General features: G+C 43.8%; 2 protein-coding genes across 3 annotated transcripts; both read left to right on the top strand.

Moving 5' to 3' along the window:
- The first annotated feature begins 14,067 nt into the window (after positions 1–14,067).
- Positions 14,068–37,866, top strand: SLC49A3 (solute carrier family 49 member 3). Its single transcript, XM_057426488.1, has 10 exons — positions 14,068–14,209; positions 22,078–22,236; positions 23,125–23,344; positions 29,208–29,284; positions 29,387–29,524; positions 30,517–30,633; positions 32,195–32,347; positions 33,827–33,984; positions 35,010–35,122; positions 36,525–37,866. The coding sequence occupies exons 1-10, from the start codon at positions 14,081–14,083 to the stop codon at positions 36,677–36,679; spliced, it is 1,419 nt and encodes a 472-aa protein (XP_057282471.1). The 5' UTR covers positions 14,068–14,080; the 3' UTR covers positions 36,680–37,866.
- A 29,029-nt stretch (positions 37,867–66,895) lies between these two features.
- LOC130608527 (neuronal acetylcholine receptor subunit alpha-7-like) lies at positions 66,896–122,434 on the top strand. 2 transcript variants are annotated; one of them, XM_057426492.1, is made up of 11 exons: positions 66,896–67,605; positions 82,505–82,644; positions 96,522–96,566; positions 98,255–98,364; positions 100,747–100,826; positions 102,942–103,109; positions 104,241–104,435; positions 105,732–105,818; positions 107,651–107,731; positions 116,921–117,030; positions 121,397–122,434. In XM_057426492.1, exons 1-11 carry the CDS (start codon positions 67,419–67,421, stop codon positions 121,919–121,921), a joined length of 1,728 nt encoding a protein of 575 aa, XP_057282475.1. In that variant the 5' UTR covers positions 66,896–67,418; the 3' UTR covers positions 121,922–122,434. The 2 variants fall into 2 exon arrangements, with proteins under 2 accessions (XP_057282475.1, XP_057282476.1); XM_057426493.1 differs by lacking the exon at positions 107,651–107,731.
- The last annotated feature ends 21,745 nt before the right edge of the window (positions 122,435–144,179 follow it).

Below are 144,179 nucleotides of genomic sequence, written 5' to 3'. Positions count from 1 at the left end.
AAACACTCACTGGGAAATAAAGGGGGGGGGAGGGTGTGAGGTGGAGAACAAGAGAGCCTTGAACAATTCTTTCCTCTGAATAATCTTATGTTATACTAAGGAAATACTAAATCCAGAGTAAGAAATTTTAATATAATGAGTGTGCAAAGTTTGCGAAATGAAATGCAGCTTTTAGCCCCAAAACCTTCTTATCTTTCCTCTGTAAAGATTTTTTTTTTTTTTGTAACTCTGCAGGGAAATGATATAAACTGAGTGCAATTTCATTCTGAAATCTACTGCCTTCAGCAGTAGATTTGTGTCCCCAGTGTCCTATTTGGCCACCTCTCTGCACAGCACTAGTCCCAGTGGTGCACTCTAGTACAGTAAATGGCGACTCTACAGTTACTTATATAGATCACTGGTTTCTTCCTTGCCAAAGGGTAGGGTGTTCTAGTACAGCACTAAGGAAAACTATGCTTTTTTCCCAAACACTTGCTAGCTGTCATTTTCAGTAGTGTTGAGTATATGCATAACAAAAATAGTTAATGCGCCATTTCTAATCCTTCTGGGCTGGTTTAAAGCTCTGTTGGTTCCTTTTATGTTTACTGGTTGTTTTGGATGAACAGCTATTTCAGAAACAAAGGAAAGACTGAGACTACTATTAAATATCCTTAAGAACGATAATTATTTCTGGACTTCTCTTAAGTTTTCAAATGGCACTTCCTGCAGCCACTATGTAATAAAAAAAAATTAATTGCTCATTTGCAATTGCACAAACTAACAGCAGAAGGCCAGGAGTAAAATAAGTGTGTATGCCTCCATGTGTTGCAGGCCATGTGAATGTATTGTGTGTCCTGTGTTTTCTCCTGCAGAGGGATTAAGAAGACCCATGCTGCAGATTTCCAGCATGCAGAGGTAGAGACAAAGTAGGAGGGAAATGTGCTTATAGTCCTTTGCAGGAATTTACCTAAAATCCTCTATTGGACTATAGACTCCTCACCCAGCCTGTGTATTGTACCTGCTCTCTACATCTGTGAAGTGGTATAGAGCAGAAGGAATACATTTGTGAATGTGAGTACTGAAAGACAAGGGAAAAAAAAACAACAACAAACTAAACAAAACCAAAACTCCCACAAAACCCGAAAAAGGGGTTTGAGAACTTCTCTGTAGTTATTATTAATCACAAATGGTGGTATTCTTTTTGGTGTTTTAAATAATTCTTGGGAAGGGAATTCTATACCAGGTGAATATCCAGCTGAAAGAGTATGAAACAGAGTAGGCATCCAATTACATAGTAAATTGCACCAAAGAGAAACTGCACTTGCCACAAGTCTTCCGAACACCAGAAATTGAGCTAAGATAACTAAAATTGCAAGAATGGATAAATCAACCAACCTTTTTCTGTCTTGCCAAAAGAAGGGAAATTAAAGAGTAAGGGGAGAGAGGGAAAGACAGAGAAGGGCAGAACAGGGAGCCACTGTCCCCATGCATCACAGCTTTCTAGGAATATGAACAATGATGGGGTGTGATATGTAATAATTATACCTTGTGTGTACCTTGTGTGCTCTACCTGGATAGCTCACTTCCAGCACAGAGCACCTCCTCTTGTCTTCATCTTGGCTGCTGTGCACCTGGAATTATAGCAGTTGCTTTCTGGGACCCTGAGGCATTCAGTCGCTTTCACAATATGTGGATCTTTATTCCATTCTTTAGCTCCTATATAAAAAGTTTCTTTGTGCAGAGAACAAAGAATAAATGTGGGGATGTTTTTGAGAAAAAGACTGTCTTTGCTTGTTTCATTAACAGTGTGCCTGTGACACAGCAGCAGCTGCTTGTGTGTTGAGGATGTGTTGAGGACATCCATGATGACTTTGGAACAGGAGACCACCATTGTCGCAGGGACCAAGGAAAGCTAACTGTTGTATTAATTGGATGTGGCTGTACATTATGTGTGCACCAGCATGCAAAGTAGTAATGAGCAAGAATTGTGAAGGCTAGAGCCCCTACTACTAATGTTTAAAAGGTAAAAAATCTCTATACACGTACAATAGAAAAGGTTGTGTGTGCTGCGTGCCACGCGCTGGCTGGTTAGCTCTGCCAGGCCCCCATAGCCACACAGGGCAGGCTGTGACTGAGCGAGCCATGCTTGGCATGCAAGAGAGATGTTTGCAAAGTAGAAACAAAGACGATGCTGCACCAAGAGAGCTTATTGCTAAAATTCTCTTTTGCTTTGAGATGTAAATTGGACACCTACTTTGTTTGGATTTTGCACTCACTTATCTTAAATGGAGCATGAAATATAGTCAGATATAATGATTCTAAAATAGCTTCAGCTGCTTATGTTTGCAAAGCCATGAAATTAATTATGCTTTCCATTGAGCGGGGGGGAGGGATAATCTATTTCTCTCCTTGAAAGAGTCACCCTACAAGGCACTAATGGAACTGACAGTGCACAAACAATTGATTTTTATGTAGACATATTGATAATTCCAATCACTTGTCTTACGTGAGTGGGTAAGTTTGCTATAGATATAAATGGGAAAAAAAATGGCTCAGGGAATCTAAATGCCAAAATCAGAAAATATCAGGAAATGTTTCATTGGGTTATCTTAAGTTTCAGAAAAGATTGGCAGCTGTCGTGGTTTAAACCCAGTCAGGCAACTCGTTCGCTCACTCCCCCCTCCCCCCCCCCTTCTCTCCCCCTACTCCCGAAGGAATGGAGAGGCAAATCAAAAGAATGCAACTCCCACGGGTTGAGATAAGAACAGTTTAGTAACTAAGGTATAACACAAATCACTACTGCTACCACCAATAATAACAATGATAAAGGAAATAACAAGGGAAGAGAATACAACACCTCATCACCAGCCGACCAATAACTTGCCCCCCCCCCCCCCCCCCAACCTGACCGAGCAACGACCGATACCTCCTCCAACCCTGCAGTCTCCCAGCCCTTCCAGCTAACTCACAGTTACCTCCTGGGCATGACGTGCTGTGGTATGGAATACCTCTTTGGTCAGTTTGGGTCAGGTGTCCTGTCTCTGCTTCCTCCTGGCTTCCCCTCCTCCCTGGCAGAGCATGAGGCTCACAAAGTCCTTGGCCAAACCAAAACATCAGTGTTATCAGCTCTGTTCCCAGGCCGAAAGTCAAAACACAGCACTGCACCAGCTACCAAGAAGGAGAAAAATGACTGCTACTGCTGAACCCAGGACAGCAGCACAGATACAGCAATCAGGAGTGTTTTACTTCACATTCGCAGAGTCCACAATCAGAACTTTCTAAGGCACATGTTTTCTTTTAGCCAGAGAAGTCCTATTGTTGGGTTGCATCCACCCATTTTCAGGAATAATTACAGCTGCAAAGACAAATCCGTAGTTTGCCTTGGGGAAAATCAACATCCCCATAAGCAGAAGCAAGCCAAAGTGCAGACAATTCTTTAAAACTGTATTCTGTAGAAAAATACTTGGAGATCACACTGCATAATGGACTGGTCTTTCACTGGTGGTTATAGAGTGGCAGAAATGACTGTCAGCTGCTTGCACTTCTCTCAGGGGATGTGTTGACTTTCCACACTCACAACTGAGAGAAGTGGAAACAAGGAACTATTCCCAAGACTTCCCTTGCTGTTAAAAGATTCAGCCCCCAAACAACTGCTTTGCCACCCAGAGTGTTGGACATGTATTTTGCTATCTCCTAAGACATTCTTCTGATGTGACTGGCCTGTTTTGCTCTGTTTGGCCAAGCTAGCAACTAATCTTTATGCCTGGAGAAAAGGGTCTGCTTCATCAGTGTGCAAAGTTGTGAGTGCAGTGACTTCTGCATTCCTTTCCTTCCCCATACCTGCTAGTAATGAAGAACCTGCATATACAATAGTATCTTTCAGTCTAGGAGTGCACAGAGCAAAACCTTTGCGCTGCATTGCTTGCTCTGTGCACTTAGCAATCGCTCTCCCTCTTTTTTTTTTTTTTTTTTAAATATATGATCTTCTGCTCCATGAAGGTACACAGACTTTCGTGACAGTCTTGGAAGTGAAGATCTTACTGTTTTCTTTTTCCAATTCACCCCCCACTGTGTGCACTGTGCAAACAAACAGGATGGTGGCTTCCAGGTATGCAGAATGAGTCTTCAGAGCCCTCTCTGCCAAAAACCATATAAATACACACTTTAATTGGCATTAAATGGTCCAAATTAATCAAAAGCCAGGGTTTCTTGGAGAAGTCTCCTCACGCTTCTAACACCAGGTCACGAGACACAACAGCAGTGGATGGTGAATTCATTTATGTAACAACACCACTTGTCACTGATGTTTTGTGGAATTAAAATTTAAACATTATAATATTAGGAAATGCTAGCATAAGAATTGTTTGAGCAAACCTAATTCTATCTCCACTCCCATACACACACTCTGTACCTAATGAGCCTGCGCAGTCTTTAATTATACTTTCGGGTACTATTTTAACCTGGGATCTTTAGACAGTAAGGAATGCACAAAACTAGAATGTCTGCCTACTTCCTGCCCCTTCCCCTCCTTTATGTTAGCAAGTTTTAATGGACTTGGCAGAGGGACAGCCTTCTCAAAAACAACAAAGTTCCTACAATTTCATTAAAATCTGTGGCTGAAGAGAGAGAAGAACCTATTCACATCCCCACATAGAAAACCTGCTATGTTTCGGTGTCAGCCGCAAGCAGATAACCCATTCGGGGGGGAGGGGGGAGTATTACTAATGTATCAGATGTGATGAAAGGTTGCAACCTGCTCAATGCTAGTCCACCCTAGCAAAGGTGTACCCCACAATGTATCAGAGTTCTGTAGCTCAGGACATCTTGTTCCTTGCCTCTTTCAGTGCACAGCAGGGAAAAAGCAGCCTTTTTACTGTATCACCGTCTGCAACAGTGATGGTATCTCTGGGGCTTCAACCAAGTGCAAGAACAAGTCATCTCAGTATTCAGAGAAAAAAGACAGCAGCAGACCAGCTGGGGTAGGTAGAGAGCTGGTCTCTATGAGGACTCCAATGTAAAAGAAGAGCATAAAGCAGGTGGAAGCAGGGGTAGGCTACAAAGGAGTGTTATATAAATCTCATCTAGCCAATCTCGTTTAACTAATTTTTATTACAATTGATTAATATCAAGGGGCAATAAGCAAGCAGCGCTGGGTGCACTGGGGAGTCTCTGCTCCGCCCAAGACACACAAGGGGAACTTCTGGGGGTAGTTTCTTACACTTTTCGGCCTTGGGTTTCAGCCAATCCTGTTGTCTTCTTTTCCCGGGCGTCTTGGGTTGCAGCCAATCCTGGATGTTGAAGTGGCTGGCTCTTTACTATTGCTCTCCTCCTGTTGCTGGGGTCTTGTCTCTGGGTGAAGAAACATCTTAGAAAGGTTACTAAACGTCTTGGTAATGCATTAACAGGAAGATGTCTATCACAAGTCTGACCGCCATCTTAGCCCCCATAAATTCCACTCCTTATATGGTTATTTGTTCAGCACACAGATTTTACAACATTCTGTAACAGGACATATCTCTAAGTTACCTACCCCCCCCCCCCCCCCCAGGAACATTCATGCAATCAAACAATGAACAAAGCATTTCTTTGCACAATATCGCGGTTGACCCAGGGGGACTATTCCCTTGTTTCTTCTTCTTCCTCACTGTGGTATTGACAGGGACATTTATCATACCCTTTGCACATGGCACAATGATCACAAGGGATTCCATCTCCACACAAAGTGCAATGATCACTAGGACCTCTGAGTTGCTGACACAAATCACTCCGATGTAACTCACAGGAGGAATTTAGAAACATTGCATGGGCATTGAGTGATGGTGTCAGGAAAAGCTATACATCAGCTGGAGTTTAAGCTTGCATGTCAAGGGTAACAAGAAGAGCTCCAATTGCTGAACTAGTGATAAAAGGCTGAACAAGGAAAATGGCAGATTATTAATGAATAGGCTGGGTGATTCGTGAGAGTGGGCACAGACAAACCTGAGAAACAAAATGCCTTCTTTGCCTTAATCTTCACCAGTAAGGTCTCTCAGGCCTCATGAAAGGGAAGGATGACCATTAGTGGATGACTTAGGGATTGCTGTAGAAAACTTGACTCATACAAGTCCATGGATCCAGAAGGGCTGTGTCTAAGATTGCTGAGAGATGATGCCGAAGTAAGGTCACTTTTGATCTTCTTTGAGAGGCCATGGGTACCTCTGCCAACTGGAGAAATGTTGCAGCTATATTCAAAAAGCACTCAGGACAGACTAGGCAACTGCAGGTTGTCCAGTCTCACTTCAAACCCTGGAAAAAACAGGAACCAAGTTCTGACTTGGACAGTATTTCTGGGCACATGAAAAACAAACAGGCAACTAGGAGTAATCAGCTGTCCTGGGTTCAGCAGTAGCAGTCATGTTTTTTCCTTTGTGTTAACTGGTGCAGTGCTGTGTTTTGACTTCTAGTTTGAGAACAGCGTTGGTGAAGCCGATGTTGTCGGTTGTTGCTAAGTGATGTTTACCCTGACCAAGGACTCTCTTATCATTGTTTTTAGCTGATAGTAACGGTGGTGATTTGTTGCTGGACTGTTCTTGTCTCAACCCGTAGGAGTTGCACTCTCTCGATCCTCCTCCCCGTTCCTCCGGGAGCGGGGAAGGGGAGAGCCCCGGTGCAAGGGGGGGGGGAGACGGACACGGACCTTGATTGTTGTCAGCTCGGCACCACTCACTGGGAGTGAGTGAACAAGTTACCTGACTGGGTTTAAACCACGACAGTTCTTTTTGGCGCCCAACGTGGGGCACGAGGGGTTGAGATAAGAACAGATCTGATTGGATTGATAGTCACTCGTCACAATGCTGATTTATTGGCTCTCAAGGTTTTTCCTCTTGATCTCACAGTTTCAGTATACCATATCTTACGTCCATCCGGTATTGGCTGTATTAGTGTTTTTCAAGTGTGGGGCTTGGGCTAAGGTTTTTATCCCATTGTACTTTATGGTAATGACTTGTAATACAATAGAATCATTGATCATGAAACTGATCTGGTTTATGTTCCCAGTGTGGTCACCACCTTTATACTTTGGGAGGTATATGATGGAGGTGCTTAGCAATTACACATCTTTTTTCTCCTTCTCAGGTGCTCAACCTGTGAAGGAGACATCCTTTTACCCTCCTAGTCGTCCCCCCAGACCATTTACATTTGAGAGTTTTGAATTTTTTGAATGGCCTTTTAATGCTGTTGAGACTTGTTTGCTGATGGTGATGGGAATCACCATGCTAACACGCATACAGAGTGTGTTTTGCCCACTACTGATTTCAAGAGTTAAGCAGATTCAGGTTTGGGTCTTGTCTGGGGTCAAAAGACGATGTAGGAGGACCGAGAGATTTTCCCAGAGGCTGGACAGCCATGAGTGGCAGGGTGTGTGGGATAGTATGGGCAAGTATCTAGGTCAGTGGGCCCCTCCAGTATTTTGGAATTTCACTACCGAACAACTGCAAAATCCAGAAGAATTAGTAAAACACTTAAATGAGGTGTGTGGTCATTCTGGCCATACCAGAGATGGACAAATCACGGCAACGTGCTGGGGCTTGGCCTATGCTTACAGGGCCTTGTTCAACACTATCCAGCACCTTCAAAAGGAAAAGAATATCAGCGGATTTGAGGGCAAAGCGACAGTCGCTACTCAAACTTTGGCTGCAATGAACTGCGCAGCTACCCCAGTGGCAAGTACAGCAGCTGCTCAAACTTCAACTGCAACAGACAGCGCGGTTACCCCAGCTCCAAGCACGGTAGCTACACCACCCCCAGCAACAAGTACAGTCGCTACTCAAACCACAGTGATAATCACTGCAGCCAAACCAGAGGACCAATTCGTACCAATATCGGTTGCCCCTGTACGCAAGAGAACAAGCAAAAAGGAGGCAAAAAGGGTGAAGCGAGATGAAGAACCAATGAATTCACCACCCGGTCCAGAATCTGATCAGGAGTCATCATCACATGACGAAGAAGAAGAAGAAGAGGTAACTTCTCGACCTCGGACCTCAACCGAGCTGCGGAATATGCGAAAAGATTTTACCCGTCAACCAGGGGAGCACATCATCACCTGGTTACTCCGATGCTGGGACAATGGGGCCGATGGTCACGAACTAGAAGGTACAGAAGCCAAGCAGCTGGGATCACTTGCTAGAGAAGGGGGAATTGAGAAAGCAATTGCAAGAGAGAAAAAGTCCCTCAGCCTTTGGAGGAGGCTCTTGGCAGCTGTGAGAGAAAGGTTTCCGTACAAGGACGATGTTACGAGTCGTTCGGCCAAGTGGACTACTATAGACAAAGGCATCCAGTCTCTGAGGGAATCGGCCATCGTAGAGATGATCTATCACATCAAGCCGAATAACGGGGATACACCTATAGATCCAGATGAAGTTGAATGTACACGACCCATGTGGCGAAAACTTACACGGAATGCACCGTCATCATATGCCCATTCATTGGCAACAGTGACCTGGAATGACATAGTACCACTAACAGTGGATGAAATGGTTCATAAACTCCGAGAGTTCGAAGACAATCTCACTCCTTCCATCATCTCAGCTGTGAAAAAACTGTCCCAGGACCTCGACAAATTGAGGGACGATGTATCTGATTTATCCAGCTCCTCACGTGTACCAACACACGTCTCAGCTATTAACAAAAGACGTCCTATTATTCAAGAGAGGAGCAGAAGTATAAGGCTCTATAGATACCGGTGCACATATGAGAACCCATCTAATGGAGTTGCCTGACTGGGAGGGGAGTGGCAAAAGCACCCTATTGTGACTGGTCCAGAGGCTCCATGCATCCTCGGCATAGACTACCTCAAGAGAGGGTACTTCAAAGACAAAAAGGGTACCATTGCTGCTTTGGAGACTGAGGAAATTGAGCAGCTGTCCACCTTGCCTGGTCTCTCAGAAGATCCCTCTGCTGTGGGGTTGCTGAAAGTTGAAGAACAACAAGTGCCAATGGCGACCACAACAGTGCACCGGCGGCAATATCGCACCAACCGAGACTCCCTGATTCCCATCCATCAGCTGATCCGTAGACTGGAGAGTCAGGGGGTGATCAGCAGGACCCGCTCACCCTTCAATAGCCCCATATGGCCAGTGCGAAAGTCTAATGGAGAATGGAGACTAACAGTAGACTATCGTGGCCTGAATGAAGTCACACCACCATTGAGTGCTGCCGTACCGGACATGCTAGAACTTCAGTATGAACTAGAGTCAAAGGCAGCCAAGTGGTATGCCACGATTGATATTGCCAATGCATTTTTCTCCATTCCTTTGGCAGCAGAGTGCAGGCCACAGTTTGCTTTTACTTGGAGGGGTGTCCAGTTCACTTGGAACCGACTGCCCCAGGGGTGGAAACACAGCCCTACCATTTGCCATGGACTGATCCAGACTGCACTGGAACAGGGGCAAGCTCCAGAACACCTGCAATACATTGATGACATTATTGTGTGGGGCGATACAGCGGAAGAAGTCTTTGAGAAAGGGAGGAAAATAATCCAAATCCTGCTGAAAGCCGGTTTTGCCATAAAACAGAGTAAGGTCAAGGGACCTGCACAGGAGATTCAATTTTTGGGAATAAAATGGCAAGATGGACGTAGACAGATCCCCACAGATGTGATCAACAAGATAACAGCAATGTCTCCACCAACTAATAAGAAAGAAATGCAAGCTTTCTTGGGTGCTGTGGGGTTCTGGAGAATGCACATCCCAAATTACAGTTCGATTGTAAGCCCTCTCTATCATGTGACCCGGAAGAAGAATGATTTTAAATGGGGCCCTGAGCAGCAACAAGCCTTTGAGCAAATTAAACATGAGATAGTTCATGCAGTAGCCCTTGGACCAGTCCGGACCGGGCCAGATGTAAAAAATGTGCTGTACACTGCAGCTGGGGAGAACGGTCCTACCTGGAGCCTCTGGCAGAAAGCTCCAGGGGAGACTCGAGGTCGACCCCTCGGCTTTTGGAGTCGGGGATACAAAGGATCTGAGGCCAGCTATACCCCAACTGAGAAAGAGATACTGGCAGCCTATGAAGGGGTTCGAGCTGCTTCGGAAGTGATTGGCACTGAAGCCCAGCTTCTCCTGGCACCCCGGCTGCCCGTGCTGGGCTGGATGTTCAAAGGCAGGGTCTCCTCTACACATCATGCAACTGATGCTACATGGAGTAAATGGGCTGCACTAATTACACAACGAACTCGAATAGGAAATCCCAGTCGTCCAGGCATTCTAGAAGTCATCGTGGACTGGCCAGAGGGCAAAGATTTCGGAATGTCACCAGAGGAGGAGGTGGTGCGCGCTGAAGAGGCCCCACCATATAATAAACTGTCAGAAAGTGAAAAGCAGTATGCCTTGTTTACTGATGGCTCTTGCCGTATTGTGGGAAAGCATCGGAGATGGAAGGCAGCTGTATGGAGTCCTGGACGACAAGTTGCAGAAACTGCTGAAGGAGAGGGTGAATCGAGTCAATTTGCCGAGGTGAAAGCCATCCAGCTGGCCCTGGACATTGCTGAACGAGAAAAGTGGCCAGTACTTTATCTCTATACTGACTCATGGATGGTGGCAAATGCCCTGTGGGGCTTATCATTGTTTTTAGCTGATAGTAGCGGTGGTGATTTGTTGCTGGACTGTTCTTGTCTCAACCCGTAGGAGTTGCACTCTCTCGATCCTCCTCCCCGTTCCTCCGGGAGCGTTATTTTCCCTTATCATTGTTTTTAGCTGATAGTAGCGGTGGTGATTTGTTGCGGAAGGGGAGAGCCCCGGTGCAAGGGGGGGGGAGACGGACACGGGCCTTGATTGTTGTCAGCTCGGCACCACTCACTGGGAGTGAGTGAACAAGTTACCTGACTGGGTTTAAACCACGACATCAGCATTGATTCACTGAGGAGAAATCATACCTGGTGAACTTGCCTGATTGCCTTTTTTTTATAAAAGACTGGGATTTGTGGATGGATGGATGGATGGATGGATGGATGGATGGATGGATGGATGGATGGATGGATGGATGGATGGAAGAGCAGTGGATGGCATTTACCCTGAGTTTAGCAACAACATTTTCAACATTGTTTCCCCCAGTGTTCTGGTCTTGTAAGTTAGGACATTATGGTCTGGACTGGTAGCCAACAGGATGGGTATAGTACTGACTGGACTGAGTCGGAGAGTTGCAGTTAGTGAATTGTACTGTACCTGAAGGCTGTACTGTGGCATCTATCCCAGGACCAGTCCAGCAGTAGAACGAGTTACCCAGAAAGGGTGTGCAGTCTCCATCGTTGGAGGTTTCAAGATCAGACTGACCGCAAAGGAAACTGGTCTCACCTCATTGATGACACTGCTTTGAACAGAAGGTTGGATTACAGACCTCCTCTGGTCCCTTTCAACCTGAACGATCCTGTAATTCCTGCCATCAATGCCCACTAGTGGAAAGCTACTTTGGATGCAGAATCCTTTCTCAACATTAAGTTGTTCCACACCCATTTTACAACCCAGATACAGACACTTCAGCTACTCCATTGCTGAAAACCTTCCTTCACATCCCTACTGTCTTAGTGTTTCACTCCCTGGCACAGAGGGGGTGTTCAGTGCACAAGTTGTGCAGCTGGGTCTGTTCAGTGTACCCCACACATGCTCACACATTAGAGACCTTAGGTACCTCAGTACAAACCAAGAAACTGCCTGAGAAGCACCTGACATCTGGCTTAAGCTGCCAGTTCCTGAAAACAAAAGCCAGGAGGAAGAAGGGGTCTAGGACGTGCTGGGGTGTGTGGAAGAGAGGGTGACACTGTGGATAAATGGACTGATAGAGATGCATGAGGCAGAAGTAGAGCACCAGAAATGAATGAGGAGCTGCATGGCAGATGGAAATGCTCTCCTTCAGCTCTAATCCTCCTGCTGCCCTTGGTGTGCTGCCAGTAACAAGTGGCGTCCTTGTTCATGGGAGAGATGGCATGGAGTAAGGGAATAAAGTTGCACAGAGCTTCTCCGAGTGCTCTTAGCTCCCTGCAGCCCCAGACTAGTCCTGTTAGGGTATGTAATGCAAGGCAATACATGTAAGAGAAACATGAGGTAGGGAAAAATAATTATTTTCCTCACAGATGTGACTTAAGAGTCCACTGATTATTCTGGTCTAAACAGAAAAGCAGTTATCTCCTGCTGCAGTTTACTTTCTTTCTGTGGCCTTGTTTGACACATTGATACTTTCTGATGTCTGCCCCAAAGGTGTTAGTATTTTGCTAATAAAAGGGACAGCAGAGAGCAAAAGGAGTATTCCACAACAGCATTCTGGTTTCTGCCAGCATCATTTAGGTATCTCTGATGATAACACATATTTTTTAGATGAAAAATGAATGGACACAGTGGACATGGGCAGAGCCTCACAGAATTCCATTGTCATACAGGGCTTTTCTGCCAATATGAGAGACCAGGGACAGAAGGGAATTACGGTTCTGGTGAGCAATGACCACTGCAGCTTTCTGCTGTCCCATACACCTGGGCATCTTTCTAGCATGTTGACATACAAGTTTCTCTCCATGTCTCAGCACTGATGGGTCAGGAGGGTAGTGAACTCATGCGCACAACCCAGATCAGACCACATCTTTTCAGAGCAGGACATCAGCCTACAGCATAACAGAAGTGCTCCTTTGTCAGCAGTTCACAAGCCAGGCAAATCTAGCCAGGCATTTGCAGACAAAGGAACAGGTCAATCGTTAATATTACCTTAACAGTCCCACCTGCTATCACTAAATGTCAACCCCAAAATCCACCTGTGGCAGACTGGAAGGCAGTCATGTATCAGTAAAGCTTGCTCACTAGCTCACACAATGCCTGCTTCTCTACACGCTGCAACAACAGGCTGAACTTGGGGTTGAAATGATTTCTTCTCCCTACCCCAGCTTCCCTTGTCCCAGAATGGAAAATTTCAGCTAAAATTGTTCATGAGAAAATATCTGCATGAAGGATAACATCCACTCTTCCAAATACTCACTCCAAAGAGCTTGAAATAAAGTCCTTCCCACAGTAAAGAAACCCCTGCCTCAGACTTGAGAGGTGGTTGTGCTCCTAGCAGGTGGTGGTGAGGAACAGCACAAAGGTTTCAAAAAGCTGAGCATGAGGTGACAAAATGGTGAGCAAGAGTGCCTTGGAGCCATTTCTAGAATCCATTCTCCTGTCAGCTTGGCACTCTTTGAGGATGAGCAGGGGGTGTGTGGTGATCTGCGAGGGGGATCAAACCTCAGTCTTGTGAGAAAGACATTGAGGCATTGAGGCACTCGTCCAGCCTTGTTCAGGAGTGGAAGAGCCTTTTGCTTTGCACCCTTGGTGAGGTTTTCGGAAGGAGGTAACAGGTTGTGCAGGTGTCTGCACTGAATAAAGAAAATATTGCTGTCTGCAGCATAATCAGTCCTGTAACACCATAACCAAACTGCACATCCCGTGGCTGATAGACCTCTGAGGGTCTGGACCTCTAAGACATCCTCCCTTTATCCTCCTTTTGTCTTTTTCTACTGCACAAAGCAATCACCCCTCGGACAAGTCTGTTACCACAACGCTTCTCCCTCCTGCCGCCACCGGTGTCCGCAGCCACGGGAGCTGCCGCTGTGGCCGGAGGCGAGAGCTGATAGTGACTCTCACCATAACGCGGAGTCACCAGCGGGCATTAGTGATGTTGGTGCTGCTGCAGTTTTCACGGCACAGGGGAAAAGCTTTCTCCCCCGTGGGCCGCAGCACCCCACTATCCCGAGCCCTTTAGCAGTCCCGTTTCGGAGCACCGGCCTCTTCTCCTCTGCCAAATGCGACAGGGCAAAGCCGGCTCCCGCGGGAACACCTGTCACCCGGCTTACTGCTGCTCCGCAGGACGCACTGGCACCGCCTGCCGCACGCTGCGGCCCTGATCGTGCCATGCCCTGCCGTGCCGTGCCGGGCGGCAGGCGGTGGCGCGGCCGGGGCCGCTCCCGGGAGGCCGGCGAGCGCGGCGGGCGGGGAGGGGCGGGGCGGCGCCGCGCCGCGCCGGGTGGGGCTGTCCCGAGCCGAGCAGAGCCGAGCCGAGCCGTGCTGTGCTGTTTGTGCTGGGCCGAGTCGAGTCGAGCCGAGCTGCGATGGAGAATGGTGAGGCAGCGAGCCTGCTAGGAGAGCAGGGCGTGGGCCGGCTGTCTCAGTTCAAGACATACCGTCGGCGGTGGTTTCTGCTGGCCGCCGTGTGCCTACTGAACTGTTCCAACGCCATGGTGAGTGCGGCGCGGGGCCGCCCCGCCTGTCCGGGACCCGCCGGCCGCCCGGCTCAGCCCGCTGCGCCGCGGAGGCCCCTTAGCTGAGGAGAGCGGGCCGCGGCGGCGCAGGACGGCGGGGACGCTTCTCCGGAGGGGCGCGCGGCTTGCGGAGGCGGGGGACAAGGAAGGGTCGGCCGACGGCAGCCCCGGGGTACTCGGGCGGTCGTGAGCGCAGGAGGAGGCGGAGCCGCTCCTGTGCCGCAGCTCTGGCTGCTGCCGCCCGGGGAGGATGGGGTGACAGGGCTCTCCGGAGCCCAAACCGCTTCCCATCTCTTCCTAGAAGCAGCCGACCAATCGTCAATACTCTGCCCCGGTGCCCTGTCCCAGATCCACCCCCTCATCCTTGCGGCACCGAGGCTCGTTTGCGCTCGCGTAGCGCACAGACGCCTCAGCCCGGACGTGTTTTAGGGAACGAGTAAGCGGCTTTTCTGTCTAAACTTTGTGTCTCTGGTTACGACTTCGGCCTGAACACCTCTCTTACGACCGGTGGGATCCGGGGTGTGGAGGGGAGGTGGGGGAAGGGCAGGATGAGGCGGGAGGGTGTGTGTGAGCTGGAAGAGCACAGCAGGAAGTGCCGCAGCGCAGAGCAAGTTTGGGATGAAGCTGAGTTCGCTGCCGAGTCTGGTCCACAGGCCGTTGGGAGGAATAGAAATATTCAGCGCCTGTGAGAGCCACATATTTCAAACCTAGTAATGTGAGAACAGTGGTGAAATTCTGTGGGTAGAGGAGCAGGAGTTAGCTGTAACTTATTGCTGACGTATGACAGCAGATTTATCTGGTCAGAAAAAGGAGCAAGTAGGTTTCTGTTGTACATGCAGCAATTTAGGAGTGAGTCTGCATTAAAACGTACTGGTATGTGAATTTCTTATTGCATACAGGCACTTTATTCAGAAAACTTGAAAAAAGGGGATGACAGATAACCCCCCTGTTGAACAGATTAAAACCAAATTCAGTAATTTTTGAGATAAACATGTAAAGTTTCCCTGTACCAAGTCCTGGTATATGAGATGGAAGCCCAAATCTTTGCTCAGAAACCATTGAGAACATTGTCTGATAGTTATCAGACTGATGCAGAATTATTCACATGCTTGAGGATTACGATGCTGCAAATGCAGACTGTGTGGCAGACAAAATTAGGCACTGCAACCTGCAGACATTAAATGCTCAGAAGGAAGAGCAAGTATTCCATGATGCAAGAGTGCTGGAGTAGATAAATGGGAAAGCATAGTGAGAATTTGGCTGCATATGGAAAACAAAAAAAATGAATGTGGCTCCTCAAGGGAAAATTGGTGTATCCTTTAAGAGTGTAAAACATGTCATGCAGAAAAGCAACGTGAAGCCCTGCTGTTTGCTTGCAGGTAAGTCGGCACAGCACAAGAACGTTAGGAAGAAAAAACATCCTGCTAGAAGTGGACTGTGGCAGCATGGATGATGGAAGCGATACAAAATCTTTACAGGATGTCTTGTCAGACTTTGACTTTGCTAAAAGATTAACAGTGAAATTGGAGGGTTACTCCAAAAACAGATACCCTTTCAATGCATCTGCAAGTATAAATGTGTCCCAACTCATGTTGCTGTAAATTTTATAGCCATGAAAGATTGTACTGTTGTCTGTCCCCTTCATCTCTTGCCAACTTCTCATTTATCTGTGATATTATTTTGCCCCAGTATGAACTTAAGACAGGACTTCACCACTTCAAAATAGGATGTTTAGTAAATATCCTACGGTGGTAATACTGTTCCTAAGCCATTGCAAAGGTCTGGAGTTGCAAGTAGGTTGATGTACAAAGTTGTAACCAAACATTTCCTGATGCTAGAGGTTCTTTTAAATGTTCCTCATAAAAACCACATTAAAATGGAGGGAGCAGTTAAAAGCCAGTGAAATCAAAGTGGTTGGGTGCTGTTTAAAAGTTCCAGATGGGAAGATTAATTTACCAGTCCTATGGTGTGAAAATTGCTTTGCAAGTTAGAGGTGGCCTCAATTCCTGTGCAGATGTTGCATGCAGCATTTTGTTCTATGTATAACTGTGTCAGGCTGTCTGCAACAGCATGTGATGAGGGGTCACAACTTTGAATTGTCTGACTTGGAAAGAACAGATCAGCTCATGTCCTGGACCAGGCTTCCAGGATGGTGCTTTGTATTCCCTGCTCTTACCTGTGCACATGTGCAATTCAGTGGCCTTCTGTGTCACTAAAAGTGGCAGACTGGATACAATCCAGAGAGAGAGAGACTGTCAGGAAGACAAGATAGAAACAGCTTAACTGCAGGGAAGCACACTTCATCATGCAGCAAGAGCAGGCTGAGAAAGCAGTGTTTTTTAGTTCAGTCTGTTTTAAAATCATAATGGAAAGGACCTTAAGATCACCTAGTTTCAACCCTCCTGCTATGGCCAGGGACACCTTCCAGTAGACCCAGTTGCTGAAAGCCCTATCCAGCCTGGTCTTGAACACTTGCAGGGATGGGGGGCAGCTGCAACTTGTCTGGACAACCTGTGCCAGTGTCTCACCACCCTCACAGTAAAGAATTTATTTCTTATATCTATCCTAAGTCTCCCCTGTTTAAGTTTTTAGACTGAACAAAGCCAGGCCAGACCATATGGTGATGAAAGGGGCACTCTTCCCTACTTCCTCCTGCTCCACATCATGTGAAAACCCGTCTTTAACCAGAGCACTATGGGGTAAATAAAGCATAAAGGAGGCTTTTCGTGCTAGTTCGTACTTGAATATCTATTACTGACCTGAGTTTAAAAGCCACTGTCTCTGCTGTACAAAGTGGGTACTATCTTGCCAGGGATTGGTTCTCATTTCCTAAATACACCTATTCTGGAAATTCCTAACTAACAATATCGCGTACGAAGCCCTTGTGTTGTCTTAAGAAGGCCATAAGTAGGCATCAGTATAATTTACTTGCTGCCTTCAGTCCTGGGCAGAGAGATTGTTCTGACCACAGCTGGGCTTAGATGATTGATCTCAGGCTGTCTCTTGCAGCACTCCTGGTGAGGGTCAACAGAAGTCCCAGATTTGTTTTGTCAAACTGATGCTGTGGTTTTAAGTGTGTGGGGATTTTTAATATGCAATTTTAATATTTAAGAGTATTAATAGTGTGCTGACGGTTGCTGTAGCAGTAAACTGCTGAGACAAAGACATCCTCCCTCACTGCTTCCTTCCTATGAAGCTGAACAAGTGAGAGCTTTGTGTTTCACAGGAGGAACTTTTTCTTGCCTTAGGGCTGGGAACAGGGAAATGCACAGAGAATGAAAGAGAATGTTTCATGCCCTACTCTGTGGTTATCAGTGTGAGCAAGCTGGGAAGAGGAAGGGAGCAGAGGTTTGGAGCTGGCTTACATTTGGCCAGGTGTTTCTGACTCACCAGCTTAAAGGACTTCTACCACCTCTTAGTGTACTTGGAAGAGGAAGGAGAGTTGATCAAGTGGGGACTGGCATGCTCCAGGGCAGGGCCTGCACGCTCCTAGCCTGTGTGCTCCAGCAGTTCCACTGTAGATAGGCATGTGCTCACAGCTCCTGCTGCCTGGCTCTTCTGTCCTGTACTCCTCCTGAGAGCTGCAGAGACTAAGCAGGAATCGGACCTGTATGAATGTCTTGCCTCTGCCCTTACTTGCTAGGCTGCTGTGTCAGCATGGGTGCCTTCCCATGAGGCCACGGGCTGTTTGCTTCAAGACTGTAGGTTCCTTTTGACCTTGAAGATGAGGACTCCGGTGTAAGGTCTTCATAGCCTTACCCTAACCCCAGCCCAGGGGAGGAGGAGGCAGCCTTCATGTCTCAGAAAGACATCCTACATCACCTTCAAAGCAGTGCCTAGGTGAATGGGAGAGAGCATGCTGGGACTGGGAGAGAGGCTGCAGGCAGTGCTAGCCTGGGGATAGGCAAGCTGTGCCTCTTACAAAGCAGAACATCCTGTTTCATCTAATTTGTCCTGTTGGCTCCTCCTTTTCAAGCTGTACATAAAAGGTATTACAAAGGCATTTCTACACTGTGCACACCTATACAATATGCCAGATAGTAAAGAACACTACATACGGCAGCCTTAGCTAGCTAATACCACCACTGACGTGGCAAAATGGCTTAATTTGCAACCTGCCTGATTGCATGCACTTGCCATTCTACAAGTCGATTTGCTTTTCACTTTCAGAACCTTGATTTGCTGAAAAGGAGAGCAGACATTGGTTAATAAGTTACGTTTCATGAACAACATTTTTGGTACTGCTTCTGGCAGGAGCGTGCCTAGTTACATGTGTGATGCATCAATATATATCCCTACTGCTCTTTGAGCTCCGGAAATCCTGGGGTGGTATTTATTTATGCTGCTTACCAACAGCAGCTCACAACTGCTGCTTACCAAAGTGTAAAGTCTGTATGGAGTCCTGCCTTCAGCCATTGCAGACAGAGAATCGGTGGTTCACAGCCCACTGGTTACCTCCTGCAGAGGTGAGAGAGAGGGCAAATGTTGGGCTCCCTTGGAATGGATGGAGAGAAGTTGAATCCTGTAGGTGAAATAGGTCCTGGAGAGTCTGTGGTGGAGTGAAAACAGTAAAGGCAACAGGGTAGAGGAACGGAACCTGGAGAAGATGGAGGTAGAAGGGACTGAGAGGAGGGGGAAAACTGAAGGGGTTGGGCTAGTACTGGGAGGAAGACAGCCAAATCCATGTCCAAGAATCAGAGGTTTATCAGGGTATCAGAAAGAGCAACAAACTGGCTTAGAAATGAGGGCAGGATGGGAACAGCTGTAACCTGCTCTAGGTTAGAGGAATGCCCAAGCAGGCCTACAATTAGTGGGGAAGGGAGCAGGCAGTTTCTGGAAGGTGCAGGAGAAGACAAAAGGTTATCTAGAAGAAAGGGTGCGGGGATTGGAAAAGTGTGTAGACAGCCCTGCAAGGACAGAGGTTGCTCTTTTATCTGTCTCAGGAGCAACCAGCCCACACATTCTCTCTTCTTTTGCATCTGTCGTCTACAGTACGGAGCTTTGATACTGGTTTTGGTGTGGCAAAGCAGAGTGAAGGTAATGGCCCTTGGGGGATGGAGGAGAAAGGAACCTCTCGGTTTCTATTCTGCTTCTTAAGCTGTTACAGGGCTTAGACCTTGCTAGGAAAAGAGCTGCATCATCCTCACCCTGTTCTGCCTGAGGGAACATGTATCACAGCAGTCCCTGAGTAACTACCAGCCTTGGCAGAGTTTCAGAAAAAACATGTAGGAGAAGAGGGCACAAGCTCCCAGCAGAAGAGCTCACTAACTACTGTGGATAAAGTCATTATAGCTGAGAAAATCCAAAGCTGAGAAGATCCAAAGCTGAGAAAATCCAAATCACTTGCTTAGCATGGCAATTTCCCTGTGTTGGCAAAATCTGACGATGCCATCTCTTTCTTGCTGGGTCACCTGGCCACCACTTTGACCGCAGCTGCACCTCAAACTCCATTGCCCAGTTCTGAATTTCTCTGTTAAACCAAGACAGGCTAAACAGCCCTTGCCTGAATGGAGTCAAAACCGTACTTTTTCATAAAGAAACCCACTTCCTATTCTGAAGAGCAAACTCAGGCTTGGGCATGCTGCAGTTTCCCACCTTCTGTGCTCTCACACACGCTAGAACTGGTACTCTTGCTTAGGATAGAAATACAGGGCAGCCCAAATGCTTGGTTTTCAACAAGGAATGGTTTTGCTAGGTCTAACGGAAACCTGCCAGAGTGCTTGATCCCAGCTTGCCTAGGTGTATACAGCCACTGAAGGCAAAATGCTGTGCTCCGGCATTAGGAGAGTGGCATCACTCTTCTAGTGATGTCATGCATGGGTGAGGGTCTTGTGTGGAGGAGTGGGAAAAGTGAAAATGTACCTCAAGCTGGCTTACAAAATGTACCATCTCTTTAATTACACTGTTCCCTGTAAGGTATTTCATCACCAGCCCAATCTGGAAGACAGTGAGGAACTGAGAATTGCTGTTGCTGGAAATACACAGATGGGTTTTTTCAGCAGCAGTTTAGCATCCCATAATCAAACTAATGCTCATGCCTTAGTGATGCTTGTAACATTTAAACAGTTACAATAGCATGAAACATTCAAATTCCTGTCCCAATATGATGCAGATCAGTTCTGGAAAACAAAGGTGGGTGAAATTTCTTCCTGAGACAAGACAATAACATCATTCCAGTATAATACACTATTTCAAGGAATTTTAAAAAGCTCATGTTACTAGATCTCTGCTGCAAGTCTCCCAGTGACCTGGAACAGCCTCCTTGTCTAATGAGTACAGTTTCTTTCAGCACCCAGCATCTTCATCCACCTGATTGTAGAAGCTGAGTAAACACCAGATCTATCCCCTGCCAGACCTTTGACTGTTGCCATGTGAGTGTGGGCTTGGTCTGAGCCCAGTGTGGTGATGTGAGCTTTGTGTGTTGAATGCAGGAGATTTGGCATGTCGACTCCTTTCAGCAAGGAGCAAAGGCCTAATGCTTGGAGTCCTTGCTAGGGCACTGATGATACATTCAGAATTTCTGTTACTGCCATTTATTTATTACATCCCTGCAAGGAGAAAGCTTAGCTAAACAATGATTTGCATGTGGCTGTTCTCACACTTTGACACTAAGAAAGAAGAAAAGCTCATCGTCACTTCTGCTTCCATTCATTGTGGTAGGTTTTGTGGTATCCAGTGTGTAAGAAGTAAATAGGAACACTGGAAATAAGAAGTTGCAGAGTGTAGGGGCACACCTTCCTCTGAGGTTACCAAAGCCCTTTTCAATTATACATTAATGCTGCAGGTGATGCTCTCTGCAGGATGCGGGCTGTGAAGTGAAAGCTTGTAATGGCAGAGAGGGGTACCTGGAAAGAGACAGCGGCTGGAGTTCTTTTGTAAGAAGCTGTAGCTGAAGCTTTTGTTCATGTTTCTGCAAACTTGATCATCTTAAGTATACAACAGCTGTGAGGTCATCTTCTAACAGTGGAGTAGCTTACATTCACATTATTAAAACCTGTTCTCAGGTTAGGCCACCAGAGAGGGCACATTTTCACAAAGAACCCACAGTAGCATCCTTAAAATTAGGGTAGTACCCTTATTTCTTCCTTGTGGGCAAGATCTCAGGACCTGATTTGAGGATCAAAGCAGGCCCTATTTTTTCCAGAAGAAATCAGAAGCGGACAGCAATCTTATGTGCCTAAAACGAGCTTTAGGGAAATATTTTCAGATCTGGCACTGAAAGGTAAAAACGGATAGTTACTGAATAGTTATCTGTTGTGTTTACATGTTCTGAAGCACTCAATAATGTGGATTTCTAGACCCTTACCTAGCTGTTGAGTGGGTATAAGACAGCATGGAATAATGTCTTGGCCAACACATAGCAAAGTTGTCCTTACAAGGCCTCATCCAGGGATTACCAGTAACTGTAAATATCAGGCTCAGTTTAAGAGGCTCTTAGCTGCAAAGAAGAGATGGCAGCCTCTGTTTGGTTTATGGTAGCATGGAAGGATTGCTTGTAAGAATTGCTTGCATCAGGTAAGTGCATCAGGGGCCAACATATACAACCAGGGGACAGAAAAAGGTACTGACCTCTGCTTCTGCCATCTACCAGCAGCAGGACTAGGTGACTGGGGATGAGGTAGTCAAATGGATTTTGTGCTCTGGGCCAAAATAACAACGATGCCAGTAGTAAAATAGTCCTAGCATGAGTAACTGCAGACATTGTGGGTTTGAATTTTTACTATCAGCTTTATTGCAATTTCAAGGAGAAACTAAGATGGCAAACTCTTTCACAACTCAGTCTGAGGGTATGCTACACTTCTGTTCTGGTGGAGGTGTTCATGTTTACCAGTTTTTGCTCTCTGCAGCTGTGGCTGACGTTTGCTCCTGTGGCTGATAAGACAGCGGTCTACTTCCACATTTCCCTGGAGATGGTCAACTGGCTCTCAGTAGTGTACCTGCTCATCTCGATCCCATTTGGTCTGGTGGCAACGTGGGTTCTTGACAGCTTGGGGCTCAGATGTGCCGTGAGTTGAACTGTTTTGTTTTCCTGAGGGTGTTTTCACCTAAAGATAGCATTATGGGAGTCTTGCCAAATAGTGCAGAGGATGAGAATGTTGAAAGCTCTGTCTTGCTTCCCTAATAGCTGTCGCGTCACCTCTAAGGTGGGTAGCAGTGGGAAAAATCAGAATAATGTTGCATCCCTACTTGCCTTTTCTTGCTTCAGTTTTTGTTGTCTTAGTCAGCTGACAGGGACAGATGCTGTGGGCTGCTCCTGTGAAGAGCTTGTTGTAAATGGGTAGGCTTTGCTGCAGAGAAGTGATAGCACAGCTCTTTTGTTTGCAGGGCCAGTTTAAGGGGCAGCAGGGCAGGATGCAAACAAGGGACCCCTGTAAGCTCAGAGGTCTATGCTAAGCCATCTTGGGATCTCTACACAGTATTCCCAGAAGCAAGAGTGTTGGAGAATGTGGCACTGAAACACTAGCATGCTGGTGGCATGGATGAGCATTTGCAGCATCTGCAGGCTGAATGACTCATTGCTATGATCTTTAGATTGTCACATCAAAATATGGGTGATGGTGCAAACTTGCAAACAGAACTTAATTACTGAACTTTGAATATCTCATCAATTCCATTACAATATCCTCTGTCTTGCATAATATACTGTGGTGTAGTTCTTATGTTTGGCCAGGACAGCCACCATGCTGCCTAATGTTTCAGGTAACTCACTGCTGGATCAGGAGCATCTTGTAGTAGCCCAAAGGGGTGGTCTGCAGGCAACTTCGCATGCAGTGATTACTAACACTCAGTGTCTCCTGTAGTGCATCTGAGACCTGGCTCAAGCTGCTCAGTTGTATTAAGTTCTGCCCTTCAGGCTTCAGCACACAAATCATGTCTATTTCTGCTTGCTGCAGGTGATCCTGAGCGCGTGGCTGAACATGATGGGTGGCATCATCCGGGTTTTCAGTGTCCTGAAGTTCCTGAACTTGGGTTCCCAGAGTTACTGGTACCTATTTACTGGGCAGTGCCTTTGTGCACTGGCACAGCCCCTTATCATCTTTTCACCGACAAAGCTGGCAGCACTATGGTTTCCAGACCACCAGAGAGCAACAGCGAATACGATTGCATCAATGTGTAAGTGATAGCTGCAAAGTAATATTGCTGCATTTGTTTGCCTTTCAGAAGCAGCAGGCAAAGGAAACCCTCTGTACTACACCCATTTGGCCCTGCATATACCACTCGATCCAAGACTCTCGTAGCCATGTGCAATAAACCAGCGCCTTCAAGGCACTGCAAGACAGCTTTTCCAAGGTGGGGAGCAAGAAGTGGGCCTTAGCCAAATCCAGGTGCAGCACTCAAAGTAAGCTACCCAGGCTCCCAACCTCCTTCCTCTCTGCAATGACAAGGTGATCGTCCTTAAGTAAATATCATAGAGGCTGGGGATAGTCCTCAGCGTTACTTATTTAATGTCTGTAGTGGCCTTAATTCAGCAACTTGTTAGGAAGGTGTCCAAATTGCATTTGATGCCAGTGGTCACAATTGCCAAATTCTGTAACCAGATAGAGGTGAGGCTGCTGCAGCAATTTTGTCCACCAGTTCATTCAGTAGCAAGGCTCAGTGTATGCACACACAGATAAAATATACAGAGCTGGCCACACGAACATGTTGGGGATGCTAAATGCAGCAGGACTATCCATGCAGAAACCACATCCGCCTTGCAAATTGTCTGGAAGCTGAGAAACTGGAGGGGAGGCACCAGGTACACTTGCTCTAATCTCATTCCTCTCTTGCTCTTTTGGGCCCTGCTAGAGACAGGATACTGCACTTGACAGACCTGTTTCATCCCTCCATGTGACATTCTCCCCAGCAGTGAGAAGAAATCTCTTCCTCCTTTCTCCAAAGACTTGAGAGGTGCTGCAGAAACTGGGCTGGCTCACTGGCTCCAGCCAGGAATCTTACAGTACCTAAATGTGTGGGGCAGCCCCATCTGCCCTTCCCTCAAAACAGCCAACAGCCACCTTCTTTCCCTACTGTCTTGGAGTTGGGAAGGCATACTCATGGAGAATAGGGCAGTAAAGGGGCACCCTTATACCGCTTTTCCAATGCTGCTGCAAACCCAGAGCACAGGCACTGTTGTTTAGTAAGAATGGGTTTATAGTGTCAGAACAAATAAACTCTTCTTGTAGTGCCTTCCCTAGAATAGAATGGACCTGTGGCCCACCTTGTTTCCCAGGACGCAGACAGACCTTCACCTTGCGTGCTGGAGAAGGGGCTCTGTTGTCTGTGTGGTGTAATACAAGTACTACCAGGGGCCGACCACTGGGCACTTCATCCTTCACTGCCCTGAAGGACTCCACCCTGCAGGCAACTTACTCTTTTTAAGTGAGAGAGCAGCCAAAAGGCATTTCTTTCACTTTGTGTAAAAGTAAAAAAAATTAAAAAGTGTTCTCAGTCCTTACAGGATCAAATGGATCTAACTGTAGGACAGAATAAAACTGAAGAGCAAGGAACAGTGGAAACCCAAGATCTGAGGCTGTTCAGTCGGTAGCATGTTGAGATTTCAGTGTGAGGACTGTATGTACAGTGATTATTATCTGCTGCAACAGTTGCATATTGCTGTTTAAAGGGCTTCCGCTAATAATGTCTGGCTACACCCATTACTGTGCTGTACAAAATCAGGATTTCATTTCAAGAAGGTTTAAATATTGCCTAGAAGGAAGGAGCATCTGCCACAGCCCCAGTAATTTACTCTGTGGTTAATTACCTCACTGGCAAATGCCTACATGTTACTTCTTGTCTTGATGCTCCTATCTCCCCAGCTATTCAGTCTTGTTGCACCCGTTTGTCAGGTAGTTATGGACAGTCACCTCTTCTCTCCTTTGCCTATAAAGACTGAATGGCTTCAACCCAGTCACCTTATGCCGATATTTCCTTTCGCCTCTTCCCACATGTCTCCATGTCTGCATGTTGCTCACTTGAGCTTTTTCTCTCATCTTGCTCCAATTTATCAATACCCATTTCCTGTATTAGTGCCAGAGAAGCACTCGGCATTCCAGTATTGTCAGTATCACTGCTGCACATAGAAACCAGTCCTACAGCCTCCTGTCAGTATCCCCAGTGCTTCTGGGTAGGCTTGCCTATGCTTTTGTGACAAAACAAGATCTGGTGGAGCAGCTGAAGTCACTATGACTCAGCTGTTCTTTTGAGTATTTATCCTATTTTGGTTCTCCCCATCACTTACAGAGACCTACCTACAGAGAAGCAATGCAGGGCTAAGAGCTGGCCTCTGAAGACCGTGAGAAACTCTCCTGTGTCAGACAGGAAAGACTTGTCTGAGTCCACTGAAGTGGCCTCTGCTTCATTTACTGCTGTCTGTCAGCATGTCATTTGTCTTTTTCTGCACCCTGCAGTTTTAGTGTGTCAACATCGCTGTCCACAAAATACACATTCCCATTGCAGAGTACTGCGAGCAAATCCATCAGGACCCCTGGACCATAATGTACAGTTCATTAACTCAAGTGACCTTTTAATTTCTTCCTTTTGGCTCATATAATTTCTCTTCTCAGGAAGAGAAAGCGGCTGAAACCCTGTAATTACTCAAATAGTCTCACTTAGTCTTTTCAAATTTAGCCCAATGCTCACATTCCCACCCCTATCCCACACCTTCAGGAACTGCTTTAGCATGCTGATAGTTCATGGAAACATCTGACAGTACCTTTCAGGCAGTCTGTTACAATGCCCAGACACATTTTACCCCAACAGAGAAGCTTTAATCCGTCTCCTTGGAAACTGTTGTTTAATTGTGTCTGCCTACATAGAAGCAGGTAAGATTTCACCAGGATCATAAGCTAGTACAAACACAGAACAGAAATTCTATCGTGGTTGTGTTCTGTGGCACTGTTAATGATGTCTTAGCAGAATTACAGAACAGACGAGGTTAGGAGGCACCTCTTGGTCTTGTCCAACCCTCTGCTCAAGTATGGTTGACTAGAACAGGTTGCCCAGGTTCTGGCTATGTCCAAGGGTGGAGACGTTGCAACTTACCTGAGCAACTTGTTTCAGTGTTCAAACACTGTTACAGGAAAAAAGTTTATATTCAGATAGATTCTCGGGTGTTACAGTTTTTGCACATTGCCTCTTATCCTGCCACTGGGCACCACTGAGAAAAGTGTGGTTCCCTCTTCTGTACAATCTTCGATCTAAGTTCTTTACTACAGGCTGAACAGTCCCAGCTGTTCCAGCCTCTTTACATGTGGGAGATGCTCTGGTCCCTTAATCATGTCTTTGGCCCTTGACTGGACTTGCTCCATTAACTACGTATCTTTCTTGTACTGAGGAGCCCAGTACAGGACTTGGCACTCCAGATGCTTCTCACCAGGGCTGAGTAGAGGGGAAGATTCACCAGCTTTCACCTGCTGGCAATGCTCTGCCTAATGTAGACCAGGATACTCTTGGACACCTTTCTGCAAAGGTGCCTTCCTGGCTCATGCTACACTTGCAGTCTATCCATGTCCTTCTCTGCAAAACTGATTTCAAGCAGCTTCTCCAGGCTGATCGGTCCCAGCTCTCTCAGTCTCTCCTCACATGACAGAGGCTCAAGTCCCTTAATCATCTTTTTGGCCCTTTGCTGGACCAGTAAGTGCATGTCTCCCTCATACTGGGGAGCCCAGAACTGGACACAGTACCCCAGATGTGACCTCATGACTGCCAAGTAGAGGGGAAGGATCACCTGCTGATACTATTCTGCCTAATGCAGCCCAGTATGCTGATGGTCTTCGTTATTGTGAGGTGGTGTTGCTGGTTCATGGTCAACTTGATGTCCACCAGGATCTTCTCCCCCACATCATGTCCTTCTCTGCAGAGCTGCTTTACATTTGGTCATCCCCAGTGGGTACTGGTGGAGGGGTTTATTCCTCCCCAGGTGCAGGACTTTATGTTTTCTCTTGTTGAACTTCACAAGGTTGAGCCTCTTGAGGAACCTCTGAATGCCAGTGTAGGCATCTGTTCTGTCAACCACTCCTCACAGTGTCACACTGGCTGTGGGTGCACGCTGCCCTGTTGTCCAGGTTTTTCTTCAAGGTTAAACTGTATTGGCCCCAGTACCAACAGTACCAACCCCTGGGGTGCACCACTAGTGACTGACCTCCAGCTTGACTTCATGCCAATGACAATAATCCTCTGGGCTCAGCTGTTCAGTTGACTTTCAGTTCATCTCACTGTCCACTTATCTAGCCAGTACTTTGCCAGCTTGTCTATGAGGATGTTGTGGGAGACAGTATCAACAGCCTTAGTAAAGCTGAGATAAAAAACATCCACCCAGCCAGTCATCTTACTGTAGAAAGCTATTAGGTTGGTTAAGCGTTTCTCCTTTGCTGACTACTACTGCTCACTTTGTTGCCCTTCATGTGCCTGGAAATGGTGTCTGAGATTAGTTGTTCCATGAACCTTCCCAGGGATCAAAAGGAGACTGATAGGCCTGGAGTTCCCTGGGTTCTCCTTATTGCCATTCTTAATGATGGGAGTGGCAGTCACTCTCTTCCAGTCCTCAGAAGCCTCTTGAAATTGCCGTGACCTACCTTTTAAAGAAGAATGGCCTTGCAGTGAAAACAGTCTGCTCCCTTAGCACTCATGGGTGCATCACATCGTCCCATGGACTGTATGTCTGGTCTAGTTAATGTTCCCTAACATAGTCCTCCTCCACTAAGGGTAGATCTTCCTTGCTCCAGACTTCAACTTTTAGTCTCAGGGTTGAAGGCCAGCCTTACCAGTAAAGACTGAGGTGAAGAAGGCATTGAATACCTTGGCCTCTTCCATGTCCTTTGTCACCAAGTCTCGTGCCCCATTCAGCAGCAGGCTCACATTTTCCTTAATCTTCCTTTTGCTGCTAGTGTACTTGTAGAAGCCATTCTTACTGCCCTTCACCAGACTCGATTCCAGGTTGGCTTTGGTTTTCTCAATCCCAAATCCCATTCCTACACACTAGCAAAAATCAGCTTTCACTTGTTTGACTGTTTGCAGAACATCACCCTAAAAGTTAAAATAATGTCTCCTGCAATTTTAGACATTCCCAGGCTGAGTCCCAGCAGTACTGCTTCACACACTCCTCAACTCTAGCCCCGTAACAATGCAACCCCCTACTCCAGTACAGGCAAGCGTCCAAGATTTTCTTGTGCTATGTAACTTTTTGTAGTTGGTAGCAGAGATAATCTTGTATGGCAGCTTGGGCTTTACTGGGGTAATATATTGTCTTGAAAGGTGTCAATTTAGAGAGCTGTCACAGTGTTTTCCTGCTTTTCATGTCTTTTGTCAAATAAGACCAGTGGCATCCTCATGACCATTGGGAATAGCATTGCCAGCATCCTAAGGGAGGTACCCTGTCCACATCTGAAGAGCTGTGTCCTGTTATAGGCTCCTCAGTACAAGAAGAATATGGATATATTAGTGTAAGTCTGATTAAGAGCCACTAAGACAATTAAGGCAATGGAGCATCTGTCATGTCAGCCAAGGCTGAGAGAGCTGGGGCTGCTCACCCTTGAGAAGGCTCAGGATGAGCAGATCGGGGATCTCATCCATGTGTATATGTACCTGATGGCATAGGAGCAGTAAACAATGGAAAGTTCTAATTGTTACTGCTGCTATATAACATCAGCACAGATGTCACAGGTTTGTCCATCTTCATTTTGTTCCTTCAGCTTAGCATTTACTGAGGCAGCTTTGTGAGGGTTAGGACACTGTAATTTATAGATGAGAACCAATCTGTAGGGAAACAGATTGAGACAATGGGCTTCATGGGGGTGAGGGAACAGATGTGTCAACAGTGAGACCACAGAATCAACTTCTCCAAATGTTGCCTTCCTGGTTTCTCCCTTTATATGTCTTTTTTCTGTCCCTATTCATTGCTTTGCTGCACACTGAGCTCTGGTGCTGACTGGCAGTAGGGGTGGACACACGATTCTGACTACTTGCATGAAAAAGTGTCTCTTTTATTTCCTTCTAGCCAATCCCTTGGGTATTCTAATAGCAAACGTGCTGTCACCTGCACTAGTGCCTGAAGGAAAGCACATCCCTTTGATGGTAAATGAAGACTACTTTAATCAGCCAGCTGGGCTAATAGATTTATTTGGAGGCAATGGTGCTGGAAAGATTGTTAACATGTCTTTACTTTGTGTTGTGTAGCTGGGTGTTTATGCCATCCCGGCGGTAACAGCTTGTGCTCTGGCAACTGTGGGGATTCACGAGAAGGTGCCTCCAACACCTCCTTCGGCCAGTGCCACTACCTCTACCTCCCAACCATTCCTCGCAGGGCTCAAAATGGTAAGTGCTGTAGCACAGAAAGAGACCCATGCTGGAGTGACGAATGCAGCCCTGCTAGACAGGGATATGCTGGGGAATCTGCTGACAAAGCAGACACTGAACTGTACTCCACCAAAGCTGCTATGGAAAGCTTCCTGAAGGAGACCAGGATTCCTTCCTTCCTTCCTTCCTTCCTTCCTTCCTTCCTTCCTTCCTTCCTTCCTTCCTCCCTTCCTCCCTCCCTCCCTTCCTCCCTCCCTCCCTCCTCCCTCCCTCCCTCCCTCCCTCCTCCCTCCCTTCCATCTCCCTCCCTCCCTCCCTTCCGTCTCCCTCCCTCCCTTCCTTCCGTCTCCCTCCCTCCCTTCCTTCCTTCCTTCCTCCCTTCCTTCTGTCTCCCTCCCTCCCTTCCTTCCTCCCTTCCTTCTGTCTCCCTCCCTCCCTCCCTTCCTTCCGTCTCCCTCCCTCCCTTCCTTCCGTCTCCCTCCCTCCCTTCCTTCCGTCTCCCTCCCTCCCTTGCTTCCGTCTCCCTCCCTCCCTTCCTTCCATCTCCCTCCCTCCCTTCCCTCCTTCCTCCCTCCCTCCCTCCCTCCCTCCCTTCCCTCCGTCCCTTCCCTCCGTCCCTTCCTTAGGGAGCAGAAGCTGCTCACAGCAAAGCTGTGAGAGACACTCTCTCACCATTCAGCTGTGGCCTGGCTGCCATTTGACTAGCCCAGACAGGCACAGCTGGGCTCGTCCAGGATGACTGCTTAACCTGAGCCTTCTGAGCAGCTGAGAGAGCACATGGCAAAATGAAGGAAGAATTTGGGCACTGAAGAGACCATTCCTCCCCATATTTGGACTTGTTATCTGGCTGAAGTGACAGGAGAGAGCCAAACTCCTCTAATGATCATGGGGTTGCCCTGTCAACATTTCCAAATGAGGGGTCAGAGCCACCGACCTTCAACTCTACTGTTACAGCCATGCCTTTTTTCCTCCTCCACTTATTTAAATGTTATGTTAACTTCTTTCTCTAGCTCCTGAGAAACAAGGCGTACATCATCCTGGCAGTGTGCTTTGGAGGAGGAATTGGGATGTTCACCTGCTTTTCAGCTCTGCTAGAACAGATCCTTTGTGAGAAGGGGTATTCAAATGTGAGTCTTCCTTCTTTCCTGCCCGTTGCCCACATACCATAAAAAAGATTTTCCCTGACAAGGAACTCTGAGCAAAATGAAGACAGCTGAATACAGTGCATTGTCTTATATCTTATTTGCTCATATTATCTAACATAGATAGCATGTTAATCCAGAGCACAGTCTCTCAGTATAGAGGCCGATCTGCATTTTCATTACTGCCCATGGTCAGGCTCCCATTTGCAAATGAAAAGCCTTTACTTATCAAACACTTTTTGAGAAAAAAAAAAAAAAAAGAGTAGTGTGCTTTTTCTAACCCACTCCAGACCACTGATGCCTATGCAGCCTCCGGACACTTTCCCCAGAGTAGGATGGGGCTCAGGCAGGCACTAGGATGAAACTGAACGCAGGTTGATACAAGTACCTTTTCCTCTTTGCAGTCTTTCATGAAGCCAGGGCAGCAGATGAAGTCAGAAGTACTGTAATGGTTATTTCCCCACCCTTCCCATGACTCTGGCCAGGTGCTGCTTTTACAGTTGAGCACAGTTTGTGCACAGCTTATTCCTCCTGCTTGCTTCCTGCAATAGCAAGGGTCTGCCCCAGTTCCTGCATTTCCCCTCAGGCAGGCAGCACTTCAGTCCTGCTGCTTATATTCCCATGGAGGTCTTCTTAAAACACCCCTCCACCTTTTGTATCTGCACATCCACACCTCTGGTCTCCGTCCGCTCCCTCTCAGCTCCCAGGTCTGATAACCAGTGTGTGACCTCTCTGGTCATGTCACACTTGCACTCTCCATTGGATTTTAAGTGAAAATTTTTTAAACTTTGTAGCCTTGCTTTGTGTGCATCACAATGCCTTAGTCTGTGTGTGACTTGCTTGTCCTGGCTGTTTAGCCCACAGAAGCTATTCCAGGTACCCTTTCTTTCCAGTCTGCCCCTGAGGCTCCGAAAAATGTTTACCCAAATTTGCTAAAGCTTCCCTGCTTTCAGAATTGGTTTCTGCATTTGAATTTTTATGGAGCTGAAGGAGGAGGACAAAGTCATTGCAGGCAACAGAGCATGTACCCCATCCTAACTACTGCTCACTGGCTAATTAGACCTCATTGCTACAGCCAAGTGATGCTATGTCTTGTCTAACACACTTTGGGGATGCCTGCCTTGTGGTCCCTGGTAAGAAAAGGGTCAGGGGCATGATTATAAACAGCAGCAGATCCCAAGGCAGTTGGACCTGTTACCAAGTGTGGACAAATCACCTGATTACCCATAGAGTACAGTTGCATGCATGCGCTGGAGCATTTAATGCTAGGGAACTACTGCTGCTATGTACCCAGCCTCCCTTGCTAGGTCTGCAGAGGCCTGTCATCCATAGAGACCTTGGGAGTGATGTGCCCTGGGTGTCCTCTCACACCTGTAGCAGCACCTCAGCCCTGTTACTTGCTACTCAGTCCTATGGAGGCCTCATGTACTGCAACAGGCCAGGAAGCTTCTCCTACCTCAGCAGCAGCAGGCAGAAGGGTCAGTGATACTAAAACCCCTTTCCTGACTGCTCTAGTTGCTCAGTTACTTATTCTTCTGCCTTCCAGGAATTTGCTGGCCTGAATGGTGCACTGTTCACAACGTGTGGTTTGTTGGGTGCATTCCTGCTAGGCCTGTATGTCGACCGGACAAGAAAGTTCATAGAGTCCACCAAGGTTTGTTTCTGTTTGAGTGCACTTGCCAGCATCGTGTTTGCAGTGGTGAGTTCTCCCTTGCTTTGCACCATACCTGTGGGTTCAGTTCTGTTACCATCCAGTAAATCATCAACTCAAACCAAGGTTATCTGATGTCACAACATTCAATAAGCCACCTGTTATGCTTTGCGATGATCCCTCTTGGCTACGAATGTTTTAAAGAAAAACCCTTTACTGAGGATTTCACAGTCACTGTGGAGCCTGAGATATATTCAGGATATAAATAAATTGCCATAATTTTACTTGTTCACATTGGATCACCGTGTTTGTTTACTGTCCCTAAGACCACTCTTCCCAAAAAAAGATGGAATTACTAAATACTCATCTTACAAAAAATGAAAAAGAATGACGTAGTTTTCCCAACGCTTGTTTTCAACAGTGGTGGCTGCCAAGAGTGTAAGATTAGCAGAAAGGACCTAGTTATGTGTCTGTTTCTGCCTAAAGCAAATCTTTCATTTCCCTGCTTAGTACTTTGGGATTTGTTAGGGGGATGATCTGAATGCAAGTCAGTGTGCCTGGGCTCAGGTAAAGCATGGCATAGGCAAAAGACTGTATCAGGAGCAACAAGCAGATCTTTCCATCCTCCCCTTCTCTCCACCACATTCATCCCATACAGATGGGATGTTCAAAGTAGTAAACCAAAAAATACCTCTTCAAATCTGCTTGATGCCTTGATACTTTGAACTCAGATTCCAGACACAGAGTCTTCCTTGACTGTACTAGTTCAGCTGCACCAGGCCTGCTGCAGCCATGCCAGTTCAGACACCTCATGTTCCTCTGTGTGACCTTCTTACACGATTAAGGAATGAGGTATCAGCACTGTGGCTGCAGGATATATGGCTTTTTCTTTCTAGCATTGGCTGGACAAGGCCATGCTCTTTCCTCAAGAGTTAGGGACAAGGCTGTTCTAGGCACTAAACTGATCTTGAGGGTTTTTGAATGTTTCAGGGTTGATTTCTTTTTGTTTGCTTTGTGGGGGCTCTTTGTGGTAAAACCCCAGTGTTACAAACATGAGTCTGCCATGATAAGGAATAACTTCCCTTGGCACTGAGCTCTGCAACTGTGGCATAGTTTTCCTTATCAATGTACTGCAGCAACCCACTGAATTGTCACATGTAACCCAATGCAAACACCAATTCTTAAATGTTAGCTTGACCTAGGAGGAAGCTGTGTGTTTCACTTGGTGCTAGTATGCTTCTGATAAGTTACTGACCAGGAAGTCAGGTCACAGATATATGACCACACTACTGTTTTTCAGGTAATTCTGCTGATCCTGTCTCTTCTTGCTTAAATTCAACAGATAAATCTCCATCATGTAGCCATTTGTTGACTTCAGGGGTTTGGAGGTAAAAGATTTCAGGAAAACATAGGGAAGGTACTGGTGAGAACAGAGTCCTTAGGACTTCCTGCAGGTTATGGGTTCAGAGACTTTCTGTGCAACTGTGCTGACATTGAGACTTCATTTCTCTTCTCTTCTGCCTGCAGACTTCTCGGTTCAGAAACCAGGCTGTCATGCTGGCCATCACCAGCTCGCTCTTTGGTTTCTTTGGTTTTGCCATCTATCCTATTGCCATGGAGTTGGCTGTGGAGTGTTCCTACCCTGTGGGAGAGGGTACATCTACAGGCCTGATTTTTGTTGCAAGGTAAGTAGGCTTGGGTTTGAACACATAGGCACACACACAGAGGTGGGGAAGCAAACAAAGAAGAGGGAGGACATCAGTGGTAGCCACCCTGTTGTACTTCCTTCTGGTGTCCATGCACATGACCATAAGGGGGAAGCTGGCTGCCTGAGCCATAGAGCGAAAGAGCTAAGGTTTTAGAGGAAGGAAGAGTGTGTGAAATTGGTGCAAGAAAAGCAAGAAGGAATACGAAGGTCTCTCTTGCTTGGCACAAATCAGGATTTAACCATGCCCAGCATCTCTTAACCTTTGAAGCAGATGGGCTCTATGTGCCTGAAAGGGGCACTCATTCCCATGGCAGTACAAGGACTTGACAGGTCCCATTGCTCTGCTGAGGGAGATGGGGCTCATCACGCAGAGGGCAGCTGGCCACAACAGATGGGGTAGTGACCGTCCTTCCTGTGGTCAATTGACATGCTTAGGGTTGGCACTGGACTACAGCAGGAATGACTTGTTGGAGGCCTAAGCAGGTATGGATGGCCTGGTGCCATATATGTACGTCAGGTGGAACTGCAGAAGCAAGAGCATCAGTCAAAGAGAGGTGTTAGGCACTGCCTTTGAAGGCAGTTGTCTCCTACTTGCTGTGGACCATTGCCTCATTCATAGCCAGCCAGCTATGAATGAGGAAGAAGCTGAAGTCACTGGCTGACTTCCTCCCAGTCCTCAGTCCTGCAGTGAGAGGTATTTCTAAGTCTCTGCCCAGTGACTAAGCCTCAGCTCCTTGACAGCTGTAGTTCATCTGCATGCCTCTGGAGGGAATGTATAGTGCTCCTACCATGCTGCCACCATGTCTGGAGCATGCTGAAAGGCTGACCTGGATACCGTGTAAGCAAGGGCCAGTTAACCAAGCACCTGGCCCAGAGGAAGCTAGCAGTAGCTTTCTTTGCTCCAGAAAGGGGCTTCCTGTTCTTCTCACTGGGGAAGCTGGGCTTGTCTGCAGCACTGATGAATCAGGCAGGTATCATAACCATGCTGGCTTCTCCCCACAGCCAAATTGAAGGTGTGATTTTAATGATCCTGCTACAAGCTCTCACCGTCCGTGTTTCTGAGGATCCGTCCTCCACCTGCACCCTTGACCAGGATGGAGCCCTGGACTGGACAAGTATGTATATCCTTGGGAAACGATGCTGGATGCTTGGTTGCACCCTGTGTGCCCCCATTTTCCTGCAGGTCTCAGTGTGAGGGAGCCTGCAATACTGATGCCTGTGGTAGCCTATCTCTTAGCCCCCTCTCCCAGTCTGATGGTGCACTCTTTGCTGCTCCTGCTAAACCAGGCTTGCAAGATTGGAATGGGAAGACATCTAAGGTGCCATGGATGCTGCTGCTGACTCTGGGTTAAAATTTCTCTTACGGCCACCCTGCAGTGACCTGACCACCAAGCTAGAAAGCAGCTGTTCCGGGGCGAAGACACTGTCCATGTAGCACAGCCTATGCTGCTTTGCAGTGTGGGTGGCTGAGACTACAAAGGCTTTGATTGAAAGCTTCTTCCCTTGCTTCTGCATACACAGCTGCCTCTTTGTAACATGCCAGTACAGCTTTGTTCTGACTTATTCCATATTCCAAACAGCAACTGGAATGAACAGGAGCACAACTGTGTTTTTACTGCAGGCTAAACCCTGGTCTTGATCTCTTGGCTGGTTCATATTTATGTAATACTGACCCTGAGTTCAGGGACACACCATAAGACAAAGGTTAGCTACCATGTCTGAAGGCTGAGCAGAAGCTCCATAGAACAAGCTCCACTAGCTGTCAGGGAACAAGGCTTCACAATAACTGGCCCCTAAAAGCAATTTGCTTTTTGTTTGAAAGCATGCAACTCTCCATCTTGTCAGATCAGAGCTGGATGTCATGACAGGAACCCATTTCTGCTCATCTGTGGTCTGATACTCACAGGGACATTGTGGAGAAAGGATGGAGGTGTTTATTTGAGGCACTGCTGGAATAAGAATGTAACTACTTCCAGGTCTTTTTGCATAGCCCTTTAGATGTACTATTTTAATTTTTTTTTTTTTAATTCAGAAAAGGTTCTTTCAACACAGTTTCTTCTTTGATTGAAATTTATCTGTAGTGAACCCTTCCTACACTTTGCTCTCAGATGATACAAGAAGTACTACCTGTGTGGACCCATTCACTTACAAAGTTCAAGTGTTTTGATTCAGTCTTTCTCATAACTTTGTTCACCATTCCCCAACACACAAACATCTTCGCATAACCCCTCACAAACACATTCTGTGCACTGGTGTAAGACCTGCAACCTGTGGGGTTATGCAGAACAAGAGTCCTGGAAGCCTCCCACATTTCACCAAAATCCTGTGCCAGTGCTGCATGGATGAGGTTTGGCTGTTGGTAGACTGGCACTGCTCCACTGTGAGCTGCACACTGTCTTCAGGGGTAGCTTCAGAAGGTGGTCACTCAGGCTGTGCAGGTGCTGGGAGCTGACCTTGACACTTCTCCACCCATGGGGAGCTGGGAAATCACTGACTAAGCGTGTGTCTTCCTTGCAGCTCCAGTTCTGGTGCTGGCTGGCCTCTGCAGTGCTATGGCGTGTTTCTACATCATCTTCTTCCACACTGACTACAAGCGGCTCTGTGCTGAGACAAACAGTGGTGATTTGGCTAAGGCAGAAGATACAGCAACGGCAGATGTTCCTGAAGCCTAGCCAGGCCAAAAAGGGGATGCCAAGGGTGTAGTAAGGGAAGAACTCAGGTCTGTGGGCAGGGACCATGACTGCAAATGCTCTGCTGGCACACTGGGATATCAGGGTCCTGTTGCATAACAGGCCAGGGCTAGGGCAGAATCACTGGAGCACCTTTGCTGTGCTTCCCTCAATGTTGTATTTATTTGTGAGTCTGGGCTGTAAGAAAGGCTGTTCTGCCAGAAAGGTCAAAGTGGAACTGGACAACTATGCAGGTAACACAGCTGACTTGAGTGAAGGTAAAAATATGTTGCAGAGGAGAGGAACATTATATTTCAGCCATCTTGTTAGTTTTCATGTACTCGGACTGTGGGGGTGGGAGGAAGCTTTCAGGGGTGGAAGCCATACCTGTCACAGACCTGGTGGAAAACTTTAAGGACTGTGGTTCTTGCACAGCACAGCAACTCTTCTGCTCAGAGTTTGGAGCTAATTATGCCTCTGTTAAAGGGCAGTAGGAGCTAGAACAACCTTCCACTGCAGCAGGTAAGTGTAGGTATGTGATCTGCAATACAAGTGTGTTCCAATGAGCCACTTTGTCCACTCCTATGAACAGGAAAAGAAGAGCCTTGCCTACAGTGCTGCCTGCGAAAGCAAGCAGCAGAAGGTAAATATGGCAGCATTTCTCACCTTTCTGGTGTCCTGCCAGATGCTGAGACATTGAGGATAAGCTTGTTCTACTTGGTTTTCTGTTCCTTCTTCACCTCTCCTGCAATTCCAGTGGTTTAGATTTTCCATAAGAAGATGAACTTGCTGGTCTAAGATTGGGGTAGGTCACCTTTCCCGGGCAAGTCATGCTCTCCTATGTGGGAACACTGAGAGGACAGCTCTCTTCTAGGGGAGTGACGGAGCAGTGCCTCGTGAGGTGGAAGCTGGCAGAAGAACTAGCAAAGGTGACCACTTGGAGAACACAGAGACCTGTCATGTTTCTGCAGATGATAGGGGCTTTTGGGAGGAGACCAAGTAAGAAACATCATCAACAAACACCTTCCAGCTCTCTCTACAACTCACAGCTGTTCTTTAGTGTTAGAATAGATGGATAGTGACAGAAAAGATCCTATTTGGAGTTCAGTTACCCTAACAACTGCAATGGGTACAACTGTGTTTTTCATTGTACAGTACTTTCACAGTGGTTCATTGTCCTGCTTAGGTGTTCAAGTCTAGATGTATAACCTAAGAACTTTTCACTCTGTAATATTAACAGGGGTTAAAAAAAAAAAATAGATGGGACTTGGTAATACTTCATACCATGCATTTTGCGAGGGGATCTGAGTACTTGCTGATTAATTGAACTTGATGCAAATTGGACCAGTGGCTTTGCCCAGTCCAGCTAGAAGATAATCCCAAAGCAAAGAATGTACTTTCCATGAAGAACACTGTACAGATTGTTCTTTCAGTGCCTGAATTCTCTTCCCCATTAGCAACTGGAAAGCTCTCCCGTTGTAAAACACCTAGGTGCATCCTTTTAGGGAGCCTGCTAGTCCCTACAGCTCAGTCTTGCTCTCACCAGTAAGCACTGTCAAAAGGAGCAGGAAGGAAGTCTGAAACTGAGGTGAAACAAGATCAGTTTGAACTTGTTGGAGGAATGAGGTTAGCTGTCTTTTCTGAAACTAGCTGGTCAGTTCTTCAGCCCTGGGCCTAATACACTGAACAAATTAACAACAAATTTACCTGCCACTCCTGAGTCCTACTGTACTGGGAAGCAAGAAGCACTTTGTACTTTATAGTTTTATATATTTACAAATACTTGTTTTTAATAAAGGGGTTTTAATAAAGGTTTAAGAAAATACTAATCCTTTCTGAACATGTTAAACTAATAAAAGTATTTTTTAGATGTAAGGGTGCATCAGATCTGCTATGTAGCACAAACCAGAGGTCTCCATATTTGCCAGATGCATTAAGTTGCCAGATGCATGAAGTTGTACTCAAAATGATGATGTGGTGCCTCAGATCCTCAAAATGACTGTGTGAAATTAGCTGTAGGTTAAACTAGAGTTAGCTTTATTTTGAAAGACAGGTTAAAGGAGCAAGGAAGTACTGCTTTCAGATGTCTCCAAAATCTGTCATTGCCCTGGTCAGAGAGTCTGCCTTGCACCAGCAAAGACACTCTTATCTGTATCCAAGCATATAAAAGAGATTTGAAATGAGATTTCTGTCTCTACTAATGCATCAGATATACAGGTGCGTGAGTCTAATTCTGAATTCCTAATGAGTAGTGGAGCAAGCTGCTCATCCAGTATACAGTTTGTCATAATGCTGGCATGCCATAGAGGCATTACAGCACTGCTGACAGCAATGCCAGGTAGCTCTCACAAGCACCTATGTTGCACTATCAGCTATTCCTGCTGGCTCAGCTGTCTTCACATTTTGTCTTTAGAATGAAAGAGACTCAAACTTAACGTGCTAGTCTGTAATGACCACCGTAGATCAAGTCGGTTTACAGCTGTGTGCTCTTTCCCTCAAGACTGTGTAACTGTTCTCTCACAGCTCACATTTACATGTGGTGTTCCCTGGAAAGCCTATGGAAAGTGTGAAGATGAAATCTTGGCAGGGCAGAAGGATTTTGATGTTAAGGCATGGGCTGAGTATGCTGGGAGTGGACCCATTTTCTCTTCCTGCCCAAGGAGGGCTCTGGTTGCCAAAACAAGTCTTCTGTGACACCAGTAACCCCAGCAGAGGCCTCTACAATAGGTCTGTGGGGGTCACTGTAAAACTGGTACTGCAGAAAGCCTCCTGCAAAGGTGAATGGTCCTGGCTGTGATCTGGTCTCACTAGAGGCCACCTCATTTTGTAAATCCAAAGGACAGTGACAAGTCAGCCAACTGCTCCCATCACAGCTGTGGATCCTAGAGAAGCCCTCTTACACAGGCAAAGATACACGCTTTTGCATCCTGCACAAAGCTGGAGCCTGGACAACTTTTATTGCAAGAAAGGTTGTTCAGCAACCAGGACCAACACAGAAAACGGTCTTGAGGCTCAGTCCAAAGGCTTTCTGCAGGACACTATCGCCACTTGTCTCTAGGGCAACTCTGCTCAGTGAGATGCCCTGACAGGCTTCCTGCAGCCCCTCAAAACAGCTGACTCTCTCTGTTCTCTCTCTGCAGCCTCCCCTAGGGACTGCAGGGGACTGGCAGAAGGGCACGTTCATATGAGTCTGGGGATCAGGTATGCTGCAGTCTGAAGACCAAGCAGTTCCTGCCCACTCTGTTCTGTACTGGTCAGACTTGGCTGTGCATGCTAGGAAGGCAAAAGGGGCAAGGGCTGTATTGGAGAAAAGCAGCCCCAGGGATGCTCCTGTGAGTACAGCCACCTCATTAGAGACCTGTAGAGAGGTTCAGGTGAGAGCCTTTGCACTGCTATGGGACGAGCTGTCTGTCCAGTACGCCCATGCTGCACCTCTCACAGGGGACAGTGGACATACCAGCGAAGTCCACATTTCCTCCACCGATGCTTGCACACCAGCACAGGCAGGCCTGCCTCTATGGGACTGAGTCACCCTGGCTGGAGTTAGGGTGTCTACACTTTAAACACCAACTTCCCCCCCATTAAAGCAAGCAAAACTAACAACGGTGCTGTCTTTTTAACTAAGCACTGCACCAGTTAACACAAAGGAAAAACATGACTGCTACTGCTGGATAAGAACAGATCTGACTGGATTGATAGTCACTCGTCACAATGCTGATTTATTGGCTCTCAAGGTTGTTCCTCTTGATCTCACAGTTTCAGTATATCATATCTTAGGTCCATCCGGTATTTGCTGTATTAGCAACCTTGGGCTAAGGTTTTTATCCCATTGTACTTTATGGTAATGACTTGTAATACAATAGAATCATTGATCATGAAACTGATCTGGCTGTTGGCCCCACACTTGAAAAACACTAATACAGCCAATACCGGATGGACGTAAGATATGATATACTGAAACTGTGAGATCAAGAGGAACAACCTTGAGAGCCAATAAATCAGCATTGTGACGAGTGACTATCAATCCAGTCAGATCTGTTCTTATCACAGCACTGCACCAGTTAACAAAGGAAAAACATGACTGCTACTGCTGAACCCAGGACATTATGTTAAAATAAACTTGTCATCAAAGTGTTAAAGAAAAAAATCTGGGGAAAATTTAAGACTGAAGATAACTTTTTGTTTCTTTGAAAGAAACAAAATATTGTAGAAAAGCCCCCAAACTTGTGTATAAACTGAAAGAGAGAAAATATTGCAGTGATTGGAGCTGTCAGTAGAAGGAACACATAATTAAAAACCCTCAAATTACACCAAAGGCCAGAGTAGCCATTCTGTCAGCTTTTATTGCCCTTTTTTTGGGACCACTGTGTTCAAACACATCTAGCCCTGAGCAGAGACTCGGTAAGCAAGACAGACACAAGTTGAAAGTGAAAAGCAATTATATTTTGGTGCTGCAGAAGACTTTCTTGTGCCTCATGCCTTTCTTTATTTTCTTCCACTCCCCACAGCCTCAAGACCTGTTGTCCGCTTCTTACATTCATGTACATTTCTCTGTCATGTTTTTCACAAGGATTTCATGGCCTACCAGTGAAAGCAAACTACAGTTTAACTTTCTGGAGCTCTGTGAGGCTGGAGCTCTTCAGAGCTGCATGAAGCTTTAGCTAGCATGTCCAAGAGTATCAAGGTCTGCTTGATACTCTACAGTCTTAAATAAAATAAACACCAAAAGCTTTAAAACTCCCCAGGGGATTTTTATCACATGTTTAAAACAAGTGGTCCTACTTGCAGCTGCAATGTGTTCCTGTTTGTGCCTGTTCTGGCTTAAGTCAGATGGTGGTATAGGATGGAAAAAAATATATCCCAGAACCACATGTGCTACAAAATGGAAGAAAACTAGCTTTCTTGGGAGGTTTTGTGGGAAAGGAGCCCAGAAGGATGATACTAAAGATACTAACTAGCTAAAACACGTATTATAGTACTTTCTGCATAGGTAGATTTCCCCCATGCACACCGTCTGTGATCCTGCTTCAGGAACTAAGGGCTTTACTAACATATGGACGGTACTGGCATTATTTAGTTTGCTACACCATGTTCCTTTAATAAAAGAGACTGTGCATCCTCCAGAGGAAGAGGGAATAACACAACATGCCTGTAGGAAAACTCTGAAGCTCTGCTTCATCCTCTCCATTCTGCCTTGTCTCTTAGTTTCTTCTCCCTTTCCCAAAAATCCAACCTTTCTGTGTATCCTGCTTAAAGGGTGCTCTTTTGAGCTAAAAGACCCCCATGTCTCTTTGGCATGCTTCCTTGTAAGGAGAAATCTAGGCAGAACACCAAATCTCCACTTTAACCTTACTGCTGCTGCTGTTACTACTACGACTATTATTACTATCACTACTACCACTACCACTAATACCCAGTGTACCCCCCTTTAAAGATCTCTTATTTTCCTTTTCTTCTTTCTTATTCTTCCTGTAGTGAGGGTGTTTCAATCACAGCCAAGGAACAATTACTTTGGCACTGGCAAAGGCATGATCTCCTGACCTATTGCTGGAAACGGCCCTGATGTGAGAAGGAGGCTATACTGAAGATGGCCTGTCACATCTGTGTTCTCACTTTCCTGCATAGGACTCCGTTGCAGAAAACAAGTGTGTGGGTTGATTCACTGAGAGTCTATACCGCAAGCCTCCTCTAGTAACCCTAGCACCTTGGGACCCAGACTTCTAGATCCGTTTGCAACTTGCAAATGATGACAAGCAGTTACAGCAGCTGATGTGCCACATGTCCTACAGAGACTGTCTGGTTGCACCAGCCCCACCATTAAGTATGAAACTTTCTAGGGCATCCTTAGATGGGTTGGGGTTTGGGCACTTCTGCATTCAGTCACACCCTGCAAAAGTCCTCATATATCACACCCTCTGTAGCATCTCGCCACATAGGGATTTGTAACACAAGTCAGGGATTTGTGTAACCAGAGCAAATGTTTGGGTTATGCATTGGTTATAAGTGTGCTAATCAAGATATAATTAATATTAGCTTTTCTTGAATACATGTATAAGTATACTTAACTACTGTAATGCAAACAGTATCCAAGAACTTTGTAAAACCATGATGGCATAGCCAGCCACATTTTGTGTCTAAGTATATGAACTATGTAATCAGCAATTGAGCAAAAATGGGTGCAGAAGGAAGATTTTCAAGTAGCTGAATGCTGTCAGAAGATAAGCACAAGGAACTGCAAATAAGAAAAATCCTGAATACACAGTAGCAGAACCAAAATCAAGATGAAGAGTGTAAGGGACAGAGAAGTTCTCCTCCCCATTTTGGGAAAGAGGCAGCAAAGGAGGAAAATCAAAAGAGATAAAACAAGCTCATTTAAGTCCTGACTTTTCTCCTCAAAGAGCTTTTGGGCGTCATCACCTGCCTCTCTGTCTCTAGAAGTCACTCAGAACTGTACCCAGCCATGCTAAAGAGATGGCATCAGCTCCATGGTACTCATGTCTTAGTGCAGAGCCACAGACCCACAGGGTGGGAAAGGAAGAGAGCATAATGAATATCTCGTAAGAATTAGCAAGAACTGCGTTGTTAAGGAATACATCTTCAATTCCCAAACTGATAGATAAACATGCACTTACTCAGGTGTCAGTCCTGGTTTGGGCTACTTTGTTGACTCCAAGTCTTCCTGTTGCAGGTCTTGATGCCCTCTCCCTATAGAGATCCTTGCAGGACACATTCTCAGAAAGCTGGGGAAACTGAAGCCTTCGCTGGGTTTCCTCTAGCACTAAGGAAACACAGAGAAAAAGAAGCCATGAGAGGTGTTGCTGTGCCCATCGTGCAGCCTCACCTTAGCCTTCTTTCCCCTCCCAAGCAAGATGTGAGGGGAAAAGCAAAGTCCTGCTCTGGGGCTGCTGTTTCTGGGAGCATGTGGTATACAAGGGGGTGACATGGAGGGGCAAAGGAAGGGATGCCCATGGGCAGTACTTGGTATCAGCACTGACAAGCCAAATGCAATCAGGCTGGGGCTGCTTAAGCCGTCTGGACCCAAGTGGAGAGGCAGGCATCCACTTCCCAGTGTCACCCAGGAAGGAGTGGCCTGTCCACCCACAGCAAGGCAGGGAGCAAAGGGGCTCTGCTTCCCAGACAGTCTTTCCTCCCTGAGGTGGTGGCCTTGCTGGTGTGCAGGAGCTTACAGGCCAGTGTCCTGAAGATCTTTGGGGACTTTGGCTCCCTGATCAGTCCCACCAGTGAACCCACAAAGAAGATGGGGAGGGAATCAAAAGGTGCTCCTCTGCTGATGGTCCCCAGGCTCTTCTGGGCTCCCTCGTGCTGTCATGGTGCAGGCAACTGCTGTGGCCAAAGAAGCAGCCCCTCCATTTGGATGGGTTGCTCTTTCAGACTCACTGCTATACCTCCCCCACCCTTTCCTGCCCAGCACTCTTCATCCCCATGGCCCTTGCTTGCCTGCAGCGAGGGCAGGCAGCACTTCCTACCTGTTCCAACCTGGTACCTTCTGTTTGCATCAAGAACACAGGCTGTGCACCCCCTGCACAATCCCACTGATACTCTGGATGTGGCAGGGATGTGGGATACTACCCAACCTGGGGAGCTCATTCCCCAGCTTCCCCCCAAATGAGCGCTATGATACCTTGCCTGGAGAAGGAAGACGTAAATAAAATTTAGCAAGTTACACATGTAAAACCAAACAGTGATAGCAGACTTAAGCATTGTTGCCTGAGTCTATCGCTGCATCACTCCACAGTAATTTGAAGAGCCTCTAGTAGCTGCACAGGCTTTTAATCAATCAAGGACTTCGCTGTGCTTAGACAGAAAGCAGGAGGACAGCTACCTCCAGTGGCTGGAGGTGAGTACTGCTACCTGAACTGCAATCTCTGTGAAGCTGTGCCCACTGGTGAATGCCTTCATTCTTACAGAAATTAAAAAAAAAAAAACAAAAAAACAAACAAAAAAAAGAAACCCACCAAAACCCAAAAGAAACCAAAACCAAAACATGGCCAAAACTATGGTCTATGCTGTACTAGTGTGGGGAGGTGAGGGGAGCAGAGGAGGAGGAAAGGAAGAGAAGTTTTGATACAGCTGCTCCCCAATCAGCACAATCAACTGCAGGAATAGGCATCCCTGCTATGGCCAAGTGGTCTTTCCTGCAGTGAGGTGGGATTATGTACTAAATGTACAGAAAAGTTCTAAAGGTAATTGTAATTGTAAAGCTTTATGGCCACTCTGAATCCATTGTATGGAAGAGCAGTGCACCTCAGTGTTGAAGGCAGTGCTCTCAGACAACCTCCCCTGAAGTCCAGGGAAGGCAGCTGCTGCATGTGCTCTTCTAGCAGAAAGACATTAAAATGCTGAATTTGTCATCAGGATGGAGGGACCTCAAGCTTAAGCAGTTACATGTGGCACAAATCCACTCCTTCAGACTCTGTTGCTCTTCGAAATGCTCGTAAATGAAAGACTGAACTTCGATCCTACTGCTCCTTTTCCTGTCACCACAGGAATTGAACTAAGCCCTTGTGGTGGAAAGTTTCCTTGGCTCTGAAAAAAAAAATGCAAGTTTTAATCACTGTTTGAAACCTGCCTCCGTGTACACACAAAGTTTGCCAGGCTGCTCACAGCAATTCCCGTATGTTGCACACTACTAAAAGAAAACAGATCTCATCTGCAAAAGCCAAAGCCTCCAATTACTTAGAACTAGCTAATACAAGCTGAAAAGAAGGTCATATCTTTTGAGATTTGGCAGGAATGCCCAACCCTCAAATACTTTGCCCTTTCAGATTGCAAAACCTAGCAAGACTGATGATGCATTACTCTTGCCTTCCCAGAAGGAGCTTCTCCCTCCCTTCCAAACCCTTAGCTCATTGCATGCTGTCTTCCACAAAGGTGTGACCCAAACCCCACATCACCAGTGTTTTTTGGTGCTGGGGGACCCCCTAAAGATTCCTTAGGATAAAAGCCTGATGGTAGACCAAACCTGGCCCTGACAGGCATGACCTCTGTGAGGCAGCAAGGCGTTTCTGTGGTGAAATCCATTGCTGGTAGACCTTCCTAGGGCAAGTCTGCAGGGAGACACAGGTATGGAATGCCAGGGTTTGTGTCAGCAGCCCAAGAAAGCAAGAAAGTGCAGTGGGCAGGGTATAGGTGGGTTCAGAAGAAGATGTCTGAGGACCCTGAAGCAGAGTTTTAGGTGATAGGAGGACCCTGGGACAGGTTTTGGCAATCAGTGGCAGGGTTGGGCATCTCTGGAGACACTTGGGAATTGTTTGGGATCTTTGCAGGGCTTGGGGCATGTTTTGGACAGGTTTAGGGAAACTGGCTATGGGCTGTCAAGCTGGGTTGGCTGTTCTGGGTTTTGGGTAGGTTTGGGGTTGTTTGGTGTCTGTTGGGAAGGGTTTGCTAGTGCTTGGGGGCCCTGGGTCAGGTTTGTGGGGGTTTTGTGGCTCTGAGACAGGGTCTGTGAATCTTTCGAGTAGGGAAGCTTAGAAGAAGGGCAGGTGGTGCAGCCTGGGAGGAGGTTTTTGAGGATTATGTGGGTATGCAGTTGGGGTTTTGGGGTGTCCATGGTCTACTGACAGATCTTAGATATGGTTTCAGGTCTTTGAGGGTCCTGAAGCAAGTTTTGATTGTGGACTGGAGCCCTTTGTCAGGACTGTGGGACACAGAATATTTGGACGCTGTGTGGAGCAAATGAGGTACTTGAAGCACAGAGTGAGTTAGGTAGTTCAGGGCAAGTTTTACGGTGACCTGAAGCAGATTGCAGGGAACTTGCACAAAGTTTAGGAGGACTATGGATGCTGGGAAGGTATCCAGGGGTGTCTGAAGAGATCTTACGAGCCTGTGAAACTGTTTGGTTTGGAGGGTTTGAGTTTGTTGGGGTTTTTTGTTGTTTGGTTTTGGGGTTTTCATTTGGTTTCATGTTGTGGTTTTGTTGTTGTTCTGTTGTTCATTTGTTTTTTTTTTCTGTTTTGTTGTTTAGTTTGGTTTGGTTTGGTTTGGTTTTTGTTTTTTTTTTTTCCCAGCACTGTGCTTGGTTTTAGGGTCCTGGCAGCACTTTGGCAGACTTTGGGGAAACCTGAAACATGATTTGGGAGCTGGAAAACACCTCTGGAAAACCTGAAGCAGGCTTTGGGATATTTGGGGGCCCTAGTGTAGGTTTGGAGATCTTTGGAGACTATTGGTCTGGGTTTGAGGGATTTCAGCAGGCCCTGGTCATGAGTCGGGGCGGGGTGTGAGGGGAAGTCAACTGAAAGTATTTTAGATTTATGGAGAACACTTTGGGGGTTTTGGGCATGAGGCAGATTTGGAGTCTTTAGGGTCACTGGGAGGGTGTGGGGCTTTCAGCATTTTTAGATTTTCAGCAAACGTTTGGACTCCTGTAGTAGAGTTTGGGGGAGGTTTCTGAGAGTCTTGAAGTAGGAGAAGGTTTGCTTGGCAGCTTGGGGCAAATCTTGTGCTCTTTCAGAAGAACTGGGCAAGATACAGAGTCTCTTGGAGCCAGCAAGACCTATGGCAGGTTTGAGAATATTGGAAGTTTGGTGGGAGCTTTGGGACAGTGTCTGGACCCTTTGACGTGGCCTGGGAGAGGTCAGATAAGCTTGGAAGCAGGGCTTAGGTTGTTTGGGACCACTTGGATCATTTCAGGTGGGTCTTTGGGGGCACTTGAATATGAGGTGTTTTTCTGGCTGAAGAGCAAGGTTTCAGAGCATTTGGGGGAAGTCTCTGGGGACATGGAAACAGAGTTTGGGGACTGCAGAGGCCCTAAGACAAGTTTGAGGTTGTTTGGTAGCTCCTGGGAAGCGCCTGTTTGTGAATGTTTAGTGGCCCAGAAGAAAGGTTTGTACAGTCTTCATGGGAGGAGGACTTTCAGGGACTTAGAAACAGGGTCTTGAGTTTTTGGGGCCTGTGAGGCAGGTTTGTGGCACCATAGGGGTACTAGTGTAGGATCTGCAGATATGACACATGACATTCTCTGAGGAGCTTTTGAAGGTATTTGGGGGCCCTGAAACAGGTCTTGGGAGTGTACTGTGACAGGAATGTGGAATACTAGGTATACTCAAGTAGGATGTCAGGGTAAAGAGAGGCACCTGGAGCTGGTTTAGGGCATTTTGGGATGCTAGTACAGGGATGGGTGCACTCCGTTTGGGTGCACTCAGGCAGGGTGCAGATCATTCAGGGGAGCAAAAAACTGAGTAAGGCTGAGGGCTCAAGCAGGGTTAGGATGTTTCAGGGCCCTGGGGAAACTTAGAAACATAGAACCATGGAACAGTTAGGGTTGGAATGGAATCTTAAGATCATCTAGTTCCAAACCCCCTGCCATGGGCAGGGACACCTCACACTAGACCATGTTGCCCATGGCCCTGTCCAACCTGGCTTTGAACACTGACAAGGATGGAGCATTTACCACTTCTTTGGGCAAGCTGTTCCAGTGCCTCACTACCCTCACAGTGAACAATTTATTCCTTATATCCAACCTAAATCTTCAATGTTTAAATTTAAACCCATTACCCTTTTTCTTATCGTTACAGTCCCTAGTGACGAGTCCCTTTCTGCTACCTTTGTAGGCCCCCTTCAGATACTGGAAGGCTGCTATGAGGTCTCCATGCAGCCTTCTCTCCTCCAGGCTGAACAGCCCCAACTTTCTCAGCCTGTCTTCATACGGGAAGTGCTCCAGCCCACTTATCATCCTCATGACCCTCCTCTATACTTGCTGCAGCAACTCCATGTCCTTCATAAGTTAAGGATGCCAGAACTCCACACAGTACTCCAAATGAGGTCTCAGCGACAGCAGGATAGCCTCCTTTGTCCTTTAGGGTCTTTGGACTTAGGCACAAATTCTTGACCTTGAATCAGAGCCTTTGGGGGCTACAAGCAGAGCTTTGGGTGTCTGGGGCCTGGGGCTGGTTTGGGTGTTTTGGGAACAATCGGGCCAGCTGGGCCACGTTCAGGGACCACCCAATACCCTGAAGCAGCAGTGGGAGTCGTTTGTTAAAAGTGGTGGGAAGTTGAAGGTGGTGGAATCACTGTCTGTGGAGCTGTTAAAAAAAAATGTAGAGATGAGGCCCTCAGTGACATGGTTTAGTGGTGGCCTTGTCAGTGCGGGGTTAATGGTTGGACTTGATGACCTTAAAGGTATTTTCCAACGTAGGTGCTTCCATGATTTTATGACAGTAAGCACCGTGACGGCTGGCTCCATGCTGGAAGCAGCAGCTCTACGGTGGCCTTGCTGCTCCTCCGCCGCCAACTGCGCCGGCGGGAGGCACATGTCATATCTCCTGTAGCTGCAAAGGGAAGCAGTGCGCCTACCTACCACTCTGCCCGCAGTAACGCGTAGGATGCAATGGGGAGCAGTGCGCGTGTGTACGGTTCTGCCGGCAGTACCACAGTGGCTGCAAGGAGGAGCAGTCTGCCTGTCTACAGCCCTGGCCTCAGTAACGCGCAGGATGCAAGGGGGATCAGTGTGCATGTGCACCGCTCTTGCCCGCAGTACGTGGCGGCTGCAGGGGGAGAAGTGCGCATGTGCAATGCTCTGCCCGCAGTACTGCGGTAGAGTACTGAGGAGCAGTGCACACGCGTAATGCTGTGCCCGTAACACAGCGGTGGCTGCAAAAGGGACCAGTGCGCACGCGCCCAGCTCTGCCCGCACTATCGCGGTGGCTGCAAGGGGGAGCAGTGCGCATGTGTATGGCTCTCGATCACGGCACCGCGGTGGCTGCGGGGGAAGGGGGGGGGGGGGCTGTGCGCAGGCGCCCGGCTCTGCCCTCAATAAAGCCGTAGGTGCAAGGTGGAGTAGTGCGCACGTGTAATGCTCTGTCAGAGTACAGCGGCGGCTGCAACAGGGACCAGTGCGCACGCGCCCGGCTTTACCCGCAGTAGCGCGGTGGCTGAGAGAGGGAGGAGTCAACGACCGCCGCTCTCTGCTTCTCAGCAGCGGTATATCAGCAGTAGGGAGCAGTGCGCACGTGTACGGCTGTGCTCTTGTTAGCGTCGAGACAAACGCATAACCACCGGGATGGTTATATGAGGTGCTTTATTGAGGAGCCGGGAACCAGGGGTACGCACCCAAATCTGGTTCCGACTCCCGTCACATCGCGTTCGCAATTTATACACTAAAAATTTTGTAACTAATACATATTCAACGCAGATTACATCATTGACTAATACATAAGCATCAAGGATTGCTACATCAGTCTATTACGACATCAGCCTCCTTTGCGCTTGCGCAGCCCCCTCTGGTGGTCGCCCTGATGAAGTAAGGAGTCTTCCTCAGATGAAGTAAGAAGTCTTCCTCAGGTTGTCCTCTTCACCTTTCCTCTACTTGGCTAGGTCCCAATCGTCTTGTGGACGTTAGCATTCTCTTATCTTCACCAGGATGCTTCTGGTATGCCCTTTTTGGCTATCTTAAACTTAGGTTCTGCTTGGGTAGAGTTTTACAATACATACACCCCTACTCCCCTCACCATATACAGTTATGTTAGCTCTTGCTACCAAGACTACCATTGTAACATTTAGTTACAGAGTAACTATGATACAAAACGGCAAAGTTACAACGTCTTCTAATATACAAAGCCTCACTATTGATTTATACATTTTTTAAATATAATCATTTTACTATTTTATATGATTATTTTATTGTAAAAACTTCACCCTCTCTAACATTTCCCCCTTTGAAAATACTTCATTTAACTTAAGCAAGTATTTTCATTCTCTTAGGTAGCTGTCTCCTGATAGGTAGGTGGAGCTGTGGGGTACTTTGGATGTTCCCTAGTTACTGCTCCTATGATTCGATGAGTCCATGCACTGTCATTTCCCTTTGGATATAAAAATACATATGTTATCAAAAACACAATTAATATTATAATTGCAGTTTGTATGAGGGAACGAACCCATCCAGTAAGGTGAAAACCCAGACTGTTAAATATTGTCCCTAGCCAATCTTGTTCAGCATTTTCTTTTTCTATCTCTCGTTCAATGTTGGTTAGTTGGGAAATGTCGTGTTCTGTATCTGCAGTCACATTAGGAATGTGAATACAGCAATGATCCACTCTGTCCTTTAAATACCCACAGACACCATGTTCCTTAGGTAACAACATGTCTAATGCCATTCTGTTCTGCAAAGTCATTCTGGTTGTTGCCTGTAATTGCAAATTTAAATCTTTGAATCCTTTCTTTGTTATTCTGGCTAACCTTTTTGTTTGGCCAATCAGACTGTCAATCATCTCTCTATTTCAATATGCCGCTACTTGGGCAAATAAGGATTCAAAAGCCCATCCTATTTTAATTCCTGTGGAGGGCTCCTGCCAAGTGTCTTCATCATCACTGTTATCACCTATATCTCTTTTTGGTCGAATCCGCAGGGTTTCTAATCTGCCTTTGAATGGTGACCTCTTCCAAATTGGACAAAGAGTTGGTAATCCTAAAGTGATTTCTTTAGCTGGACCGTCCATGGATAAGTGGGTAGTCCAAGTTCCATCACTTGCTGCCCAAACAAAATGTCCCATGCTACGCACCGTAGAATATTTACAGTCTACATTGTCAGCTGGGACCTGTATCACTTTTCCTCCAATTCTCAGTCCTCGACATGCACATCCTGCCATTAAAGCAACTCTAACTGGAGGTATTGTGATTTCTTCGGGGTCAGAGTCACAATCTAAAATTTTGGTACAATTCCACCAAGGAACATTTTTGATAACATCTCAACTAACTCTGTTTATGGACAGCAAATTATTGATGTTTATGTTTCCTGTTACGTTTTACTTTCCTGTCCATCTAAGGCACCAAAATGTGTTTCCAATATATTGAAATTTCTGCAAAATGCTCATTGACCAAGCCGTGTCCCAGTTTTGTTTTAAACCATTTGTTTTTTCACATTCCCATACTTTTTCTTGTTTGTTTATCTTCTTCCCTTTATTATAGACACACTTTCCCCACTCGTCTCTTATAGAGGTAAACTGAGCATTTTGGTACCTTTCACATACTGATTTTAATATCAAAATTGCAGGATCCCCAAAGACACCTTCTTCCTGATATTCTATCACTGTTATATTTCTCGTTACCTCTTTTTCCTGACAAGTGATTTTTCCGTTAATTTCTCAAAGTGAAAACGGTATTACTCCCCATTCAGTCGGTTCTCCAGCTGCTTTGGGTATCGACAAACATGCTGTTATTGTGTTTTTCATTTTTGCGAAATCCTTAATCAGACCTATCATTAGGTTTTCCTCAGGATCTCGGCGATATGATTGGATTATCTGTGTGGAATTCACTGATCTTTTACTTCTTTTTCCCATAACTTCGATTTTGCTGTGGCTAATTGCAGATTCAGTCCTATAGAACCGTTTACCTTTATAAGTGTTGGTCCCATCGGAATGGTTTCCGTGAACTTGCAGGTCAGAATGGCATCTTGTTTTAAGTTTTGTCAAACCATTTTTCTGAGAAATTCCTAGGATAGGATTAAATGTCAATTGTGTTAATGACCAAATGACAATCCAAGTTTTGTAACAAAACCCAGACATCTTATTTACATTTCAGCTTCAGTTTCGTAGGGCCTAGTATCTGTGTTTCCCAGACTTTTGGAACTCTTTTTACCCGTGTATAATGTATCCAAGAATCCACCCCTTCTACCTTTACTGCAGTGAACGTTATTAATAGTACTTGATGAGGTCCATCCCACTGTTCTTTTAATGGTTCCTCATTCCAATTTCGGATGTATACTTGATCTCCTGGCTGAATGTCATGCACTGGATTTTCCAAGGACAGTGGCCTGTTCCACACCAGGGTGCTTCTCAGTCTGGTTAGGGCTTTACCTAGAGATAGTACGTAATTGTAAACATCCTGATTCCCTTTAATGTGGGTATTGGGTTCTGGTGCCTCATATGGTTTTCCATAGAGGATTTCATAGGGGCTTACTGACATTCCACTTCTAGGTTTTATTCTGATTCGCAACAAGGCTATGGGCAGTGCCTGTGGCCACTTTATTTTGGCCTGTTGGCATATTTTACTGATTTGCCTTTTTATTGTCTGATTCATCTTTTCCACCTGCCCACTAGATTGAGGTCTCCAGGGGGTATGTAGATTCCATGATATTCCTAGCAGTTTACTTATCTATCTCCTGTACTATTGTTGCGATAAAGTGTGGGCCTCTGTCTGATGATATTCCTAAAGGAACACCAAATCGTGGAATAATTTCTCTGAGTAACCACTTTACTTTCTCTTTTGCCTGATTGGTGCGACAGGGAAGGGCCTCTGGCCATCCAGAAAAGGTGTCAACCCCTACTAATAAGTATTTGTACCCTTGTGTCTTTGATAATTCCACAAAATCAATTTACCAATAATCTCTTGGTTCCATCCCTACTCTGATCCTTCCCATTTCAACTTGTTTCCTTACTATTGGGTTATTTTTCAAACAAATTTCACATTTTGACCCTACTGATTTTGCCATGGTTAACATCTGTGTGGAAATTATTCCTCACTTCAAATAAGTCACCAATGCTTCTGCACCCCAATGACATTCCTGATGTTTGATCTGTAGAATTTTTCGCATTATAGCTGGTGGCACTATTATTTGTCCAGTTACTGTTGTATACCATCCTTCAGAATTCTTTTGAGCCTTGAAAAGTCCTGCCAATATCTCATCTTCCTTTGAATAGTTTGGATCTTGTGAGAGACAGGTATGGAGTGGGCTTACCTTCAGAGGTATCAGTGCCATCATATTCCATACCTTCCGGGCCACCTGTCGAGCTGTCCGGTCTGCCAATGTATTTCCTTCAGATATCTTTAAAGTTCCTCCTTGATGCGCTTTGCAATGCATGATGGCCACCTGTTTAGGCTTTTGCACAGCAATTATTAATTCCAAAATTTCTTTTTGATATTTTATATTAGTCCCTTGAGAAGATAGAAGCCCTCGTTCTTTCCATAATGCTCCATGTATATGTACTACACAGAACGTGTACTTTGAATCTGTCCAGATATTTACCTTTTTGTTGTTACTCAGTTCCAGTGCTCTCATAAGAGCTATGAGTTCAGCCCGTTGCGCTGATGTTCCAGGAGGTAGCGCTTTTGCTTCAATTATCTTTTGCTGTGTTGTTACAGCATATCCTTCATATCGTGTTCCATTTTCCACAAAGCTGCTACCATCTGTGAAAAGTTCCCAGTCAGGTTGTTCAAGAGGTTCCTTTAAATCTGTTCTAGTTGCATATGTATGCTCGATGACCTCTATACAGTTGTGTTCAAGCGTCCCTTCTTCTAGGTCCATTCCTAGAAAGGCTGCTGGATTTAACAGGTTAGTAGTCTTTAAGCTTACATCATCTTGTTCTGTTAAAATTGCTTGATATTTCATCATCCTGCTAGGGGATAACCAGTCCCCCCCTTTTTGTTCCAAGACAATTGTCACCATATGTGGCACAAACACTTCCATGTGTTTTCCCAAAGTCAGTTTTCTGGCCTCCTGTATTAGAACAATAGTCACTGCTACTGTTCTCAAACATGCAGGCCATCCCACACTTACCGGGTCCAGCTGTTTTGAGAAATATCCTACTGGTCTCTTCCAGCTCCCAAGTTTCTGAGTTAACACTCCCAGCGCTAATCTCTGTCTCTCATGGACGAATAACTGAAAGTCCTTTGTCAGATCTGGGAGTCCCAAAGCTGGAGATTTCATTAACGCCTCTTTCAGTTTCTTAAAGGCCTCTTTCTGTGGTTTATTCCAAACAAAACCAGGTGTTTTTTGGGCCTCATACAGGGGTTTAGCAATGAGTCCATAGTCCATTAGCCATAATGTGCACCACCCTGCCATACCCAAAAATGTTCTTAATTCATGTAGGTTCCGCGGTTCTGGAATGGCACAAATTGCCTCTACGTGATTTATTCCCACCTTTCGCTGCCCTTGTGAAATTTCACATCCTAAGTAGAACACAGTCGTGCATGCAATTTGCGCCTTTTCTTTTGAGACCTTATACCCGTTCAGGCCTAGTTGGTTTAAGATTTCAATAGTCACCTTTATGCATAACGATTTTTATTCTGTTGCAATAAAGATGTCATCTACGTATTGCAATAGGAGATATTGTGATCTCGGTACCTGTACCTTTCCTTGAGTGGTCCATGCCTCCAGTTCCTTAGCCAATTGGTTTCCAAATAGGGTTGGACTGTTCTTGAATCCTTGTGGAAGTCTGGTCCATGTCAGTTGTGTTTTCCATCCATTCTGTGGATTTTCCCATTCAAATGCAAACAGTTTCCTGCTACTTTTGTCAAGGGGAATGCAGAAGAAGGCATCCTTTAAATCAATCACTGTAAACCATTTATATTTTTCCTTCACAGATGTTAACAATGTATAAGGGTTTGCCACCACCGGGTGGATGTCTTTTGTTATTTCATTTATTGCCCTCAGATCCTGTACTAACCTATATTCACCATTTGGTTTTCTTACTGGAAAAATTGGAGTGTTATATTCTGATTCACATTCTTCCAAAATGCGATATTTTAAAAATTTCTCAATTGTTTTTAAAATCCCATTTCTTGCTTCTAGCTTCAGTGGATATTGTTTAATTCTTACTGGCCTAACCCCATCCTTTAGCTCCACTATTACTGGTTGAGTTGCTTTTGATTTTCCCGGGATTTCTGTTTCCCAAACTACCAGTATTACAGCCTCTTCTACCTCCTTTGGGATTTGAACAATAGGCTTTTCTTTAAGAACCAAAATCTGTCCTGCTTTTGATTCAGGGATTTGCATTATTAATTCACCGTTCTCAAAAATGATCATTGCATCCAATTTGGCCAATAAGTCCCATCCTAAAAGGGGAATGGGGCATTCAGCTACATATAGAAATTCATGTGTTAATTCCTTCCTTCTAAATCGCAGATCTAGGGGCTGCAAGAATGGCCGTATTTCCTCCTTCCCTGTGGCTCCCACAATTGTCGTAGTTCTTTCTCCTAGCCTCTCGTGTATATCATTTAAAACTGAATAGGTAGCCCCTGTGTCTATTAAAAACTTCACTTCTTTTTCTCCCAATTGGATTTTGAGTTTTCATAATCATTTTCATTACATGGGCTACTTTATCAGGGTTTTCTCTATATGTTCCTGCTGATTGTTTCCAGATGATTAAATCTCCAGGCGAGAAAGGTACCTTAACATACACCGGGCCCTCAGCTCCCACCCCCTGTCTTAAAGGCGCCAGCACTGCTTTAGGTACCTGGATTCACATTTTTCCTTCCCGATTTCCCTTCCAGCGAGTTCTGTGTGAAACCAGAGTAGCAGGGAGGGTTCCCTCTGATCTTCCCTATGCTGGCAACTTCCCATGCTTTCAAGATGACTATCACTCTCTTCCTCACTGTCATCTTCTCCCCTCCCCCTTTCCTCCATTCAAAGCCGGTGGGGCTGATGGGTCACTACTAAATCCAGACTTTCAATGTCCCTTTGGTGTTGTAAACTATTGTCTACAGCAAGACATTGCATATACCTTTTTGGTAACACATCCCTTATACTGTTGATTAGCATTTACCTTCACATCCATTATTCCACAGGATTTTTTTTATTTTTTTTTTTGCCACTCATCATTATTTCTTAAAGCAAAGAATAGATAAACATATGGTACCTCATCCCATTTTCCTTCCCTTTTACAATACAACATCAACTGCAATATAGTATTGTACTGTAAAGTCCCATTTTCAAGCCATTTCTCCTGATCCTCTAGTTCATACTGTGTCTACCATACATTACAGTAATCAATTAGTTTACTTTTCTTCATACTCTGCCCAAATCGACCCTCCTTCCAGTGGCTTAAAAGACAGCCTAATGGGGACGACTTAGGGATTGACAACATTTTACAAATACAGAGATCTCTAAAACAATTTTTTTTTTTTTTTACTCACCACTGAGTTACAATGTCTAGCTAGACAGATGCTGATCCTGCAGCACAAGTACCAATACCAATACCAAACCACATTTGCCAAACCTGCAGAGCTTTCGCTACTAACAGACGGCGCCTAGGCTTTTACCCCGAGAGCTCTCTAGCCCCAACCAAGCGCAGCTTTCACCACGTCTAACAGGCAGGCTTTACTACTAGCCAAGCCAAACGCAGCTTTTTCCCTGCATGTAACAGGCAGGCTTTTACCAGACCTTTACCAAAGGTCAATACCATACATTTACTACCAAAGGTCAATACCATACATTTACTAGAAATCGGTACCGTAACCCAGATCAAAAGCACCTTTCTTACCGCATGAAGGTCCGTCGTGAGCAGTGGAGGTCAGTCGCAGTCGATGGCTCCCCGAGAATTTCTCGGTGCCGGCTGGAGCAGGATCGAGACATGATCCGCCTCAGCAATGCCCGTGAGGTCCCATCTGGGTCGCCAAAGTGTTAGCGTTGAGACAAAAGCATAACCACCGGGATGGTTATATGAGGTGCTTTATTGAGGCGCTGGGAACCAGGGGTACGCACCCAAATCTGGTTCCGACTCCCATCACATCGTGTTCGCAATTTATACACTAAAAATTTTGTAACTAATACATATTCAACGCAGATTACATCATTGACTAATACATAAGCATCAAGGATTGCTACATCAGTCTATTACGACATCAGCCTCCTTTGAGCTTGCGCAGCCCCCTCTGGTGGTCGCCCTGATGAAGTAAGGAGTCTTCCTCAGATGAAGTAAGAAGTCTTCCTCAGGTTGTCCTCTTCACCTTTTCTCTACTTGGCTAGGTCCCAATCATCTTGTGGATGCTAGCATTCTCTTATCTTCACCAGGATGCTTCTGATATGCCCTTTTTGGCTATCTTAAACTTAGGTTCTGCTTGGGTAGAGTTTTACAATACATACACCCCTACTCCCCTCACCATATACAGTTATGTTAGCTCTTGCTACCAAGACTACCATTGTAACATTTAGTTACAGAGTAACTATGATACAAAACGGCAAAGTTACAACGTCTTCTAATATACAAAGCCTCACTATTGATTTATAAATTTTTTAAATATAATCATTTTACTATTTTATGTGATTATTTTATTGTAAAAACTTCACCCTCTCTAACACTCTCAGTACTGTGATGGCTGCAAGGGAGGCACAGCGCATGGATACGGCTCTTCTCATAGTACCGCGGTGGATGCGGTGGGGAGCAGTGCGCATGTGTACATTTGGCCGCAGTATCGCGTGGAGGTAAGGCGAAGGAGTGCTCATGCGCCTGGCTCTGCCGCAGTAACTTGGAGGCTGCAATGGGAATAGTGCGCACGTGTACTGCACTGCCCTCTTTGCCACAGTGGCCGCAAGGGGGAGCAGTGTGCCTATATACGGCTGCACGCAGCACCGCGGTGGACGCAAGATGGAGAAGTGCGCATGTGTACGGCTTTTTCCGCAGTACCGCGCTGGCTGCAGGGGGGAGCAGTGCGCACGCGCCCGGCTATACCAGCAGTACCGCGACGGGTGAAGAGGAGGAGGCGACGACCGCCGGACTCTACCGTAGTACCGCGCTGGACGCAAGAGGGAGCAGTGCGCACTTCTACGGCTCTGTCCGCAGTACCGCTGTGGCTGCAAGGGGGAGAAGTGCGCACGTGTACGGCGCTGCCCGCTTTGCCGCGACGCCTGCAAGGGTATGCAGTGAACACGCACCCGGCTCTGCCAGCGGTATCTCGGTGGCTGCATGGGAGAGCAGAACGCGTATATGCGGTTCTGCCCGCATTATCTCGGTGGACGCAAGGGGGAGCAGTACGCACGAGCCCGGCTTTACCAGCAGTACCGCGTTGGCCGCAAGGGGGAGCAGTGTGCATGTGTACGGCTCTTTCCTCAGGACCGCGTTGGACGCAAGAGGGAGAAGTGCGGACGTGTTAAGGCTCTACACTCTTATCGCGGTGGCTGCAATAGTGCGCACGCGCCCGGCTTTACCCGCAGTAGCGCGGTGGCTGGAAGGGGGAGGAGTCAACAACCGCTGCTTTCTGCCCGCAGCATCGCGATGTCAGCAGTAGGGAGCAGTGTGCATGTAACGTTTCTGCTCGCTTTGCCCCAATGGCTGCAAAGGGGATCAGTGAACACCCGCCTTGCTCTCCCTGCATTACTATGGTAGCTGCAAGGGGGAGCAGCGAAGTCGTGTATGCTCCTGGCCGCATCAGCACGGTGGATGCGAGGGGCGGCACAACGCACTTGCAGCGCTTTGCCCGCGGTATCGCGGTGGACGCAAGGGGGAGCAGTGCGCATGTGTACGGCTGTGTCCACGCTACCGCGGAGGCTGCAAGGTGGAGCAGTGCGCACGTGTAATGCTTTGCCTACAGTACCGCGCTGACTGCAAGGGGGAGAAGCGCGCATGTGTGCGGGTCTGCCTGCAGTACCTCTGTGACTGTAACGGGGAAACAGTGAACACCCACCCTGCCCTGCCTTCAGTTACAGATTTGGCTGCAACGGGGAGCAGTGTGGACATTTACGCCTCTGTCCGCAGTACCGCCCTGGCCGCAAGTGGGAGCAGTGCGCAAGTGTAATGCTCTGCCTACAGTACCGTGCTGGCTGCAAGAGGCAATGCGCATCTGTACGGCTCTGTCCGCAGTACGGCGGTGGCTGCAAGTGGGTGCAGAACGCACCTGTACGGCTCTTCCTGCAGGACCGCGGTGCTGCAAGGGAGAGCACTGCGCACGTGTACGTTCTTCCCGGGAAGAAGGCGGGAACGCGCGTATCTACCTCTCTTCCCGCAGTACCTCTGTGGCTGCAAGGGGGAGCAGTGCGCCTATCTACGACTCTGCCAGCAGTATCTCGGTGGACGCAAGGGGGAGCAGTGCTTACATGTACTTAACATGTACGGCTTTGCTCGTAGTACAGCGGCCGGTGCAAGGGGGAGCAGTGCACCTATCTACGGCTGTGCCCGCTGTGTCTCAGTGGACGCAAGGGGGAGCAGTGCGCACGTGTGTGGCTCTGCCTGCAGTAGCGAGGTGGCTGCAAGGTGGAGCAGTGCCCATGCGTAAATCTGTCGGAAGCTGAAGGCGCGATGGGGCTGTGGGCATGGTGCTGCCCTCAGTGCCGCCGGCTGAAGGGAGGAAAGAAAGTCGCATGGGCAAACCTCGCGTGCTCGCTCGGGGCGAGGTAACCTTGAGGGTGCATGAAGTGGTTGCAGTGGACCGCGGTCCCTGGAAGCGGGTTAGGGCGAAGGGGGACGGAGGAATCACGGCCCATGAGCAGGGGCACGACCCCACGGGGAGCATGGCAGCGCGGACAGCAGCAGTGCGGCAGTGAAGACACGGGCGTGGACGCTGGGACCAGTGGTGGAAGGGAGGGATCAGGAGAGGGAATGGTGAGACTGAAAGTGCGAAAGAGAGAATGAAATGGGGACAACGAATGGAGGCGAGTAGAGTGGGAGGGAGATGGGGCTGGAGAAAGACTGGTGTGAACAGAAAAATACATGTAAGGAGCTGGACACAAGAATAAAGACAGTCTGAAGGCCTGGAAGAAGGGTAGTGAGAAAGAAGAAAAGGGATGGAGAGCAGGAAAGAGGGACAGAGGACTAGAGGGAGATGGACACAGCTGGGGAAGTGCTGTAGAGATTGGAAATAGCACAAATCAGACGAGATCCCAGACCTGGGATATCTGGAGCTTATGTGCTACTGCTATATCCCAGCACTTACCAGCTATTTCAACTTCAAACTAAGGAAAAGACTCCTTTCCTTGCCACCCCACACAGTTTCCCTGCTTCCTGTCACAGATGGGCTAGTACATGGTAAGAATGTTTAGGAAAGGGGACAAGTCTGTGTGGTCACACCACCTTCATGTAAGGCTTCCATGTCAGTGTTCATCTTCCCATGCCCTTGGCCATTTGCCACAGCCCTTCTGTTTCTTTCCCCAACAGCTTCTCTTCCACTAATGCATTGTTGTGGGTGTTGGCTTTACACTTGGCTCCCCTCTCCCAGTCAGCTCTGCAGGAACTCAGGAACAGGGAGAATGATCCATGGGGTGTTCTTACCTGCAGCTGTAGCGGTGGCAGGAGCTTCCCCAGCATCCAGAGCAACTTGTGCCTGCTTTGGTACTGCTGGGCCATGTCATGGTTCTGCGAAAGAGTTGGAGGCAGGGGTGAACTCCAGCCACTGCCCTGGCCATGGCACATGGGCTGAGGAGGGGACTTCAGCCTCACAGCTGAGCTCTGGTAGATCCTACCAGAGCTTCCACCTGTGTGGGGAAAGAACCAAGCAGAAGCTGAAATGCCAGAGCCTCAGTGCACATCTGGCTGGCACTGATGGATTTTCTTGCTCCTTGCATTTACCGTGCAGCACAGCTCCATGTGCTACTCAGCAGCTCCACTGCCACCTTGGCCACTCATTGGAGCCTCTGCTGGTTGCAGGAATGGGGAGCCATGACATCCCCAGTTCATGCAGACCCTCCTGCCACCATCTGCTTCCCTTCACACCAGCACCTGGTCCCCCATCACGCGTTTCCCCAGCTTGCTTGTCTCAGCACCCAGCAGCATTGGGATCACCTTGCCACCTCCCTGCTCCACCAGCCAGATGTTCGCATGCTGCATTGCCTTCCTGCCTACCTCCAGCATGTCCAGCCTTGCCAGTGAGGCCACTCAGCCTATGTGTGGAGAGAAGCCTTCCTTGAACAGTAGCTGAACACAGTGAGTAGACTTTGCAGCTTGACATGAATGGGGAAGCCCTGGTGATACTACTGATCACCAGTGCACTGCAGAGCACATCCACTCTAGAGCCAGCACTTGGCACCTTTGACAAAACTTCCCTAAACTACTCCTAAGACACCCAAACCACTCCTGGGGGAAAACAGCTTTATGAAAATCAAAAGCTCGCCTGAAGATTTAAGATAGCCCATATAACTTCCAGGGAATCAAAGCAGAGGGTCTTGTGTCTCTACTCTTCCCTGGAGCCTGCAGTGGCTAACAAAACCCACAGCTGCATTTTGCACTGCTGCTTTCAGTACAAGTGCTTTCCTTATCCTCTTGTTCAGCTTTAAGTGTGATTGTGGCTGACTGTACTTTATTTGTGTCGACTCCAAGGCTCAGGTGCTGGGGTTCAGGTAGGAAGTCAAGCTAATGCTGGAAGGGCTGACTGCAGAGGCTCAGCAGCATGCATGGTGGAAAAAGCAGAGCTGGCCCAGCTGTAGGCATAGGTCTGTAGAGGAGGGACGGCCAGTGCTGAGTTTGCAGAGATGCAGTGCTGTGGCCAGCAGCAGAACTGACCCGAAGAAGAGGAGTAACAAGTCATGTAACTTTACAAGATCAGAGTACAGCGCAAACTTCTAGACAGAGCTTTGTATTGCACCTTTTCCACAAGTTCCAGTCCGCAGTAGTTTATCCCAGTTTTTCACAGAGGAAAATGGTTGCAAAAGAAAATGTTTGCCTCACAGTTTTTTGGTGGAATATCTTAGTTTCTGTATTCACTTAATCTGTTTCTATAGGACAGGGAGGCTGAGCAATGAATCTGGCCAGAGTTGAAGGGTATGCATCCTTCCTGTATGATCTTAGCCAGAAGAGCCTGCTTTTATCATCTCTTGGTAAGCCTTTTGCAGTAGCAGCACAGTTCAGATGAACAGGAGAGAGGAGGAGCAACACAGACTTGCATGTGTTAGCTTGCTCTTGCTGTTTCCTTTCTTGTCAGTAGCCTGTGAACAGAGAACTGCACATTCAGGCCTCTGTGCTGATGACCAAGCCTGTGTGAGCAATGAGCCTGAGAAGAAGCCAGGCTCCAGCTTGGGAGTGCAGTAAGTTACATACTGTCATTCATAGCACTAGTGCCTTCTCATGATTTTCAAAGGAGAAAATTTGTCATCTTCAGTGCCCTCTGGCCTGCCAACTCCATGACACTAAGACTGGCCCCCAGCTTCGTTCTCCCCAAGTGCATGGTACAAAAGCCATCCATAGGTACCTGTCCACCACTGCCTCGCAGGACCACAGTGAAAAAGGATGATTTTTCAGTATGATTTTCTAGGCTCCAGGGTATCTATTTTGTAGTAAGACATGCTTGTTTCTGCCACCTGTAAGTATGGAGCCTATGTTTGCAGTTCCTCTAACACACTGAAGACCTTTCCCATCCACCACGAGCCGGCAATATCTGAAGACTCATCTTCAGGAGCAGAGGCAAAAGTGTGAGAGGCAGAGTGAAGTTGTCACATACTGTAGCCCAAAATGTGGAAGGAAAATAATACTCCAGGGACTATGTTTTTCTTTCTCACTTTGGCTTGGGGGTACCTAACTCTGGGTCAGAATGGTGATGAAACTGTTCTATTCCTGCTGCAGGGAGCAATTGCAGCTTCATTTTCCTTTTCTATTCTGCTTTGAGTGCTGATCCCCTATAGGAGAGGTCTGGGACCTGAAGGTAGGGCCTGCCCAACTGCCCTCCCCACTTACAGCCCAAGACCTCTTAGGAGACTAGAAGTACAAGCTGATTGACAGTTAATTGCATATACTTGAGAAACTGATAAACTGCTTTGATTGTGTCTGATTTTAAATCGTGTGAGTTGAGCACTGTTCTTCTATGGCAGCAGAGAAATCAGAAATAAGCAGCTTTAGAGAGGGTCAGCAATTCAACTGACGTTATTTCATGGTGCAGTGTTAGAGGCTGTGGTTACCCCAGGGAGAACATGGGCCCTGGTCTGTAACCATGTTTGAGCCCACTTTATCTTGTCTTGGAGGACACCTTACCTGTATAGTGCTACTCCTGATAAAGGAAGACCTTGAAGATTTGGGATTGTGGCCAAGTATGGGTAGGTTTCTAACATTTCAAGCTGTAAAGACTCAGGGACCAGTTCTGACATCTTCATGAACAAATAAAACTTAACATTTCACAACATTTGTCACTGAAATATGTATCATCCTAGGCTGCTTGTTAAACTCTTGGCCTTCTGTGCAGGAATGTGGAGTTACTGAAACAAAACAGATGAGAAAGCCCAGATCAAAATGGGTGAAATCAACTAGCTGGGAGAAGCTGAAAGAATAGCTTTTTGACAACTCATTGCCTTGTCAAGGTAATTTAAGTACTCAAATAAGATATAGATGTGTGCCACCAACAGGAAACATCCCCCAGCGTCCATGTGAGGAAATGTGCTGCAAATTTATAACATCCACAGCATTCGGCAACTTAACGGTCATTGATGAAGTGGGGAAGAAAGAGATTTGGCCTTGTCCAAAGCTGCAGTCAAGGTTCCTGCAGTCAAATACACTTCAGGAGTCTTGGCTGGATGAATGGATCAAGGTGTCTTTCTTGGAGTAGTAAAACTCCTTTTTCTTCCACCTACATTAGCAATGTTGGGATTACTTAGCATGTTACATTACAAAGGAATCCCTTCCCTCCAGATACTGATGTGGGAAGAAATGCACTGTGATCCTTTCCGCCATTTGTGTGAATATGTAACGTTGAGGTTGTTGCTTTTTTCATGTAAAGGTTCTAATTATGCTGTTAGCGTTATCTGTGGCCAGGGAACATTGTTAGCTCATGTTTAGCTTGATGTCCACCAGGACACCTCAACCTTTCTCTGTCAAGCTGCCTTCCAGCCAGCCAGCCCGCAGAGTGTGCTGGTGCCTAGGATTTTTCATCCCATGTACAGGACTTTGCACTTTACCTGATTGAACTTCTGCCTTGCTGCAGCCCCTGTCACAAGAGGCCAATCCCAGTGTCCATAGGGCCTGGGGGACACGTTAGGAAACAGTAGCTGTAGCACCAGGAGAAGTGGGAGAAAGCAGCGCAGGTTGGGATAGCAATGCACAAGGCATTGATAGTAACACAGAGAATTTTTCTACAGCTTTGATGCTTTAATTTTTTATTAAATATTAGATGCTAAATAGATTGGGGGCTGGGATCACGAGGGGCTGGTGTGTGCTGCAGCTGGTGTGTGGCCCATCCCCCATTAAGCTGTCCCCCGAGGCACCTTCCCAGCATCACTGATGACGGGGTGTCTTCCTGGGGGACTTGGAAGGGTCCTGGGATCTGCTGGCCTTCCTTGCTGGGGCTCGCTGGGGCCTCCCAGGGCAGTGCTTGTTGCCCTGGCTGTGCATGGAGGGCTCTGGCAGCACCTCCGCGGGTTCCTCCTGGACCTCTTCTTGCTCCCTGTGGTGGGGATGGAGGCAGAGAAGAGGCTGTTGGGACCCACATCAGGAGGCAGTGGGGACAAGGCCCCCAGGACAGCAGGAGCTGGAGGACAGCAGGGTAGACAGGGAAGAGGGATGCCCAGACATAGGTATGGAAGCTGCCCACTGGAGCCCAGGGCAGTGGCCCTGCCCCTGCTGGTCAGGGTGATGCAGGGTGCTGGAGGTGTTGGCTGGCTGGGTGTTCTTCAGCTCCTCCTGCCAACTGGACAATGACTGGTGGTAGTGCAGGTGGTGGGATGATATGCTCCTCAAAGTCATCCCCCCACACCGAGTGCATGATGGAGCTCACCCTCCTTTTGCAAAGGAGGCACTTGGGCTTGCTCTTAGCCCATCGCAGGATGCAGGTGCAGCAGAACTGGTGGAGGCACGGCATCACATAGCTGGTGTCTGCCCAGCTGTCCAAGCACATTGGGCATTGGGTCTCCAGATCCATGACCATGCTTTCCATGGACTGCAATGGGCTGGAGAGAACAGGGGATAACAAAGCTGCTCCCTCTCGTGGCCTCTGCATCAGTGGGTGTTCAGCTAGAAAAGGAAGAGAGAGCACAACTGTTGTCTGGCCTGACAAGGGGTGGAAGACATGCCCAGGTCCCTCAAGAAGGAAGCCCTCCCAGCTGCCCAGGGAGAGGTTTCCCCATGCAGCTCACCTCTGCTGCTGCAAGCGTGCCTCCTGGGTGCCCCAGCTGCCTGAACCTGGCAGGGCTGGGTGCGGAAAATCCTCCAACAGCTCTGGCATCAGGCACTGGGAGCTGCACTTGACAACTCCCCAGGAACAACAGCAGCACCAACAGCCTTGTGCAACACTCCAGACCATGCGGACTCGCTCAGCTGGACAGTGGGCACGAGCCGCTGGGTGAGATTTGGCACCTGGATTGAAGCAGTGAGGGACAAGAGTCCATTGCTTTCAGATGTCACGTTCCATCCCTCGAGGACCTCTGAACCCATTGTGCAGTGATGTCACCATCCATCAGGCGGGCACATCCTGATGGTTTCTCCCAGCATGTGTTGCTCTGCGAGTAGCACTCTGGCCCCAGCACGCGCATCTGGCATTAGTGCAATGCCGCTGCACCTTCAATCCCCCGTAGCTTGCCTTGTGCTGGGCATTGGTGCTGCATGCCTGCCACTGAGGCCTCAGCCACATCTTCCTCAGGCATGGTCAGGTTGCGCTGGCCATGGCAGAGGTCTCCTGGCACATGGTGATGGGAAGTATCAAATGGCTTCCCTCTTTTGCTGTGCCTGTGTATGTGGCTTTTGCCTTACCTATGAAACTGTCTTCATCACAACCCCAAGTTTTCTCACGTTTACTCTTCTGATTCTCCCCCCATCCCACCATGGGGGGAGTGAGCGAATGGCTGCATGGTGCTCAGTTGCCTGAGGGCCCCAAGGGCCATGTGGCCTTGCAGCTGAGCCCTTGTTTAGGTGCCTGTGGGCCCCTGGAGCACCCCGTGGAATGCAATGGGGCCTGGCTCATTGCTCATGCAGAGCCTCTATGCCCCTACTTGGGCACGATGGCTGCACACAGCTCCTGTGCCATGCGCAGGCTGCCATGGAGTCTGACCCAGTGCTCCTGCAGGCTGCTTTTGCCGTGGAGGTGAGCCCTCTGGCCCTGCTGGCCTCCTCCGTGGGGCCTAGCCCTCTACTCAGGCAGCGTCTGTTTGCCCTGCTCTGGCTGCCATGGGGCTTGGCAAGGCAGTCAGAGAGAGACAAAGAGGCCCTGAGAAACCCAGGGCAGACCAGTGGTGCTCAGCTCAGAGCAAAGAGGCCCTGCACGAGCCTGGCAGGATGACTGTGTTGTTGCTCTCACACACAGGCTTCTTTCTGCTCTTCCAGCCTTGCAACTGCCATTGCTTTTCCCCTGGTCTTTCGGTGTATCTCCTGTCTGGGACCACAGGCAGGACAGAGGGCCAAGATGAAGCCTGATGGGTGCTGAGCAGAGGGGATCACCTCTGCCTTCCCTGGTTAGGGGAGAATGAGGGGAGAAATCCCTGAGAACAAGTCAAATGCTGCCTTTGACCTCCCATAGGAGGTCATAGCATTGGATAGATCAGAACAGAATAGAATCAAACTGGATAGAGGAGAACAAATGAGATCAGAATAGAATAGTTCTGTTTGAAGGGACTTAACAACAATCACGTAATAGCTAACCTCAGGTTACTGATTGCAGAAGGGTTGCACCAAAAAGGACATCAGAATATCTACTTTCATCTTTTCCAGTTTCTGCATTATTGAATCTCCCCAGCTATCTCTGCTGGTAGAAGCAGGAGCATGGCAGAGGGACTATGCCACAGGTGTTTAAGTTGCACAGGCAGCTGAGAGAGAACAGAGAGGGACACATTCATTTTGCTGGGAAGCAGCTCTAGAGGCACTCGAGTGCAAGCACTGGAAGCACTGCAGACGTGCTCTCTCGAGTTAGGTACAATCTGAGGGGATGTGGAAAGCATCTCCCAGGCAGCACGCTCCCCCTTCTTGCAGTACGCACACAGCTGTGTGTGTGAATCACTAGCTTTTGCTTCTGACCAAGAAAAGACTCAGAGTGCCTGGGAATGTGAGTCCCAAGTAAAGTAACCAGCCCCTTTGTGGTTGGATTTAATGACCGAGCGCTGAGCTAATTTGGCTCCTAGGGACTGTAGAAGCACACAAGCCAATGCACTTCTCTCTCCTGGTGGGAAGCTGGTTTGATGCCTTATTACTGTAATTGCCAAATACATCAGTCATTGCAGGCTGTCTCCAAGACTTCATCTTCTCTTCATCCACTGCTCAGGAAGGATAGCCAGCCTATTTTGACAATGCTCACAGAAAAGTGCTTGGGATTTGTTTATTCTGGACTATGTCTCTGGGCATCCTTGTTCCTGTCTTTCTTTAAAGGTAAGCTCATCTGTGATTGTCTGAATTTAGTTTGTTTTGTAATTTTTGTTTGGTTTGTTTAATATGTTTTTCTTTTTTTTTTTTCCTTTTTTTTTAAATTTATTATTATTAAACACAAGTCACATCCCACTACTTTCAGGAAGACTTGTATCTGCTTCTAGTTTTAATCTTGTTAAAGTCCAGTGCTGGTTCCACAGAGTTTTATTACCAGTGCTGGGCACCTTCTTTTAAGAAAGGATAAGGTGCGGGCATTTTTTTAAATGAAAAGTAACTAATTTTCACTTTCAAGAATGAATTAAAATGATTGTTTCAAAAGGAATATGTTCTTGCTCTCCTTTAAAACTGAACCTGTTGTTTTATGGGGGGGAATGGGAAACTATATCTCCAGGCTGTACAGGATGGCTGTGAGAACCCTGTAAATCTGAGTGTGAAATAGTGTCGTTCTACAAAGGAAAATAACCTGAAGAAAATTTTTAACTGTTTACTTTCTGTGTATCATTTGGAAAGATTTGTACATAAATAAATTTGTGCATAAATTCATAAATTTACTATTTCTGGTTTGTTTTTCTCTTCCAGCTTTTAGTGTGTTTAATAAAAATCTATCCAGGCAGTGATAGGTATAAGTTGGAAACATCTAGTAAAAATAATAATGGACTTCTATGTCACCTGTGACCAAGCTATCTTCTGAAGTCTCACCATGTTAGAAACAAATATAGGAACTGTGTGATTATTCTGAAACATGGAGGATTGCAAAGCTAATAATAAAGAACTTTAAAATGAGAAGGGAAGGTAAAATAGTCACAGTCCTGAAAGGTGTTCAGGATTCTGCACAAAATATGCTTTTATTCCTCCCCACAGCTGAAACATGCATGTCTTCAGCAACTATAATTTCTCAAACTGGGTATTCCAGGTGTGAGGAACCATGTCATAATACTCACTATTTATGCATAGAGAAAAAAGGATTGTCTTTTTAAAACAGAGAAAGCAGTCCACATATATCAGAAGCACAGGGGCATGGTAAAGTTACCTGTATGTGATGTTGCATTGGACTATTCATGCATGCAGATAATTCCTTATTAGTTTATCTGAATCTGCAAAACATCCATGTATTTCCTTATTACAGCTCCGCATTTCAGCTGCCTAATGTAGCAATGGTATTCCAGAAAATTATTTCCCTACCTTGCTAAATTAATGACCTTGCTGTCTTTGAAAGGCATCTCTGTGCTACTAACAGGCAGGTGGTAGCAGCTAGTTATGATATAATTCACTTTGTATGCAGTCCCATTTGAGCATTTGTCTATCATGTAAATAGCGCCTTTTAAATACTGGCTATCATTAAATCATCAGGGGGAAAGCTTAGTTTCTCTAAAGTTTCTTTTGAAGATGTAAAGTGCTTTTACAAATAGTTCAGAGGATTTTTTTCATTAGGTGCTTTTACCAGCAGTTTACATGTATGCAATTTTATAGGCAATCGCTAAAGCAGAATAAAATGGACCTCTGATTAAGGTGGTCTGTATTTGACCTCTTCTTTGTGGGTGGTTTTTGTTTTTTTTTTTTTTTTCTTTTCTAAGAGAAGGAAAAAAATAAAAATATAAGAGCCTTCTGAGTTGTTCAGTTGGGGCAGAAGAGGAAGAAATCAAGATGATCTTAGCTTGTTACTGGTAGCAGATACCAGTAAGCTTTTAACAGTAAACTCCAAATGAACTCTCCCAGGATTTCTCAGAGAACCCACACAGAAGTACAGAAAGTCCATCATAACTAACATCACTCTCACGTAGTGCTGAGTTGTTTCAACAGAATTGATAATTTCTTAACTGAAACAATTTCTCATTGAAAATTTCTTCAGGGCTGTTTGACAGAGAATTGTGTCAAGGACTAGGTAAAAAACAAACTAAACCAAACCATGGTCATTTCTTTCAGTCCTTTCCACAGCTTTCTGCTTTCACTGGACTCTGCTTGCACTGCTGCTAGGAGCCCTGCTACACATTTAGTTAATGTTAGGTCATTGCAGCCCTCCTTCCTGAAGATCCTGGAGCTAGTGATGCTTTCGTGGGACATGGATCTTAGGAAATACCAGGAAACTGGCTTTCAGCTTCCCTGAATTCCAGATGACATCTCTCAGAGCCAGACATCCCTTCTAGGCCAGGTGCAATCCTTGAAGGAGCATCCAGAGAATTTAAGAACCCTGTGAGTCCCAGCAGCTACATAACAACCTCTGGTGGAGTGACTTGAAAAACCTGCTCCAGGGAGAGATTGAAAGGGAGGGATTAGACTCACTCCTGCTCCTTTTTCTCAGCATAGTGCAGTCTGGGATCCATGGAGCAGATGACTCTGTAAGGGAGTTCTCCTGAGAAACATGTCCCATTGACCACTTGAGCACCTAAGCCTCTCTGAGGAGCTCAGTGCACAGGCTTCTCCTGGGTTTGAACATCCAGGGAAGTTAAAGGTTCACTTTGCTGGTCTCAAATAAACCCATGCATTCTAATTACTGGGCTTTTGTGTCTGATAGCTGGGCTTGTTTTCTTTCAAGCAAGGCCACTAAAGTGCCACACATGTCACACAGAGTAGAGTCAGACGTAGGTTCTTTGCTCTGTGTAGCCTGACGTCAGGGTCAGACTCTGGCCATGTGGCTTTGAAAAGTCTGGCAAAGGCAAATTGAGGACAGAGCCTCTCCTCTGCAGTCAGGTGGGAATGTAAGTGTTCAGCAGTATGGGACAAATCTTATGGCAGGGGATGATGCAAGCAAGCTAACCAGCTAAAAGATGTAAATTATGAAGTTACTCAGCCTCACTTGGTGTACCCAGCTGGTACAAAGCCGTTTTTATTTGGCTCAGTCAAAAACCGGAGTTTAATTCCTGTGCTACACTCATTTCATATTTTTCACAGCTTTGCTGATTTAGGTGAGTTCTAGTGACCATATCAGAACACAACTGGTGATCCCTAGGAGCAGATCCTCACAAAGATAATGTTCTTGGTTCACTTCCATGCAAGCAGGTGGTGTTTCTCCAGCAGCAGTAACACTGGCAAGACAGTCTCAAAAGGCCAGATTCTGCTGCTGAGCTGCAGTTCCTCTAATATGAGCTATATGAGTTATTCTGAGGTGACATGAGTTTAGAGATAGGTGTAGCAGGAAGAATCAAGGTTGGTTCTTAAACACCTTTATATGGAATCTAAACTTAAGGCCTCACTTAGGTAGGACAGATGAAATTGCAGTGAGCTATGTTAATCAAACTGGTTTACTCCAAAGGGACACTGTGGAACAGCTGTGAGAAGTCATGTGCCTTAACAGAGTACAAGGTAATGCCAGTGGTAATTTAGGTGGTTGGTGAAAGAACTCCACCCTTAGATCTCTAGAACCAGGCGTTTAAGTTAGGTCACTTAAAATCTTTAATACGCTTCATTTGTCTAAAGGCTGCGTTCACCTTAGTTCCTCTCATTCTCTATGTTAATGCTTTGAGTTGTATCACCCCACTGATTTTCAAAGATACCAATGAAGCTGAATCAAGTTTAAAATAGAAAAGATATGGGGAAGACCTTTGCTTGTGCAAGTAGGTATTTTCTTCTAGATTGGCTAAAAAGATGCCGCAGAAGCATCTTGCAGAGATGGAAAATTATTGCCAGATCTCTGCCATTGCTATAATAACTGGGAGCAGAGGTATGAGAGTCTCATCACCCTGGATGCTGAGAGCACGCTGAGGCATCGCATATGCAGGGAGTCAGATGGAATTTAATGTAATTGTCATAGTACATGCCTGTTTTGAGGTGTCACTTTGCTCTGTGATCAAGAACATTAGTGCAAATGCCTCTGTCAACACATTTGAGACAGGCAGGTAGAGTCCTGGGCGAATCTTTTTAAGATTATTTACTGTGAACTACTGTTTGCTAAGGTAACTTGCTGTACATACTAGCCTTCTGAGACTGACTTTTCAGTTCAATGTACCAGACTTCATGTTCAGTCACTAATATTCCATGTGCATGCACTGGCACAGCTCTGAGGCTGATCTGTATTATCATAGGCACAGCTGCAATTGTGCAGCTGGCCCAAGCTTATGAGAAGGTGCCAGGCTCCAGGATAGTTGGAGGTATTTCCATGCACATTTGCTGATAGTAATCCAGCTAAATCTTCTTGTGTTAACTCTCCTCAAATCTCACTAAAAAAAAAGTTGGAAGGTCCAGAAAAAGTACTTGGGCCCTGACATCCCCAGCACCTATTGTTATGTGCACCTATTGGTGCAGCATGCTGCAAGTAGGGAGGGATCCAGAAGCAGATACAGTGCACGTAAAAGTAGTATCCATCTGGTCCTTGGGATGATGCCAGTTGGTATGTTGGAACATTGGAATGGTAAGTTAGAATGTTGGAACGCTCCAGTGTATGATGTTATGTTGGAACCCCCTGCCTTGCTCCAGTCCAGGGGGCCTTCTGATGGTCTCAGAGCAGAAGTTACCATTCCAGGCACAGGATTCATGTTGTAAAGACAGCTTCAGACTTTTTTTCTCTCTCTCGTTTGTTTTCCTAAGACATGTGGAGGAGCACATGAGTTAGTGGTGGTGATATCATATTGGATTATTTTGTCAGTAATTCTGAATTTTTCCAAGCAGTGAAAGAAGTATTTTATGTCTGTGTTGTATAGTGAGAACAGTAAGCAGCAGCATCCCTTTCACACCTGTATGATGAAATAACTCTTTTCAGAATAGGTTACATCAGTCACAAACCAGGAAATACTGCCATCTGAACACGATTTTCAAGGGAATATGTGTACTTAAATACCATTCAGTTTCTCTCTACATCCTAAACAAATGGTTAGTGCAGCATTTTGTTTGTGTGTGACAAGCAAAGAGTGAGATTTATAGTCTCTCTAGCTCTAGGGTAGATTAAAGTAGATCAGACTCCTCATCACTCCTGACTTGGTCATTCAAGGATGCCTACTGTCTAGAGATCCTGCGTAATCTAATTAAGGAAGAGAGCACATCTGCCTGAGACAGGTAGGGCTAGCACTGGCAATCAGTAGGATCCATGGGAATGAAAAAGGTATACAGGAGTTTATTGCTGGTTTGGGACACACTTCTGAACACATACAGCTTGTAGAAAGAGGTTTGCATATCAAGTCCTTTCTGCATTGAGCAAAGCAGCTGATAACAAGACCAGAACCAGATGATGTGTTTGGAAATAACAGTCTTCCCACATGGGGCTTGCAATTAAGTCAGTAAATTGCAAATAAGAGAACTTGTAGTCAGCATAAGTACTTACGCATGTCAACAGTGAGGTGCAGGTGGCCTGTCCTGCCTTGCTATCAATTAGCTTTGCTCAGTTAGAGAAGCTGTGGTTACTAGAGCACTGAAGCAGATGTCTGCAATCCTTGCCACCTTCCAGAAATGGATGTCTTCAGTACTTAGGGAATCCTAGAGTGTTGCAGAGAAGTCCACAGTCCTCATTTCTGTACTTAATGCAACATAGATTTGGACAGAGAAAGGATTTAAAGAGAAGGGACAGACTTAAGGAGATATCATTTCACATTGAGGGCTCAAACAGCCTAAGTCAGTTTGCAAATTGGGCTGACAAGACTGTGCACTGTATTCCTTGAAGTTCAGCTGTGACTACGTGGAAAAATCTCTGGTCACTTACATCTCCACTATGCCAAATGTGAATATTAAGTTGTAAATTGGAAAAGGTATGTCTCTGGCAGCTGAGGTGAAAGAGAATCTTGTCTATACAGCTGGTAGCATAGTTTGGCTGGAAGGGACCTCTAGAAGTTGCCCAGCCCAACCCCTATTCTCAGAGCAGGTACAGCTTTGTTAGGCTGCTTCCCAAGAAGTCAAGCTGGGAAGACCTCCGGGGCAGTGGTCTCCCCTCTCTTCAGCGAAACAAAAGATCCCACAATACCCTCTCAGTGCTTCATGATGCAACTTGTATCTGATGAATGCTGTAGTGCAGATACGCTAATCTGATTAGTGCACATTCCAGAAGAGTCTGGCTCCTTCATCATAGAGCCCTTCCTCGTGGCAGCTGAAGGCAGCCGGAAGAGCACCTCCTTGCTTTCTCACCCCAAGCTGATCAAAGGCCTGTCTCCATTTCTCATCGGACATGCTGAGCTCCAGCAGCTGATTGTCAGTGACCTCTGCTTGACTCACTCCACATGGTTAGTGTATGTCTTGTGCTGTCCTGGGGAGGCTTTATTTGGCATGGAGCTAACTGTGTGTCATGCATTGTGTCTCAGTGATGACACTGCATGAATATAGGCTGGCTGTACAGGATGCTGCTGCTTAGTGTTTTCACCACCTCTGAGTCAGTAGGTCTGAGAAAAAATAAAAAAACAGCCCAAAAGTAGGTCATATAATGATGCAGAAAATATATTCTGAAATTCTTAGCCATCTTGTGTTCTTTTTGAAGAATTTCCTCATCTTGAGTCTGCAAAGTGGCAGAGCAGGTCATGACAAATTATGGAGTACATTTCTTTGAATATTGTGTCATTTTAGAAAAGTCATCAGCAAATTGAAATCTAGTTTAGGCAGCTGTAACAATAGCAAGATGAGATAAAAATTGAAATATATAGTTAGGTGGTTTACAGTTGTCAATGTTTCAAGTTGCAAGTAGGCAGTAACTTTGAATTGAAACTGTTCTTGTTCAGGCTTCAGGCACAATTTGTAAAAGGCAACTGGACAGCTTCAAAAGCTCTAAGCAAAAAATTTGCCTTTCTAATGTAGTCTCCAAAGATAGTTATGGTCCCCAGTTGCCATTCACTTTGTAACTCAAATTTATTGGATTGATATCTCAGCCCAAGCATTTCAGCACCCCTGCCGTTGTCAGATCTTCTTATGTGTTGCCTGACAATGACAAGGAGAGGACAGGGTGATAGAGAAAGGATAAACCAAATGGGAACAGGTCTGTGGGTAAGGAGAAGAGACATCCTTCTCCATAGAAGACCTTTTCCCAAGTGGGAAAATAATTTCCCCTTTTTGGGTCAAAATGCTCTATCAGGCTCAGGAATTCTGGAGGCTGGGGAGCACCAGAAGGCAGGCCAGACAGCACAGGGTCACTTCCTGCTGTTCAGGCTACTTTTGGTCTCTGAGAGACCAAGCATCCTGCATCTGCAGGCATTGTTACTGTATCACAAGATGACAATTGCACTCCACCTGGATGCCAGTTTTGTTTTAATTTTATTTTGTTTGCATTGACATAATCCAGGAGCATTAGATTGACGTTTCCAAAGCTTTAAATCAACAGAGTAAAGTTAAGACAAAATCAGGCTCCCCAGATCATCATTATCTAGAAGTACATCATGTAGTTCATCTCTGCTCTTAGTCAGGATCAGTGATTCAGCCAGTGCAGGTTTGGCTGGCAGGGTGCAGCAAGGAGAGCCACGTATTTCATATCCCCACTGATCCCAACAAACCCAGGATTCAAGCACTGTACCTGAGAAAAAGATTAGCATTCAGGATGCTTTTAGCATTCTAAAACCAGGCAGATTAAGGCTAACCAATGCTCAGTTGTTACTGAGACCTTGTGACATTCAAAGTCTGGGAAAAAAAAAAACAACCAACCAAATAGCTGTACACTTTATGAATCAGAAAATGCTTAGCCATTTGTGCCTTGCCTGAGCCTTGCAGCCAGTGCAGCTCTTACTTTGCTCACAGGCAACAGATGAGGCTTGAGCAATATGGGAAGAAGACAGGAGGAGCCATCACTAGTCCAGCCTATTTCATCGTTGGTACCTTTGTTGCTTAGTATTGCTATGCAATTACAGCTGGTAGGCTGACAAGGCAGAAGTTCATTGTTTGAGAAGTTAGCCATTTCTGGGATCATAACCATTGCCAATGACCAGCACTGCAGAAGGAGACAGAGAAAGAATCACTACAGTATCTTTGAGCATACTGGATGGTTCATTTGCACAATAATACTCTCTGTAACAGTTCCACTTCAACCTGTGCTCTGCGTTGTCCAGAGAAGTTAAACAATATCCCCACTGCTTTGGTAACAGCACACTGAGGCAATGGTTTTGAGGCTTCCCTCATCTCTGAACTATGAAAAAAGGAACAAACTTTCCATGCCTAGTAAAAGTATGTCTGTGACTAAGGAATAGTGCTTAGGAGAACTAATTTTGTGGGGTTTTTTATCTTTGCTCTCTTCATATGTTGGGGACAGAATTACTTACCTTTCTCTTCCTGGGAGGTTAACATGTTTTCCTCTTCCTTCAGGGTCCTGCTGACCCTGATGTGGGCTTCTTTGTAATTATATTGTATATCTGATATTTTCAGTATGGGAAGTGGAGCCTGAAGAACTGTGTTGCACAGTAAACTGAAAATTTCATTGCAGACTTTATCACTGTTATTATCTGCACTGAGTTTAGGAAGAAAAACCTCTTCCTAACTTCTCAGCCCTAATGAGATTTGCTTATCTGTTTTCACTGAAATCATTATTACACCTGTCTGTTCACATATGGCTTTCCCAAATCTGAGCTCCCCACATGTGCTTGGCATGGTGCTGAATGGGTTTTTGATGGGAAGGTGCAAATTCACTGTGACCCTTTTCAGAGCCATCTGTGAATGCTGTGCAGATTGCCATGGTTACCTCATTGGCAACACTTGGTGAGCGAGGTCCGTAGTGCTTTCGCAAGGGCTTTCCCTTGATTTACTGGTTTAGGTGCTGAAACATGAAGGGATGTGACAAGCTACTCTGCAAGCCAGTGGGATTGGAGAGTCCAAAAGCTTCCTCCAATACACTGATGACCACATCACTGATATCTCACTTTTGTCATATGATTTTATTTCTTTCCATTGACTTCCATTACTGCTTGTCCTCACAAATCCCAGGAGGACTGATGAGTCACCTTCAGGCAGACACAGCTTTTTTTAACAAGGGGAGTCCTTTTCACCATTGTTCCAACTCCCTTCTCCTGTGCTTACTCCACATATGGTATTGTAGTAATTCAGTTATATTGCATGGAGCTAACGTAAACTGTCATTATACTAAAAATACAAGTGTGTTTTTTTTTCCCTTTTTGCCTCTGGCCAGTTATGTTTCTGACTTGGAGCAATAACACAGTTCAGATAACTATCACACATATGAGAGGTATCCCACTGTTAATATCTTAACATGTGTTTCTTCACCTTACATACATACCCCAGGCTTTAAAACATCTGCACCATGCCAGCAGGACCAAAAATATAATCCCAGCCTCTCATTATGTAATGGCCTATATTCTCTTTTTAGCATATTGTCATATGCCTGAAGTCTTTGAGATGAAACCTTTCCTAGCTTACCCTTTAATACCAATCTCTGCTGGGAGCTCTTTATCTTCTAGGAAAGAACAGAAATGGCCAATATCAGGAAGATTAGGTCCTTTTTGCCTAGGAAAGCATGGCATTTCACACATTCCTCTGGCTGCCTGAGTTTTGTGTGTAAGTTGCAGAAACAATCTGCATAGCGAGAGCCAAAGATTAGAGTCAAAGATTACCCATAAAGGAAGTAGATTAAAAAGAGGTTTTAAATGAGGGAGGTATTCATATAAACAACATACAAACACACAGACACACAGACACACACAGGGCTGAGGTAGCTGATGTGATTCCACTATTTCTTATGTGGGTACTCTTCCCAGAAGGTGTGATGGCATGCATTTTAAATCAAAGGACATTGAAAGAAATAATGCTTTTGCAGCCACAGATAAAAGCAGCAAAGCAGCACATAAGAACAAAAGCAGATGGGACACATCTGTGTCTCTGCAGATTAAGTGACATATGGCAGTGACATGCTTTACATTCTCAGAAATCTGCAAAATATACAAAATAAGGTGGCTTGTTTCTTATAGCTACCAAAGCACTGGAACATGCCACATTTTTGAAGGTGCTGTTCCAATTCTTTATGCTGATGAAGTTGGCTGTGAAGCAAGCTGCTTTTTTTCTGATACTACTTCTGTTACTTCCCCCATAATTCATAATTGCATATAGTGTGTGTGCATCTTCCTGTGATGATTCTATTTGTACTCCCAAAGAAATTGCTAAAAATCTCTATAAAAGTACAGTGATAAACTAAAAAGAAAATAAATAATCCAAGAGGAGCTATGACAGAAGAGCTGTTAGGTTAGGTTATTAGAAAAATGCTAAAAGGTTCAAAGTTTTAGCTCTAATAACTATAGGTTGTTGTAATGGCTTTTTGCTCTCTGAATGTTCCAGTTATAACAAGATTGTACACAGCAAAATATAACAATACTTTTCAGTATAGTGACACTGTTTTTTTAAAAAATGCCTGAACTCCACTTGATTTGTTTTAGGAAACAGTAAGACAAGCAAATAAATCATGGGAATGTGGCAAAGTAACAATACAGAGAAAGAAAAAATTACATGTGTGTTCTGAAGTACCTGCAGAAGGTGTGAATAAATACCACAACCACAGTATTGCTGCAGTTTAGGATCTTCCATGAGGTATCAGGGAAAATACATTTTTAAAAGCAATAATGTGATGGACCAGGAATATGTTGATTACTGTTGATTTTAACTTAATCTGCAAACAGTTTGTAATATGCAAACAGTTCTAGGAACTGTTTTTGAGAAGGGAAATTTAAAAAAGGGCATGTTTTGGAATTCAGAGATGTGTATGTGTGAATATACAGTAATATGGGAAGAATGGTCTGAAATCATTCCTTATTGGATCCCCTGGTCCCAATAACTTCCATAACGTTGTATGAATAAAGCAACAGCTAGAGAACATTCACCTAGCAGCTGGCCAAAGAAAATGTTCAAAGATTATGAAAATAAAACTAGGGAACTTTATGAACCGATGGTGGAATCATAGAATCATATGATCATAGAATGGTTAGGGTTGGAAAGTACGATAATATCATCTAGTTCCAGGCCCCCTGCCATGGGCAGGGATGCCTCACACTAGACCACGTTGCCCAAGGCTCTGTCCATCCTGGCCTTGAATACTGCCAGTGATGGGGCATTCACCACCTCTCTGGGCAACCTGTCCCAGAATGATGTATAAATACAGGTATTGTGGCTGAAAATCTCATGGAAATCCGTGTCTTTCTACCTACTCTTGTTAATATTTCAATATTATTCTTTACTGTGCATAGCAAGCCAGAATGTGGCCCACACATTCAGTCCAGGATGCTGACAACTTCTAGAGCAAACTGGGGGAACTGGCAAGAACTGGACTCTTGCCCTGTAGCTCAAGGAACTCTGTATACAAAGCAGAGCACAAGCATCAACCAGCCAAGACCAGATATGACAGCACAACTCCTAGGAAAGGAAGGAGCACCTGGCCTCCGTTGGGGTGGCATATGATTAGTCTGGCCAGAGCTACCTGCAATTCTGACAGCCATTCATTCCTACCAGACAATGCTGAATAGCCTCCAGCCCCAGGAAACACTTCCCCAGGTCTGAACCCAAACCCACAGAAGAAATAAAGAGTATTATGGTGGCACCACTATTACTGGTGAGGACGATAGGATGACACTCAAGCATGCAACAGGCAGTCCATGCCCAGAGGATCCCACCTGGACAGAGAACATGGAAGAGGTTCATTGTCAACCTGCAGCAATATGCCTAGAGCACTGTGTCTCCTCAACAGGTGAAGTAAAATTGTAAAGGAACAAACCAGTGCAACCACTGAAACCATATCCAGTACACAAGGAATGAGGAAGGGCCTTGACAGTTTTAGTCAGTGTCCTTTTTTCCCTTCCTTTTCCCCTTTCCCTTCTTATCCTTTTCCCTTTCCTTCTCCTTTTCCTTCTCCTCTTTATTTCTATTTTTATGGTATTCATTTATTTTTCTCTTTTTTTTCAATTTATTTTTCCTACTCATAGGTTTGGGGTATTCAAAGATAATTCAGAAACAAGGGGGATACTGTCTGAGGCAGTGGGATGTGGGATATCTATAGTTTAAAGATCCTTAACCCAGAGGTCATCCTGCCCTTTGCCAGTTACTTGTACTTTGCCAGTAACTTCCTGTAATACATATAGGCAAGTAAGTCTGGCATTCCTTTTGGGAGACTGACTTGGCAACCTTAAATATTGATGTCCAGCTTCTAGCCTAGTTTACAAGCTGAAACAGTGCCATAGACTTTAGTTAGATTTCTGTGACTGAGGGGTAAGCAGTGGTAAAGCTTATTCTATCATTACTCCTAAGAGATCCAGGCTTCCCCATCACCAGCACGCCCTCCATGTAACACACAAAGATGTAATGTCACAATGCATTAGCACAAGGATTAGAGGGGAAAAAAACAGAAAACTCTCTGGAGTATGAAACATTAAGTATTTGAAGACTGCAATTTAAAGAAAAAGTTGATGAAAATACAAATCTGACTTGTGACCCACCTCAATTCCTTCTCCAGCACAGCCATAACAGAGAGATGGCAGTGTGATTACACTAGCCAGATCTATGTGGTACCAACAGCCACCATGACTATTTGCCAGGACACCCGAAGGCTCTACTGCTTTGGAATCTATGTAATTTTTAAAGAAAACTGATGCAGCACATGAACATGTGGTCACCAGTGTCAAATCAGCGGGCTAAGAATAGGTCAGCTAAGGCTGTGTTAACAATTTTGGATATAAGAGGTCACAAAGTAATAGGGTCACATTGCAGAGGGGAGAGCTGAAGAAGTGTAGAAAACCAGGTGCAAAATTGCTTTACTGGGCTATTTCAACTCATGAAGTTTAACAGGGAAAGGAGCCTGGCTTCAGCACAGTTGGAGCACACAGTACTAAGACAGCTTTCTGAAGAACACAGCAAAGGGTTATGGTCAGATCTTTCCAAGTCAGAACTCCCTTGGCGGGACTGCTTTAATGCACCATGACAGCAATGATACCAGGGCACTCTAGCAGCCCAGCTGACTTCCACAGACTGATGAAGGGCACTTTTCCCTTATAAAAGCTGTAGCAGCCAGTTTAAAAAGAAGGTTAAAGACAAATATTATGTAAGTACTCGAGAGCAATAGTGCAGACGGTAATTTCTCCCCTAAAACACAGCAACATGGGGGTGGCGTTGGGAGGGTGGTGAGATTGGCAGGTGGGTAAGAGGACAGCAAATTTGACCAAAGCTCACAACCTCTTTCCACAGAACAAGGTGTTGTGATTTTCACTGGTGTCATTTCCACAGGAAGGTCTTACAAGAGAGCTGGGATGTACTGAGACACTAGAAAGCAAGTACTAATGCCAACACAGAGCACTTAAATCACTGCAGGGAAGCTTACTTAAGCTGTGAGGGAGAGATACTGTGGCCAGAGCTTGTCTTTGCCAATGGTGAAAACATAGCATACAATCCTGACATGTCGGCAAGGGCTATTGAAGCAGTGCTTACACAATCTGCTCCTCTGGATCCCCATGATCATGTAATGTATTACACAAGAGCAGAAAGGGCCAATGAAGATGATATGTTGGTGTAACTCACCAAAATAAACAAAAATGCTTTTTCTCCTTGTTCACCAGGCACTTCCATACTGCAAAGCTGCAAAGCTCCCTTTAATATCAGGAAAACGGAGGAGAACACAAATTAAGCAGACTTACAAACTGCTTATAAACTAAATTTACATTATTTTTAAAAGGCATGGATGCAGTGTTGGAAAACACCGTGTTCCAGGCTTGCAAGGCTTGCTGAGCAGAGAGTCAGAGGAAGACTGAAGGAAAAGTCTGGGGAAGGCCAAACTGTTGCATTGTCAAAAAGATATTCATCATAACCACTGTGAGAGAAGTCCTGGTCTCAATGTGCAGAGCTCTGCTTAAGAGGTAAAAATAGTCACACGCAGAGACTAGGAGCTGCAGTGGATAAAAAATTCTTCAGTCCAAAGTAATAATAATTTAGAGTGCAGATTCCCTGCCAGGGATTGGATTTCTACAGTTCAGAGAATACGCATTCATGCTGACAGAACTGGTCTGGCCTCAGGAAACCTGCAGTCCATGAACCCTCACTCTGTTAGATGCAGCTCTTCGGTAGGGCTCAGGCTGCTGCTGGCCACCACACCAGCACCTACACTGTTTCGGGGGACCCAAGTTCTTCGGTAGTGTCTCCCAGCAAAGTGCTCACCTTTCTGTGGAAAGAGACCCAAGCTCTCACTTCTGTCCTGCTCCATCCATGGTTGTTGTGGCAAGAAAACCTGGCCATGCAGGTTAGATGGATGCTCTCCATACCCACCCCAAATCTGGGGGACAGGGGCATCTTGCAATATAAGCATAGACTGAAATTCTGCTAGTCTTTATCATGCTCATGTGTTTGCATGACAGATTCTGTGTTGAGGCTGTTCCCAATGAAAACTAAGTTAAGCATGTAACACCAGGAATTCAGTATCATTATACATACCTGTCAAATACTTCAACCTTCATACCACTATCTTATTATGTGTTAACAAAGTGTGCTGCCTTCAGAAGGAAAAAAGACAAGGGAAGTAACCCAAAGACTGGAAAGCCTGCCACAAAAAACTGAAGAGGGTATGAAGAAGGCTTGTCACTCTTTCCTGAGCACAGCAAAGGGTGTGATACATCAGCTCCAAAAAATAAGAATACATGTTACTCATGCTGCATAAATGCACAGTATGTCCAAGTAATACCAGTTCTAGGAAATAAGGACAAGCCAATAAAAGCTCTGACTGTCTTCTAGGAAGCTGGCTGGTGGTTTTGGAGCCACATCACTGACCATCAGCAGGAGGGGCACCAAAGAAGAGGGACATTTACACAGAGCCCCAGAGGCTGGTCAGTAGTTTCTGAGTTTTAATAATTAATTTTTCATAAGAGGTTCTCAGTCGTGTATTCATAAAAGCTGTGTCTGTCAAACCCATGTACAGAATTTTGGGGGGAACTTCTTTCAAATTAAAGACTCATAAAGATGGGTTTTTCAACAAAATAAACAAGCAGTAGGGACAGTGTGACCAGCCCAAATGATAGATGCCTTCTTTCTTTTCCCCTAGGCTCTCAGCAGGGCGAAAGCCAGAGGCGCTTGTACAGAGAACTGCTGAGAAACTACAATCGTCTTGAAAGACCAGTGGTGAATGACTCCCAACCCCTTGTAGTCGAGCTCCAGCTTTCTTTGCTGCAGATAATTGACGTGGTAAGTTACTTGCTGTTCTGTTCTCTAAGGCACCCATGCAGCGTAACAAATCTGATCTCTTGTGTAGGGACCGTATTTTTCCTCTTAATCAGGCTATCAGATTTGAGTGCAGACTGTCTTTGGCTAAGCAGCCTCCCTAAATGCTGGAGTACATGCTTTGACACTTTGGAGGAGTAAATATCCTCCTAAAAGCACAGCCATCTCTGATACAACATGAGCTGCAAGAAGATGAATTATGTAGTTTTTTCCTTTTTTTTTTTTTTAAACAGAAAGAAGAATTCAGTAAATTAGAAGTCACGTGTTACTACAAATTATTAATGATGAATCCTCCTCAGAGTGATGTGGAATGCAATAACTGTAGACCATGTGCAGTGTTCAAAGCTAGCACCACTGCACTCACACTTTTTCATTAGACATTATAATGGCATTGACCTCTTCTCACATCTTTACCATGTGCTGTAGTTGAAGGAGCCTTCCCTGAGACGAGGTTAGAAATATAGAAAAGCAAAACCTGGAGGCACAGCCACCTAATTGTCTTGACTGCAACATGCTCTCAGAATTGGCAATCAGACCCATGGAAAATTTTAACATAATAATCCAAGAGGATTTCTTGGATTCAAGGAATCTTCTTCAATAATGAAGAGGATTCTGTATGATAAACTGTGATACATAGAGAGAATTGCTGTCATCTACATGGAAAAACTAAGCCAGAAGAACAATTTTTACTACCTCCATCCTGTCAATACAGCAAACAACTGAACACATTAGTGCTTCTTTCCTGTTACCCTTTCCATAGTCAGTATTATGGGCTGCTTTCCAATGCACCGTTAGTTATGAAAGGCACAAGAAAGAGAGAGAGATGTGCAAATTTTTGTGCATTTGCAAACCAGTTTGACAGAAGCCTTACATATTTAAACAGTTTAAAGTTTTCTCAATCTTTCAGGAAATGTGTGGTGCACCAGGTGCTCTCCCTGGATGGGTAAGTAGGACCCTGGAAGTCTAGCCCCTAGCATTGTGCCATAGAAGTGGCAGGTTGAGTGGTGCTCCTGGAGGCAGGCAGCAGCCGCTCAGGGAGGGCAAACAGCTTTCTGTTTTGAAATGTTAGAAACTGCATTGATCTGGAAGAGAGAGGAGATAATACTCTGAACCAAAGTCATTCATTTACAGCAGGAGCTCCCAGAAAAGAGCAGAAAAATCATCCAGCTAATTTCAAGTAAATTTCAGCAGCCAGTTCCAGGTTTAGCAGAAACATCTTAGCTCCGAAGATCTTGCTCCAGTCCTTTTTCTGGTGGTATTTTCTTGCAGTAATTTGAAGGTTAGGGGTGGTAAAGGGGAGATTTTAGCTTTAGGGCTGTGACTGTACATTTTCAAATTCAGTCAGTCAGGAGCAGTTACATAAAACCTTTTTTCAGTTGTTTTTCACATTCACGTGTGTAACCCTTCCGTTCAGGAAATCAGCACTTCTTTAAGCACTTTATCTGCATTATGACAATGTCCATTGCAACAAACTTAATTCCAGACTTCCCTTTTGATTGCTGACTGTAGGAAAGAGGTAATCTAAATGGTCATTCATAGCACAAACAATGCTTTGCTTCCGTCAATCTGCACACACTGCAGATGGTAGAATTTAATCAGCTCAGAGCATTATGACTTGTCTCAGGCTCATGGTCTTGCAAACTGCACTCATGTTGTTTTAAAAAACATCCAGAGTCACCTGAAGGGTTTACCCTGCATGACGTGAAAAGGTACCTGCCTCCTCTGGGGAGGGACAGAAAATCCCTTGCAGGTGAGTCCCTGTAGTAGAAAGGTCACTGTGGCGTCAGTAAGTGACTAAAGCAACCAGCCTGAAAATCCACAAAACACTGATGTTGTGGGTCCCTACCCTACCTTCCTGTGGGTCCCAGGAGGCAGGCCGTGAGCGTGGACACAGCCCCTCAGTCTCCATGTCTGGCTGGACAGACTGAAGCATCTGGGTGCTCCAGCTGCTGAAGAAAATGTCTGTTTAAAAGGAGGGTTGTTACAACCACAGTGATGTGAAGAGTAGTAGACAAGGTACAAAGGAGAGGTAACCTCTATTAGCTGACACACCATGAAGCAAACCAAGAGGCTGTCATTCTGTCCACTCAGATGGGAGGCTGGGGGTGAGTAGATTGTGCCCTGCTTGGCACAATACAAAGCAATTTGTGCACAGCTGCTTCTTACTTGAAGAACGGGATAGACAGCATGACAGTCTTGGCAGTGGTGTATGCACTAACAAAGTGCAAGGCTCCTCTTTTGAGGTACTTGTCTGTCCAGCATGCTCCATTACCGTAATAGAGCAGGGTACTAGGCAAGGTCTCAAGCTGAGTGGACTTCAGGCACCATGCTCCCTGGGGAGGAAATAAAGACTCATAAACTCTGGAGTGCATATAGTTTTTCATCAGTCTCCTAGTCAAAAGGAAGGGGTTTGAAAGGACTGGTCAGATCTGGCAGACCAATGAATGGTTATGGGCCTGGTGCCACAGCCGGGGAGGGTTTGGCTACTTGGACCATAGGAGTTGCTTTGAGAAATATGGTCTACTGGTGGGGTGATGGGGTTCACTTGTCAGAGAAGGTGAAGAGCATCTTCAGTCATAAGATTGCCAAGCTGGTGAAGAAGGCTTTAAAGTTGCCAGGGGAGAGGAACATCAATCCACCCCATTCCTACCAGATAGATGCCAGTGCCAGCAAGAGATTGCTCAGGGCCTTGAGGGGGATTACAGGTCAGCAGGAGAACACCTGAAGAGCATCACAAAGGAATTGCTGCCACTCCAGCCAGTAAGCCAGCTTCATTGGGGCACAAGTTAAATGTTTCTGTGCAAATGCACGTAGCATGGGGAATAAACAAGAGGAGAAACATGTACTCCATTTGAGTGACAATCGCCAAAGCTAGAGGCTGCCTGTCAGTAGACTCTGTGCCAGAAGGTGAAGGTGAGAAGGCAGAAGGAAGGCAACACCTAGCCCTATGGTACTTACTGTCTGACACAGCCTTCATAGTGTCAGTTTCTTCACATAATCTTTGTCCAGTCTGAATTCCTTTAAGAAGTTGCTTTCCTTGCATCTAAGTGGTTTTGCTTCATGAGCTGCAAAATAGAGAAGAGCCTTGATAAACTCCACCAACTTGTGAAACCACTCTGCTTTCTCATCTGAAAATGTGCTTGTTCATTCTGTTGAGTATTAATGTGGCACAGGCACTGTTTCCCCCTTTGTGAGGTGTGGTTAGAGGCAAGAGTTGCTACATGGCTGTGAGCAGGCCAGTGCTGGCACTGGGCCTGCTAGAGGGGCAGAGAAGGGTGGTAGCCACCTGCACTGGCCCCAGGTACTGCCCCAAGAGCAAGCCGTTAACCTCCTAGCCATACCATCTGCTAGGACAGAGGCTTTCTAGGGCTGGTTCTTCAGGTAAACTGAACAACCAGAAAGTTCAAGGGTTAAACTTCTAGCTCGAATTCACCCCTCCTTTCCTAAACGGACTTTATAGCAGGTATGTCATTCCCTCCCACCTTTCAATACAGCACCATTACATGTTCAAATCTCTGTGCTGGGTGTTAAGTAGCAAACCCAGATCAACAGACAGGTGATTCAAGGCAATATAAATATTCCAGTACACATAAGCACCTGTTCACATATTATTTCCAATATAGTATTGGTGTTCACTAGCTTAAACTGTAATCCTAACAGTACATCCTGTACAAATCTTTTATGGCCAGATGACTTCAACAATGTAAGCTTGACTATGCAAGATTCAAAAAGACAGAATATAAGAAAGAGAAAGAATTAATAAGGAGAGGATTATAAAATGGGATTCTGAGACTTCTTTAATTACACACCATTGATAAGTGCTAGAGAGAGAATCTGACTCTTTCAACTCTTTTCAGATTAAAGTACCTTTATTTTTCCTTTTCTAGAAATGCCTTCGTGTTCAGCAATGGGCTTCCTGTGTAGCCTTTGTAAGCTGTTTACTCTGTTTCTCTTTGTATAGACCTACTCTACCAAGCCATGTATCTTTCCAGAAAGTTTTTTCTCCACCAGAAATTTGAGTCTTATCTGGCAAGAGCAAGTTCAGTGAGACTAGAGCAGTAAGACTGATGCAAAACAGTGTAACTGAGAAGGAAAACAAACTGGGTATCATGAGAAAGTTGGGGCTGTTCAGCCTGGAGAAGAGAAGGCTGTGTGGAGACCCCATAGCAGCCTTCCAGTATCTGAAGGGGGCCTATAAGGATGCTGGGGAGGGATTCTTCATTAGGGACTGTAGTGAAAGGACAAGGGGTTAATGGGTTAAAACTTAAACAGGGGAAGTTTAGATTAGATATAAGGAAGAAGTTCTTTACTGTCAGGGTGACGAGGCACTGGAATGGGTTGTCCAGGGAAGCTGTGAATGCTCCATCCATGGAGTTGTTCAAGGCCAGGCTGGACAGAGCCTTGGATGAGATGGTTTAGTGTGAGGTGTCCCTGCCCACGGCGGGGGGTTGGAACCATATGATCTTAAGGTCTTTTCGAACCCTAACTATTCTATGATTCTATAAAAGCTGAAAATCAGTAATTAATGATCATGAATAGGAGTCATTAAAATCCCAGGCAGAAAAATTACAGAAAGGTTGCTAGACCAACAGATTCATTAAAGTTAAATCCCAAGCTCTCTCTTCTGGTCATAAAACTCACATAGTGTGATGAATTTTGAACTCTGGGAGGAAAAATTAAATACATTGTCCTCTTCATTAGCACGGGAGAAGCTTGAAGAAGGGAAAACCGGGGCTAATGGAGCCATGAATTATTATTACACCTGCCCTCTAGGTGCCAGGCATTATGAAAATGTCAGTCTCACTAAACCAATTAAACACGACGAGTGAGTTTTATAGCACAATGAAGTTAATTATGGATATTATGGCTTCCCGTATAATACTACTTTATGAACATATCATCATGAAGCATTATGATATTATGATGAAGTCTTAATTATATGAATTACAACTGCAGCTTTTTTTCATTGGCTTCTGCCTGACTTAGGTCAAAGAGCAGAGAGACCTCACTTAGGGAGCAGCAAAACAGTTTTGTCTCAGCATGGTTCCTCAAACTGTACTTGATGGCTCTGGCTTTAACAAAAGAATGGCTGGTTTCCTTCTGAGGTGTTCAGTGATGGTCATCCAGCTTGGGTATTTCACAATAACTAACCAATTTACTGCCTGCCTGGTGTAAAGTCTGTACTATGTTCTTTGAAGATGTGTGAATTTAGATCATGTATATTCCATAATCTTGGGTAACTAATTTGATCCATCAAGGATTTTTAAGCATCTTTAGTACTTTTACATCAGTTCCCCAAGGTGCACAGTAGCAAAATTTATTTAAGGTGAGATTTTCCTGATGAACTTAAGAGAACTCAGGAATGTAATAGCAGTGGTAGGTAAAGAAAGTCATCCTTTGAAGAAACGTTTAGCTGTTTGAAATGGAAGACATTTTCCACAACTCCATCTGGGAAAGGCAGCAGGGTCCCCAAAATCAGACACTTCTGGCCATGCCTTGCTGTTGCCAGGGGACTGTGGAAGCTAGCATATGGCAGGGGCACTGCAAATGGTGATGTTTCTAACTCCACCAATTGCAATAAAGCAGTTAAACCAAAGCTGTTGGGATGGTGCTGGACCTAGTACTTTTTATTTTTTCAGTATTTGGGAGGTTACTATCTTAACACTTAGCTTTACAGTTCTTTACTGTGAGGGTGGTGAGGCACTGGAACAGGTTGCTCAAAGAAGTGGATACTCCATTCCTGGCAGTGTTCAAGGCCAGGCTGTTCAGAGCCTTGGGTAGATATGGTCTAGTGTGAAGCATCCCTGTCCGTGGCAGGGGGGTTGGAACTAGATGATCTTGAGGTCATTTCTAATCCAAACCATTCTATGATTCTATGATTGAACACTGTTCTCTGAGTGTAAGCCCTGAGAGCCAGTGAGTTCAGCTCCTCAGTAACAACCTTTCCATCCCTGATCACAGGCTTTAAGCACTCATTTGAGTTTCTGAACAGGCCTGCATCCCTTTACTTTCCTGTAGGGTCACAGCAGTGTGCAAATACAGGAAGAAAAAGCAAAGGCAGCCTTGCAGTTAGACTGAGTGTGAGTGAGTCTGAAGTTCTCACGATTGGCCTATTTGGGACTTTTCTCAACCCTTCTTCTACTGCTTTCCCTTTGACTTCAAATGCTGAAAAAGTCAATGAATAATGAATAGCTTGGAATAACAATTCATGTCTAGTTTTGTTTATTGAAACACCTGCTGACTGCACACAAAACACATAGAGGGGTATTTCAGGATGAGGTATCCACCCTGGAGAATATAGAAACCACCTACATGCTATGTGTGGATGACCTGGGATTTTAATGGAGGACTGACTGCTTTTGGATGGTGACATAACATCCTTTCCCCCAGGAACCAAGTATGTATCTCAGTTCGTCCAAGCAGAGAGCAATGCTATGCTGGAAAGCCATGCAGGGACCTCTAACCCAGCTTCTAGGTTTCCATGAAAAGCATCTGTGAAACAGTAAGACAAGGCTGGTGTCTTCATTCTCCCCAGAATCTGTGAAAAGTTTGTTCCTGGAATTTTCAGGTCATTGTTGAAGGACTTGAGGTCCAACAGTCTCAAAACCAGTGCTGGAGCCTGTAACATGACACACTTCACAGCAGTACTGATCTTAAGGGATGGCTGAGAAGCTGCACCTTGGGAAGAAAACCCCTAGTTTCCTAAGACAGGTACTCACAGCCCTGGTTGAAGGTCATGTGACATATGCAGCATAAGAACAAGTCTTCCTTTTTTCACCATAGTGGCAGTTTAAATTGGAAAATGTGGGCAATAAGGCAGGTAAGGCAAAAATCTGTAGGCTTGGCAGACCTTCAGTCACTTGCTGTGTTAGTGAATGGGAGAGCTGCCTCCTTGGATGCCCTGGCTGGCAGCAGCAAACTCCCATTTCTTCCTATGTTCCTTCTTCCTGCTCTTGCCTTTGGGGAATGTGCAGATTCAGTACTTTCTGCTGCAGGTTTTACATCCAGGCCTTCTCATTTGACATTCATAACAAAGCAAATTGTGGTTTCTGACATATAGGGAGCCAAGGCCTTCACAAGGAACATCCTTCAAAGCCTTTGTTGGCCACGCATTATGTTTCCTGAGGAGCAGAGCTCACATTCCTGTATTTGCAGGCTGTTCTTACACAGCCCCTGTTTGAATGCTATGTCTTTTGCAGATTTTCTTAAAGTGGCTGGCTCTGGGCATTTGCAAGGGGAACAGTGTGAATGGACAGTGGCCAGACCCTCCAATATGTAAAGCTCCTGCTATGAAAACAAGTGTATACAGGGCTGCTGTAAACAGCAGGTAGGGAGCCATGCTACTCCACTCAGAATGCTCTTTTGAGAAGAGCATGGTGGGCTGTTCGAAGCAGTGGGACCAGGCAGTGTCATGCTGCTACCCAGTTCAAAGACCAAAGGCAGATTGCACTGCTTGCCCACAGTGAAAAAGAAGCCAGTGTCAACAGGTGGGAATATGGCTCAACATTAGGTGGAAGATGCTTACAAGACATCACCTCCAATCATTCATAAGAGAAAAAGCCAAAGCAGAAAGGTAACAAAAGGAGAATGTTGTGGTTGTTCCACTATGAGCTCTTAACCATATCTTTCTTAACTTGACAATGCATCTCAGTCCTGATGGGCAAAGAAATACTTAGCAGGTGTCAGTGGATATTTGTTCATCCTTTGTTATTCCAATGTATTTTTGTATCTCTCCCCCTGTATTTCTCCTCTTTGTTACAGGTATTGAGATGACATACTTAATCTTCAGGTATCTCTTCAAAGTTGATGTTACTATGGCAACATTTATTCTAACTGTTTAATGACACCCCTTAGATATAAAGGCTGCCCAGCGATACTTACTGAATGTTACCAAAGCAACCTGGGTTTTCCTTAAGCTATCCGGTGTTGTGAGACTTCAACCATACACTGCATTTAAGATGAGTTTTAGTTAATCTGCTGAAGATTGTGGCAGATGGCTGTTTCAAGCAGTAGAAAGGATTGCCTGCTGCAGTTGCAGATTGAGTACGCAAATATTTGAAAGCCTCATCAATTCCTTTTGATACTCTTCTTCAAAATCCTGTGCAGAGGCAATGCCTCTGCTAAAAATCTTTCCAAGGACATCCATTCTTGTATTAAAAAACAAAAACAATGTTAAAAAAGAAAAAAAGGACATTAACCAAAGTAGCCATGTATGGCCTTTGGTGATTTCTGAGAGCAACCTTTCAATTTGTGACTTTTCTGGCCAGTATCTTGCAATAAATAAGTGACTGATTCAACTCCCAGTTCTGTAGCTCTGAGAGGACAAGGTTTAATGATGCCTGCTAGTCACCTATTAACAAATGCCTTGCTACAGAGATGACACATTACCATATGATGTGACTACTGAACTGGAAAGGGCTCTGGGATTTTTTGTCCATGTGCTATGACCCTGGTAATTATGTGGCTGGGAATAATACATTTTATTTAGATGTTGGCCTGACAAGGGAGAACCTACTTACAGGCAACAGTGCAAAAGGCAAGCAGACCTACATACCTTCTAAGCTTTGGATGAGAGCAGGGAAAGAAAACAGAACTAACACATTCACGTGTCACCGCACGTGCACCACAACAAACCAAACAGTCACTATCCTTGGGTCAAAGGTGGCTGTAAGAATAAGCAGATATCCAGGACAGAGAATTAACAGGGGTCAAGCAGAAGATAGAAAGGGGAGAAAATGACCCAGACAGAGACAGGAAGGATTTAGAGGACAGCTGTTGCACTAGCTAGTGATAACAGCATTAACTTTTCCCAGCATTTTTGAATATCAGAAGCAAACTCACATGTCTGAGCTGAACATCTGCAGCCCACTGAGCTGAACTCTCAGGGGAGTGCTAGAGAAGCACCTCTGGGGACCAGTCATCTCCAGTCTCACATGGGATCTTATCAGGGCTGTTTTGTTCCTTTGCTGAGGGGGAAAAGCCAGGAGCTGAGAGCTTGCCAGACATGGAGGGAAGGTCATTCCTAAGGCTAACACTGCCAAATGAGACAGAAACCTCTCACATGAAAAGCAGTGTGATGAATCATTCATGTTTTCTCCTGGGAAGAAAGGAATCCTTAGAGCTAACCTTAAATCCCTCTGCACTAACCAATGACACACAGTAAGGGAACCACCTCCAGCACTTCCCAAGCTTTTGTTTAGAATTAGCTTTTACTTAAAGCGGTACTGGCCAGTGACCTCTTGGGAGAGAGTACACACACATGATCTCATGGTTTACTGTAAGTATTTTTGTAACATACAAATACACCTGGACAAAGGCCAGCCCAGTGTGAAGTGAGCTTTGCTGCTCTTGCAAACCAGGCACTTTTGTCAAATGCACATCCTTGTTTGTAAAACTTGCTGACTTGCTGTACCACTAAGAAGCACCCATCAGGCTGCATTTTTTGATGAGTGCTGAATATGGAAGTAACACTGTCTGTGTTTTGCTGTCCATAAAGCCAAAAACCCTTGGAAAGCTCAGCAGCCTGAAAGCAAGGATGCAAATAGACTCTGTACGGCCATGAAAACATCCTGAAGAGACATTTCTTCCCTCCCAACCCCCAGGATGACAGAGACGTAAGCATTCCAATGCCCTGGTTAGACTTTGTGTTCTTGCTGACTGCTGTTATCAAAAGGCAAGACAAGAAGACTGTGCAGGGCTGTATTTAAGCCTGTGAGAACTTTGATAGACAAGCTTTTCTTTGACTGAAAAACAAATTTGAAAAGCAGGACAGTAGGAGCACAGTAGTACTGTGAAAAGGATACCCCAAATAATAAATTTAATGCTACCGGAAATAGATGCTTGGAGTCAAAGCTTATTACCAAGATCATTAGCATCTAACTTTGAGCAAAAAGCTCACAGAGGTGTGACAGGGGAGTAGGTAAGGGCAACAAAGTTTTGTGAAATACAGAAGTTAGCTCTAGATGTCTTCTTTTGCAGTCCATCAAGTATAAAATTACTATGCCAGGTAAAAGGGAGTTTACTTGTAAACAGCCACACCTGAAAGGGTCCTGACAGGAGGCATCTCCACATGCAGGAAACCCATAGACCTCTCACATCTGCACTGCACTTTAATGCATCCCCCTGTGGCTGTTAGGTAGCCAACAAAAAGAGGAAGGTCCCTTCCTCTTCTTCCCTATAGGGTGCAATGTAGATGTGTACAATCCTTTATTTTGCACAGGAAAGGAATTGCCTAGCTCTTGCAGTCCACCTTTGGTCATGGTTTTCAGGCTTCTTTAGCAGTATGCAGAAAGACTTCGTAAGAGTAGTGTGCAACTTACAAGTATAAAGCAATTACTGGTTGGCTAGCAATACAAAATATGTCTAGGATTTAATAAGTGAGTCAGGGAAGCATCATGCTCTCCATCCCTAGAAGACGTCTGAGAAGTCATTGGTGGTCAGGAAAGCATCAGTCGGAGGGAGAGAGACTGACCTGTATCAGTCACTGAGACACAGCCTCTATTGTTGCTGGGTTGCTTTCAATTCCCACGTCACTTGACACAGATAGCTCTGGTAACCCCATCAATTACCAGGTCTGGTTTGTTGGTTTGTTTTTTTTTTTTCACTTTAGGGTTTTATACCTTTCCAAGTTGGTGTTTATCCCTTTGAATCCTTTAGCATCTAAAAAAATGTGTCTTAGCAAGCTTAGTCCTGTGTGTTATTTATTTTTTCTGTAGGCTTCATAATTGCTTCAGCAATTGCCACCAAGGGGACTAAGGGAGCTTCAGAGGGATGGGGCCTCTGGAGGTAGATTGTGATATGCCCAAAGAAAGGCACATATATGCTGCCAAAATCTGGGGAGCAGCAGAGAAGTGAAAAGGAAATGTATGAGCAGTATAATGACATAAAATCACAGCTGATTTTTGTTTGGTGTCTTTCAGCAGCAGAAGCAGCTTAGGAAGATTTCAAGGGAACTCGAGAAGCAGAAGAGGAAGTAGTGTGATAGACAGTTTTATGTGGAGGAGTATGGCAAAGTCCTGTTTCATTCCTGAAGTTTGTTTTTTCTGGGCACATGATCCTGATTGCAGAGAGTAACTGTCCATAGTGCCAAAAGAGCCAGGAATTCTCGAGATCAATTATGTCTGCCTTTCCAGGTTGTGAGGTTTCTGCAACTCCAACAACCCAAGTGAGAAAATAGAGGACATTATGACACAGACAAGGTTTCTGCTAAGGGCTCAGCAGTACCACTGGTCGAGTACCATCTGAGCTGGGGAATCAGTAATTAGGAAGCTTCCACAGGCAGTTCTGCTTCATGCATTAGCCTGAGTCTTCAGTCCCCGGTGTGTTACACACAAGAACTAAAACCTAGAGGCCTCATACAAGAAGGTACGTGCCAAGTGGTGCAGCTCAGTGAGATGATGCAATTTACTTTTGAGCAGCTCACATCTTCCATGGCACTTCTGAGGTAGTTTCTTTACATATGTACCATGAGGGTAGCTCTGTAGAGGAAGAGCTACAGGAGAGCTTTTCTGTAGAGAGCTCTGTAGGAAAGAAGGAGAGGAGGGGAAGAAAGAGCATGAATGTTGCTGAAGGTGAGCAGACTGGTGTTTTTCTAAAGTGAGTAAGGCAGTTTTGGCATTGCTACCTTGTTAGCCAATAAGTACTACAAAAAGTATAATATAATTTAGGTTCAGAGTGAACCAAAAAGCCAAGCCTATTTCAGGACTGTGGTTTACCTTGTGGTTTCGGAGAGCAAGCTTTGTGGATGTTGAGTGCCAATGAAGAGTAGAAGTGGCATGGACTCAAGTGCAGCAGGAAAGGTGGTAGTGAGATAGATATTTGGCATGAAGGACAGTGGCACACACACAGTAATTTATCTTCTAAATTGAGGACATGACCAGAGAGGGCATGCATGCCCAGGGTACTCTGTAGGGTTTAATTGCCTGCCAGAGCAGTCTGCAATTGCAGTGTTCCCACCCCAAACACTGAAAATAGCCTTACATACTTCACATGGCATGAACACAGACATGTGAATAGGTAGCTCAGCCATCTGGAGCAGCTGGGGATTTGCATTGTGACCCCGGGAAGTTAACTTAGTTAGGAGAGAGCCTCAGCCTGGGCCCATGGGTAGGCATTGTCCTTAGAAATTTGCTAGGTCAACATATCATCTTGCATCTTGGTGAAGCTTCATGTTGGCTGTTTCTACAGCATACTTGCCATGAATGTTTGTATCCTGTTGGTACTTCCACATTCCCACACTTCTGTGTTGTACCCTGCTGTCTGATCACTGCAGTCCAGCAGTGATGGGCTGCAGCTCACTGGGTTTGCTGCAGTTTCACAGTGGCTTTGTCTGATGCTAAAATATATCTTTGTCCTTTGGAGATACTATCTTCCTTGTAATGTAGCTGATCTCCAGTCTCTGCATGAGTTAGGTATTTCTCAATGGCTGTGGAAGAAAGAAGAAAACAAAAATTTTGCCTGTAGTTAAAGAAGAGTAGTGTTTCAGGGGCCCAAATCAGTTTATTTCAACTTACCTATAGGAAGGTAAGTCTAGTCAGTGCACCACAGGGTGGGAATCTGTGAGAAAATACGTTGAAGGTGATTTCACTTTGCTGTGGACAAGTGAGTCACCTGGGCCAGGCCATAGCTGTGCCTTCCAATATGTGCCCAAGACAGCTGAGCTGAATCAAAGAGGGAAACTGTTGCTTCTCTGCTGTGCCTCTTGGCCAAGAATGTGGTTTTCTCAGATAGTGGCTGTCTTGGTCAGGCCTGCCCCAGCTGCAGCATCAAAACCAAGCTTGAGGATGCACCTCAGTTGAAGCTGCAGTGCCTCTGGAGAGGTAAGGGTTAAATACAGGTGATGCAGTTCTAGGGTAATGGTTGGACTTGATAATCTTTTCCAACTAAGTTGATTCTGTGATTCTATGATTCTATGCTCTGAGGGGGAAGAAACACCTCCCTATGGTGTGGAGACAGCTGGGCATACCATGAGCCAGCCCCACTGAGTACCCCAGCCTCAGCTCTTGGGAAGCCCAGGGCATGTGCTGATAATGGGAGCTGTGTGGGGCAGGGATGTGGATCTGGAATGTAACCCTGAAGTAACCCTGCAGCCTTGCTTCTCCATCCCTGCAGTTGGAAGTAGCCCTGCAGGGTGCTGCACCTGCAGGCCAGCTGCAGCAAGCTGGGCACGCTGTGGCTCCCCACAACACTTGGAGACCAGCTGGGTGACAGCTTCTCTCTTTTGTGCGTTAGAGCTGCATCCCTGTGGCCTCTCCATGCAGGTATATGAACCTATAGACTCCTGATTTGTGTAGGCACCATATGAGCTCTTCTAAAGCAGCATTTGTATCCTTTTGCCCAAGGCTAGCGCTTCCTTCCCCTCCAGCCTCAGCTAAGCTACATAATGTGATCACTCCAAAAGAGCAGCAGTTCCAGCACCATTTCACAGTTGTTTTGCAGTACAGCAAATAAAGCATAAAATCTCTCCAACTTGTGATACTGGAAATTGTCTTGTTTTGACCAGCTAGCTAGAAGGAAAAGCCTGTGCTTTTGGTAAGCAGTCTGATTGTCCCCAGCAAAGTAAGAGCAATTATCTAGTATTTACACTTTTATTGTTGATCAGTTATGGTAAATGCAGGAGGTCTGTAGGTTTAGAGGTAGAAAAGAACTGTTATTTTTTGTGCCATACAATTCAGTGGTTTTGCACTGAGCTCAGTCTACTCCATAAAGTTTGTGGCTATTTAACCTGAGAATCTGAGTATTCTAAAGGAAACGGAAACTCTTGACCTGTAATCAAGCTGTACTTTGAGTCTCACCTTCTTTTTTTGTCTTTTCTTCCCTTTCCTTCCCCCTTTCATTCAAAGGATGAGAAGAATCAGGTGTTGATTACAAATGCTTGGCTGCAGATGGTGAGTAACCTATGTCAATAAGGAAAAACCTCTTTTCTAATAGCAAACTACTGAATGTGGTATCTTAGCCAAAAAGCAAGACTGATATATTTTTAACTTGTTTATAATGTGAAAAAAAGCAGGCATCTTAGAATTCCTCTAGTGCTCCTTTTAGCACTGAGATGTCATAAATCCTTTGGGCAGACCTGTTGACCTTTGCAGCATTGTTAGGCCAGCAGATGTACGGGTTTAGTAACAAAGAGCCCAAAGATCGGGTCCCACCATAGCTGAAGAAGAGTTTCTTCAAGGGGCTCAAGGCCTTCTCCAAGGCCGGTGACAGGGACTTCTTGTGAAGAAGCCAAATGCCAGCAAGAGCCAGGCATCCTGCACTCATGGCTTCTGGAAAAATCCCCACCTCTGTCTGAAACGGGGAGCCAGGGCTGCCCCCGAGGAGGGCAGGGCACAAAAATCCCCTGCACTTGCCACCAAACACAGCAGTGATGCAGCCATGCTGGACTACATGGAGACTGCTTGGGCTGGGCAGCGGGGTGGCCAGGTGTGGCAAGCAGCCCCTGCTAGCAGTGCTCAGGCACGTCATTGGGAAAACTGCTTTTCCTCCTGGTTTACAAACCTCATCCATAAATGTTCCCCCTTCCTCTTCTGAAACCTGCTGCAGTTGAGGCATGACCTGCACCAGTCATGCAGTATACGCAAAACTGGTCTTCACTGAGGGGCTTTGGGTGAGAGAGTTTTCTGTCAGGTCTGCTGCTGGCCCTGTATGGTAGGTATGATCTTTTCTCATGGTGTGTAAACCAGTCTCCTTAATGGCTTGTGCTCAGTAAGGCTGTAGTTCTGGAGGGAATAACCTGTGGGAGACTTGAATGATTGAACTAATTCTGCTTTGAGTTCAGCGGCCAAAAACTGTCTCATGTTAATGGGTGCAACTGAACAGACTATTTCTTTCTCAGCTACCTATTGGGATTTGCAGTAGAAGTGAGTTATTTCCTATTGCAAAAACAAACCCAGGCCAACCTATAGGACTATAGACAAGAGCCTGTGGATGTCTTGACCCCTACAGAGGTGTTCTTCAGTTATAGCACTGATAACTGTTTCCCTTGCAACCCTCCCACAGAGCTTTGCTGAAAGTCACAAAGTTCAGCATAAAAGCTGTACCAGCACCTTTCTTGAATTAACTGGGTTGAGTTGTAGGATAGGGCATTAGAAACAACCCCTTAGGATTTAAAGTTCACTTGCCTACCTGTCCTAGCAAGGTGGTTATTAAAAGAGTCACCCAACCTTTGTAACGGATTAAATTATTTCCACCGAATAGGGACTTTCAGTCTGTAGTACCTGTATGATTGATGATACCAAAGTCATTCAAACCACCTCAGCTCAGAATCACCATGCCTCATGGGGATGCCTACTGCCAGTGTTTTGCCAGCCCGTCAGAAAAGGTTTGGGATGCCTGGCTTCAGGCCACAAGGTGGAGAGGTTAGACACTAAATTAAAATAAAGCTCACAGCATTCAATCATCACACTGTGGATTTCTCAGTATATGCTAATACTTCATAATAATTAAAGTCTAGAATAAAACAATTATCATAATACTGCTATTACTACTAGAAAATCCATTCTGTTCCCATAATATTCCAGACAGCTCTGAAGACTTTTACCAGCTCATATAATCTGATGTATGTATTTGCCAACAGTACTGGGTTGATGTTTACTTGTCTTGGGATCAGTATGAATACCCGGGGGTGCAGAACTTGCGATTTCCAGCCGACCAGATTTGGGTACCAGACATTCTTCTGTATAACAGGTAAGCAAGATGTGCAGCAGCTGGTGAAAGCCTAGAACTAGACCATTTGATGCTGAATATTGGCCATGCTTCACTGATATTTTGGGGCTTTTGCAATCTGGGGATTTGGCTTTTACTCTAGAAATAGTAGCAATAAAAGCAAACAAGCACCCACTAATAGATTGTTCTAATAGCCAATAGAAGTCTTCCTTGATGTAGCTCTGCAGATGTCTTTACCTTTTTCCCAGTGAACACAGAAAACAATCCATATTCTTCTTATAATTACCATGGCTCTCATGGAAAATTATTATCAGGTATCTTCTATAGTGTGCCTGCTTGAACTAAACAAACTAGATTTTCTTCCCTCTTTCCTCATCACTCATATTTTATAAATCTCACCATCATTCCTGTTCTCCTCTGAACACTGTAATCTGTTTTTCCTCCTCCACAACTGAATCCAGGTCTTTAGCCAGCACTTCTGCAGTGTTGAATAGAGTGGAAGCTCTCTAGATAGATGTTTCTTTAATGCTTTCCAGGAAGAGGGCATTTGGGTTTTGCTTTGACTAACAGCTTAATTTTGGACTTTTTGATCTATCACAAACTCCAGACATTGTACTTCAACCTTGCTGCCTTAGTAGATTTTCACTGATCTGCCCTTCTCTGGGAGTTTCAAGGGTAAAGCTTTCTAACCATCCAGACTGAATTTCATTCTGTTTGTTTCCCCAGTTCACCAAGATCCATTTTACATTCTAAGGCTCATGAGAAGATATCCAAAGGAGTCTTAGAGTGACCTGGATTGCTTAAGTGTTCTTCTTCAGCTTTACTCTTCACAGTCTCTTTATTCCTTTTCAGTCTTCAAAAAGGAGGCATATAGCTTGGTCCATATTACATTAGAAGGACATGATGTAGCAAAAGCTCTCTGAAGTTCAGATAGATCACCTGCTTCCTCTTGCTCAGTCAGTTAGAAAAGTGGATAGATTTGATGCAGTTGACCCTTGGCAAATCTGTGCCAGCTGTTTTCACCTCATGAGCTTTGAAGTTAGGTTGATATGTCTATAATTTCACCTTTAAAAAAAAATAAATCAAAATTCTCTTTGATCTTTCTTCATTCACTGAGCCCTTCCATATTCTCCACGAGCTCTCACAGATAATTGTTAATGCTTCAGAGGGTATTTCGGTCAGTGTCTTCAGTTCTCAAGAGTAAATTTCGTCAGCCCTGCCAACTGGAATCTGTCTTATCTGCATTTCTTTAGCCTATTGCTCCCCTATTCCGCTCTGAACTCCTTCCACTGTATGAGAATTAATTGTGAGCCACAGCTTGTGAAGAGTAAAGCATAGAGAGTAAAGGAGACTGCAGTTGTCTGCGCACTCGTTTCCTTTCCTCCCACAGCAAGGAAAGGATCTATGTGGTCCTTTGTGTTTTCCTGATTTCCCTGCATTTTTAAATAACTTTCTTGCTGCTTTTCATGTCTTTTCATAGTTATTACTCATTCTGCGCTTAGCCTTTTCGATTTTATCCCCTTTGCTTTGTGCTGGGGACAATACTGAGGACTGAGAATTCAGTATTAATGGAATAAAAAGGAGGTCATAGGAGGAACAGAGGGTCTGAATTTTCTACAGCTAGTTGTGAGACAGGGTGTGTAAGGTGCAGGCTGTGTCATGCAACAGCCGTGATAGGCAAGGCTCTTACACCATCAGCCTGTAGGGGAGCCCACTTTAGTTAAACTCTTCTCAAGAGACCCTCTGGAGCAAGTCTCCAGGCCTGCTCCCTTGAAGAATTCTTGTCTTTGCCTGGCTCATTACTCCCCTGTTTTACTCATAATTGCTGGAACTGTAAAGAAATTATCTTTTCTTGGTCCCTTTCACCTAGTTTCTCCTCTTAGAGTCTCAATCTCTTCCTACAAGCCCCAGTGCCTTCCTCCACTGCTGGAAGCAAACCCATGGCTCTCTGCATCCTGAAAGACTGCAGAATTGTTGTCTTAGGCCACTATTACTCTTGCAAAAGGTATCTGGATAACAGATAACTTGATTTTCACTGTAGCTGCCTGATTCTGACAGAAGCCCCAGAAAAGCCATATCATCCTGGCTCTCTACTCTTAGGATACAGATACTGTGACACCTTTGCTCCTTTCACTTCTGTGTTTTCTCCGAGACATCAAGCAACTTTGCTTCTCACTTCTTTGCGGACATTGCAGCATGGAACCATCACACCTGAGAGCAGGCCAACAGTATCTATGAGAAGCTGAGATACTGATTGAGGGTGGACATGTCACCCAGGTGTAAGACCTTAGTTCAGTCTGTGCATAAAATTCAGCCAAAACGTTGTTTTTATGCTGACAGTTACTACATCTTAACTCAAACATCAGCTTGATTTTTGTTTGTTTTGTTTATACTCTGTTATAGTGCAGATGAAAGATTTGATGCGACATTTCACACAAATGTGCTGGTGAATTACTCTGGATCCTGCCAATATATACCTCCAGGTAGGTAGGACACAGAAAGCATTTGTTTGCTTAAAGTCAAATAAATACAAGAAGTTTTTCTTCATGAATGAAACCAAGGTGTTTAGAAGCAGTCTGTGGAAATTTTGCAAGCTATATAATTATGGGACATAGTGATATAATTTATATCCATTATTAGTGGTGTATTTCCACTTCACAAATCAATAGATTACTCTCCTAAGCAGTTTGCTTAGAACATTAAGAGACCCAGTTGAGGTGTTGTCTAAAACAAAGTAGTGTGCACTCTCACATCGTGTTTCATGTGTAATTCACTTAGTTCTTTCTTGAGAGTGGAAAGGCGTGTGACCACAGGAATGAAGTTGACATGTACCAGAGAAGAGACTTTTCCATCCCTCTAGGTAAGGAGGCGATGCAGAGGTTGCCTATGTAGGCTGATCTAGTATCCTGCTCATCTCTTGGTGAGCTACAAACTTCATGGTGAAGAATTCATTACTTAAGAACCAAAAGAAAGAGTAAACAGAAAATGTAATAAAGGAAATCTGTTGTATAAAATACAGGAAATCCTTTGTTACAGTGATTTAACTGCTGCCAAAAATCTGCAAAATTTTGGAAGAAAAAAGTTTATAATCAGCCTGCTAACTGACAAGGACTCATAGAAGCAGCTAGATTAATCAAGACAGCGAAAAACATGGAAGAGTGGAAAAAATGGTTTTTCCAAAGCTTCATGAAAGTTTTATTTCCCATGACGCTAAGAACAGGCTGTACTCATTGTTGTTCTCAATTAGAGAAAAAAGATAGTTGGAGGAAAAGAAAGCACAAGAAGGGAACAACCGTCTGCTGTTAAGGAAAAGATCACAGCCAAGATTCAGGAGAAGCTGTGATCAGAGCCTCCATGTAGCCCATCCAAAAATGGCCATGATGGTGGGAGTCAGACCTCCCAGATTCTGAAGAGAAAAATCAAAGGAAACCCAGCCATCCCAGATCAGGAACATAGTCTTGCACATATGGTTATGACACAGTGCCCTGTGCTTTTGCAGCAGAAGGCAAAGTCAGTATTCAGGGATATCTGTTTTGGAGATTTTATCTTCAGAAGGCACAGCTCAAGAACTTACTGTAAAACACCAAACTCTGATCAGTTAGATGACTTGGAGCTGGGACTCGCATTAGCTGGTGTTTTAGGGGGCATACAGACACAATAACTGCAAATATGAGGGTAGGTGCAGTACTGGTGATAATTTTCCAACAAAGCAGAGCTGCCTTTCCTCACACAGTGCCTCTGAACTGGCCAGCATGCAGTGAGCTGATGAGGTAAGGTGAAGGCCTACAAAGGTGAGGGTTTGCAGGCATGACCTCTGTACTTTGCCACCAGCTGCCAGTGTTACAGACTGCGCAGATCATCTCCCCACTCTCCAAGCCCTCCATACTCCTGGACAACTGAGGAAGTCCCACAGCCGCAGCTCTGGCCCCACAAATAAAGGTTGAAGCATCAGTTAGGGGTTTTTTTTAGTTCTCTCAGCTGAATTAAAAAAAAAAAAACAACAAAAAAATAGATTGCAACAATAAACAAGTATTCATCTCTTAAGCTGCTTAAAATGTCACATGAAATAATGACAGTGGACTAGGCATATCCAGAGTAAAATTCAAGGTTAACATACAGAAGACAATGCCAGCACTGAATGAGCTTTAGCATAGCATGTATTTTCAAGGGACTGTGGGTATAATGCAGGGTCTAATACAGAGCTCCTTTCAAAGAACTTGTCATAGAACTTGCAGCCAGAGTGTGTAGTCGACATCCATGTAGTCTTGGCTTCTGTCAGGCCCTGCAGCACTGACTGTGATCTGCTGGGTACAGCCAGCATTAGAAGACAGGCTGGGCTGCTCCTGAGTGGCAAGAATGTCCTGGGCAGCCTTCCTCAAGGATGCAGTGAAAGAGAGAGGGATCTTCTTGGATACCCTAGGAAAGAAGGTTATTCCACCCATGGCAGCATCTTCTGCCTGTGCTAGTTGTTTGATTACATTGTGACTACATCAGACAGACTTTTGGAGAGCAAAGTTGCTCACAGTCGATCAGACAGATAAGGGTAGAAATTAATTACACCCTGCACATGCTTGCTTCTGCCTGATTTCTATTCACAGGTATTTTGAAGAGCACATGTTACATTGACGTCCGCTGGTTCCCCTTTGATGTGCAGAAGTGTGATCTGAAGTTTGGCTCCTGGACTCACAGTGGCTGGTTGATTGACCTGCAGATGCTCGAGGCAGATATTTCCAACTACATCTCAAATGGAGAATGGGATTTAGTGGGTAAATCATCTGGCCTAGAAATTTTTAGAAATCCCAATTTTCAAAGGCAACCCCCAAATATATAGAAATGATCAATCCCACTGGGACATGAAATACAGATATTTAAAAAAGAGAAAAAATATCACAAATCAGAGACATCTTTTTAGCTGCATTTATTGAACTGTGTCTGAAAAGGCTGTGATCTGAAGCAATTGCATGCAGCTGAGTACATAATGAAATCTACTGGTCCTGATGCATCTGAATGGTATATCTAAACTTGGATGCCTCATGTAGATGCATGGAACACTACTGTCACATCTATTCTAACATGTCAGCCAAAAATTGATTGGTGTTAATCCCACTATTTCAGCAAAACTGGAATAAGCATTTAGAGAGATGGATCTCTGTCACCCCAAAAACCATCAAAGTGTCTACCAGTACATAATAACTGCAAATAACTGCAGTTCTGTATGTTTCTATTCCCTTCTGTGCTTTAGAGAATACCTGTTTTTTTAAAAGATAAATCTATGCCCAGAACTAGTTATTCAAGGTCTGGGCATAGAACTTGCAAGCTCATATTCAGTGTGAGCTCCTACTGAGTTACTTTGAGCTCATTTATGTAGCTGCAAGTCAGAAGCAGTATCAATGGATAGAGCTTAGGCCACTCTGAGAAAAGCTTGCAGAAGATGCACATCATCTTCTGTCTGGATATGCAGACAAGGATATAACTGACTAACTGCATGCAGTAGTTTTACCTTTCAGGGCATTTGAGAAATAATACAATAGGAAACATCACTGGTATTCAGTTTCATGAGAAGATGAAGGACTCTGTAGGGAAGTTCTACTAAAGTGCATCCACTTTAAAACACTCCTGACTTTACAGTGCTCCTTTATGGTGCATGAGGCACATTGCCTTTTGTCCTCTTTATTAATACATGTATGCATCATTGGCTGCAAGTGTTAGAAAAATTACTTCTGCCTGGTAACTTTTCTCTGTTACCAATTGCTACAGGACACTTAAAAGCACTCTTCTATGCACAGTGTGTGTTGGAGGTGCTGCACATTGGCTCATAAACCATCAGTTCTTGGCCCATTTTAAGGAGATACCTGGTAGTCATGCTTCTCTTCCTACTCTGATCTCTTTCCCTGTAGGTGTCCCAGGCAAGAGGAATGAGATGTACTATGAATGCTGTAAAGAACCATACCCAGACGTGACGTATACCATCACCATGCGTCGACGAACGCTCTACTATGGCTTGAACCTACTCATTCCTTGCGTTCTCATATCTGGCTTGGCACTGCTTGTGTTCCTTTTGCCAGCTGATTCAGGGGAGAAAATTTCTTTAGGTAAGTGCTAAAGGATTAATTTCTTTCATAAGTGCTTCCTATGAAATGGAAAACAAGTACCTCATGGTGCTTGATGAATAAAGATTTCCCTTCAGGAGCAACAGAAGCACTTGTATGGTTGCAGAAACCAGGGGAGCAGCTTTCTGTTATGGCAATCATACAACCTGTGCTAAACACTTGTAAAATTTTTTGGATTTTACCGTGGAATGAGGCAGAATTTGTCCCTGGCACGGGCAACAGTGATAGTACTCTTTCAATTCCTGTTGTTCTGTCTTTAGCATGTTTCAATGTATTTCACAGCTGGTTAACTCTTTCTGAGACAAGACATACTAAGACACAGAGAGTGAAGGGGTGTGAGCAGCAGCAGCTGAACATTGGGTTTTCACCTCCAAGTTCAGCTCCCAAACCACCAAGCCATGAGCCTCCACGAACGCAAAGCAGTGACAGCCAAGGAAGGGCTAAATGAGATTTACTGTTGTGTGTGTTGATAAAGACAGGAGGGGTGCTTCAAAGAGAAGATGGGGAGATGTGTAAATACACAAGACTGGCTCAGGTTAGACCTTAGGAGTCAATTGTGCACCTTTCAGGTCAGAGACCTTTAAATCATACGAAGTGCCCTCAGTGTTAGCAGAACAATGAGGGATTTGAGCAGCCTGTCTTACAAGACGTAAAACAGGCTATGGAGGATACAATTGCTGTCTATGAAACTTAAGATGGAGACAAGGAAAAGTGTTATTTGAGCTGACGTACAATGCTGACAAAAAAAAAATAGGAGATAATGTTCTTGCATTGACCTTGTGATTTCTCAGTACCATGACAGTTACATTTAGCAACCATCTTTCTAGATAGAACAAACAAAGAGCTTCTTTTAAAATAGGCTACAGCTCTTTGGAGAGTGTTCTGTAAGATACAATATCCAAAACCTGGAGTCATGTCTGTGCAAATCTCTCCTAGCCTTTTATAACCATCTGGGCTTTGTTTGCACTATTCTTTGGAAAGGCAATATAATTTACCAGTTCTGCAAGCTTCATTTCACTTGGCAGGAAAGATTTCTCCTTTACTTAAAGAGGAGAAAAGGTTTGGGTGTAATTAAGAAAAGTGAAAAGACAGCAGATAAAGTTGCATCCAAAAATGCTCTCGCTTTGTGGAAGTTCTTATCTTCACTGACAGATGTGAAGTCATGGGTTTGGCTTAGCTGCAGATCAGGACAAGGTTATATTTAACAGCAAAGACATCAGAGTAGCAGCTGCAGAATTCACGTTTCTCATCCTTTCCCTCTATGTTCACTCCCGGAAGGTATCACTGTCCTGCTTTCCCTGACTGTATTCATGCTGCTTGTGGCTGAGATCATGCCTGCAACTTCTGACTCAGTCCCACTAATAGGTAAGTTGATTTCTTCTGTTCTATGCACAATGTATGATGCTTCTCAAGAGTTGTTCAAAGCCTACTTGAGGACTGACTCTTTTTGTTGCTATAGTTTTGTATTTCAACAATATCAGGGGTAAATCTCTGCCTGGCCTTTACTGCTTGCGTGTATGAAATGAGGCTACATGAGGGATACAGAAAGGCTCTGGAAATAATCAGATAAGATGGTAATTGCAAGGATCGAGGGGACACAGAATCAACACGCAATGTGGAGGTTTGGGTAACTAAAGCACAAAGCCAACACCTCCAGTGCACAGGCACGAGTGGGATACTGGAATAGTACTCAGCCCTAGCATAGTTCTCAGACCTAGCTCTGGATTCACTGAGTCTGTCCATAAAGTCCCTTCAACAGCACTTTGGATGAAGCTGTGTTGATCCCAGTGCTGCTGGCTGGAGAAAATTTACCTGTCTTCTTCAGCATCGACTGCCTTCCCTGCTGTTATGTATCACTTCCCTGCCTGCTCCCCTCTCCTTCTTTTCTCTTTCCAGGAAAAGCAACTCAGGATGCTACAGTCAAAATTGAAATATATCACTGGAGAATTTTTAACATGTACTGAAAACTATTGGATAGATTATCATCTTGAGATGTGGGCCAGACAGGCATTATAACATCCTCTGTTTTCATAGGAACATCCCTTTACCCTAGTTTCATGGAGCCTCAGTTTCTCAACTGTGAACTGAAGAAAACATTTTTCCCTAAACTCAGAATAGAGAGAATAAACCTGTTCTTGTTTACAAAATAAAGAAGTAGGAATACCATAGGAAAACTCAGAACCTATTTAAGTATCATTTCCTGAGCTAAGGTCTATCTTTGTGTACAAATCATGACTAAAGTACACAATCTGGACAGTAGAAATGAACAAAATATTCAACAATATATCTAGCTGCTGATGCAAGGTGCACTTCACCATTGTGTAATTAAAACCCCTCACAAGTTACATGTAAGACAAAAGGGCATTTAACTTAGATAACTTCATGAATTAAAATCCCAGACCTAACTTTTGGGGGGGAGGTTGTTTATGCAACAGTACGGGCAACAATGACTATAGGCAAGAGTTTCTGAAAGCCTCTTACTGACAGTCAGCAGGACTATAGCCTCTGAGTCATTCAGGAACTTCCAAAAAACTAACAAAACTTCTCTCTGACATGTACCGAGGACTCCACAGAGGCAGATACAATTTTAAAAGAAACTTTGTGTGCAGGGAGGACAGATAAGCCATCTTGGCCCAGCCTTCACACAATTTTGATTTGGGTAATATGTAACAAAAGTAATTTGGAATGAGTAAAGAAATGCATATGCCCTATTCCCAGTCCACTAGCCTTAACCAGACCAGTTTATACTGGTACAATCCCCTTCCACAGAAGGTAAGATTTGTACCAAGAAAATCTATGAATAGTTATGTCACATTGCAGACTTTGGTTCTGTAATAAGAGATTAATTTCCACTTATCACATAGTGGTATAGCTATATTCACATAGCATAGCCATGTGAACACCTATAAGGAAAAGATGAGGGGCAGTAGTGTTGGGGACCTCTGTTGCATTAAGTCCCCCTTCTCCAGGTGAATATTGGCTCAGCTGTTAGGACCTCTCACATCTTTTCCCTCTTTCTGGATCTCAGTCAAGGATGGTGATAACCTATTCAGAAGTATGCTTTGTTGACTGCTTGTATTGTTGAAAGTTATTTCCTTATGCCCAAATAATTAGAGCATATAAAATGTATTAGAAATGCACCTCTCAAAGTTGTCATTTAGGTCAAACACAGTCTGTTTCTTTCATCTGTTCATTAGACAAATTTTGTATTGTGAAATGCTGCAAAAGAATAATCCTTGCACATGGATGCTTCATAACACCCTGGAGATTGACTTCGGGTATTCAGATGAGGGATGTCTAAAAAAGTCTTGTGGCTACTGTCATCTGATGCTTCCCTGTTACAGCCCAGAAGAAAACTAAACCCTCACACACTGGAGTGTGCTCAGCCTCCATGCTTTGAAACTCAACAATACTGTTGCAATGGAATCTCTTGTTCCATAGGATCACAAGATAGTTCAGGGTATAAAGGACCTCAGAAGTGGAAGACTGTGTCAAAAGCCTTTCTGAATTTGATATTAATGAGATCTACTGCTCTCCTCTTATATGCAAATATTGCTATTTTATTGTAGAAGACAATCATGTTGGTCAGACATGATTTAACCTTGACAAATGGAGGCTGACTGCTCCCAGTCACCACTTTCTCCCTCAAGTGTCCAGAAATGTTCCCCAAGGATTTGCTTCCTGATTTATCCAGTGACCAGAGTCAGAAAGACAGAGCTGTACTTCTCTGGATTGTCATTTTGGACTTTCTTGAAGATGCATACAACATCTGTCTTTCTCCAGTTGTCAGGGATCTTACTCCACCTCCATGACCTTGCAAGGACACCCTTAGGACTCTTCGTGACACCTAGATGATCCCATGCACTTCTTCAGGTTCAGATCTCACAGTCAATCCTTGACTCCATCCTGATCCACTGGTGGTTGTTTTCCCATTCCTTTAACCATGTCGCTAAGTATGGAGACATAGGAGACCTTGGTGGTGAAAACTGTACATACTGTCTTCACTGTATCTCTGTCCACTGCCACTAGATCATCCTCTCCACTCAGCAGCAAGCCCATATTTTGCTTGTTCAGCTTTTTACTGTTTGTGTAGTGGTAGAAACTCTTCCTGTTCCCCTTGACTCCCTTGGCAGTCTCAGCTCCTGAGCTATATAACATTCCTAACACCAATGCACAGGCATTTCATTTTGCAGCCTGTCCCTCCTTCCTGCATACCACTTTTTCTGCACTGGAGCTTCACCATGAGCTCCCAGTTTAGCTATGCTTGTGTCCTGATGTGCTTGCTTATTTCTTTAAGTAATAGAACAGACTTTTCTTGCAGTTTGAGGCTGCTGTACTTTAAGCCCTTGAAGTATTCTTGTGCCACTTTATCTTTCAGGGCTTCTTCCAGTGGGATCCCAGGTACTAGTTCCTCAAAAAAATTGAAGTCTGTTCACATGAAGTCCAAGGTCTATACTCTGCCATTTGAATTCCTCACTCCCTTCATGATCTTGAACTCCCACTTTTCATAATAACTATACTGAGGCTGCCATTGATTATCATGTTGCCAAACAGTTCTTCATTGGTAGCGAAGAACAGAGCCAGTTGTGCACCACATCTGATTGGCCTGGCCTGTCCTTTTATCGAGTATTATTGCTTACATCCTTCAGAAATCTTTGACTGTTTGCATTACACTGTGTTGCCTTTTCAGCAGACATCAAGGAGATCCAAGTCTCCTGTGGCAACCAGGATCTGTGATACGGAGGCTTCCCTTAGTTGTTTTAAGAAAGTCCCATCCCTGTATCCACTGTGTTTGGAGAATGCAATACCACCACAGCTTCACTCTCACTGAAGAGCTCTTCACTGAACCTGACCTACAAGCTGCATTCATCCATTCCATAGAGGGGCCCTTCATATCAAAGTGGCTCCTTCACATAGAGGGCAGCCCACGATGTCTTTGTTGCCTGCTCCTCCTAAAAAGCTTGTAGCTATGCATCAGAGCATTCAGGTAATGAGAGATGTTCCTTCACGTCTCAGTTGTCCCAGCAGTATTACTGTTTCATGACCATACACAGAGTTCCAGTTGTTCCTGCATATTTAACAGACTCTGGAGGTAAGCCCATCCATGTTGTTGTCACCATCCTGAGGTCATTCTTCCTCTGGCTGCCCAGCACCACTTTTTTTCCATCCTTGTCCACTGTTTCTCCATTTAAATTTGGGTTGTAGTCTCCCTTCCACAGCATTCCTAGTTTAAAGCCCTGCTTCTAAGTCATTGCTCCACTCCAAATAGCAAAGGAAAGCTAGTCAAATATGACACCAAGAGAAGAACTACCTTCTGAGATCGGTAAATTTGCAAAGAAATGTTGAAATCACATCCCAGTTCTTCTCAGTTGAGGCCACTCTCCCTTGACTTCAACTTACATTTACAATAAATGAAGCACCTCTCAGCCTAAATAATCACAAGGAGGCAGGTGGGGCAAGACACTTGCTTTTTTCTACCTCTCTGCAAAGTGGCTCCCCTCTTCCTTGGTATGTCCTCTGCATTGTCTGTGTGTTCTTAACACTGCCCAGAGCAGAGAATCTTTCATTCCACATGTCTAACTTGCCCACACAAGGGACTCCAATTTCTATATAGTCTACTGACTGTTATGTTAATACAGGTTAAAACCAACCAAATTACTTTCTGTAAAGAACAGACTAAAAAGTTTGGCCTAGAAATCAACAGCAGGCTAATCAACACCTTTGGACACCAGAACTCAGCTTTCTTGGGGCTTGCATTCACATCAGTGACTAGCTACTCCTTGCCTCGCAAAATGTCTGCACTAGGAGCACCTCCCTTTTGGGGGAAACAAGACATTTCTGAAGCCCATGCATGTGTGCAAAGCACTGTAATCTTTCAAAAGTTAAATCCTGCCTTTCTGCAAACTCATATGTGATGCTGAAAAAGGGAGAAGTCTGGGAACCAGAGCAAAGACACCTATTTCTGTTTAAAACATTAACCACCCATAGCAACAGAAATCAGCTCAGCCATTTTGATCAGAAGCATTAAAGTCCCAGGATAGCTACAAACACAAGAGTTTGGCCAGAATCCAACACAAGGTGACTACATGAACAAGGCTTGTTTCACTACAGGGTCCTGGAGTTCCCTCCTGGCGCTTAAAATCGCTGGAGTGCAGCTCCAAAAAGGCTTTCAGACCATGACTATAGAGAAGCAGATGTGTCCTAAACTCACCCTTCCTAGTATAGATTAATCATGCCTTGCAGAAACGTGTCTGCCTGCACTCGTGATTTGACTTACTTTTGATTTCTCTCCTTAAAAATACTTTTATCAAGAGTCTGTAAGTAGGAAGCTGGAGTTCATTACTTGAAGAAAGGCTATAGAGTAATGCAGAGAACTCCAGATGTGTTGCACACCTGAAACTACTGGTCTGAGTGTACTAATCCCTAGGCAAAATTATAAACCCTGTGCCATACAGCTCAGGTACACTACAACAATTTTTCTTTCTGCTTCTAAAAACCTGTGCAATTATGCATTTATTTGTTTAACACTACAAATACATGTAATTTTATGGGAACTTGATGAGCCTTTCTGGGCGTACCATGTAACACTGTTGCACTCAGTCTAGCGCGTTAAGTAAGAGGGCGTATCCATGTCCCACTTTGTTGATTTCCTGGTTCCATGACCAAATCAAAATGAAACAAATACTGTTATTTTAATTAGAGCTCTGTACAAGCTGAGGTCCCACCCATTGAAACAAAAGGCTTAGGTAATTCACTTGAGAACTCCACTTAAGGTATTTTGATCTCAACTGGAAGGCTTTTTTTTTTATTTCTGTAAAGACAATATGATCCATGTAAATAGCACTGTATAATCAGATCTGGTTTTGATAATGGTTTTATGACCATCTCTGAAGAAAGAATGAGTTCCTTCCTGTCCTGGGTTTAGCAGTAGCAGTCAATTTTTCTCCTTCTTAGTAGCTGGTGAGGTGCTGTGTTTTGACTTTCATCCTGGGAACAGAGCTGTTAACACCGATGTTTTTAGTTGTTGCTAAGTAATGTTTAACCAAGGACTTTGTGAGTGTCATGCTCTGCCAGGGAGAAGGGGAGGATGGGAGGAAGCAGAGACAGGACACCTGACCCAAACTAGCCAAAGAGGTATTCTATACCACAGCATGTCATGCCCAGGGAAGTAACTGGGAGTTACCCGGAAGGGCACTCTCTCTCTTCTGGGTCGGGCTTGTTCCAGCAGGTGGTATTGTATTCTCTTCCCATGTTATTTTCTCTTATCATTATTATTATTGGTGGTAGCAGTAGTGGTTTGTGTTATACCTCAGTTACTGAACTGTTCTTATCTCAGCCCGTGGGAGTTACATTCTTTCGATTCTCTCTGCCATCCCTCTCGGAGCAGGGTTGGAGGTGGGGAGGGGGGGAGTAGAAACTGTGTGGCTGACTGGCTTTAAACCACGACACTTCCTTAGGCAAGACACATGCCTGAATTCAATTTTTTTTAAAGAGTATTCTGCCTCCCTGTTTCCAGTTTCAATATCCCTGACCCATTTCATTAAACTCTGTTTTACATTTGAAAGCAACCTTGTAATTAAGGCTAGGAAATCATGCATTAAGAACAAGTTCATGATAAGGAATCATGTTAAGGAACATGACTTAACGTGTCCACTCCTCTCTCCTCTCTGAGAAGCCCCACCTCCATCCACCTATATCCACCTTGCTCTCACCTCTTTTTTACTCTGCTGCAGTCCCACCAGTGTGGGAGCAAGGTGACACAGTACAGAGAAAGACCCTAAAATGCTTACTTTGAAAATCCCCCCCAGCTCTGCACTCCTGTATTGGTCCAAAAATAACTGGAGTCTGTGATTTCAACCCCCGGTGGCACAGAAAGTACAGTCATGCACAGAAACAGCTAGGAGCACCCAACATAGGACACTTTCAGCTTGAGACCAAAGCTGCCAGAAGCTCCAGTCCCTCCCTTCACCCCAGCCAGGGCTCTGAGAAAGTGTCACTTTCAAAGTACTTTGTCAACACAGCTAAGGTTTGCCTCCGCCCCAAAGCCACATCTTTACATGAAACGTTCAGACCTCAGGCCAGTCAGATGATTTGTTTCTACCTTAAACACTTTCTATACCTGAAAACTCAAGGCGTCCACTTGCACAGAAGTGCTTAGTAATTCTGATTTTTTTTTTCCATGCCCAAATAACTCCTAAATGCTGCAAATTATTATTGCCTTCCAGCTCTCTCCAAAACATCACCATTAGGTTTGGATCAAGACTCTGTATTTTGCTCTGAAAGGAGTTTTGTAGCAGAAAGCATGGAACACCTGAAAGCTGGTGTGTGCAAAGAGTGTTTGAAAGGGGAATGTGGACTTATGAATATGAGGAACTTGCTTCCCATGATTAACATCCATGTGATGCTTGACATCTTGGCAAGATGTATAAAATAGTGCACACTAAAATTAAGTTGACTTGACCTCCAGGTAACAAACCTGCATTTCTTTCTTCTTCTGTTGAGCTCCTTTGCTTCTTTAAAAACCACACTTACTCGCTGCTTAGGGCTCTACTATCATCACTTACTTGCAGCTTGCCCCTCCTTGCCATTCGTTATCATGCCTACATTATTTCAGTAAGAATGAAAGTTTTAGGCTGTGAATAAGTATGTTGGCAGCAGATGCTTCAAGTGATTTCTTGCAGATAGTCATACAGCAAGTGAAGCTGCAAATTGTTAAGACAAGGAAGCAATATGGTGTTTGCCACCTCCAGGAGTTACAGATTGCTTAAATTAGGAGCATAAGGCATTAGTGGTTCTGACTAGAGAGAGAAAATGAGATTAATCTCCTGTTACATCTTCTGTCATCTGCTTGTATGCTCTCAGCTGCTGCCACTTCACTGTCTCTTTTTGATTTTGTGGAGTGCTTTCCCCCTTTCTGTTTCATGTTCATGTCTAGTATCTCGCTGGTGGCAGGACCCTGCTCAAGTTCTTAAGTGAAACAGAAGTTCTCATTTGCAGCAGCTGTTATTTTCATGCCTATGATCAAAGGCGCTTTTCCCCAAGCCATGAGTCCTGGATACTTTTTCAGTATTGAAAAAAAAAAAAAACAGTTTTACTTTTCAAACACGCACTTCTGTTCTTCAAAAGCATGTGAGAGGAGACGAGTTTGAAAACACAACAAAAACACTTTCCCTATGCCCTCTATAAGTACCATAACTAAAAGAAAGACACAGCATCCAATCCTGAAGTCTTTCACTCTTTTAAGACAGAAGGTCCAAAAATGGTACTGGAGGCCCCTCAAGTTATGAATTGCAAGTCATTGCCATCCTTTTGATATAGGCAATGTCTGAAGTTGCCTGCAAGAACAAATAGCTGTTGTCAGTGATTCAACCGAGCATCCCAAAGAGCTTTTCCATTCACATATACAAAGCAGCATGCAGGTTCAAAAACACATGAATAGGTTCTAGCAATGTACGGTGCAGACCTCAGTATCCTTGGGGCATGTCTCTGTGTAAAGTTAGGGATATTGAGGGGCTCCAAACAAAGGTCTTCTGGTTCCTTGTGCTGGCCTGTGGCAGCTGTCCAGGGCAGAGGGTATGAGCCAGGGCATAGAGCAATGAGGCAGTTCCCCTCCAGGAGAGGTCTGTCCCTTCCCAGCTGTGCCTCAGAGTAGCTGACATACAGCAACAAGGTCCCTGCTCTTTCAAATACACTGGAGTCTGGAATTTCAAATGCTCTTTCAAATACAGTGAAGTTCCTTACATTGCCCATGGTGAAGAAATTTGTAAAGCATGCAAGCTGACCCATCCATACCAGGAATGATCTACCAGTAGCTCTTAAGTAGGATACAGAGAGATGCTTAGTGAAAGTTGCTGAGCATTTCCCTTCTGCAGTTTAAATGAAGTTTCTTTGTAAAATCAGATTTGCATTTACCCCTGCAAAGAGACACATGGGGTAGGACTTTGTGGGAGCAGCAGCTTCAAAGCCTTAACTGCATAACTGCTGTAGGCTTTTAAGATGGACTGAAAATACTGGCAAAAAAAAAGTCTGGTGGCTGGTCTGTGGCTGCCACTTGGGACACCAAAGCTCAGTACTTACTCCACTGCTTGTCTCCCATGCCACATCTCACAGGAAAGCATCCTGTTTCTGTGCTCAGCACATCAGTGGAGGCACAGGAACACAGTGTGCTAATACAGGGCCTTTTGGGGCTCGGGCAAAGTGAATGAAGACTGCAATCCTGTGGTTTTGAGGAACATGTTATCTATGCACATTGTAGCTTGATCCTTTCAGCACATAGGCTCCTCTGCTCACATGCTTACTGGAGAAGGTTGAGTCATGGTCATATCAGAGGTGGTGGTAGAGGTGAAAAGGGACAGCAGCCTTTGTAGCTTTCACCAAGTGATGGGCTTGTTTTGGCTGATGTGAGGATTAAAGACTGCCAGGAACAGAGATGCTGAGCCAGTGGACTGGAGGAGGATTAAGCCATGCTTTAGGGGAGGTGCATGAGGGCCTTCATCAAATCCCCAGTTAGAGATGTGGAAGGCTGATGTGGCAGGTGTGCCAGGCACTGCTACTTCCTTCCTTCCCTTTCACTGCTGGTTCTTCAGGGTTGGAGAAATCCAGCCCTAAAGTAGGTTTGGTCTGCTCCAAGGCTTTGGGATGCAAATGAATGTGAAATTCATTTCCCCCAAAATTAAATACAGCATCTGCAACTACCTGGGCTGCATAGGTCTACCTGCTTATTTCACAGATATGTTGTGACATTTGATTACCTGATATTGGTAATACATCTGAAGTACCACATTCCATCCTTACTTTCCAATTGAAAACTTCACTGTACCTTGAACAGAAGTGCTCCCACCTCCAAATGCAGATGATGGACACCCAGCTATCTTCCTTGCCTATCACCAGACAAACCATAAAACATCTTTCTTTATGCATTCACAGGTCCTCTACAGTTACAGTCTGTTCCTGATAAAACTGTTTTTCCTGTTTACTAGCAAGTCTTCATAGGTCATGCCCTCTGTTCCTGGGTTTATGGTGCAAAAAACTGAGAGTGTGAATTCCTTTGGTAATCATTGGCTGGGATCTTGAGTCAGATAATACCAAGTTGTTTCTAAATTGAATCAGGTGACTAATTTTCTAAGGATCTGTGAAAAATCCTAGCCAACATCATTTTAAATAGAGCATTTCAGGCCTTTGAATTCTGGTGGCATCAAAATGTGTAGAAATTATGGAAGAGATTTAATGACTTAATGGCAGTATTTAAACCAGAAATAGCAATACTGTTGTGTTTCTGTTACGAGGGGCATATGAGAATCAGATCAGCCAGCTTCCCTGAGACCTGAGTTCCTGTTTTACTCTACTTCTGCCTGACTGTTTTTTCATGAGCAAGTGCAACAGAGACCCTTCAATTCACCTCACCTTCAGGACTATTCTAATCCAGCTGCGTAATTTGTTTTGCCATGGAAAGCCATGCCCACCTCTTGAAGCAATTGCAGCATTGTTTTCAGGAAGGCTGAGAACCCCATTATTATGAACAAGCTTTTTGCTGCTGAGACAGTAGGAATCTGTATCAAGAAACAGCTGGAACAAAACTTGTCTTGGAGCTTGTACTGAATTTCTGGCTTTTTCTGCAAGCTGCAGGAGGAAGGACTGAGGAAGGGAGGATATTGCAGTCTGGGGCACTGTCACATGCTGTCCCACATTGCCCCATCGTAGCAGCCAGCAGTAATGCTCTCTGATACTTTGCCACAGCCGCCTTCAAATGCCATTAGCCCTGTGGGTAATTCTGCTTTACACTCCAGTGCATTAGCCTCAGTCATTGCTTGAGGAAGCTGTACTGCCACTTAGGAGATACAGCTTCAAGTCTCAGTTCTTGCTTTCAAGATACTGATTTCTTTCCTGTAAGGCAGGCTTAAATTTAGTGGTAAGCAAGGGTGTAGGGTGCTTTCACAGGAACAAAAAGAAGTGGTCTTGAGGGGCTAAGGAGGATGCTAAAAAATACGACTAACACCTTGTGAGCAGTGGTGGGGTGAGGGAGGGAGTGGGGTCTGGTGACACTTTCTGAGGGTTCCAGTGACACTGTGAGGACACTATGCAGCATCTCTGCTGGTATTGTGGTATGGATCAGCACTGGGGATGCTGATGCTCAGCTGGTCTTGTCAGCTCAGCTTCTTGCTGTCCTGGCAACAGGCAGGGAGATGGTTCTTTGCAGGTAGCTTTACATTCCTCTCTAGGAAAAAAAAAAAACAAGGAGTTTATGCCTTTCACTGGTTCTAGCCCTTCCCTTGCTGGAGAGGAGATAGGTGAGCAGATACACTGAAAACCTCAAAGGCCTCAAATGCTCCAGCAGGGAATACCAGAGAAGAGGATGTTTGGATGTTACGCAGTGCTTCTCAAATGTAGATCTTAAAGCACAACCAGTGAATATTATTTGCCTTTTATTTGTGTTCTCTCTTCCTAACCAAGTCTTCTTTTACTTGCAGCTCAGTATTTTGCTAGCATCATGGTCATTGTTGGGCTGTCTGTGGTGGTAACAGTACTGGTTCTGCAGTTTCACCATCATGACCCACAAGCGGGAAAGATGCCCAAATGGGTAAGCAGCTTTGGCAGTAAATATTTAACAGTCTACTGAATGAAAAAAGTAATCTAAAAGCTAAAATAAACTAGTTATAGAGAGAAACAGTTGTTCTCCACTGATCTGAGCTGTCAGCTGCAGACAATATGTTTGACGCTTAAATTTGCTACTGGAGGGAAAGAGCAAACATACTAAATTTGGTTTTGCAGTATCTGTTATGAAGGTTTTATTTAAATTTACAGTGGGGTGGTTGAGTCATGGCAGAGTAATCTTGCTCAGCATCTTTACAAGTGTTAATCCTGTGGGTAGACTTGATTTCTGATCCCACACCAGTACTAATAGAATGTGACATTTCAAAGTACTAAACAAACACATACTAGTCTCTGCTGGGCCGAGTGCCTACTTTGTGCCTTTACAAAGTTTCTCACTGTAGTTCATGACAGAGCTGTAATCTCCTGAAACAAAGACAGGAGGTGAAGCCAATTGACTTCTGTCTGCAACTCTTTCAGTTATGAGCCGGCTGTCTGAGTTGCTGGTAGATCAGAAACCTCAATACCACAGAGTGGTAATGGTGTTGAATACTGAACTCAAGCTGTGCTTCTCACATCTTTGAGCTCAGTTACTTCACCACCAGCAGAAACAGAGAAGCAACACTGCAGTGTTAGTCTGGCTGTACTAAGGAGACCCCTTGTCTTTCTTGGCTGGGAAATATGCCTTTTGCTGAACCATATCCATTTGTCTGTGTGGAAAAACAATTTTATCTGCTATCATCTGATCGGCTCTCTGTGCATTAACATGTGGACCCTCTTTCCTCTGCAGCAGCAGACTAGGTTAGCCCATTGAAGTCTGGTACCAATGCCAGCTGGCCGTTAGGAAGAATGGGTTACCTTTAGATTTTAAACTTAAAAGATAATGATTTGTTTTTCTCTCTTTTCTTTTCCTAAGAATAGATTTTAGAATAAGCAAGGTATACTTTGTGTTTACAAAAAGCAAAGGAATGAAAGCAGAAACAGATACAAATGGTCACAGTTAGCTACCTACCGACCTTGGTTTCACAGAAGTCTGGTTGTACAACATCCTCTGATATCTCACTCACCACATCTGTCATGCTCGACAGTTATCCTGACATGATGTTGAATGTCACATGGTTACCAACATAAGCCTGAGCACAGAACAGCTTTCTAATTTAGCCTTTCTAAAAATAAACTGCAGCATTAACGCAAATTAAAAAAAGTAAATAAATAAATAAAGTCCACTAGCAATTAACCATACTAACAATTTCTTAATGTGCTGTATTGTTTAAAATCATCCTACTTTCAAAACAGAGGCACATGTGTGTTCTGGGCGAATCTGTGTGTAAGCAAGACCTGAGGGCACAAATCTCAGTAAACATACTTCAGAGGTCTGCACGGACAGGGTATGTGGCAGCACAACAGCTCTCACTTGACAATTTTATTGTTTTGTCTGTTTTTGAGGAGCCTAGACACAATGGCTCATGTTAAATGTGCTCACAGGTCCTGCAGGTCAGCTCTTGCTCTCTACCAGTCTCTTGCTCTCTACCAGTCTCTTGCTCTATTGGTTGGAAACTCAGCATGCAGCAGATTCTCGCTTTTGAGGAGCCTTGTTCAGTTGCCTAACAGCTGAACTGGCATATATTAAAAACAAAATGCCATTGGGAAGCAGAACTGTGGAAGCCATTACTGTGAAGCACAGCTGATAGGCTGTGAATGCTGTAGATCAGGCAAGCTGACAGGGTTGTGAGATCTCAAGAGAAAAAGGATGAATGCCAAGCATGTAGGGAAGAGGCTGACTCCACAAAAATGTGCCAAAACCAGACATCAGTTTATTGCAAAGCTCTAACCCTGATTCACTGGATGTTGTTACAGGATTGTTCTCACCTCGTGATTAAATTGAATTAGCTAGTGGAGGAAGCTGTAGGGGAAGGCATTGGTCTTGTGTGGGAGCAATTCCACATCTATAAAATTTGACTGACTGCATTGCCTAAACTCCCACTTTCTAAACTATTTACAGTGGAGCATCTTTTTTTCCCCTGCTTGTCTCTCAAGGGCTCTGTGCTTGGCCTTTGAACCAGAAGGAAGAGATGTGCATGTTAGTATATAGCCTCTCTGTAGATGCCCATTTCTTCCCTTACTCCGCTGCTGAGAATTCTGCTTTCCTTTCTATTAATCTTTGATGACTTACTAAAGCCAACATTTTCCAGGAGAGGCATTAAATCCAAAGTCTGCAGTCAGGGCATTTGTTGGCTACTTGGTTGAAAAGTGAGAGCTGCTGGCTGCTTGGCACTTCTGGCAATGTCACCTGAACTAGCATGGAAAAAAGCATTAAAGAAAGTCCATCTAAGAAGCAGTTTGGGAACAGACAATCAGGAATGGGTTTCAGTGCCATACTATCATGCCTGGACTGTTTTCCAGCGACCCTTATGCTGCAGCTGTCTTCTCAATTAACTGGTATGGTAAGAACAGGTTGATGTCTGAGTGTCTGTTTTCAAGGAAATAGGCTTTTTGAAGTCTAGGCAAATTCTAGAGTTAAGAGTTAAGAGTTATTTATTTTCTAATAACAAAGTTTGTCTGGCTTAGGATTTTGGAATTTCACCGTACTGGATAACTAATTTCTCTCTCCCCTTTGCCACAGATACTGTTGATATATAGTTGCAATTAAGACCTTTATTTTGTTCCATGATGTTCTATTTTATGTCCATAAGCAGAGGACATTGTAATTAAGTAAGTTCAATTAAACGCAGGATCAGTTTTTTATGCTGCTACATTATAGTTTTCTACTTGTCTCTGTTGACCATGGAGGAATTAATAAAATATTTAAAGACCACAATGAAAACAGAATAATATGAATTACAGGAAAATAGTCTTTCAGGATGTAGTATAAAAGATCCATTAGTGGGAGAGAAGCAGAAAGGCTTACAGAAAATGGCACAGCCCTGTGGTTCAGGAGAGCTCACATTCCAGAATTAGAAACTGTAACCATCTTACACTGGTCGTTGTTTAGGGCTTTTGCTATTATTAGTCCCACCTGTGGTATTTAATGCCTCCTCCTTTCTGAAATGATGTTTGTCACTACAGCAGCAACTCAAAGTGTTAGCTATAGTTTTCCCATCCCTGCATCTGTTCTTTGTAAATACAGGAGACAACTAATCCTGCACCTAAAACAGCTTCAGAAATAAGTGTGGTGCTGAGTCAAACATGGCCAAAGTGACTGGAGCAGAATTAAAAGAGAGTCCTGGGCCAGGACTGCATCGTGTCTGTTCGCTCCTGGACATCAGATAATTTGACTTGTAGCCAGAATAATAAACTCATTAAAAAGCCCACCTACCTTCCCGAAGGAACTCTCACAAGCACACTGCAAATGTGCATTTTGTACACATAATATCTGAGGGACTTTATAATTACAAGATTTTACTGATTTAGTTAGCTGTCCTAACTAAATTATTGAGTTCCTCATTTCACGTTTTTAGCGCCTCTCTCAGAAAACAGTAGAAAGCATAGCAGGCTCAGATTTCAGACAAGACATCTGAAGATCAGTTCACTGGAAAAAATACTGGACTTATTCTCTGGTGTTAGCTTATTTGATGACCTTGACAAGAAAAAAAGAAATCTGTCATGTGCAGGTTAGAGAGCTTTTGTGATACACCAGAGCACTTGTACACCAGAGAACAGGGAAATGACAGCAGTTAATAACAGCATTCAGATTTTGAACTGCTCAAGTTAATTGGTTTACTAGTATGCGTTTTAAAGGGTTTGCTGTATTATCTGGCTGAACTCTTCAAAGGAGTGTTAAAATGACTTTCAAATTAAGAAAAAAAAAACAAAACCCCAAAACCAAACCAAAACCAAAACACAACAAGGAAAAACAACCGAGGCTGTTTATTTAAACAATAGAGATTGGGGTGGAGAATGTGCTAAACCCAGCTGTTAGCCAGTTGCATAGTGTGTGTTTTTTTTCAGCAGAACCGAATCATTGAACACACTAATATTTAGGTGTATCTGTTTCCATACTAACTGAGAAATGGTTGAAACGCAGCAAATTTTGTGCCGAGGTCTGGGATTGTTTGCTAAAGATAGTACTTCAAGAATCATTTTGTAAAGTAAGATTTTACATCTCTTTTGCTTTATAAGCTAAGTGGGAATTCAACACTTCTATGTTTAAGACATATCTAAGAAAAGGTCATCCTTGGAAGGAAGCCAGATACCTCCCACAGAAAACAATTTCAAAGCAGATAGCTGGAGAACACAGAAGTCAGTCAGTCTTTCTAAAGGACCATACAGGCTAACTATAATAGTCACAAAATTTTTCAAAAATGTTTTAAATGCAGGGAGTTGCCTTTATTTCTATTATGATCACTCTCTTTCAGGTCCGTGTCATCCTGCTGAATTGGTGTGCTTGGTTTTTACGAATGAAAAAACCTGGGGAAAGTATAAAGCCCCTCTCTTGCAAATATAGCTATCCCAAGCACCATCTGAGCGTAAGCAGCATGGAGATGAATGTTCTGCCTGGCCACCAGTCCAGCAATGGCAACACGATCTATAGCTACCATACGATGGATAATCCATGCTGCCTCCAAAACAATGATCTGGGTAGCAAGAGTGGGAAGATTACTTGCTCCTTACCAGAAGATACTGACCTTGTTCAAAAGAAAGCTTTAACAGATACTGTTCCAGTGATGATTGTGAAGATTCTGGAGGAAGTTCAGTTCATAGCAATGCGCTTTAGGAAACAAGACGAGGGTGAAGAGATCTGCAGTGAGTGGAAATTTGCAGCTGCTGTCATAGACAGATTATGCCTGGTTGCATTCACCCTTTTCGCCATCATTTGCACATTTACAATACTCATGTCTGCTCCAAATTTTATAGAAGCTGTTTCAAAGGATTTTGCATAAGAGTTTAAGATAAGCATGACCACTTAGAAGTTGACATTGCCAGTAATTTTGCTAGATGATATAACTCAAATAGAGAAGTGTACTTATATGTGCTAACATACAGAGAAGGGGATGAAAATAATTTCAGGAGGTAATTATTCCTGATGTTAGTGATTGTAGCTACTGAAAAGTAAACATATTGAGCCCTGTTACTTATTTCGTAGACTAGTGCCACGTGTAATTAGGTCATGATCTGTGACAAGTGATAGAGAATTTAAATCTACAGTATAGTTATTACAAGTTAACACTGGTATTAATGTACTACTATGATTTGTGAAATTTTAGACATTGCTAATAATTTAAATTATCATTGATGACTATAAGCTTTACAGTGTTTTGTTGTTTTCAGTATATTTGTGATTTATCATTTTTAACGTGGCTGTGACATTTACTTCTTGGATTTGATAGACATATCTCCACAGTCTTATGACGCTGTATATTGAATTCATGAAAATAAACTATCATCATGTTAGCTCTTAATATTACAGTGACTGGAATGTTTTCTCAGTAAATATGTTAACAGAGTGTATTTTTTTTTTTTTTAATTAGGAAATGCTGATTGTGAGGATGGAAAAAAATTAATTTTCCATTATTATATCATTATTGGTGACTTTTTAACTCTCTTGCTGCTTAACTGTTGTTGTCATCTAGAAACTCTACTTGATTTGAAATATCTCTGATCTCTTGGGATATGGCTGCCAACCTAATACTGGCTAACTCTGAGTAATTAGGCAAAAATGTTGGCTCTGCATAATCTGTAGGAAAATTGCCACTGATTTCACTGGTCTCAGATTTCATATTTAGTCAACACCACTGAAGTAGTATTTTTTGAAAATCCTACTAGTACAATCCTCTTTCCAGCTTGGTCAGTAGGGCTTGTTAAAACGCATGTGTAAAAGATTGATTGTATTTTGCTAAATTTTAACATAACAATGTTTATTATCAATTTATTTCCAGAAGTACTCTACTATAATGCCTATATATTAATAAAAAAGACTCCAATTATGCCACTTCTCTGGAAGATAAGGGCAAAATAGCACTATTTTAGATGGCAGCTTCTTTCCACTCACTACTGTTGGTGGGAATGACACCTCTGTTGGTATAATTCTATTTTGCCTACTGATCACATCAGAGCTACAAAAAGATGTGGGCCAATGTAGACATCTTTCATCTTTGGGCTAACACAGCACTTCTCTGGATGTTCACTAAAAGAAAGTGACAAACTGTTATCGTCTATGGCTGGCTTTCAATTTCCCATTCTCCCAGTGTTAGTGTACCAAAATTAACATTTCCCATATACATGTGATGGGATTCTTTCCATCATAACTGGTTGGAAAGAAAGAAGCAGATCATGTCACTATTACTCAATGGAAAATATTTCCATCTAAAAATTGATGGTGAAGCTAGTTGTCCTAGAGGCTGAAAAAATACCCCTTTAGTGTAAGCTGCTTTTCCACTTCTTCCTTCATTAGGTCAAGATGGCTCCCTTAAAGTGAGACTGAAGTGAGACTTCAGTGTAATAAAGATCACACGAATGGATTTATCACATTGGTTGGAGTTATGCTCGAAAAGGCATCTAAAAGCCGTTGGCAGTCTGACTATAGTGACCTGTTTTATCCTTCACTTGGCTTTTGCACTTCTCGCAGTTACTTCAGTTCTGGGTGCAGTTCAAAGGGGTAACAATGGCTTATAGCAAAAGCCTGTCTGGAAATTCAATCCATATTTCAGAAAGATCTTAATTTTCCTTCACAGGAGCATTAGGGCTCTAGCTGGTTTTAAACCTGCATGAGAAAACTCCTAGGCTTCTACTTCTTCTTTCTTCTTCTACTGTTTCTTTCTCCTGCCCATTTTACTGCTTCTACTTACAAAATTTGTCTCACTGAGGTACAGAATGCAATTCAAGAGGGGTTTAACTAATGAAAACTTCTAATTGAAGAGCAGAACAGGTCTGAGAGTTTGGGTTACTGATATCAGGCTTTGCTCTTAGCAGCTGAAATGTTCATTTTAATTAAATGTTTTTATTATGACGACAACCAATGGATAAAAGGTGTAAATATCCAATTTCTTCTGCAGCTTGTGAAGCAGGATGCCAAATGAACTGTAGAACACTTGTTCAGGGACCACTAATATTTTTGCTTGAAAATCTCTATTTTTGAAAGTAATCTCCAGTGACAGGATAAAAAGATAAAAGCTAATGTTAAAGCACACAGTCACAATAACTTAGCATCATAATGCAAAACATGTTTCCTTACAGAAACACAGAGTTATTGTATAACAGTATTATTAACTGGATGACTGTATCTTTCTTAGGATCAGGAGGAGGGTGGAAACTATCTGGAAACAATAGTGAAAACTAATTTCAATCACTTCTTTTACTTTATAGAAGCCAGTGCAAATAAAATATTCCATTTGTAGATTACTACCTTATTATTACTACCAATCTACAGTTAGATTGCCAAGGCTAAGTTGTCTTTTATAGAAATGTCATAAAACACAAATTCTGCTAGTGGTATGTGGTTTAAAAATCCTTATACTAGGTTGAAACTGCTTGCTGCTCCCTTTTTCAAATGACAAAGTGACGCAGATTCTCCTGACATCCAGTTGTCACTTGGCCTTTTGGAAAGTAATAACATTTTAGCACAAAATAGTATAAAATGGCACAGAAAAATGGTTGCTGTACATACAGAGCACTATAGATTACAAAGTGCAAAGCATGTAAGACTTTTCTGAGAACTGCAGTACACTTTGAAAGACGGATGCATCATCTGTACATCCTGATTCACAGCTCTTCATGGCATCTCTAGTTGGTGTCACAAAGTACCTGTCAAGGTATTACACGATTCTGAAAGAATTAAAAAATACAAAATTGATTACAAAAGGTAAATGGCAACAAGAAACTAATCCATAATATCCTTTGCAAAATCCAGGCACTTAAACAAAAGTTACATAAAGAATGATGGTAAACCAGTACCAGTCCCTGGTAACAAGGCAACATGATAGTAAAGGTCTTTGTGCACTTTCTCTTACTGAAAAGTACACTGTTTCCCAGAAGGCATGATAGATTTCTCTAATGGAGGTATTCAAGTGCAGGAAGATGAGAAACTGCCCTGATTTATTCACTGAACATAAAAAGCTGTAGTTACCATCAAACATAATTTTGACTTGGTTCACAGGTTACCTGTTTTTTTGAAGCCTCTTACCTATTTTGACTCCTAAAACTGTATGTTTTCCATTTTTGTTTAAAACTTTTCATCACCCTTGAAAGTTTGCTATTTTACCTGCCACCATGAGCAGTATGGCTGTGTAACTCCTGACAGTGAATATCAAGTATTTACTACATTAAAGTTACATAGTTCTTTCATTCAACATTAACTTTCGGGTAGTAAGTAAAACAAAAAAGGAGAGGATCATAACCTAAACCCATTTTCTTATTCTAAATTACCATGTGCCCGGAATAAGAAATGGTATAAATCAGAATAATGTTAATGGAAAGCAGGACCAGTATGGGAACTTTAGACAATGCGAGTGTCAAACACAGAAATAAATAGAGTTGAAACTGGGTGAAATACATTTCTTTTTGTGAGTCTCCTCTTAGCAGAATTTTGAAGAAAAATTTGAAACTCAGTGAGCTTACGTTTGGTTTAAGAGGTTGGGCTGTGCAGTGGTCCTTTGGCTAGAAGACTTCCTTTTCCCAGAATTAGATATCCAGTTTGGAATTATAAACAAATCAAACTTTTCTTAGTCTTTTTTTCTCTTGATGACATGCAGACTAAGGGAAAAAGAACTCAAAACATACAAAACTCTAAATTTTAAATTATATGCTCAGAAAGCTATCCTGCTTGCTTTCTTTTGAATGAACTGGAGGCTATCAAGGGTCTACTTAATACAGGTTTTGGGCAGAAAAGAGTAGAAGTGTCTCTGAGGTTTATATTTGACACAGCAGCTGTTAAAGCTGGATTTAGAATCATAGAACCATAGAATAGTTAGGGTTGGAAAGGACCTTAAGATCATCTAGTTCCAACCCCCCTGCCGTGGGTAGGGACACCTCACACTAAACAATCTCACCCAAGGCTTCATCCAACCTGGCCTTGAACACTGCCAGGGATGGAGCATTCACAACCTCTCTGGGCAATCCATTCCAGTGCCTCACCACCCTAACAGGAAAGAATTTCCTCCTTATATCCAATCTAAACTTCCCCTGTTTAAGTTTTAACCCGTTACCCCTTGTCCTGTCACTACAGTCCCTAATGAATTGTCCCTCCCCAGCATCCCTATAGGCCCCGTTCAGATACTGGAAGGCTGCTATGAGGTCTCCACGCAGCCTTCTCTTCTCCAGGCTGAACAGACCCAACTTCCTCAGCCTGTCTTCATACGGGAGGTGCTCCAGTCCCCTGATCATCCTTGTGGCCCTCCTTTGGACTTGTTCCAACAGTTCCATGTCCTTTCTATGTTGAGGACACCAGAACTGCGCACAATAATCCAGGTGAGATCTGCCAAGAGCAGAGTAGAGGGGCAGGATCACCTCCTTTGTCCTGTTGGTCACACAACTTTCAATGCAGCCCAGGATAGGGTTGGCTTTCTGGGCTACAAGCATACACTGAAGCCGGCTCATGTCCATTTTCTCATCGACCAGCACCCCAAGTCCTTCTCCGCAGGGCTGCTCTGAATCTCTTCTCTGCCCAACCTGTAGCTGTGCCTGGGATTGCTCCAACCCAGGTGTAGGACCTTGCACTTGGCATGGTTAAACTTCATGAGGTTGGCATCAGCCCACCTCACAAGCGTGTCAAGGTCCCTCTGGATGCCATTCATACGTATCAACAGAACCACAGCGTATCAACAGAACCACACAGCTTGGTGCCATCGGCAAACTTGCTGAGGGTGCACTCAATCCCACTGTCCATGTCAGCAACGAAGATGTTAAACAAGACCGGTCCCAACACCGATCCCTGAGGGACACCACTCGTTACTGGTCTCCAGCCGGATATTGAGCCATTGACCACAACTCTTTGTGTGCGGCCATCCAGGCATCCATCACAACTGCTTTCTGTCACCATTTAAAATGGTCTTCAGATCCCTAACTCCATCTCCTCATTAAGTTTGTTGAATTGTACAAATAATTCACACGGTCTTTCTTCTGTCCCAGTACAGTAGCAAGAGCAGCTGTGCCTCAAGTGCTTTCAAGAAATTATCTTAAACCTCCAATAACAGAGAATTCAATTTACCTAACATATCATTACATATTTTATCACTGCTTGTTTATCTCTAGCATATAAAGGAATCTACTAAACTCAAACACTTAAAAAACACCTTTCGTATGAGAAGGCACAATATCAGGATTGTTGCTGACCTAGCATCATTAAAAAATATATTTATATTGATAATCATGATCATTATTAGCAATCAAAGTACCAAGGATCATCCACCGTGACAGTTGTAATACTGGGAAGATCATGTCACGGTTATGATTTTGGAAGAAAAAGTTTCTTACTGCTTCAGCACATAGTCAATTTCCTCTGTGAAAAAAACCTCTGAGTTGTTACAAAGACTGTCAGTACTTTGCCAGTATAGCTTTTCATTTAAGGCAATAAATTAGTAAAGACCTTCCCAAGTAAAACCTAGCTTTGACACAAACCAGATAGATTCCTCTAACTAAAGGAAAAAAAATGGCAGGACTAGTGTCTAGACAAAAATAAATGCAAATACAATTAAAATGTAACAAAGGACAGAATAGTAGGAAAAAAACATGCAGGCATTCTGATGGTAAACTGTAAAAAGAGTTATTATTGCAGAAAAGAGAACTTTGAAAGATTGGCAATTTCAGGATGCATACTTTTCTCTTACAAGCATTATATCTTCTTGGGTTTTTAAACCAATTTGTTACAGAAAGTGGGTTATAGATTTCAGATGAAGGACAGGAATAGGGCAGTGTGGCTTTTGGAGTACCTATTGCCTTATATAGAAAATTATTTTGGTAGAAATATATTTTTTGGTTATACAACATCCAAAAAGTGGATGCTTACGCAACATTGTACAGAGGGATGTCCACTAAGTTCTAATAAAAATAAATTTCAAAATTTTATCTATAACATTCTTGGCTTTTATACATGACATTGCATTCTAAAATTTTCAGGGCACAGCCATTGTTTACATTCAATGTTAGAACATATTTAATAAGGGGAAATTGTACTTTGTAATACCAACATACTTTAACTGTCTGCATTTCTCAAGGTTACAACTGTGTATTTAGCTATTTCTGAAAGAACAGTATCTTTCAAAAAGCCAGCAAATAACACTTTTGTTTTTTCAGAAATTTCATGTCCAAAAAAAAGAAAAAAAAAAAGCATGGGGGAAAATATTACAATGTGAAACTTCTGGGGAACAAGAAAAAGTAGGATTGAGGATATTTCAGGTTCAGGTTTCTGCAGTCCATGAAGTACAGAATTATACTACACACTGATGTAACCTTCGCTCTGCCCTCACGCAGCAAGTTCTGAAAGTAACTTTAAAGCAGCTCCCATCCTTTTGTGTTCTATCTGTCCCAATGTCCAAAACTGAATACTATACTAAAAGTATACTATATTTCTATGCATTCATACCTATAAATACATTTTGTCTAACATGAATTTCATTTATGTTTCAGCTTGTGTCTGACAAGATCCATGTGCAGCTCCCAGTACATCGCACATAGGAGGGGTCTTTAATGGCAACGATGGGGGGTTTCACATATGCTTTTGCCTTTTATCATATGCTTGGTAGTTGAAGAGATTCGTGCCCTTACAGAAACCCTAAAAACAGATTTACCAAAATTATTCTAAATTTCATTTTAGTTAGAAACACCTTTTTTACTAGTTTTTGTGAGCTCTAACAAAGACATAAGATCTAGAGTTAAGGATTTATTTTTAATTGATTAGCACTGTCAGATTTATTTTATTAAGAAAATACACTTCCTGACAACTCTGGTAACAAGTTTCAAAAGTGCATCCAAAACTTGCAGACACCTGTTTTTCATGAGAAAAAAACCTCTTCTTAATATCTGTGCAAAAGGCAAGGTTTTTCGTTTTAAAATCAATAGGAATGGTACAAAATGGCCTTTACATCTCTGCAGAGTCTCTTAGGCCATAAGAACTATCTCAAATGGCAGCTGCTCTCTCCTTTCTTCCTCTTAGCTAGGGACAATTAAAAGGAGACACCCTGTCAGAAGAATAATATAGACAACTAGCACTACAACTCAGAACTCTGTGGCAAGCAAATGTATTTACATACAGTGTGTTGGGTTTGTTTTTTGGTTTTTTTAGTCTTCTTTTTAAATTTTTTACCTGTCAAAAATCCTTGCTGAAAAGAAGAATCAAAGAACCAGAAAGATTTTTGTATAAGCTTTTTTTTTTTTTAAAGACTATAAAACCTGAGTATTTCAGTTAATATTAGTTGTGAGGTTTCTGTGTACTTAAATCATACTTGTTAAACTTTGAAGTTTATGGCTAAATTCAGCCCATCTGAAGTACTTTAAAAGTAGCTATAGTGGGATTGATGACAGACCCTTCTAGCCAAGTATCCAACTTTTAAGAGGACCAGTAATACCTGTGATCTGAATATATGCCTTCCTAAATTGAAATTTGTTTCTACAGCTTTGGAACTAAGAGGCCTTAATGAATTAACATGTTGAGAAGTAATGAGAATATAAAACATGTTTATGCTTAGTGTGAACAGTTCTGCAAATGACTGGAGTATTTTAATGCCACATTTTCTCAGCACTCTGAATTGTAATATTTGACAATTGTAATATTTGACTTCAAAATTCATTCAGAGACAAGGCACAGAGGTTTTTTGCCAGTTCTGAAAGCTTCCAGTTTTATAATTATGTGCAACTAAATGTCAAACTCTAATTAAGAAAGGGTGCCAAATTTTACATAGCACAGGCACACAGTAATGAGCAGAAGGAAGTGGAACTGACAAAAGGAAAGTTTCTAGGTTGGTTATAGGGTGGACAAGATCCCAAACAGGAGAAGTTCAGATTTTAGGAATCTGTAGCATACATAATCTCAAGCACTTGACTGTCTTCAAACCCAATATTTGAAATGCTTCATCAAAGTCCATTGGGTACTCCTTGAAGATGTGTCCACTGCATACTATGACCCTAGCAAATCTCTCTGCTAAATTCCTGCTGATGCTGAATTTAAAAGGAATATTCTCTGAGACGCAGTGGCCCAGCATACTCCAGCAAAAACAGGTGTAATATCAGCAGAAATGACTGCTTGAGTTTCAGGTTCTCAGCAGGGGATGCTTGGAGAAGTAGTGTTTGTGGTAGTGAGGGGGACAGCTAGAGACTTAGGTATCTCTCATTATCTTGAAGTGCTGTCATTGTAAAGCTGCTGCTGGAAACCTGCTGAATACATGCCTGGGAATGCACCATTAATAGCACATGCTGTTCAAAGAGGAAAGGAAAAGAGTAGCCCCAGACAGATCAGACAGATGAAGAAGACCTGATCTCAGAGGCTGGTGAAGCACAATGACCTGAAAGGCTAGAGCTGTGGAGGTGCAGACTACCACATGTGGCACAAGGGCCACGTTTCAGCATTCTCCTCACTTCCCAGAAGTCTTTGTTGAATAGTAGCAGATTGAAACCAGATGTTCAGAAACAGTCTTGACTAACTTAATAGTAATAACAAATAACAGACGTTTTAGGGGGTGCTCTCTGTGAATTTGAGTATTTAATTCCAAATTACCTTTGGAGAAAGAGCTACACAGCAAATTTGGGTCAGCTTCTTCCTTCATATCTCTGAGCAGCTTCTGTAGTGTAAGCTGAGAGAGATCAAGTTCACCATGAAATTCCCATATAGCATCTACAAGGGCTATCCTGAGGACAAAATCTTGTACTCAGCTTCCTAAAGGCTCCAGAGGATATGCTGGATTCACGTAGGAACCGGACTGTTTAGAAGCATGCTATAGAACACTCTCTGTCTCTTCTGACATAACCACAAACCCGGCAATAGCTTTTTTGGGGGTTTCCAGAAAGCACTAAAACCAAGATTTCAAACAGAATCAGAAGTGGGTCACTTGTCTGTTATTCAGAGCTGTGTTTTTCTCATAGTTGCCTCTATAGTCAATGAATAACATGCTTTTTATTAATTTCAACTTTTGGTATTTGTGAGAGGATGTCAATAGCAGAAAGCAGCCAGATTTACACCAGGGGCATCCAAGACTGCCAAGTGAAAATCTGGGCTTTTGGAAAACTAAGGGTAGATAATCAAAATCTGCAAAGCACTGACAATTCTTGTGAACTTGGCTGAGTTCAGTAGTGAGAGAGAGGTAGACCTGTTTGTAAGGAGAAATGTCTCTTCCACAGCTCCTGAGGATGCATGTCAGGCCACATAGTTCAACTGCAAATAAAGACTAACTGGTCTTCTAAAAGTGGATGAGACAAAAAAATCTGACCATGCTCTTTGCCATGGTTGTGAAAAGATGGGAGCCGTAGGCACTGAGGATGATTAGAAAGCAACAACTTTGTTGATGATTTCAGATAGGTTTTGATGTAAAAATACTATATTGTATCTTTTGTTACAGTTAAAGTTTACTGTTAAAAGTAAAAATTACTTTTATTATTGATTTTGGACATAAGCTTCCTTCCCATAGACACATCAAAAGAGCCTGGCTTTTATCTCATTGACCAACCAACACAAAATAGTTTTAGCTTTTTGTAGCTCTACGACCATATCTTTTGTAACATGTATTATTCGAATCTTCTTGGTAAGGTGGCAAAGGGTTCTGCTGTCAGACAGTGTAGTTTGCCTTAGCTGAGGTATGTTTTTCCAGGTGGTACAACTGTTGTCTGTCTGATGAGATTCCCAAACAGAAGAATGTGACAAGTGAAATGGGGGACTTTGCCCTTGGCATAACCAGCTGTTGAGGTTTCAGTGTTCATCACAGGCAGCATCTTGCCATACTATTTACCACTTGTAAAGGGCAGAAGGCAAATAAGTTATGACACTTTTGCGATATATTAACTCCCTGATACTAAGAACTCCCTGGTGTGCTCCTAATATTCTCCTCTTCATGAGGAGATCTAGTTCAGAGCTCGGTATTACCCTAAGCTCAGAGCTAGGATTATGCAGGTACCTGACATGGGAGTACTAATCTGTTTTAGAGTGAACATCTTAAAAACAGGGTGCATCAACTGAATACGTACAAGTCATTTGCTGTGCTCACAAAATACTGCACCGATCAAGGCAGTGACAAGCTCCCTTGGCTGACATCGGATTTCATTCATAACCATGCTCAACACAAATATCACTGAGTATCTGTAAACCTTCTAAAGAGCAAAGGTGAAAGTTTCCTGACAGGAAAATCCATTAATAAAATACACATCTCTAAAAATGATAAGCTCTGTTTAAAAATGTTTTGTTATTCAGCCACCCTTCCTAAACCTTTTCTCAGCTTATGGAATTCTCACAAGTAAGGCAAAATAATACAAGTGGTGGCTGCATTTTTTCATTTTTTCTTTTTCTTTATCTTGGCAGGGAATACTTCTCCCCACAACATACACAGAATGAGAATACATTTCATCTCTGACTGTAGTGTAGGATTTTGTGCTGGCTTGTGTGCTGCTGTTTGTACTTAGCATGGAGAAGGTAACTCAGAAAGGCTGTACCTGTGGTGAAGTCATAATGGGAATGGACCCCTCCTGATGGATGGACCCAGAGCTGCCTGATACAGACTGACTGATAAAAGCATTCTGTACTGTGATAGGCATTACCAGAGAACTGCAACTGAGAAATGTGTACAGATAGGTGCTGTGCTCTTGGTCGATCCTGTACTTGTGGTGAGTGCAATTTCCAGATAAAGACAGACATGACAGAGTGTACTGTCTATACTCAAGGGAGAATTAGACCTTACTTCAGCATTTTACTGAAGGAAGGTCTAATTACTATAAATAATTTATTAATAATATTAATTATTATTGATTTATTCTTTTATCTTTTATTATTATTTATCGATACAAGTGTGAACTTACTTTTGTTTACTGACTTGAGGAGTGATAAAGGAGTGGGTGATTTGCAAAGTGAGACACACTTCAACTTACAATACCGATCAGTTTATTCCGGTATTCTTCTATTCTAAGAAACATTAATGGCACATCTTTTCTATGATTCTTACCAATTGCATGGCTGTAATTAAATCCTGCTGGTTTTGTTGCTTACAAGCAGCATTGCAAAAATAGTTTTAAGATCAAGGACAACTAGCTACTAAAACACAAACACATCTTGAGTGAAATGTCAGTCCTTTTCATTCTCAAGGGCATCAGAAGGATGATTTCAAATAGCTAGCTCCTAGTCAGGTACCTACCTTCACACCTCAGTATCTAAATACAGGTTGTCTTTGTTTTGAATGATCATCAGAGCCTTTGTTTTCCACAGATCTAAATTAATGGTTTAAGTACTTGGATCTTCAAAAATTCTTCTCTAAATAAGCTATAAACCCTAAGGAAGTTCCTTCCCTAAAGGTGTTCTAAAATCAATGCTTTTCCTTGTGTTCTAAGCATTAAATATTGAAATATTAAGATCACACTCTTTCAAATATACAACACAGAAGCAAACTGAACACCTTAAAAATTATGGTAAAAATTATGGTATAGTATTCTTATAGGCAAACAGGGGAAGTGTTCATAAGAAAAACATAGCATAACAGTGACTGTATCTGACTTGCTTCTGTACTGACTGCCCTATATTGGCTGCAGTGCATACCTATGAAAAGAAAGCAGTATTTCTAAAAGGATTTGGAAGTCTTAAGTGATTAGAAAAATCATTTCTACTGCTCAAATAAATTGACATGATGAGGTATCATAGCAACAATATACATCTTTTGTTCCATTAGGGAAATTACCATTCTTTTCTGGTGAACAGCTTTGAATACACATTCCCTTAGCTCTTATTTTAATTTATTTTCTAAAAGAAAATTTTAACACCCACATCACCTAAAATGTATATATCTCACAACTGTATATATGCTCACCCAGAAGCCAGAACTGTGCTGGTGAAATATTTTGCCTGTTTCAGTTTACACTGACATGTTGAAGAGCCTCCTGCTTGTCAGCATCCAGTCTCACTGAATTCAGTGGGACTTGCTCCACTCCTTCATTGAGACTTTTCTACTGCACAACAAAATGTCTAGTGCTTGATCCGGACCCAGGAGTCCATTCCCCCTTCTCTATTCCCATACAATTGGTGGGCTTATCAAAGAGTAGCTTCTAGAAAACAGAACAGATGGGAAAAGGTCAATTAGAAAAGGGGTTCGGCCTAAATTAATCACATTTTTCATGCACTTCCCTTTTCTAAGAATCATTTTCTCAAATGAAAAGAGGCTTTTTTTGATTACGGAAACTGAAGAAATTGGAAACTAGGTGCCTAACAAATAGAATTTACCATGCATTAACATTCCCTTCTGATGCTTTTCTAAGTAGTGATATGTTGCTGACTTACATATTCCCTCTTGTGTGTCTGAGAGCAGCAGGTTGGCAGGAGCCAATGTACTGGCTGAGAAAGTTGGGGCTGTTCAGCCTGGAGAAGAGAAGGCTGCGTGGAGACCTCATAGCAGCCTTCCAGTATCTGAAGGGGGCCTATAGGGATGCTGGAGAGGGACTCTTCATTAGGGACTGTAGTGATAGGACAAGGGGTAATGGGTTAAAACTTAAACAGGGGAGGTTCAGATTGGATATAAGAAGGAAATTCTTTCCTGTTAGGGTGATGAGGCACTGGAATGGGTTGCCCAGAGAGGTTGTGAATGCTCCATCCCTGGCAGTGTTCAAGGCCAGGTTGGACGAAGCCTTGGATGAGATGGTTTAGTGTGAGGTGTCCCGACCCACGGCAGGGGGGTTTGGAACTTCATGATCTTAAGGTCCTTTCCAGCCCTAACTATTCTAGGATTCTATGATTCTACTGATTTGTCCCACCCACCTATTTTGATGGTTTCGTCTAGGCAGATACACTGACCAATCAACATGATTTGTCCCAGGAATATGCTTTTCATCATCATTCTTAACACCAATTATTTCTTACAGGTCTTAACTTCTTGAACTATTTGTATTATTACTCACAAATATTTATGCTGTGTAGTGGTTGTTTATATTTAGTAAAAGAGCACTTTTCTTTAAGAAAAACCCTTTTTGATTAACCTTGCATGTTTTGTATTAAATCAAACATACAATTTATTTTTTTAATTCTGCACAACATCCATTCCATTAACCTGTAGGCTATGAATACAATTTAAATTCAAGATAGATGCTCAAAACTAAAGGTTATTCATACTTTATGCTGATCATTCTAGAGACAATTTTCACTGTTTCTTATTTAAAGAAGATTATTCTTCTCTGCATGTTTCTAATTTTGCCAATAAACTCCTTATGTCTATTCCTGATGATACTGTAAATATAAAGAAATTAGTTAAAATATTAATATCTTTACTTAATTATCTTACTACTAGATGTTTTTAAATCCTCGTTCCATGCCCAGAGGAAGAAATTTCATTAAATACTGTGGTTTTTATATTCCCTATTTTCTAGGGGGAATGATCTCCTCTATTTTGCTAGTACCTTGGTTTATTGCTATAGAAATCTAGCTTTTATAGTTAATATTGTACTATGGACACAAATAGAAGCTTTTTTCCTGAACAGAGAGCTGTGACACAATTAAAGTGATTTCGTTCAAAAAGTTGAAGCTGATGCCTTCTACACAAAAGGACTGATATGTGTTTTGTTACCCAGCAGACTTAGAATATAAACATAAGGAATTAGAAGTCTTGTATAAACTGTCAGATAAATAGTGAAAGTATGATTCACAGATCAGGTTATTCAGAATTATACAGGAAGTATTAGCATACATTTATTTCCAAACTCATGGGTTGTCATTATTGAAGACACAGCAGCACTCAGAGAAAACAATCAAAATTAATTACTTATGTGCTTGGCTGTCTACAATCAATCTTATGAGCTTTTGAATTAAATATGACAAATATAGGAAGAATGTATATCTCATCAGCTCTTGTTATGAACGGAAGCAAAGATAAAGAGATTGAATGACTTACCCAGGGAATCTGTGCCACAATCAAGACTTGTACAAAATCACTGCAGTTCTATCCCAAAACTTTAAGCATAAATTAACTTTTTTTTTCTTCGTGTTTATGCACCATAAATTTGCATTGAAAGTCTCAAACTTCCTTTTCCTAAGTATTTCTAAGCATATAATATTCTTTTGTTTCAGCTGCTATAAATGTCTTGTTTAAGCAGATTTTAGAGGATTACTGGGGTCCCCCTAGGAAAAACAAATAAGATTTAAGAAATGTAATATTGAAACTTGGATCTGAAGGGCTTCATAGTATTCCTTTAAAGTGTTCGTATTTGGAATCAGAAAGTGGAAAACCACTAGCCCATGAAAATAATTTGTACAAAAGCATGGGTAACATATATATTAGTATACTGCATACAATGTAAAAATTATATTAAAACATGAATTGACAGGAAATGGGCAGAAGACAACATCTAAGGATCCTGTGTTACATACCTATGCCACAAAAGCCAGATCTGATGAGTAGTACAACCACTCCTCCTTATTATTTCTGCTTAACAAACTGTGATTGTAAAATCAAATTTGCCCTTTGGGCTACTAAGTATAATTGATTTAACATAATTATTTTAGAAATGCATTTAAGAAAAAACTACAAACATGAAACACTAAATTGGCGTTCCCATGCATTCTGAGGGTTTCTGGACCAACAGTCAGAGGAAGGTTTCAATATATTCTTTAAAATTTGGAAAATGCCATCCACGTGAGCAAACCAAATACCTCTTAGGAATACATATATATATATAAAACACACATATTAAAATATTTTCTTGTGACTTAAACATATTATCAATATAAACCAAGGGTTTTCTTTAACGTCGCTGAAGATATATACAGTTCATCATAAGAAAACATCTATAGGAAGACACTTGCAACTGCACATAGATGGCAGGTTTTTCATAGGTAATGACAGATTCAATAGCAGCTTGTGACATCCTCAATTGACATAGGCAGTATTAAAAAAATTATTTTTAAAGTTTCACATAGATGTTTAATATATTAACATGCATTAGCATTTCGGGAAAAATATTTTGAGACAGAATATTACCTTCTTCTTTTTACACTCCAGAATAGAAAACCAAATTATTGCTTGAGGGAAAAATGTAAAAATAACATCTGGGTGAAAGATGTGGCTTGTGATATGTTGTTCTGCTGACAGGCAAGGTACTCAACAAAATGACCACACACTAGCTGTGTAACATGCACAGTTTATTAAGCAAGCACACTAAAGCGAGTAAGCACACTAAAGCAAACAAGCACCCTTCTTAACAGGCCATATAGGATTATTAAAGGCAGTGGTTGTTGGTTTTAATACTCCCATATCTAATAAATCTTTATTAGTCTGTGAAATCTCTCCATGACCTCCTGGTATATGATATCGTTTCCCTGTTATTGCCTTGGTGATAGATGGGATTTGTATCAGAGGCATTTTAACTTTCCCAGCTAAAACTGGCCTAGCTGATACATATATCCTGGTTCCAATTAATACTTATCATCAGGTAAGTATAAAGTCAATCCTTTTAAAATGTCAATTCCAATTATATATTCAGGGATAGGAATAAACATTACTGAACAAGTTCATTTTGGCAGAATGTGAATTTTCATCTCAATTTTTGTGTGTACTGATTCCATTTTTTCCCCACCTCTTCCTGTAATCAAAATCTTTTGCCCTTCACATTTTTTAGGATTACCATAAATTAAAGAGGCCTCCAGTGTCAACAAAGGCCTTAACTCTTTGACAAGACCTATTTTTCCAATACATTTGAAGCTCTATGTGAGACTGATGGTCTGTCCTCACCCATTCTTGTACTAGAGCTTCATATTCATTTCAGTCCATTTTTAATTCTTTCAATTGTTTTAACATTTTAACATCTGACCATGGATAATGATCGGTGTACTGATCCCATCCCTTTTTGTCCACCAGAACCATCAAATGGGGGCCAGTGGGGGCCCTCCACAGGTAAGTGTACCATCCCATTGAGGCTCAAAATGGGGAGCAGAGGGTTAAATTGCTTCATCTGTCATGTCATCACCTTTGTCTGAGCTTGAATTCTTCACTCTTTTCACAGATTTATGCAACCCATGTTGCTTGTACAGTCTCCACAATTCATTGGTGGGGATCCCCTCAATCTTACCTCCGGCCCTCCCATTTTTCAACAAGGCAGCAAACACATCTTTCCGAAAAAGCTGATTCACCTCACCCCTCCTGTTATCGCCTCTTGTGTTTTGTTTGGGGCCCCATTCCCACAAAACTCCTAACTGCTGGATCTTTTCTACTACTTCTCCTACGCGGTGTCCTCTTCCATTTAGGTCATCGTAAAACCTTTATACAGATGTGGTGCAGTCTTAATTACCCTATTCTGAATTGGAGCTGATAGTGCAATCTGCAGCATAGTGTCTGCACCTCCGATAAAAACAGCAGCTTGCATTCCTTCCTTCTTAACACACTGAATGCAGTCCCATAAAGTATACCAGCAGGGTCAATCTGCATCAGGCCATTCCCCTTTCAAGGGGTATTTTCTGTTACAGCCTTCCACTACCCCTGCTAATAAATTAGTCTCCCCCTTGTTGCCTGAGAAAGTGTCCTGAGCAAATGAGTCAGAGCTTAATGTTACAAATTTCTTACTATTGTCTGGACTCCTTTGACTCCTGAAATCCCTAAATCATGAAACCTGACGACTCAAGATTCTCCAGACTTTTGTTTGAACCTGTCTATAGTGTCTGAATGAAATCTTCTGCCACATCCCGCTTAGCCAAAAAACTTATAGGATCAGGTTCCAATTTCCTTCCTATTATCAGTTTTACTTTGATGAACACTTCACTCTCCGAACTACTATCCAAGTCAGTTGAATCCCACACATCCCCATCTCCACCCAATTTCTCAGAGTCCCAATGAATTCTTGCCTCTGTGATCACTGCATCTACCTTTTTCCTGTTTACTCGACCCCTTCTCTTTCAATATTTATATTGGGTGATCTGAACAGCTGCTTTTCCTGCTACTGTTTTATAAGTGTCCAATTTATCAGTTAATAATCAATTCTGGCACTGCAATGTAACTATTTTCCCCTGCAATTCGCTAGCTTTTTTCTCCAAATCTATCTTCTTCTTACAGGTTTGCTCCCTCTGCTGACGCTGGTTTCAGTATGCAGCTAGCAGGATCTACCCTTGTCTCTCCAGAGCAATCAATTCATCCCCTTCTTCTACCCCTCCCCCCCTTCTTCTACTGAAACTTTTTGTAAACATTTAACTACATCAGGAGGTTCTGCTCCATTCAAAAAGGAGTCCCAATTCTCACATAAAATATAACATGACTGCTCAGCAGCTATATTATGAGAAGGTAATCATTCCCAGCTGGGGATACCCAGCTCCACTGCCTTAGGATCTTTTTTCTTTACCTTAAAAAATGCCATTTTGTTTCTTATCCTGCCAACTATGCCAAATTTGTTCTGCTGACAGGCAGGGTACTCAACAAAACAACCGCGCACTAGCTGTATACCATGAACAGTTTATTAAACAAGCACACTAAATTGCAACAAACAAGCACACTAACACAATGCAGGTGTATATATTGTGAATATATATATATATGAATGCATTCTATATATTGTGAATAAGCATGATAAAGCAAATCAAACATATATGTAAGTAAAACACAGAGGAAAATTATCAGTCCTTCAAATTATTACTGTGTAGAGAGAACAGAGATTAAATATATCACCAGTTCCCACCGAATCATCACCCAAACCCACGCTTCCAGCTGGGAAACCCCTCTGCAGCCAACGCCAGGAGTCTCAGGAAACTGGGAAAGTTCCTACACAGCCATAGGTGAGGTTTCGGATTCGGCTACAAGAGCGTCCTGCTTTTATAGCCTTAGAAAAACAACCAGCTTTATGCCAGATCCGTAATTGTTTACTCATGGGGCCACAAAGTTTCTCATGATCTCCTGTCCATGCGGAGAGCTTTGGCCAAGTTGAAGAGTGGGTATGTTGGTGCAGCCAAGTATGAAGGTCATAGAACAGATGCACACCTATGTTTTCCTGACTCTTTCCAACAGTCAAGGCGAACATAAGCATATATACTCCACCGAATGCACTTTGACAAAAAACATACTTTGTTACATCTCTCACTCGTGAGTGAGAATGAGCTCTCAGCTAGGTTCTCATTCATTTCAACCTTTTACACGAAAAAATAATCCACAAACCAAAAGGAATAATACAGCTTTCCAAAGCCCAACTACTGAGCTCAAAACCTGACAAGAATCAACTTACATATCTTGATCAGTTGTCTGCCTTGCCTACCAGATCAGCTGAATTATTCTGAAGCATGGTTAGGGAAGTTTAGGGCACCTGTCCAAACTGGGAGACATGGATCTCCAACTGCTCCATTCCAGACATCCTGGATAATTTCATCAACTCAGAAGATGTGTTTTTCAGCAGCCACAGCAGATGGTGGAATTCCCTCCTCGACTATTTCTCATAGCTCATTTTTTTCTTTTTGTTCTATCCTTCTGTAACACTGGCTGCTGCCCTACCTTTTTGTGCCAGAAGAACTGGATGTGTTACATTAAAGCCTGTTATATCAAAGAAAACAACAACCCATACTGGTTCATCAGAAAGTAACCTGCAGTGAATTTGACAACTAACAACACGGGTACCTGGGCCACCCTTGGAGCAGGATAGCAGACACTCCCCTTAGCAGGCATTATCATGAGACTAGTAGACAGCTGTCGGCAGTACAGCTGCTCCAAAACAAACCATCGCCTTCATGATCCACAAGTCCTGTTCTTGTGTTCTAGGTGTTAGAACATTTGGCATGCATGAAGTCAGTAATGTGCAGTGACTGCAGCCCCACCCTAGGTAGTGGCGTTCGCCTCAGCTACCTGCTGAGTTATATACCATGTCAGTGTTTTGTGGAGCTCTGGTGCTTAAAAGGTGTCATCTCCCTGTGAGGCTGGCCAAGTCAAAGATTGGTTACATCAGATGATTCACTGGTAGGATTCAGGGAATTCCTGAAACCTTGTAGGAATATGTAATCTTTACAGTTTTGCTAAATACTACAAGATCTCCGAGGATTAAAAAGAATGTGGATATACTATAATCTCTTTATCATCCATAAAACCTGAAGATCTGTTTACTTTTTTCCTGATTTTCACATCAGTTTCACTCTATTCTGGAATGCTGCTCTGTTAAACCGTCAGTGAAGAATCACACCTGCTGCACACTGTTTTCTAGAGCAGGTGGTCTCAGAATGTAAGCTGAAATGGAGACATTTGTTCCCATTTTCCTCCCCAGCTGTCATTCTGGAATACACTCCCTTGATTATGGAGGACAATATGATGTTTGACACTTCGTCACACATACCAATTGTTCTGCAGACAATATACAGGTACAATAAAAGGTTTAGAAATTCCAATATTTGTTTCAGGATTTGACACTAAAAATAAAATTCACAGTGCTACTGAGACGAACCTTCTGCTGTCATTGAAAGGGAGAAAGGCAAAAGAGGAAATATTCCTCTTCTGCTCTCTGATATGAAGAAAGAGTTAAGTAAAACAATTAGGTTAGCTCAGCTATTTGCATATAAAGTAATGCTCAAAGAATCTACAAGCAAGATTCATGATAGATTATGAAATAATGCCACGTTTGAGTCAAGAAAAACTCCTCCTTCTTGACTCAAACTCTACTTACGAATCAGAAAGCTTTACAGGTGAGAAGGGAGGGACACCACCAGTATAATTCACCATAGAAAATAACAGTTTTCTCCATAAATATCTATAAAGACGGGAACTGATTTTTAGCATACTGCTTAGATGGACGGAGTGAACTTGATCCTACTTGAAAACCATTATTTCTGTTTGTCACATAAAACAGGCATGAAAAATACACAATAATTCACATTCACAAACATAATACCTGAGACTGAATTAATTCCTCTACTTGTATTTTCAGTCAACTGGAAGATTTTCATCCTTTCTTTGAACTGTATTTACTTGATTCTTTATATATTTATATAATATAAAGATACTATATATATTATATATATAAAATACAAAGATATAAATATACTTGATTCTTTATAGAAATACCTCTTTAAGACTATACAAAGATATCTCTGATCCTAGCTATCAGTATCTTGGTTCCTAAGGTAATTTCAGCTACATTATTGACAGATTTCTACTGAACATTTTAATGTAAAAAAAAAAAATCCAAATCTCTTCTGTAATTTAGAAGAGATTGATTTATTTTGGTCATGTTCATACAAGTGAAAGTGCTTTCAGATCATAATCATAGAATCATAGAAAAGTATCATAGAATAGTTATGGTTGGAAAGGACCTTAAGATCATCTAGTTCCAACCCCCTTGCCATGGGTAGGGACACCTCACACTAAACCATGTCCCTCAAGGCTTCATCCAAACTCGCCTTGAAAACCATCAGAGATGGAGCATTCACAACCTCCCTGGCCAGCCCATTCAGTTCCTTTCAGTTCTGAAAATATAAATCTGTACTAGTAGTGCTAGAAAATATCTATCTCAACAGTAAAAATCATGTAAATATTGAATTTTCAACATCATAAATAAGCAAGACTATACCTGATTTGACTATGGTCATTGCTGCAGCTGTTTATGTGTATATACTTCCTTTGCCTCATTACCCATGTGGATGAACACCTAATTTTACTCATCTACTTGAACAAGTGCCCAATATCCTATGTAAACAGAATGAATACACATGAAAAACAAACTCTTGTTCTCATTTTTTTCACTTGCAACCTCAAACTCTGGTCCTTAGCGTGGTCATCAACATTCTTGAACTATTTTTTTCTTAATTTCAGATGACTTTATAAAGGGTTTCAAATTCTATATGGAAATGCTAGTTTCTTAGTTAGAGATAAATAAAACTTAGTAGAAATACAAACCTTCTAAAGCAATGTTACATTGTCACTGTTTTAATCATGCATGTATACGCAAACCAAGCGAAGAAACCTTTATATGCTTTGTAGTGAATGAATATGCAGGTGTTTTGCAGAGGTTATCTTCACATGCTGCTATACCTGCTTCTTAGAAGTTAATTCTATGTTACCTTGTGGCTTTGCTTTTCCACACATTTTTTTCCTGGCATTAGTAGCTTTTCCATTTTTCAGGGTCAGAAAATTAACAAAAAAAGCCAGATTAACAGAGTTAATATTCTCATGGACGTAGCATATCTTTAAAAACCTTGAGTAATGCCTAGGAACAAAAGCTACCCTTTTTCTCTAGATTATTTTGGATGTTGATATTACAAAACTCCAGATTATCGTGGTTGACTAGTCTCATTTCAAAACAGAAAGGGACAAAATATAAGGAAGAAAAAAAAAAAGTAAATCTTCAGATTTAAACAAAGGAAACAATTCATTATCATTATGAGAATCAAATATTCATTTGTATATCATCTCTAATATAGTTTAAAGTTTGTTAAAGGCATTGTAATGTTCATGTCAAAATAAAATCAATCATCTGTAAACAAGTGTTTGCTATTTGATGGTGAATGAACAAATACTTTTCAACCCAGTCTGGGATACAGTTTGCACATTAAAAGGATTTTGCACAGGAGGGATGCTTAAAAGCATTTGTTTCCATTTTAGTAAATATTTGAGTGTTAATCTTCAGTTTAGCAAAAGAGTTCAGAAAAATAGCTTTAGTTTTGGTTTGTATTTCTTAGTGAAGGAAACCAATATAAACTAAGACTGAACAGAAATAGAACTCAGGTATCTAACTTTTAAAATATATGCTTTATGAAAAATAAAAGCAATTTCAGTGTAATGGAAATACAGACAAATTACAGAGCTCTTGATTGAGAAAACTGATTACATAAAAACATATAAAATACAACAAAGTAGATTTGGAGAAAGCATTTTCATATTTCAACAGAAATCCAGTCTCTTTGAATAGACTTTGAAATCCTTCTATTTGAATAGATCTGTCTCATCAGATAAATGTGCATTGTCCTAAATTTTTGCAGCTATTTTTATCTCTTGCAGTAAATTCCTTTATACCACATCCCACCCTGCTCTTGTTATCACAAGTTGCCAAATTTGTTTCCTGTGTTTGATACAATGCAAAGTAGAATCT

Source organism: Pezoporus wallicus, unplaced genomic scaffold (genome assembly GCF_028554395.1).
Source record: "Pezoporus wallicus isolate ANWC-B61680 ecotype Strahan unplaced genomic scaffold, APGP_CSIRO_Pwel_v1 contig_5116, whole genome shotgun sequence".
Taxonomy (NCBI): domain Eukaryota; kingdom Metazoa; phylum Chordata; class Aves; order Psittaciformes; family Psittacidae; genus Pezoporus; species Pezoporus wallicus.
This window is presented reverse-complemented; position numbering and strand designations above follow the sequence as displayed.

Excerpts from the sequence above, each read along its gene's own strand:
- SLC49A3 (XM_057426488.1), top strand. The coding sequence starts at position 14,081 with ATGGAGAATGGTGAGGCAGCGAGCCTGCTAGGAGAGCAGGGCGTGGGC. Across the intron at positions 32,348-33,826 it reads CCAGCATCGTGTTTGCAGTG|ACTTCTCGGTTCAGAAACCA; the intron begins GTGAGTTCTCCC and ends TTCTGCCTGCAG. Across the intron at positions 35,123-36,524 it reads TGGAGCCCTGGACTGGACAA|CTCCAGTTCTGGTGCTGGCT; the intron begins GTATGTATATCC and ends TCTTCCTTGCAG.
- LOC130608527 (XM_057426492.1), top strand. The coding sequence starts at position 67,419 with ATGCCTTATTACTGTAATTGCCAAATACATCAGTCATTGCAGGCTGTC. Across the intron at positions 82,645-96,521 it reads TGCTGCAGATAATTGACGTG|GATGAGAAGAATCAGGTGTT; the intron begins GTAAGTTACTTG and ends TTTCATTCAAAG. Across the intron at positions 107,732-116,920 it reads ACCCTGGAGATTGACTTCGG|CTCAGTATTTTGCTAGCATC; the intron begins GTATTCAGATGA and ends TTTTACTTGCAG.